Source organism: Maylandia zebra, linkage group LG13 (assembly GCF_041146795.1).
Source record: "Maylandia zebra isolate NMK-2024a linkage group LG13, Mzebra_GT3a, whole genome shotgun sequence".
Classification (NCBI taxonomy): domain Eukaryota; kingdom Metazoa; phylum Chordata; class Actinopteri; order Cichliformes; family Cichlidae; genus Maylandia; species Maylandia zebra.
This window is the reverse complement of record NC_135179.1, coordinates 2,531,260-2,641,117: the sequence shown is the minus strand read 5'-3', so window position 1 is coordinate 2,641,117 and position 109,858 is coordinate 2,531,260. Positions and strand designations below refer to the sequence as shown.

The window sequence follows — 109,858 nt, the reverse complement described above, 5'->3', positions numbered from 1 at the left end:
TTAGAGCAGAGAGCAGAGATGTGGTGCTCAAAAACCCTGAATTCAAAGACGCTGCTGTCATTATGTTTGGTGACCACTGAAAATAAAGATAATTCAGATAAGCATCTGTACTTTTGAGCGTTTCCTGGCCCACATGTGACACGACGGGTTTAACAGGCGTGATGAAGGTACCGTGTCGCCCAGACACACCTGTCATCGACTAACCGTGACTCTGTCAAACACTCAGTGTGAGCTGGTCGAAGACCTTGGCTGTTCACGGCCAGTTTATGCCCCGATGAACGGCAGCACATGCTGAAGTGATGTCAAATCTGCTTTGCACCGTCAGCAGCTCAGAGGAGCTACAGATCCCGAGTTCCTAAAAACAAGTCCTGGACATCAGCAGTGGACTTGAGTCACCTCCCTGTCACGACTGAGACCACAGGCAGATGTCAGGTCCCCGTGGACCTGACATCTGCAGCAGCTGTCCTCCTCCACCCACCTCCAACCTTCTCTCATTCTTCCTGCTACAACAAATAATAACACAGCCGCCCCCACACTCAGTGACGTGCCATGAGAGCGAGAGAGAGAGGGCCAGCCCACCCACACTCTTCAGTCTCTGTGGAAATGCTGGAAAAAATCCACCAGCCTTGACCTGCTCTTCCTCCTCCTCTTCCTCTCCCAGCAACCAGCTTGGCATCCCATAGTGTTCACCATGGAAACGCCACTCTGTCTGCAAAGAGAAAGAAAGAAAAGTCGTCTCCTCGCCTTCTTTCTCTCGTGTATCCTCTCCTCTTCTCCTTTCCTCGGCTTTGTTTATCCATCTTCTCCCTTTAAATCTGCCCAGCACTCAAACTGCCCACACACACACACACACACACACACACACACACACACACACACACACACACACACACACACCTGAGTGGGTGCTGACAGCCAGCTGTTACTAAGCAACATGTTGAAGTTGAGTGCAACTTTGCAGTGAAAGAAATGCTGACATTTCGCACAAACAGCATCTTCTGTTCTCCTCAGGGAGGCAGGAAACAAACAGCCAATCAGCGACCTAGTTGTGACCATCAGACACGGTTTTACCGTCACGCTGTCGACCGACGACGAGGCACAAACATGTTTTTGCAGCCAGCTGACTCACAGCTTGAAATGAAGTAACTGACTCTGATCTGCCTGCAGTTCCTCTGGTGTCCACTGGAGGCATCAGCAGTGAGTCAGTCCCCATAGACTCCCATGTTAAACAGTTCATCTGGATGTAAACGTGAGATAAAAGCAAAGGACACTTCTTTCTGGGACTGTGAAATTTCTCTAAGAAGTTACTTTTCTCAGTAGATTAAGCTGTGATGTAACTCGTTTCTTTTTCATGGAATTAATCTTGTGTCGCCTGTCCATGATATCACTGATGGAATAAATGAGAGTTTATCCACTCAGATGTAACGACAGGAAGTGAATGAGCAGCAGGCAGAAAACAGGGAGTGACTTCAGAGCTCTGCAGCAGCTGCTGCACGACGGGGAATTACCTCCACGACCTCTGACCTTCTCCTCAAATATGGCTGTGGTCTGTTAGACATTTCTACACGGTGTCTGGTATCTGAGTGATAATCCCACACACACACACACACACACACACACACACACACACACACACACACACACACACACACACACACACACGCAGTGAGCAGCCTGTTGTGTTCATATCTTTGTTAGGGCCAGTTTGAGTTGTAGACCTTGAGACTGCAGGAGTTTAGTGTAGACATCTGTAAACGAGACCAAACACTGTGTGTGCTGCTGCTTGAGGAACCTGTGATGTGGCCTCTCGCTCTATAAACCGATGTGTCAGATGACCACAAAGGCAAAAAACATCTATAAAGAGACACAAAAGATCCACAGATGGATTGAAAATGTGCACAGCGAGGACTGCAGCAGAGGGCTCCAAGGCTCATTTTCTCTGATGTCCACTCCAACGTGAATCCGTCCCAACAGACTCCCAGAAATAAACATGTTTACAGCGTTTCCCACTTCATAACCACTGCACAGGGGTGATTAACCCTGACAGGCAGCTGTAGCTCGTGACTACCTGTTAGACTTTAGCTCAGTTCCTTTAAGTCTCTGAACTGGACGTCTTGTTCTGCAGAAATGAGTAACAAGAAGTTATTTTACTCATTTCTCAAGAGAACTGGAAAAGCTCTGTGTGGATAAATGACAAGCTCCCTGGATAGAGTATCTAAACACTGAAACCCAGGTTTGATCTTTGCTGCTTGCAGCTGTTGGTGGGAGTTTTTCCTCTTGTAAGGCAAGTAGAAACAATGAGATAATTAAGAATCACAAAGAGAAATAGTGTGGTGTCCAAAATGAGTGACACCCACCAAAGAGCCCACTGTAACACACTGAGGATGAGGCATCTTTACTTATTGTCTCGTAATCAGCACAAAACAAACTGTTAGGGATCACGAGTCCCGTCCGGCTTCATGCTTTACTCTCCCAGAGCAGCTTTGCATGACTCAGTCCAAAATCATATGTGTGGAGCTTATTCTACGTTTTAGCTCCTCCCCTTTAAGCTTCCTTTCTTTTGATTGACTGCCCCTCTTAAAAAGAACGTTTGAAAAGCAGGTGGGCGGGGCTTTTATCCCCTCAGATCTAAGAGCAGAAAACACTGTGATGACCTGAGAGTTTCATCAGCCTGAGCTCACTGGGACTTCTGTTACCTGCAGTGGCGTCATCATTAGAAACTATGGTCATGTTTGACGTGAACATCAATCAGTGGAAGAGTTATATGACTTTCATGTTTCCCTTTTAAAGCTCCTCTTTCTGTGTCCTGAGCTCACAGTCACTGAATAAAAAGCTTGAAGTTATCTTTCTCCTGCAGGGTGATTTACAGAGTCAGTGGACAAATGGAGCTCTGATCTGATGATTCATCGAGTGGGAGGTTTATTATGACCAGTGCTGCCAGGACACAGAGCCTGAGGTCTGTTTCTGCTGGACACACAGGGAGGATGTGGGGGGTAGATGATGGAGATAAGATCAGGGTCACCCAGACTGAGCCCAACGGGAGGCTCAGCTGAGTATTTCTAACTGCATCTTTCATATTTTGCTGCTCAGTGATGTTACACCTCCAACTTTTTGCATTTTGGCATCACTCAGTCTCTGCAGACTCTCCCTCCTCTCCCTCCTCCCTGCCTGACTCTCCGCCCCTCACTCTTACTTTGGGAGATAGGGGCGCTTCTTATAAACTCAACCGCAGCACAGACGGGCGGAGACGTTCTGGTGCTGTAACCTGGAGCCTAAACATGCACTGTCACTTTGATGAGGAGGATACAGCCTCCGGAGAACTGCAGGAAAAAGTATCGATAAGTTTTTTTGTCCACTGCAGAGGACGTCATGGTAAATGGTAAATGGCCTGTATTTGTATAGCGCTTTACTCAGTCCCTAAGGACCCCAAAGCACTTCACACTACATTCAGTCACACACACATTCACACACTGGTGATGGCAGCTATGTTGTAGCCACAGCTGCCCTGGGGCGCACTGACATCAGGCTGGTCTCCGAGGACAGTCCTGTTTTTGATTGTAAACACACACAAATTATTATTTTACATCAAAATCTTTTATTATTAATTTAATCTGTCTATGTGTATGCGTACAAAGTAACTATACAGTTAATGAAAAATGTAAATGTTTACCAGTGATGGAAGAAAAGACTGAATGTTTTGGTTTTATGATGCAGAAAATGTGTAAAATCAAGTTAAATCCAGTCAAAAAGGCATTAAATGAAAAAACAAATCACAAATTAACTGTTTTAGAAGTCTGAATATTTACACACCGACTGTACAAATTATAACTGATCTGTCGCATAAACATTTGTCATGCAACATGTACCTGAGTTTTGTTTACTGTTTAGTCATATTTTTAACCTATATAAGGCTGTATGGTCATTTGTAATGTATGAGTTACATAAAAGACAATTTGCATACACTGGTGGTAAACTTTTAATGTTTTCTACACCATCTAAAATGATAAATGATAAAAACAGTCTGACACAAATGTTAAAAAAGACAAAAAAAGAGACAAAAATAGTGAAGAAAACAAAAGTATTTTTGAATTCGAGAGGAAAGGATGGAAATTATGTTTCTATTTATGAAGAGTTTTAATGAAACTTTCATTTGTTCCACATTCAGTCACCTGACAACACGAGGTGTGTCGCTTCCATTAAAGACAACAGTTACATTAAAATGATAGCAGCATGGTGGCACAGCGGTTAGCACAAAGGTCCTGGGTTCAAATCCAGCTGTCTGTGAGTGTAACTGGCACATGGGGTGAAATATATATTTTTATTAGTTATCTCAGGGAAACTGAGGAGTCTGAACATTCAAGAAAAGCTTTTTGAACCATATATTTACCTGGCTTTTAAAAATTGTTTTCTATCTTACTTAATACTTAATATATATCTTAAATTAAAAACAAAGCTCAAATAAAATAGATGCAAAAGGAAGCAATATTAAAATTATCCAGTAAAGTCAATCTCAAATTCAACATGGCAGAATAAACAGACAGAAAATGTGTTATTAAATTTGTCTCGCCCCTCCCTGAGCCTGCTTCTGTCGGAGGTTTCTTCCTGTTAAAAGAGAGTTTTTTCTTCCCACTATCGCCAAGTGCCTGCTCACAGGGCCGAGTGTGGTTTTCGGGGGTTACCGTACAGTATAAAGCGCTGTGCGGTTTGATTTGATCGTACATGAACACAGTGAGTGTAGGCGGTGGGGATCTGTCAGTGTAATTACTTTAGTTTGCTTAGTAATATTTATGAGACTGCTGCGGATGACGTTATAATAATCGTCATAAAGCAGGGTCAGTGCCCCGGCGGGGTGTCCCGGTGTTTGAACCGAGCGCACCGTGCGCTGCAGTCCCGGCCGGGCTGAAGCGGAGGGCGGGGGGAGGAGGAAGAGGAGGAGGAGGAGGATTGGTGGATTTCAGGACTGTGCTTCTGCGCTCTTCGTGCTCCGAGCTCTCAGCAGCCCGTCCGTCCTTCGCTCCGAGCGGGACTCCACTGCGCTTCCGTCGGTCTCCAGGTGAGTGCAGCCCCGGTCTGCCTCTCTCGGGTTAACCTCCACAGCTGCGGGCTGTTGGTGCAAAGACGAGCCGGGCAGCGACGTCTTCTCCCCGTGTGTCTGTGCGCCCCCCTCCCCCCGCCATGTTCTCCATCGTGGCGTTGAACTTGTGCATGGTGCGCAGGAGCTGCTGCTGCTGGTGGAGGAGGAGGTGGTTGTTGTTTTGGTGAAAGTCTGCAGCTCTCACGGCTCAGTCGGAGCTGATGGAGGGTTTGTTTGTCCCCGCTCTCCTGATGGATGATGATGATGATGATGATGGTGGTGCAGGCGTGGTCGACCTCAGAGCAAACAAACAGCAGGACGTTCCCACAGCTTCTCTGGAGTGACCTTCTCTGTACTCCGTCCCTCTGTCCCGCCCAGCGCCGCTGCTCTCCCCTCACAGCTCATCGTTGCGTCTTAATAATTCAGATGTCTGCAGATATTTCTGCTGTTTCTGTGCAGGAGTGTGACGTGTTTCTAACGTTGCGGGCTTAAATGAAGTTCGGGGACGTGGAGGTGTTTCTGCGTGGACTGCTGCTGTTTGCGCAGACCCTGTTTGAAGCAATTATGTAATCAGATACAGGCCGAGTGCTGCTTTCTCTCCTCCTAATCTTTTCGTTCCCTGATCTGTCCTCACTGCTTCTCCTCACCCTGCTTTCTCCTCCTCCTCCCCTGCTTCTCCTCACCCTTATCTTCATCCTCCCCCACCTATCTCCTCATTTCTCTGATGCAGCAACTGGGAAACATTTGGCAACTTGTTGACCGGAGCCTTTATAATATCACAGTGAGGTGTGGAGCAGTTGTCAGGCTGCTGCTGCTTTAACAAAGAGCTGCAGTGAAACCAGAGATGGAGATTTGCACCTTTTCAGCCTAAATCTGCTGTTTCAGGGATAAAAATTATTGCTTTTCATACTTTGTTCCCACTGGGAGGCTCAAGGACGCCGCCGTGTTGGCAGTAAAAAGTTAATCTCCAACCCTAAAATCTTTTAAAAGATTGAAACATGAACTTAAAAAAAATGTTGAATCACGCAGCCAGAGTTTTCCTTTCTGGCGTGTAAGTAAGATCGTAATCCTCACAGTTAACCGATGCTCGAGGAAAAGCATATTTCACACTGACGTGATTTCCTCCAGTCAGTTCTAGTGCCAACATTTCCCAGATCCCTTCCTCAGCTGGAAAACCTTCCTCTGGAACCCCCTGCTGGGCTTGTGACCCGGCTCTGGATAAGCAAAAGGAAACTGATAGATGTTTGGATGACTTCCACTGAGGATGACCAGTTTTATTTTACTCCCTTTAAAATACCACGGGGGGTGTGGGGATCCTGGAGGACCGCCTATGATCAAAATGTAACATTTAAACCACTTAAAAATCTGACAAGTTTATAGTAAATGTACTTTTTATAAAGACGATTCACCAGAGTATTCTCTCCACGTTTTATATTGTGTTAGACCAGCTTTGCATGAGTGTCAGTTCAGAATAATCCTACTTTATCTTGCACTTAAAGCCATTTTAGCACTGATTTTTCACTTTACACAAACTCTCCTGATTGGCTGCCTCTTGATTTGAACAGCAGAGGAGGTGGGGCTTCTTTGTCTGGGAGAGCCATATTAGGCATATCCTGTCTCTGTGATGTCACACAGATCCAAGAATGGGGGGGGAAAAAACCCCCAAAAAACGGTGAAACTGAGAGCTTAAGCAGGCTCAGCTCATTATTAGGGACTTTGGTCATGTTTGATATGAACAGGACATGAAGACAAGCAGAGTTCAGCTGTGATGGGAACAGTTAAACAGACTTTTAATGTGAACTAAATTTTTGTAATTTTGCTTTTTTCGTTATGGAAATTTTGCCCATTGTGAAGTTTGAGAAATGTTTCTGCGTATATGATAAAAATCCGCCGGTCTAAGGTTGGTGTACCCTGCTGGGCCGGTCTAGTTTGGGCTGCCTGGCTGGTTTCCAACTAAAAGCCTCATAAGTGAGCGAATAAACAAGCCGATCCCTGATTTTTAACTTTTAAGTGACTGAATTTGTTTCTGGATATTAAGAATCTCTCATTTTTAGCCAGTTTTTGTGATGCTTCTGTTCTGCCTGTGTGCTCGACCCAGACACCACCCTCAGCTCAGACACAGCCCCACAGCTGATCGTGCGCTTTGTGTGAGTGAAAAAGGTAAAAGGTGATGGGAATAGGGCTGCCACGATTAGTCGACTATCAAAATCGTCGACTGATTTAATAGTCGACGCGTCGTTTGAAGGTTTGTGATCCCAAAAGACGCAGGAATAAGTAGCAGGATTTAAGAGTGTAATAACGGACTGAAACAGAAGATGGCAGCACTGCATGTACAAGGATGCCAGCTGCCGTTAAACCCCGAAGAAGAAGAAGCTGTGTCCCAGAATTCATAGCGCAGCCCAGCTCAGTTTCCAACAATGGCGGCAGCTAGTTAGTTTTAATGTTACTCTTATTATTCTTTCTGGGTCACAAAATAAACGTTTAACATATTTTCAGGCGAGAATGTAGCTGTGTAAACCTCAAATATCGGCTCAGTTTATCAGGACACCACATATTTTCAAAAGCGCTCCGACGTTTTCAGAGACGTCTGTTACCCACTAGCTCGATAGCTAGCCGGGGGCTAGGTCACTAGAGCCGTGAGAACACCGGACTCCCGGCAAATCGTTTTCAAACCCACCGCCGTCTTTCACTACTCAGGTTAAACATGATATATGAGTCACTTAGATAACTTAACAATGTTATTGTTTGGCTTTTTTCAGTGTTTTATTTGTTCCTGAGTAAATCGGTTTGGCTGAGATTAAAGTTATAGTTTTTACACAGCTGAATAAACGTCAAGCAGACAGCTGATTATCAGAAGTGTGAGATGCTCGAGAATTTACTCCAGTGTCCTGTTATATTTTAGATAGCAAGGAGTTTATTAAACTTCACCGAAACAATCTGCAAATTTCATTAAAATTTAATAAACTATCTTTTTGTCTTTATTTTTAGTTTGCACAGACCTGAAACACTTAAAGCTGTAAGCTAGTGATAGTTATATAAGAGCAGATGCTGCTGGTGCAATAAGCTGTACTTTTACGTCCAATGGATGATGATCTGATTAGTCGACTATCAAAATAGTCGTTTGTGGCAGCCCTACATGGGATAGAAAGAAAGTGGTGGTGAAAGCAGGTTCTGCCGCGTCCTCGTGGTCAGAGCTCAGGTGGCTCTGAGACCTTTAAATGAAGTGAAGCTGGTAACGAGGGGAAGTCCTCGCTTGGTTTGTTTCTTGGTTCGATCCGTTTGGATGTTTTAACGGTCTGCAGGGACACTTTCAGTGGATCGATACTCCTGATGGAGATCCGACGATGCTTCTGGGTACGTTTTGGCTCCTCCGCTGATGCCTCTGAGGCAGTGTGGGCGGCGGTGATGATGTGGGTTTCGGCGTCACGCGGCGGGGGGATCCGAGCTGTAAGTCATCAGCTCTGCTGCAGCGTCCGACTCCCACGCTTCCAGCTCCATCAATATTAAACAGTTGTGTCTTCAGCTCGCTGCGTTGTAGGAGCACGACTGCATAACAGGCGAAGCGAAAACGCTACGAGGTGGCGTCAGCAGAACTTCCTTTAAATGTTTGGCTCAGTCGTATTCATGAATGGAGGCACCGGTGGTGAGTTCAGCAGGTTTGTGTTGACTTTGTCTTTGAATGCACAGCACTTCCTGTTTGTCTTTGCCGTTGTGTCAGAGCGCCGATGTGAGCCCGAGCGGTCTGTGCGTCCTCCTGTTGTCTCTGCTCACCAAACAAAAACCTCTTTTCATGTTTAAGCAAAGGAAACGAAACCGTTTCCAATCCTGGAGCTTTTAGTTTGAGGCCTGGTTTTTGTATTCAAACGTTTTCCCGTTTCCTCGACTTGCTGACCTGTGATCGTCTCAGGGTTTTGAACCCGTGCATGATGATGCTGACGTAGATGTTCTGGTTAAATGTGGAAAACTTTGTGTTCATCATCATGAACCAGCAGCTGAGACTGGAGTACACGATGGCTTTAAACATGCCTTTAGATTTGGATCAGACTTTATAAAGTAAACGTCTGTTGGATTCACATTGAACCATAAACTCATAGGAAACTGTCCACAAAAGCATTTCTCACTTCTTAATGTGCACTTTTGATAACTTCACTTAAGCCGCTGTTATTCGTGCGGTCGAACGCGTCCGCCTCAGACCGCCTTTGGTCTGAATCGTCACGTTTTGTGGCCTCCGTCCCTCCTGCTGTCGTTTCTTCTCCGAGCTCCTTCCTGTAAACAACCCGTCTCAGACGTCGGGTTGTTTGCATAGCGAGGACAGAGGGACGCCGCTCTGACTTCATTGTCGCCAGATGAAGGAGGAGGAGCCTGCGGTCATGTGATCTGAATCTGAAGCATAAATGCAGGAGAACGAGGTGTTTGGTCAGGATTTTGGTCCTGAGTGGGTGAATGTTTACAGACGGGGATCATTAGGAATCGTGTTTATGGCAGATTATTTGCAGCATGTTTGATCGTCTCCTGCTGTTCAGACGATTTCAGTTTGTTGAATATTTTATGCCGTGTCACTCGTTTCCTCCCAGAGACATTCATAATATCAGAAAAGTCCGATTCATTGAATTCAGGATGTGTTTCTCTGTAAAAAGCTCAGAAATATCAACTCTTTGTATTCAGGAAATATGAAATCTGGCTGATGTTTGGTCTGAATTTTGCCAAAGTCGTTGGCCCTTTAAAAAGAAGTAACGACCTCCATCGCAGGATGTTTCATTCCAAAGATGGCGAGGAAGCGCGTGACGAGATGAAGGAGGTGCGTTTATGGGAAACGTGGAAACGGCACGCACGGCGTCTTTTTAAATGTCGACGTGTTTCTGGGATTGGTCATAAGGTTGATTTGCTGCTTTGGATGTAACGAGGAAACGCAGAGGCCTCCTTCCTGTTCTGCATTACAGCGCCAAACATCAGCAGTGACATGCTGTCCAAAGCTTAGAGTTCAAATCTGCTCTTTGGTTGGTGCAGATCCATGCATCATAAATCTGCCCACATCCTTTAATGCTCAGCTGATCTGCTGTAGTGCAGAGCAGCAGGAGTATCGATGAAACTAGGTTCCTTTAAGAGCAAAGAGGTGAGCTTTATTTTAGGAAACGAGGCCAGTCATCCTTCCTCTCTGTCTTCACCACACTTACCTGTATGCATCCTTTCCTTCTTATCCTTCCTTCTTACCTTGCATTTTTCTGCTTCTCCTTAAGAGCTTAAACTGCACCTTCTTCACTGAAGCAGTGCAGTGTCAGAGATTCACGACTCTGAGGCTTAAACTTGAAGCTGATAGAGTTTCAGATGGGTGTGGAGAAAACTCGATTTTGATGCTGTGAGGAAGGATGCGTGGGAGAGGAGGGAGCTGCATGAAAACCAGGAGGGAGGTGGTCCTGAGGGAGGAGAACGAGGGGGAGGAGAACAGGAGGTGGTGAGGCGAGCGGCGTCAAACGCGACACACCGTGTTTGTGTTCATAGTTAAAGCTAATGCTGCGTGACCTCAGCAGGAAACAAGGCGAGAACAAGTAATCAGATTACTAAAATAAAGTGGACCGAGTTAAAATGAAGTGACGTGATTGGCAGTGGGGATGGGAGTAGGTGATGATGATGAAGGAGGACAGGAATTAAACATACCAGCTGTAAAAACTGAAAGCAGAGGAGAACGAGGAGGGACGCAGGAATGTTCTGGAAAGTGTCCCGCAGATAGGAAGTGGAGCAGTTGGACAAAGGGAGGAGGAGGAGGAGGGTCTGTTTCCCAGCGGCGAAGCTTCAACTAAGTATAGAAAGTCTGTGAGAGCGGCGCTCACCTTCACCACGACGCCGCAGATTTTAAAGCTTGGGTCTAAAAGTCTGGTTTAATTTAGTCGGACGCTTCGGAGCGTTCGCTGTGCTGCACACGGGCGCAGTCTCACCTGCAGACACGGAGCAGGTGGAGGTGGAGCTGCAACACAGAAGTCAGGTGAAGCTGTTTGCATAAAAAAAAATCAAAGCGTTTAGTTGATGTAAAGTGAGGACTGTGGGTTTATTAGAACGTCTCATTAATGCAAACTTAGAGAAAGATTTATTCAATGTGAAATACTTTAATGTATTTAAATGTGTTTATAAAAACAAAAAAACTGAATAATTCCAGTTTTGATTTAAGAGCATAAAGCGTTGAAAATAAAATGTTTGTGTGCAGCTTTAAAGTTTCAAATCTTTTAGTCAATGTAAAGTAGAGATTTTAAAGTTTTTCAAATGAACGTGTTGAATAAAAGTTCTTAAAATTCAGGTTTTATAATGTTTAACATAAACTGAAAGCTCTTGAATTTTCTATTGAATGTAAAACATCTTTTTAAGATTATGTGCAGTTTAACACTAAGTAAAGCGGGTAATTAAAAGTCTACTAGAAAGTCTACAAAGTCTTTTAAATCTGATTTTAAAACGATGTCGTCTAAGGAAATCTCTTTAAACCGAATTTGTAGAATGTTTTTGGAAAACTTTTACTAAAGTGCAACTTTTAAATGCACATTAAACTTTTAAGAATTTACAGAAACTTTATTTTATAATTAAAGCTTTTAGTTTTTAAAATAATGATTGTATTTTAAAAAAAAGTATTTTAAATTTCTTTTTAAGTAAAATCTTGTTCTTAAGTTTAAGGTCTTTATAAAATCTTTACGTGTTGTAAACATTTTAAAGTCTTTCATAGCTTTTAGTTTATTGTTTAAAGATTACTGATAGTAATCTACATGCAACGTCTACGGTTAATGTAACGCTTTGAAAGTGACGTCTTACTAAAGTGACGTCTGCGTAGAGAAATGTTTCGATTTAAAACCTCAGGTTTTAAACTGTTGCCATGTGAATCCTGAGAGCAGGAACAGGAAGTCCTCACAATAACCAGATTCTTTATCTTCACATGACAGATGCAAAAATCATTAACTGAAAACAGACGTTTATATAAGAGCATCTGTAAAGCAGACAGACCCGAGCTTTAGTTTCAGTGCGACGCTCGAGTGTGATCGAACCCGAGCATCAAAGCTGTGATTCCATATTCATATACGGATTTTACTTGTGGGGGTGGGGGGGCTTACATGGAGCAGTCTGACCCCAGCGGGGGTCAAACACACATGAAACTCGGTGTGATGAAAGATGTTTGGATTAAAGCGTCTCTGCCTTCTTCTAATCTCGGTTCGGTTGGTCCTTCACTTCCTCCCGAGGCTCCGGGATTTGTTGGGATCTGAAATGAAGTTTTTAAAAGGTGACAGAAGCCAAAGCTGCTCGGCTCATAAATGTCGAAGTAAATTTCCATCCAAGATTAAAAAGGAAAAACGCACAAGCTGAGATCTCATGAATAAAGTATGTGGAGAGGAGCGTTTATGAAGAGCCTGCGCTGATGTGCAGCAGCAATATTTTCCATTTCTGTGCTTCCAAAAAGCTCGTCAGTTTATTCCTGATAGACGAGGAGACGGAAAAATAAAAGTGCGTAAACGTAAAACATCTGATTTTGAGCTTCTGCTCTGATCTGTCACGCTGCAGTTTCTCTGCCGGCTAATTGGTTTCACAGGCGTCTGATGAGACGGCGGAAAGGTGAGGAGGCGAGCAGCAGAGAGCAGGTTAAAGGACTGACGCCAGCTGCGCTGTCTGCAGAGACCAACGAAGAAGAAAAAGTGGCTACGAACGGGTTTTCAGCCCCGACAGTGTCAGAGTTGCAGAGCTCGTACAAAACCTCAGCACGGCTGAGCGAGCGACAGAGGGGAAATCTGCTCAGCTCGTCCAATCAGAGCACTGCTGAGCACTAGCTTAGTCCGTTAACCTGCAGCGTCGCTTTGAGACGTCGTTTTCATGGCTCACATGGATGTGAATTAATGCAAGCGAGTGACTTGGCCCAGCACAGGAGAGGGAAAGATCTCACCACGTTAATTATTGGTCATAATAGTCAAACAATAAGTCAAAGCACTGACGCGTTCAAGTTTAAAGGATCGTTTTCATTCCTTAGTGAGAAAATTTAAGGCTAATTTAGTTTTAGTAACAGAGTCACAGATGAGCTGTTTTTGTCTTCTCTGCAGATAAAAGTTGAGCTTTTTATTCATTGTTGGTTTTCCTTTCATGTTAAATGGAGGCTTTTCCCATTTATTCCACTTAAATGCACCTCGGAGAGGAAGAGGAGGAGCAGCTCAGTGCCCTTCATCTTCCTCTCTGGAGCTAAAACATGAGGAAGAGCTGCTCAAAGTTGGTGTAATGAGGAAGACTCTGAAACCACCTCCTGCTTTTGTGTAGCTGCTGTGTTTGAGCTTTCAGGGCCACCGTAGACGTAGCAGAATACAACAGGTTAGTGTTTGAGAGGCTGTGATTAACGTCATGACCATTCATTGTGTGTGTGTGTGTGTGTGTGTGTGTGTGTGTGTGTGTGTGTGTGTGTGTGTGTGTGTGTGTGTGTGTGTTCCATGTAACAGTTTGAGAGGAAATACCACACACACACACTCATGCATTTTGCACTGACCTTCAGCAGGACTCCATTTAATTTGATTTCCATGTAGCCAAAGGCGTTCCTCTCTCACACACACACACACACACACACACACACACACACACACACACATTCCTATTAAATGAAATGTTCACTGTAAGGCCTCCAGATGTTTTCAGGCTGCACACTAACCTGACATCTGCAGAGTGTGTGTGTGTGTGTGTCTCTGAGGTTTGTTGAAGTTGCCGGTTCAAATCCCAGGATGTTCTTGGTGGTGGATGGAGTCTAAGTTGCTCGGCATCATGGGAAATGAGTTTGAGTGGTGTGTAAATGTCTTTTTTGTGGGTGTGTGTAAATATAAACGCTGTGAATGCATCGTGCGCACACCCTGAGGCAGCGCTACGAGGGCGGGGTCGGCCTGCAGACGCCGACAGGAAATGAGCGATTAGGCGAAAGTGGAACGCCACCTTCCTCCGGGCTGAAGCTCTGCAGACTCTCTGCTGTCATGTGATCTGCGTGAACTTGCACTTTATCCTTCGCTCCCCAGCCTGTGACCGAACGGCACATCAGATCTGCAGTTCCACACGCTGGGCGAGTGAGTAAACCACTGTGGAGCCGCCCCCAGCACTCCCAACACGAATCATCTGTTAAACTGCGGCTGGTTAATTTACTCGTGTTAGTTCCGTCTACACAGGAGTGAAAGAAAGCTGAGGCATTGTTTCTGTGCTAGCTCTGAGGAGCTTTCTGTAACCTCAGCCACTGTGATGGGCTGAGATTCGCCACAGACTTCGAAGGCCGAGGAAACGTACCATCTAAAGCTTTTAAAACACTCAGCTGCAGCGAAGCTGCTTGATTAATGTCTCCTCTCACACTTTTCAAAGTAAAAGCTCATCTCACACATAATAAAATGTTTTTATGACTCAAATTCCACTTTTTTCATACTAATTGTTTTCCATGGAATCTCTTTGTACACCAACTAAAGCACAGACATGTTACTGAAATAAAATCTCACATGCACATTAACCACACACACACGTAATGTAATGCATGGCATCATCAGGGCTTGTGTTACAGCTCCACCCGGGTGATGAGAAGGGTGTAGGTCACTGATGTAAGCCTTTTTATTGCCATAGCAACATCAGAGGGAGGAAAAAAAGGCAAGCGAGTAGATTTGATCTCAGTTTCCAGGAATTGTCCATCCTGATGGGGGGGGGGGGGGGGGGGGGTGTGTGTGTGTGTGTGTGTGTGTGTGTGTGTGTGTGTGAGTGAGAGAGAGAGAGAGAGAGAGAGACTGACTTCTGGCCACGCCGAGGCCAGAAAATGTGACGACATTAATTCTGTTGAAAACACACAGATGTCTCAGCGTGTCACATTTTTAGAAACGTTGAAACTCAATAAAACAAACCTCAGAAAAACAATTTAAGCTGGACCAAAGTGGGCGGGGTAATAGCGGCGTAGCATAGACACAGCTGGAGAGGGTTGTGTCGATGCTACGTGGAGAGCAGAATGGAAGTTTGCATGTTTTACTGCAGTTTGTTGGTAACAGGTCAGTTATTAGTTACAAAGTAACTGTTTTGTGATATTTTAGCTATTTGTAGTTTTTGTAGTTTCAAATATTTTTACACAAAATAATGAAATAATAATTCTACAAACATGATGTTTAGATTTTAGTCTAACCATATTATGTCACCCCCTGACAAAGAGGCCACGCCCATAATATTCCGAGGGGCCCATTGCAGGGGGGCGGTATGAAAAGAGAAAAGAATAAAAAAAGAGCGCTTGGACACTGCTAGCATCATGGACAGGTTTTTGACGGGGCGGCCACAGAAACGCAAAGCAGGAGACGAAGCATCGCTGAATATGTTTCCAAACCACCTTCATTCTAAGCCAAAGACTAGAAAATATGGTGAAGCAAATCTGCCCTTTAGTTTCACCTGCACAAGTGCCGAGGTGTATGGACGTGTGTGATGATTGATTCTCCTTGTACAACAAAAGGGGGCCTAGCAAAAAAAAAGCTTGGGCCCCACTAGTTTAAGGATGTATGCAGAGCAAGGGCGTAGATTTGGTTTTGTCGTTGGTGGGGACGGATGATCCAACCACGGAGCCCTGTTTCTTTCTTTTTTTCCTTTTTGTCTTTGCTTCTTAAGATAAGATAACTCTTTATTGTCATTGCACAGTCATACATAGTACAGTAGTACAATGAAATTGGAGAACTATCCTACGTCGGCACTACATATAACACAACACGACATGATATGACACATCACAACGCAACAAACAACACAACACAGTATATTAACTTAGTATAAAAAAGAAGAATAAGTGTATGTGTATTGCACACTGTTATTATTGCACATTAATTATTATTGCACCTTGTTATAAATATAAATATTATTATTGTTTTAAACATTGTTACCTCCCCCCTTAAAAAAAAGTCCAGGGAGGTATCCAGTCAGGTCAGCTATTTACATTGATCAGGGCTATTGCCCTGTTGTAAAAGTTGTCCCTGAGTCTATTTGTTCGGGACCTCAGCAGCCTGAACCTCCTGCCAGACGGCAGCAGCTCAAACAGCCGGCGTCCTGGGTGTGTGCAGTCCCGTAGGATGCTGCGTGCCCTCTTGAGACAGCGAGTGCTGTACAGGTCCTTCAGGGAGGGAAGAGGATGTCAAATGATTTTTTTTTTTTGGGCCATATTGATGACCCTCTGGAGAGCTCTTCTGTGTGCTGTGGTGCAGCTGGAGAACCACACACCGATGCAATATGTCAGCACACTTTCAATGGAGCAGCGGTAGAAGACGGTCAGCAGCTCCTTCTTCAGGTCCATTTTTCTGAGGATTCTCAGAAAGTGGAGGCGCTGTTGGGCCTTCTTTAAGACCGCAGAGGTGTTAGAGCTCCATTGGAGGTCTGTGTCTATGTGCACACCCAGGAACTTGAAACTGGAGACCCTTTCCATGCACTCCCCGTTGATGCTGACAGGCTGCAGCTCGGACTTCCTCCTTCTGAAGTCAACTACCAGTTCTTTTGTTTTGGTGGTATTGAGGTCCAGGTTGTTATCTACACACCAGTCTGACAGCCTCTGAACTTCAGCTCTGTACGCAGTCTCATCTCCCCCTGAGATGAGCCCCACCACGGTGGTATCATCTGCAAACTTGATGACTGTGTTGTCTGGGTGGGAACTAACACAGTCATGTGTGTACAGAGTGTACAGTAGGTGACTCAGTACACAGCCTTGTGGAGAGCCAGTGTTGAGGCTGAGGGCTGAGGAAAGATGAGGCCCCACTCTAACTCTCTGTACACGGTCTGAGAGGAAGTCTCTGATCCAGCGGCAGGTGGTGGAAGGAAGTCCGATTTCTAGCAGTTTAACTATTAGTCTGTCCGGGAGTATCGTATTGAAAGCAGAGCTAAAGTCTTGATAAAAGGAGAAATATGAAATTCTACCTGCTTTTAAACCATTTAAAATCACAATTCATAGTTTTATATGTGAATTATAAAATGTTAAATTACTATTAAACAAATGACTGAGTATTTTAGACTTTAGTTTACTTCAGCCATATTCCATATAAATCAGGTATCATACAAAAATAAAAACAGCTTCAAATACAGTCATGACAATAAAAGAATATGACTTTAAGGACTTAACATTACTTCAGTTATACTACACCAACATCTGTTATACTTTGGCACTAAGGGAACACTGAATGACCTGCTGGGTTTTGTCCATAAACTACTCGTCTAAGATGACCACAGAGTAAAAGATCTCTCAGCAACATTATGTAACATCTCAGGCACTATTGCCCCGATCAGATCAGTGAGCTGGGATCTTTTATTCTGAACATGAACTACTGTTACAGCAACAGACATGGACACAACAACTCAATGTCCACTATGTGAAGGAGCCGAACACATGCCTGCTCCTCTCGCTGACTGAGATAAACTGCTGCCATGTTTGTTTTCCATCTATACTGTCCAGTCTCTGCTGGACGTGGTACAGCTTCTGTAAACTAATGTCCTGGCTGCTCGAGGCTCCGTTTTCTCTGACAGTTTCAATCAAAATTAGAAACGGAAGGAAGGAAGCGGTGCATCATTCACCCAGGATGCACCGCTGGGTGAATGAGACGCTGACAGATCGTGTTTTTTTTTTTTTTTTTTTTTTCTTTCTTTCTATCTGGTTTGATTTTCTTTACTCGAATAGATCAAATTATTGGTGGGGACACGTCCCTTCCGTCCATGCCAAATCTTCGCCCTTGATGCAGAGTGTTTTTAGTAGCGAGCTGTCTGCTTCAGCACACAGCTGCCGGTTGCGCGCTCACAGATATTAAGGAGCTTTACACCAGCGTATTCCTTACCCACAAATACCCACTGACACACTTGGCGTCACACAAAATGATTTGGATGACCTTGGACAGGGAGGGGGAGGGTTTATGCGTCCTTGACTGAATGCACATTCGTCAGGATGTTCACACAGACTGCGCAGCTCTGAATGTTTCCCTTAAATAATGACTGCATTCCTCTCTCTGCTTCCTCCATGTTGCTGCATGGAGCTTTCTCATAGTTGCAGTCAGGCAGACAGGTGAGTCATAGCGACAGGTGGGCGGTCAGTGCTGACCTGCAGTGTTGAGGAATGCGATCCCACGTTGAAGAGTCGGATCATCGGGACGCGCACGTTTTCATCACTTCAGAGGACTTTGCCCTTGCATTTATTCCCTGAAACTAACCTTCACCTGACCTTGAACCAGTTCTTCATCCTGGAATTCAATGACTTATGGAAAAAGGAAGTCAAGTTCCCACATTGTACCCTGGAAATGCAGGTCCCCACAACATGAGTAATACACACACACACACACACACACACACACACACATCATCCTAAGAAGTGAGATTAGATCTGACATCCCACAATGCACTGCAACATGTGCCGAGCAGGACTGTGGGTTGGGGAGAGAGAGAGAGAGAGAGTCTGGCAGCCGGCCTGGGAGATATGATGGGATGTATCGCCATGACAACACAGCCGACCCTCCAGTCTGGACTGTGAAGAGCCGAGCGTTTGCGTGCGGCGATGGCGTCTTCCTGTGTGAAGGTTTCTGTGCTCTGGGATATTTTTGGACCGAAGCTGCTGAAGTGTTGTAGCAGAAATTATTTCTAGGTGTTCAGTTTTTCACCAGAAAGCAGCTTTTTCTTTTCCCAGACTCGCATCACGCCAGGACAGTAACCGCTGAAGCCGCTAACGCTGCGTGATAACGTCTGGTTGTTGTCAGCTGTGGGCTCACGGATGGAGCTGGAAGATCATTTAATATGAAAATATTAACTCAGTAACTCCGAGGCTTTGTTAATGAAAGTGTTTTTGATTTAATGAAACTTTTGTTGCAGCTGTCTTTTAAACAAACTCAACATCTGGCTGGGCACAAATAATCTGTGCTCAGGTAAAACACCTGGCTGGGTGTGGGTGGAGCTTCCAGTGAAAGTCCAAATGAGCCATTTTTTAAGATTAAACAATTAATACTGGCCCCGGTGCTTTAGTCACAGTAAGCTGATGAGCATTTCCTGGATAATCGTCCTGACGGGTTCAGTTTGAGCTGAAACGGCTGGAGGCCGTGTTCACACGGACCTCTGTGGGACTGGAAGTGTTTTTGTAACCACAAGCATCATTACAGCTGTTTAAATGTGCACGTTTGACAAGATTGCAGCAAAACGGGGCAGAAAATATTCTCCCGCCTCAGTTTTGTCTGCCTGCAGTTTGAGTTAACGGTCACCTGAAGGGTGTGAGTGTTTGGAGTGTATGAAACACATCTGGACGTGTGGGTCATGTGGTTTGCAGAGTGGGTGTGAGCTCTGGGCGTCACTGCAAAGGATGGGTGGAGAGAGGGGGAAGATGAAGGTCTTTTGGGCTTTCTTCCTAGCTTCACCCCTGTTTGGTTCATTCTCTCCTCCTTGGCGCTCACGCAGAGGCCCCGCCCCCTCCTCCTGTGATCCGCCCTGCTTGTATCAGAGAGTTTGGGAACAGCCAGTTCTCCATAGATCTCCAGAGACTGAACCCCCACCCTGCTGCAGTGGCTGAATGTGAACCTGATCGTATCAAAGCGCTTTAATGGACCGTTTTAGTGCGCTCTATTTTTGGGCACCCAAGGCTTTTTTTCTTTTACGTTCATTTTCCCCATTTGAGAAAACGTTAAAGTGACTGCACGAAGAATTTGTTTGGGCATGCTGTCAGGGTACATTAGCAGACTCATTTTAGGGTTGTTTACTTAATGTTTTCATGTGTTTGAGAGAACATCAGCCTCCACCATCAGGCCCTGCTGAACAGACACTGCTGTCACTGGACGAGGCGCGGGCCGCATGAGGGCAAGATGTGATTTCAAAGGTGGAATTTAAAGATACGACTGATTTGTCAGGAAACGTATTAAAAGCATTCACAGGCGACGCTGTGAGAGTGTCGGCACGAGTTTGACCTGACAGAACACAGCAGCTGATCGTCTCTTTAAGCCCAACGTCTTATTTTTGTTTTGAAATCCAGTAAACCAATCCCGTGACGTCTCCTCTCTGTGCAGGAGGAATCAGAGCAGTGAACGCTCCTCCTCCTGCTCCTCCTCAGAGATGGACAGATCAGAAGGACTTCTGAAGACTCCTCTTAACCTCGGCTGTGTATCTCGAGTGCTTCGTTCCTCCCGTCTGATCCCTCCTTTCTTTCCTTCCTCCTCACATTCCTTCCCTCTCTCTTCTCTCCCTCTCTAACACGCTTCATATTCTCCCTCCTCCGAGGTTGCATCTCACTTTCTGACCTTTAAATCATGTCGTTCCGCTTCTGGTTTCTAATGTTGAGGCGCCCTGGACGATTCGTGGACATCAGAGGGGGGTAAACTGGTCCGAGGCGGTCTGAGGGTGACCTGCTCCGGCTCAGTCGGACTCTCGTGTCCTCATTTGCTCTGCTCATCGTCACTCTGCTGTGACGCTCAGATAGCGCTCCCCCCTAATGATAACCTCCTTTTTACTCTGCTTATCTGCTCCCAGTGGAGCTGCCATTAAGCCCACCCTCATCCTCTTCATCCCAGTCTTTCTCCTCACTGTAGATGTGGAGATGTGTTCAGAGCTGCCGCCCACAAACACCCACTCGCTGATCCGAACTATTCCGACTGGTTTCCTGTGGATATTAGTGAGCGTAAATCCCGCTGAGATGATAATTCCTCTCCCTTCATCTGTTACTCGGAGCGTGTTTTCTCGCGTCCCGACGTCCTCGCCAGCATTTCTGTGTGAATCCAGTTATTTTCATTCAGATTTGTGGGTAAAATTTGGCTATAATGACATTTATGCATCATCCAGCCTCTTTTACCCAAAAGTCCTTTATCATAGATTAGAAATCTGCTCCGGGTGATGTTCAGTGAAAGGTCTGAATGAAGGGTCTCAGTTATAGAAGTTACGTAACCATGGCCCAACGTGTCTGCTGGGTTACAGCAGAAATATTGATCATTTTGGTATTTAGTATTTTCATCCCGATCATTTAACTGAGCTGGTGTCTGTGGCAGAAATATAAATTAAGATGAGGCCTGGGTCGAAGCTCTGCGTGATGGCCTCAAGGCGAGTGATGGAGAGCAGACATCCAGCTGTCGTTTACGAGCGAAAGCCGATCGTGGGACCCACGGGGTGGCGCGATTGGCCGACGCAGAGCTGTGCGTGTCGCCGTGTCTGCGACTGTGGAACGATGTGTGGAGCGAGCGGTCTGTGAGTGGCTCTGGTTGGACTTCCATCTTTGAAAAAGGCCGAACTGCCCACTGCAGCGTCTCGTTGCCTCGACGATCATTTATTTGTTTGGCTACTCCAATCTGCACGCCAAGACATCCTTGGGTAAGATGCCGAACCCTGAGTGGTTCCTGATATGTTAGAGTGCGAATGTGTTTAGACATAGAAAGGCTCGTATGGATGGGTGAATGAGACGCGATGTGTAAAAGGCTTCGAGTGCTCGAGTAGAAAGGCGCTGGATAACATCCAGACTACCGCACCAGCTGTAAAAAGCAGGCAGACTTTCCTCTTTCCTGGGAGGAGCAAAAGTCTGACAAAGGCCTGATTTGGGAGCGCTTGATTAATAACACGAGAAAAAGCAGCTCTGTCGCAAAATCTGCTACAAAAAAGGAAAATTTCCCCTGATTGTTTTCTTTTTTTGTCATAATTGTTGGAGGCCAAACTCATGACTGAGACGAACTCTTTGCTCTCCTGTAGCTTTAATGACGACTTTTGACGCCTCAGTAAACATTAATGTGCTTTAATGACGGGTTTCTAAGCGCAGTTTCAGGTTGGCCATTCTTGTATTTTGCTCGTTTGTGTTGTTGTGTTTGCACATCTCTGTTGCTTGTGGGGCTCGCACACAAGAATTTCACTCGCATGTGCTGTGCCAGTGTGCCTGCACATGTGATGTGACAATAAAAGTGATTTGATTTGATTTGAGCTGCACATGCAGACGTCACCCTCTCTGACTCCTGATGTAAACTCAGCCGTTTTGTCCTATAAGCACACCTGAAACCACTCAGTTCAGAGCAGATGCTTGAAGGGTCACTCCTGACTCTAACAGATGCTCATAACTGATGATAGGAGCATAGATTGAAAGTTTTGCCTGCAAGCTCAGAGCTTTCCTTACAGCAACACACCAATGCAGCGTCCATGGTTCTACCCAGAGATCTTTAATGTCCTGTACTTGTGGCAGCAACTCATTTCCAATTCGAAGTGGGCAATCAAGCCTTTTCCAGCTGAGAACCATGGCCTCGGAGTAATATCTGGATCCAAAAACGGACAACTGAATATCCAAATATTTAAATATTCAGGTGTAGTTCTTCCTTTTGCCCCAACTTAGACGTGCACACATGGTAATGGGACATCTGTCCGAACAGTCGGAAAAGACTCGATTACTGCAAGTCAAAGTTCTTCCAAATTTTCCTCTTGTAGTTCATCGGTCTTTGATTACAGGAGTGGGTTAAACAGCTAGAATCCCAGACCTGTCCTTTTTTTTCCTAGTCCGTCTGGTTCATGGAAAGTTCATGTCATCTCGGTAATTTGTCCCTTTCTGTCTGAAGGTCATGGATTCACAGTGGAAAAATCACAATAATGAGAGGGAGAACAAGCCTCTTTCTTCCTTCCTTCCTCTGTCTGTTACTCGGCTCGGGCAAATTAGAGCTCAACTTCATTAAAATGACTCGACCCCGGCTCCCTCAATGTGTTGTTGTCACCGTCCCATGTTCCCAGGCGTCTGGTTCGACAATTGGGCCGTCTGTCTGCCCGCTCAGACACAGCGCTCATTCAGAAATGGATATGAGGGAATAATTGTGCTGTTTATCTGAGGATATCACATTTATCCTGGAGCCATTTGGCTGCTCGAGCTTCGGCCTTTACAGTATGTGTGGAAGGTTCTGTTTGACAAAGCTCACGTCCTCGCTTTGTCTGAAACTCGAATATGAAAATATGAAAACCTGTCAATTCAAGTCAGTTTTATTTGAATGGCACCAAATCGCAACAATAGTCACCTCAAAGCGGTCTAAAGTAAAGACTTTACAATAATACACAGAATCCCAACAATCAGGCGACCATCTATGGGTGAGCAGCTGGTGACGGCGGGAAGGAAAAACTCCCTTTTAACAGGAAGAAACCTCCAGCAGATCTAGGCTCAGGGAGGGGCGGCCGGTTGAGGGTGTCCGCCTCAAACTCTGATTTTAAAACTCTTGATGTGCACATTTTCAGACGTTTCTGCTCTGCAGGTTTTTTCTGTAACTTAGCCGTCAAGCTAGCAGGACTAGCCAAAATAATCGCATTTTAATTTCACTTCCATCAGTGAATAAAACGATGTATCTGAGCAGTTATTCGACCACACTTTGGCTTGCAGCTACACCCTTTTCTAAACGAACTCCCTGCCATCCTCAGTTTAGTTCATATATCTTTATTTTTCCAGTTTTGGAAAAACTGCACGGTCGTGTTAATTTTCATCAAAATAACTGACCGCAACAGAAAAGTTCTGAAAACGGAGACACCCCTGCCACAGGTATGAAAAAAACGTGCTTTATTCTAACGTCTCTCGAACATTAACGTTAGACTGTTAGTTCAACATGGAAGCTCGTTTTTTTTCATCCCAGATTTGGAATATGAATATCTTGATGCACTGAGGAGATGCAGAAGCACAATGAGTTTGTTCAAAGGTCTGACTGCTGAACCCGGCGGTGTACGAGCTGTGACCGGGGCGGGTTTACTCAGTGTTTGACATTAAAAATGTTCCAAGTAAAGTGATGCTGATTCTCAAACCCAAACCACCTTTGTCCTAACTGTGATTAACCCTTTGATTTCCGTTATCGAGGCGTCACGCTAGCTAGCGTCAAAGTTGCATGTAGTCTCTACATCTGTCAGCGTGCGGGGGTTCGCTCCCGAGGCTCGATCCCAGCTCCATTTGTACCACGACCATAATGCTGATTGGGATCGTAGCAGCCTGATTTCATCAGCACATGGCGCTGTGTTACATCGTGGTAATGATATTCAGAACTCTCTTTAGGTCTTAAGTTAGGGTTTCTATAAACTTCAAAAAAGTTAAAGCGAAGCAGCTGGCAGATTAACCGGATGAACTGTTCTGTAGGACGGCAGCAGGTTTGTGCATCGGTGTCACGATGGTTTCAGATAAATCTTTTCCACTTCAGTCGTTAGTGTAACAACAATCAGAGAGCCACGCTCTGACAAATGACCACGTTTGAAGTTCCAGCTTAGTAAATAAATCGGACGAGGCTCACAGGAGGAGATCCATCCAACACCTCACGTCCTCACAACCGGAACACGCTGAACCCTGCATGACCTTAGCTGTCATCTCCACATTTCTTCTTAGAAGTGTGTGTGTGTGTGTGTGTGTGTGTGTGTGTGTGTGTGTGTGTGTGTGTGTGTGTGTGTGTGTGTGTGTGTGTGTGTGTGTGTGTGTGTTTCCAGATTAAGATCTCCTGGATCTCCGTGTAAAACCTTGAAAGTTTGTTCATATGCATTTCCTGCACATATAACGCCCAGCGGGACGCCGACAGCGACGACGGGGTTTCAGTCTTGTTCATCTGCGTCCTCCACCCGTCTGCTGGAGCAGAGGGAGGAGGACGGGCTGTTTGTTTGAACAGGAGGAGGAGTGCAGGCTGGCAGGCTGTTTTTGGCTGCAGGCTTCAGTTGCATAATGGCAGGAAGGCAGTGGGAGAGTTTGGACTGGGAAGGGGTGGAGAGGAGGAGGAGGGGCCATGTTTAAGTGAAAACTTTCTGTTGTGTACGGACGATTTTATTTTTTCCTGTCACGTCCTGGTTTGATCCAGGATTTGGGAGAATAAATCTCCGGTGATTCGGGAAATGAAAGACGACAGGATGAGGTTTGAGCCGGAGCTCAGCCCCGTGTGGACGAGCTGAAGCATCGTTAGCTGCTGCCTCTGTAATCAGCATCCTTATCGGTGTATTTAGAGTAAAAGCACATACTCGGGATTCTTCCTCACATGACGTGAAACAGCACCAAAGTTAATGTTCACACAAATGACCTCAAAACCCCCGACCTTCAAAGAGCTGTAAGGAACCCTCCCCCATGTTCGTTTGTTTGTTGTAGAAAAATGTAGATTTCTCAAATTTTATTTAGAAATATACAACATCACGTTGTTGCCACTGAAGGTGAAACAAGTAACAATAATAATCAGAGATTGAATTTTAAAATTCAAACTTAAAAAATTGTAAATATATGATCGTGAAAAGTGGGAAAAAATTATGAAGTAAATGTATGAGGAAAAAAACAGACAAACTTTATTTTTTGTAGTGAGACAACAAAGTGGAAAACGGAGAAAACATACGTTGTTATTAATATTCAGAAAAACATAAAAAGACACGATTTTGTTAATTTAGGATCCAAAGCTGTGTTTGACCCTTTTAAGGCTCAGATTTGTGAAGCTCGAGGCGTTGTACTTACATCACGTGCATTCAGCTTGTCCCAGGTCGTGGTTTCCATCCACATTTGGCTTTGTGCGAAAATCACGTAAAGAGCGAGTGCAACAACAAAAACGGATCATCACGTGTCCACCGTTAGCTGCCACAACCAGAAGTGACGTCATGGGAAACTTGGGAGGCTTAGAGCTTAAATTTCAATGTTAGAAATCGTTTATTTACATTTATTTATTTTATTTTTTTGGGGGGGGGGGGGATTTTGCACAATAATATTTTTTTTAATTTTTCCTGAAGTTTATAAAAATTAAACCTATAAAGACACTCCAAATTTCCTGTGGTTGGAAACTATTTTGTGCAATGTTTTTGCATTTAGCTTTGAAATTTTTGAAGTTTTTCTGAAATTTCTGTAAGTAGAAATGTTTTTTACAAACAAACCCCCACAAAACAATTTTGATTCTTTTTTTTTCTTCTTTTTTTTTTTTTGCAGTCTCTCTAGTTCCTAGGGACTTAATGCATACATAATATTATAATTTGGGATGTAACAGTTGCATTGATGCATAGTGACTTGAAATGCCCCCAACAGCTGGTAAAAGTATAAAGATAAGCTGTGCTTGGTTCTGTGGTGGACTTTAAGGGTCTCCAAACGTGTCACATGACTGTGACTCATTCTTACGGTTCGCTGTCAGTTTCCCGATGAGCTCGTGACCTCCTGTGCTGAATGTTCGACCCTCGGCTGAGCAGCAGCCTGAACAAATCTGTAAAACGTCAGAAACATGAATAAAAACAGCGCCGTGTGTTTCACATCGACGTGCTCGCTCACTCCCTCGCCTCCTCGCGTCGTCTCCGGGTTCGCACTCTCTCAGTAACGGCGTCCTCTGTGTGGGTGCCGAGCTCAGGCCGACGTGTTTATGTAAAAGCCTTTCAGCGCTCTGGCCGTCAGCTGGAAACGCTCACGCTCTGACAGCCCGGAGGCCTGTGGCGGGACTTCATCGGCCGTACGCTGAACTCGGATCAGCCAGTTTGAGGCTCTTCAGATTGTTTCCGTGTTTAGTGGCGCTCGGACAGTGAAGCTAATACTTGAACAGAAATATTAAATCTCTGTATTTTATTGTGTTTTTTGTTTTGTTGTTTTGTTTTTTTTAAAAATGCTCAATCAGAGGCTGCTCTCGCTCTCAGATGTGCCTGGGCATGACATCACTACATCGTTAACATTTTACCTGATTAAGAAAAATCTAATCTTAAAGATGTGCGGTGACGTTACCGTGCACGGTGTGAGGAGAAAACGCCGTCGTCTGGTTGGCAGTTGTAACAGTTTTTCAGCAGCGTTTGCTCCATGTGGATCTCTCCTGAACTTGCTAAGATAAAAATGGTGGAAACAAAACAAACAAACACGTGAAAAGCTGCAGATTTGCAGCGCTGCTGTGCGCCTGCACGGCCTGTCGCTCACACATGCTTCCTGTGCGAAGGTAAAATCTGCACGGCCTCATTAAATGAAGGCTTGCAGGGAGCAATCACGTGAAAGCTGCTGGTGGAAAACTACATCTGTTACGCAACATTTGCTTCTGTCTCTCGTCCTTTTATCCTTTTTACCCCCCTCCCACTGAGCCGTCTGTCACTGGCTGAGGATTGTTTCTCTCTGAGCCTGAACTCCATCAAAAAGGCTGCAGTGTTGAGAGACACCAGTGGAAGTCATCACTGGATTCTTATCAGCTGCCATCAGCTTTGTGTGTGCGTGTTCGTGCGCGTGCTGGCAGTGAGGACTTCTGTGGCATCGCTTGGTTTGAAGCCTCAAAGTCAGTTTTATGTGCTCCTGTCCGAATGCATCATACAGAGGCCACGCCCCTAAAAATGCAAACTTTAAGCCTCAATATAGTTTAAACAGGTGAGCCCCCCCCCCCCCCCTACAGGTGTCAGACCTCAGAACAGTTTGTGTATCAGCCTGTAAACATGTTTGTTTCTGCTGTCAAGTTTTAACATGCGAGTCTATGGGGACTGACTCACTGCTGCCTCCGCTGGTCGGTCGAGGAACTGGTGCATAGAAATGGGGGAATTAATTTAAAAACATGGCCGCCTGGCATCATGTCAGTGCGTGATCGAAATGCTACCATCTACACTTCCTGGGTGAGCAGAGGATGCAGCGTGTTATTGATGGGACACACACACACACACACACACACACACAGAGCACTCAGGATGCTCATTGATAATTAATAGCTGCTCTGGCAGCTGCATAGTTAAGAGCACATGGCGTGTGTGTTCATGAATGCTAACTAAGTGCCTCCTGAGCTGCTGGATCAGATATTGATTGTGTGCATGTAGCAGTAAATGGTGGACTTAAATAATAGGAGTGTGTGTGTGCAGCACCCACACATGGACAGATGTTAATCCATTGTGAAGTTATCAAATATAGATTTGAAATGTACTGAAGGCAGCTCTGCTCTCACGTCATCAGCAATAAAGAACTCGATGCATTTTACAAACCTGCACACGTGCAGTGAGAACGCCGCCTCCTCTTCCTCCTCCTCCTCTTCCTCGATGAAGGAAGAACAGTACAGTTCTAATCATTTATGAATGTGTAGATGGACGTCCTCGTGCTAAGCTGTAAAGTGATATAATGACTGAATCCATTAACTGACTGATGTTCTCTACGCTGACTCATCAATTATGAGTGTAATGGAGTAAACACAGGCCAATTAACGGACCTTTAACCAGTTTAGTGGATGAGCTGAAGCCTGTCAGCTTGTTTCAGTCATGTAAGGAAACCAATGTGAGACCTTTGAAGGCTTTCTGATTCCAGCTGCTGTGAGAGACCGTCTTTAAGACGGCGAGCACCTTTTGTTGCGTTCAGTAAAACATCTGCAAAATAACCTGAGTATATAGAAATGACCCCTCATTTCCCTTTAAGTGTAAAAAGTGCACAAACACTATAAACATGTTTACCTGTGCAGCCGAGATTAAAAGCAGAAACCATGAATCCAAGTGAAGGATGTCCCTCAGACGTGCTTCTTATCTCTGTCTTCTGATCAGCGTGGGAAACCCTCACATGTACACTTTTGGTTAAACAGCAATAATATTCCACATCGTTACGATCCAAACAACTTATTTAGATCCTGTGAAATCTTTTAAACTTTCCAGATGTTCCTACGTCTGCCCCGGGATTCACGTCTCCTCTCCTGTCAGAGTATCCTGCTTAAAATCCACAACACGCTCTCGTGTTTTTACTCTTCCATGGTGTTGGCGTTAAAGACAAAGATGTGAAAACAACCTTATCGTCTGGAAATCTTTGGCTTGAAGCTTCTTACACCTGCATTGTCTTTAATATCCAGCAGGGGGCGACACCAAAAAACCTTCAAACTCCTGAACATTTTTTTTCTGTCCTTGATGATGTCACTGGAAGTGGGCGTAGCTAACGAGGGCTTGACGTCAGCGTGGCTCCCTCCATCTTTTACCTACAGTCTGTGGTGGTAACTTTGACCCTGTGTGTTTGAAGAGGCTCGTTTTGACCCCTTTTTATAAATCACATAATTCTGTTAAATTAAACCTTCTGACTTTTCCTAAAATATATATTTTTTTAATCATTTGATTAATTTTTGGAGTGAGAATAAAAGGGGAAATACAAATAATGATCATTTATACCCAGATGTGATGTGGACGTCATTTGGACCCCACAATGGCAGCATGCTGAGTTGCCTAGCAACACTGTTTACACACATTTAAACATGAAGGCTGGTGTAACAGGATTTGTAAAATTAATAAAACTGAGTCTTAAATATCTGTTTAGTCAAATCTTAATTTTAATCAAAGGAAAAATTAACATCTGACCTCCAGGAAACTTCTTTGTTGCAGGACAGTGTCAGAATGGCTCCCCCTGGTGGTTCTACTGTTAAATGTTATTTTTGGAATTTTTACTAATGAACGTTAAAACATTTTTTTTTTTTTTTTTTAGATTAAGAGCTCACAGGTCTAAAGTGACGGCTCATTTTTGCCTTGGTCACAGTTCCAGTCTGATTCTGGAGCTCACTAATAAGTCCATTTTTTATCATTTTAATGAAGTTCTATCGGCGTGTCTCTACTCTGTCCTTTGACTTGTTTTCTGAAATTCCTGCTCTCTCTGTCTCACTTGAATCTCTGCTCTGAACAAAACAACTCGCTCGAGTGAGCAAATGTGACCGCATGACTTATTGATGGCGAGCGGCCGCGTTGTCTGGCTGGCTGGCGAGGGGAGCTCGGCTAGGTTGGCTGCGTGCGGTTTTTCACCTCTCCGGCTTTCTGATTGGACTGTTTTTTAGCTGTGTTTAGCCGAGGTCGGTGTGAAGCTGCAGACGATTGGTTCTCACGGAGAACAAACGGGCAGAGACGACTGAAGCGCGTCCAGAGAAAATCAAAGTGACAGAAACACAAAGAGGAACACAAACAGCCGGCGTCAGCTGGAAGGACGCCTGCGCGGTTCAAACACCAAAAACGCTCATTTAAGTTACTGGGACCAAAATATGGAGCGCTACGATAATAACATCTGCTGGTTCTCAAGTAATGAATTCACAACATATCACGGAGGACTGAAGACCAACGAAGATGACACAAAAGACACATTTCAAATGTCTCTCCCCGCGGCCGCTGCTGATTGGCCCTTACTTGTGACATGTGACCAGATGGAAAATGATGTCAGCCATCAAAAGAAGCTGAATATTGGTGCTGATCTCTGACAGAGTCACTGCTCTTATATCGAACCACCTGCTATTAACACATGATCAGTATGTGGACGTGCATTGTGGGTAATTTTGTTTACAGCTGCTTTAGATTTGCTTCAGTTTTATCGTCATCGCAGGAACGTGTCCATCAGCTCGCGTGACTTTTCCCGATAAGAGATCCAGATGCAGATCGGGGTCTTTAAACAGGTGGAAAAGGGGGTCTCAGTTTTTCCTTCCTACTCTCTCTGTCTCTCTCTCGCTGTCCCATTCACTCATGTGCTCACTCGCCCTCTCTCATTCTCCCACCCAGCTCTCTCTCGTGATCTCATCTCCTCTGACTGCTGACACATTCCTGTGCTTTCAGCCCTTTATTCCCTTTTGTGTGTGTGTGTGTGTGTGTGTGTGTGTGTGTGTGTGTGTGTGTGTGCGCTCACATGACAGAGCAAAGGGGCCCCGGAAACTGACTGAATGGTTTTGGCTCATCCAGTTTCAGACCCGAGTGAAATCCCGCCGTAGCTCAAGGCTTCGTCAGCTGTGCAGATTCCGTGTTTGCTGCTTCAGGTTTTAGACATTTTCTTTTTTAAATGTGTTTCTGTGGTTTTGCTGAAGTCAGTCAGGTTTTTAGTGTTCACCAGTTTTCTGTTTCATAGCTTATGCTGGAGATCAGCTTCAGTCCTGATGGATAGAGCTCCGTCCCCACCTTGGAGCTCCACCCCTGCCTCAAAACTCCAGGCTGATCAATTTGGGGGCTTCTGCTTGTCTGCCAGCTTTTCTAAGAGCATCACAGTCTAAAAACACACGAACCTCAGTTTAAAGGTCAATTTTTAAAGTTCACTAAATGCACAGTGTTCCCTTTTTTGCCACCTACCTTCAGTCCACCTGAAGGACGTCTATGGTGATGGTGTGACGATTCCTGGGAAAGCTCTGCAGGGCCCAGGAAGTCTGTAGTTCTGCGGTATTTGAGTCTTTAGGATGTTTATTGCCTTCATTAGGGTGATTCTTGTGATGGATTTAAAGAGCTGCTCAGTGAGTGTGACAAAACAGCAAACCCCTGCTAAAAGATCTGCATCTTTAACGTGAAAATATTACTTCCACTTCTTGTAGCTTTAAGTCACCGACGGCACCGTCGCAGGCGAAGTGAAACTGCTGCATTAACGTTTAGTTAGAAAAGCTTTTATTTTGAAAGAGGTGCTTTAATTTATGTAACCCTGGCGACGTGGTTCTGGGGCAGACCTTTATGCCTGAGTCATTATTGATCCCTGCTGATTGATTTGTGTGTGTGTGTGTGTGTGTGTGTGTCCAGGCTTGGCGTTGCTGTTTGTCCTCTGATGGAAGGACAAACAGCTGCTCAGAGGACTGCAGAGCGTCAGACACCTGAATCAAAAGGTGAAACGAAACGTTTTTTCTCACAGGTAAACGGAGGCGGAGACTCAGCTGTGCTCTGGTTGTCAAACACCTTAAAGGTGTTCCAGCTTCATGCTTCTGGACTGCACCAGAATAGCTCTGCAGGACTCTCAGGTCAAAATAATCCTCCGTTATCATGTATTTGTCTTAAACTGGCAAGTTCACTGCTTAAACAAGCCGCAGATATTTGATGCCGCGACGTTGCTACAGTGCAGAAAATTTAAATCGTACACAAAAATAATCCTGGAATAGACTGAATGTAAAAGACTGTCCTGGCTGCAGAATTCAGGCTGGAGTTTAGTCGTCCTCTCTCTTTTTGACGTGCTGGGACTTGTTGTTGTTGTTGTTGTTGTCTGGATCTTCTGGTCGAGCCTCCCTTTTGACGCTCTGAATAACAAACGTTTACAAAAAGGTGCGTGGGTCACGTGAGTCCATCATCAATATGTTTGGAGACATCAGGTCAGAGGGTCGCTGCTACACGACCGGAGTGCTTGTTGCAGCCTCACGTGCCGCCCCCTGGTGGCCGTTATTAATAATTCAGCTTCCACACCGCGTCACGCTGCACACCTGGAGCTGCAGCCGTCTTTTTTCCTGCTGATGTAGTTTGAAATAAAGTAGGATGCTGATGCTGTAGTTTACTTTGAGAAACGTGACCGATGAAGGTCCTGTAGCAGGTAAAACGTTAATAAATGACTAAAATTTGAATTGGACAGAAACAATAAATTGCAGTTGGATCTTGAAGTCCTTCCTGCTTTGCTGCATCCACACGCTCTGTCGTCCGCATGCGTTAGCCTGGATGGATCAGCTCGTTGTGGGAGGAGCCGGTCTGTACGCTCCTCGTGTTCGTGACGGTCCGCTCACCCTGACGCGTCCCGCGGTTGAAGCTCGTCTCACAAAGACCTCGCTGTCTTTCTGTCGTTGCACCAAAAGTCTGGACGTCAGACTGATTTTAGATCAAAGCTGCAGACAAAATGTTTCTGTTGAGCTTTGGAAACGGCTGATTCTGGACCTGTGATTGGAGGATTGGGGTGCGTGTGTGCACTCGAGTGTTAAATGTGTAAAGTCGTCCTTGTTTAATCCGAGGAGCCGAGGCGTAGACGGGCCGCTATGTTTGAGCTCGAGCTCATTTACAGAGCAGATCAAATCTGAATTTTCTTCCCTGCATTTGAAGCCGTCATTGTGAAAAGTGAGCAGGGCTGTCTGCGGCCCATTGATTAGTCATCGTAACCATGGCAACCTCTAACTCTATTAACGGCTCAGATAACCTAATTAGCGTAGTGGAGATGCTCAGTGTCCTGCCCTTTAACTGTCATATTTGTGCTGCGCGTCCTCCAATCGGCTCCCTCAGGCACGATCAGCTTAAACTCCGCTTTCTCTGAGGCGACGCTTCCACGGGAGGATTCTGATTGGACGTCACAATTAAACAGGAAGAGCCAGGACGCGGCGCTCGATGCCGTCTTTGTTTCTCCCACAGACGCTGTTCGTGTGTCCCTGTTTGTTTCTTATCTGAAAGCTGACGCTGGGACACAATCGCACGTTCGGCCGTGCTCGGGCTCTCGGCGCAGAGGACGCCCGCCACTCCAGCTCACGTCTGAAAACTGCGCCAATCAAAGGGCGAACGGTCCAAAAGCTCCTTGTTCCAGATAGAAACGTTCAGTCTTCTGCACATTAATGCAGAAGCATTTCTTGTCCTCAGAAGATGGAGCACACTGGCTTCCTCTAACTGGTTCTGCTGACCTTTAGTGCAGCATGATTTCTCGTGCAGGCCAATTATGTGTGACTTCAGGGTCTTTGTCTGCTCAGGATGAGATAACCGGATTACAGTGTACATCACAAGCATGACTGTCAGAGCTGTCCTGAGACCTTCACTAACTCCTTCCTGCAGGAGACATGAAAGCAGCTCAGGGACGCCTGGGCTCAAAAGCAGATGCTGGTTTAGTTAAACCCGACACTGATGTCTAAACTCACCTGCTGTCAGACTTCAGCGAGTCCTCGGATCATCTCTGACAGCGTGATGTATCCATCCGCCTGGATCTGTGTGTGCCGTCTCTTTGCGATGATTCAATCGTTACGAGGACATCTTATCTCAAATCTAACAAAAATCTAATTACTGGCTCCGGCTCAGAGTCACTAATTAGATTCAGGATGGTTTCCTCATTAATCAAAGCAGGCTCCACTGATCAGTCGGGCTCGAGTTAGCCTGAGGATTTATTTAGTGTTTTTGGTTTTACCTGACACGTGCATTCTTTGTACTGAGCAGCAGGGGGCGACGCCTCCGATGTAGACGGAGGTGAGATCGAGCGGAGGTTTACGAGAAAACAAACGTCTTCGATCTGTGAGCGTCGTTCAAAGAGTAAAACATGTTCAGATGCAACAACTAATTTTATATTAGCCAAAGCGGAGACCGTCCAATCAAAGAGAGGTTATGTCCCTGACGTGAACACCTGGAGTCAGCTGGACGAGCTGCTGTGATTATGGACGTCTGTAAGGCGAACATCTCACAGCTTCTCCAGCACTGCTGTGAGCTGTGGATGGAGTTCACACGGTGCTGTTGAGCTCCTCGTGTTTTCTTTGCACCTTTTTATAAAATCATAAGTGAAACAGAACCTGAACAGAGCTGAGCGCAATCATTCAAACCTGGAGCCAAAATGGCGCCGTCCCTGATTCCAAGTGCGAGCTTCCATCCAATCAGTGTCTCTGACTTCCTGCCGCTGCTCTGCTCAGACCTCGGTGGTGTCGGGTCGGATAGCTGCTGCCCCACATTGCTCAGTGTGGCCTACATGAGACTGCAGAGAGGAGAGTGATGGATCACCGCCTCATGCATGTCCCAGATAATCTCTCACACACACACACACACACACACACACACCTGTTGCTGTGTGTTTTCTTTGTGACCTTGCTCAGCTCAGGTTTGGCTCTGGTGCCGACCCGCGGTCGTGGAGGAAGTCTGTGGTGATCCGACACGACTGGAAAACTCGAGTCTTTGCTGTCCGTGTGGTTCCAGTCTGGTCTCCGCCGTCGGTCGGTGTGCGTCTGTTCATGGTCGGGGCGAGCGCCGTGGCGGCAGCTTGTCCTGCGTAGGAGTCTGAATGCAGAGTGAGATTCTGCCGGTTTGCGTTGCCATGGTGAACTATTGATATTTGCATAGTGAAACTGTCAGAGCTAAAAATACAACGAAACGAGCGTCGTCTGTTTTTCCATCTGTTTTCAGCTTCATCAGGTAACAGCAGGTGTGCGCTGACGAGACGCCAACGAAGTGTTTGAATTTTATTTTCATGAAAGGATTCAGTAACAATCAATCAGCTGATTGAACCACATGACCTGTGGTCTCTTGTGTCCACAGCAGCTCTGACGAAGCTGCTGACTAAGAGAGCCGGTGACCTCCGCGGGCCTCCGGTCCACTTCCACTCCTAATCCTGAACTTTGATTCGTTTCCACAGACAGGGCGGGTTCTTTTATCCTGTCGCCGCCGTCTGTGATTTAGCTCCGCTGGCAGTGTGGTCGTTCCTCCTCCCGAAGCTTCAGCCGAGAGTCTTTGTGCCGCTGTCGCCACCGTGACGAGTGGGCTCCCACGCGCTGCATGCTGGGGCAGCGTAACCATGGCAACGTGTGTTTTTTGCCCGTCTTTCAGTGCAGAATAGAGTGTAGTAAATAACATTCAGTCGTCCACTCAGAGGAGCAGGTCGTGCCTTTATTTTGAAAGGAAACGATGCTGTGTGGTTTCTGGTTCTCTGCACGTATGAAAGAAAACGAAGCAGCTTTAATGTTGCCTCTGACCGGCCTCAGGAAAAGGTGAGACGCACCCGTGTACGAGACCGTGACGGGTTCTTACTGGGCTCAACATCGTTTGAGTCGGCGAGGGATTCTCAGCGTGGTTAAACAGCGTGAAAGCAAAGCGAAGGACTTGGACGTGTTAGAATGTGTTTTAGTTACTGGAGGTTTCTCAGCTTTCATTACATTTTGTTGTTGTTACTCCAGCAGCAGCTTCTCGGGTGGAGCAGGTGGAGAGGATGATGTTTGCTTGTTGCTGGTTCAGGAACAGAAACGTGTGAAGAGGAGGGAGAGGAGTTTATTTCTCCCACAGCAGCAGATTTAGGACTCGACTCCAAGTCGAGCCGCGCTCCTCCTTCGTTCTCATTCGGAGACGGAACGAGCCGTGCACGCTCTGACCTCAGATCAGTGCTCATCCACCTGTGTCACAGGACTCTGTGACTTCATGTCTGATTGTTGGACCTTTAAAAGCGTGACACACGGGTGGCGGTTTGTCGTCCACTCGGTTTTACAGTTTCAGCTGATTTTAATTAGATTCTTTGAGTTCTTAGTCTTTGCTTGTCCGTAAACCCTCAGATAATTTTTATATTTTTAATCTTCCTCGTTCACACATGTGGCCGACGTCTCCTGACCGTACAGTTTTATTCTTTGCCCTTAAAAGCACAATCACATCCTGTGTAGGATTACCGATGTCTGCAGAGGTCTCAGGTTAAAACCAAAACCCCTACAGTCACAGTGTGACAGAGGTGTGGGCGGAGGGGGGGCTGCACTTGACAGCTTTCGTCAGAAAGAAAGCCGAGGCGAGCTTCAACAGGAGGTAATTGTAGTGAAGGATGCTGGGAGGGTGAGAGAGGTGGGAGGAGGACGTGGGCGAGAGATGGAGAGGAGAGAAAAGGGAAAAAGATGCTCAGAAATGAGGCACACGTGCTGGATTCATGTGAAGCTGCATGATGGGAAATGTAGGCTCCAGCAGGGCATTTGTCTCGACTGCTGACCTCACTTTTTAACGTCCCTCATATCAGATTTAATGAGGAAAAGCTACAACACAAAATTCTTAAAAGTGTAAAAAGTCTGAATTTTTCTGCCCCGTCATCTCTATTTCTGTACTTCCTGTTCCCAGCCAGGGTCGTCCTCTCTCCGGGCTATAAATATCCTCCTGAGAAGGTTCGGCTCTTCCCGTCGCCTCGTTCTTTCTGCTGCTGGCAGCTTTCACACGCTGACCTGCAGCAGACCTTCAGTTTCCCGCGCGCTGGCCCGATTCCCAGCATCCTTACTCACAGCTTTGCCTTCCTCAGCCCCTGAACTTTGACCTATCGCTGCAGCAGGAACGTAGTCACCATCATCTGCGTGCAGCCAAACCTCGCTCTCAGTCAGGTGTGTGGTCACCTGCCTGGCCGGAGACTTTTTAAACTCATCCAACTGCACAGCCTCAGCAAACAAACACATTTCACGTGCAGCGCGTCCATCGCTGCGGCCGCCAGGATGGACGTTTTCACTGCTTAAAGACACGAAAGCTTCCTGCCGCGTCCCCGAAGCTGAACCGCCAACGCGTGATGCATTCGAGTGTCTGCGGATTAATGATTGCGGTGATGATGATTGTTACCAGATTATGAAACAGCAGCTTCAGTTTCATCCTGCAGCTCAGCGTCTCTCAGCTCCTCACTCAGTCTGCTGCCCTGCAGTGACACACTTACTAAAAACTGTTGTCATGACTCCGTGTGTGTGTGTGTGTGTGTGTGTTATTGCTTCTGTCTGAGTGCACATTGTTAGCTTCACTCTGCGCGCGCACACACACACACGGGGTCCCAGTTGTGGCGTATTTTTAGCGTAGCAACACAAGCAGCTCCAGCCTGACTGGTTGTTGAGCTGTAAGTGGGTGGCAACACACACACACACACACACACACACACACACACACACTCTGCAGGGAAAACAGACTCAGAATAATTTCATTGGTTGAGTTGGTCTTCAGTAGGCGGAGCCAGAGGGAACCTGTGGTGTGATGCAGAGTAGAGACGTTTGAATTGACCGCAGTGTGAGGAGGATGGGACGGAGTGCAGCCAATCAGAGAGCAGAAGTGCTGACGTCTGTCAAATTTTTATTTAAGATGTTACTTATAAGTTTATTTCAATTTTAATCTATTTTTTGTCAAAGATTAATTAAAGTGAAAATAATAAACTTAAAGGGTAAAATCACAGTTTGCATCTCAAACTTTCCTGTTTTCCTCACATTAAAGCAGTGAGCCTCACGTCTGTTTGTTTCCACCAGATTTCTGTTCGTGTTATGAAACCTGAGCTGACCTCTGACCTCTGACATGCTCACGGTTCAGACGGTGGCTCAGCTGTAACTCATTCATTCATTTATTACGTGCTGAAGCTCTCGGTGTCCAGCAGCTGGTCACATGGCGCACCTCTGGAGACAGATGTGACTGACGGCTCAGGTCTGAGGTTTCCCTGCTTTGGGTGAACCGCTGAGGTCGTGGTTAGTTAAACGCCATCTCAGAGTCATGCTGATGACTGCAGGACCGCCTGCGCTGAGTCGCTCCTGTGTTTACCTGCACAGGTAGATCACATGTTGCATTGAAGCACAGACTTCCTATCTGTAGACTTTACTGACAGGAGCGATCTGCTCATAAATGAAATCGTTCACAACCTTTAAACTAAAGGTTAGTGAGAATGTTGGAGCTGGTCACTGAACGCCTCACTGCTCTGATGCGTTCACAGTGTGTGTTTGCTTCTCAGATGTTGTAGTAACGTGTTGTGACCAGGAGGAGGCGCCCTTCTTCTAGCTTAGAAACTGTTCTGTTCAAAGGGAGGTTGGGTGGTCTTCAGCCAATCGTGGAGCAGAAGGCACAGTCATGTGACCGCCTCCCTCAGCGGCTGAGAGCAGCAGAGTGTCTGTGCTGCTTTAATCACAGCTCAGTGTTTCTCACCAATGCACGAACACAAAACGCCGGCGTTGGTTTCCTGTGCAGACTCTGCAGATGTGCTCTGATCGATAAGTGCACGCCCCACAGACGGGTCACGTCCTGCCAGACTCTTCTGTAGCGTCTACGTTTTGTCCCGAGTGTGCACGCCCACAAACACTGAGTGCATTTTGACATATGAGCGTACAACGGCGTGTGCTGCACACCCCGTCCTGTTCGTTTATCAGCCGCCTTCTGCAGTTTTGATCTTCTGTGGTCATCGGGGCGAGGGGAAGAGGCGTGGCCTCGTCTGACCTCGTTTGTGATAATCATAAATATTTGTCCAATCAGCCGTCAGCTGTTCTTTAATAAAGCTGATTATGAGTTCATCGTTTCTCACCTCGTTCTCTCCGTTTTCCCTCCCGCAGGTTTCCTAAAGTGATCTCGGCCTGCCAGCCAGAGCCGGTCTGAGCGTGTGCGAGCGTCCGGCGTGATCAGCAGCAGGCAGCAGGTGAACGGACTCGAAGCCAGCGGGGGAGGCGGAGGTGGAGCCACGGGGAGGTCAAGATGACGTCGGTAGCGGCGGAGTACGACCACATGGAGATCCAGCAGCAGTACAACGATGGCGTCAACAACCGCTGGGACGCCGACGACTGGGACAACGAGAACAGCTCGGCACGCCTCTTCGAGCGCTCGCGAATCAAAGCCCTGGCAGGTAGGACGCCGTTCACATCCCTGACAGCTGATGATGATGATGTCACACCTGCCACTTTTATAAAACCATTAGAGATCAAACCTGGGACGCTTCAGAGCGGCTGATCAGTCTGGATCTGAAGCTCAGAGTCGCCGCACTGTTTGTGGGTCCAGCACAGAAACACCTGAGTCCTCCTCAGCGAGCGCTCTCCCTCCTGTTAGTGAAGCGGCTGCAGTTCAGCTGGAGGTGCAGCAGAGGGCGCTGTAAGCCAGCCCCAATGAACAGCAGCTGAGTGGCTAAAATGCAGTTTTCATGTTGCAGTGAGGCAGACGTCTGCACAAACGTTTCCTGTATCTCACATGTGCAGGCTCAGGTCTCCACCATAAAGATGGAGGCTGGAAACCTCCAGATTGGGTTTTACTGCTGTTTCTATTTTTCTGGCTCGTGCCGTCTGATGTGGAGCAGTTTACAGTTTTAGGTTCCTGGTTTGTCGCTCGGTGAACGCCGGCCTGCCGCTTCACGAGGCGAGCGAAGCATCCGGGCGGAGCTGGAGCCAAATGTCACGGACACACAGCAACCAAATAATCTGCCCCCCCACGCCCCCACCGTGACTCCAGCTCGCAGGCTGATGACTTCATGTTGTTTTCAGTGTATGAAGACATAGTTCGGTGTAATTATTAGCATAAAATCGGAGAAGCTTCAGTAATGGTTTAAATTCAACCGTATTTCAGTTTTCTTTGGGCCACTTTTGTGCCTGTTGACTTGTGTCGACTCTGGTCGCCAGAGTTCAGCCACAGCTCCACCTTAAATTAGCCAAATGTGAGTTCATGACGTCTGAACCACAAAAGTTTCCAAACTGAGCCCGAAATGACCAAAAAGACATACTCTGTGATAGGGCTGGGCAATATGGCCTAAAATTCATATCGAGATATAATTTAAAGCATGTGCGGTAACGATATATATCGCGATATATTCTTTCCTTCTGTATAACATATTTTCCACACTATAAGGACTTAAAATCCTTTAATTTTGTCAAAAATCGACAGTGTGCCTTATGTATGAATTCTGGTTGTGCTTACTGACCTCGAACAGATTTTGGCTGCAGAAATCTGTTAAAAATGTTTTAGTACAGCTTTGGTAAGCAGCACTGCTTGATGGATTGTCAGAGCATTACGGCTGCCGTAGTGAGGAGCTTCGGAGTAATCTGGGTCCAAAACTCCGTCCATTCAGGTCCCAAAGTCAAACAACACTGAGAGTTAAAAACGGTCTAAATTCTTTCATCTTTAATAAAATCATCAGCGTTGCTGCTTTACCAGGTGTAACAATTAAGTTTAACATCCAGGCATCCATGAAAACAGAAGTTATTAAATTTAACGGAGTTAGAAGTTAGCAGGGAGTTAGCTCGCTAGCTTCCACCTAAACATTTCATAGCATGTTCTGACTGAGAGATTTTTGAAACTAATTCAAACGTACAGCTCTGCTACCACTTCCAACATAAATGAAGACAGAAAACTAAACAGCAGTGGCGTTCGCAGGGTTACTGAAGTTGGACTACCTGGTATATAATGTTGTGCTACGTGATTGCTAGCGACACAGCTATGTTAGCATAACATTAGCACAGTGAAGCTGGAGGATGAAGCCAACTTTTCTTCCACTCGATAAAAGTTAACGTGACGGATTCTGGTGGTCAGGGACAAATGCAATCGCATAGCAGGATGCTGTACACGGGGCAAACTTCAGTCAGGAGAACAACTGAGATCATTCATCCACAATACGAGGTTAGTTATTAATATACTGAAACAACATGGGAACAGAGCAGCTGCGAGAGAATTCAACATTAATGAATCAATGTTACGGAAGTGGAGGAAGCGCAGTTTTTGGCTTTCCCCATATTTCAAAAGTGCTTCATCTCTTTGCTATGACTGTCGCCCGCCATAATTTGCAGATGATAATGGTTGTAGCCACTGCGATGCTTTTGACCAAAACAGGCGCAGTTTGATGACATCATCAACATGCGCTATCGCAATAGAGCGTTATAGTCAAAATCTCTATCGTTGGCCAAATTTATATCGTTTCTATCGTTTCACCCCTACTCTGTGAGGTATGAAGCTGTCGGGGTGGTCTTTGGGGGAAATCCCATCATCTGATTGTAGAAAGAGGCCTGACGCAGGGTAATTCTGATATTTGGTGATTTTTAAAATTCAACATTCCCATAAATCAGCTGGAACAAAGTCAGAAGCTTGTGTCGCTCTGCCCGCCTCCGCTCGGCGGCTGGTCTGGACGGTAAATGTTTAGATGCTTCTAAATAAATAGGAAGCGAAATGAATGTTTTGTGCACAGACGAGGACTTTTTGAGTCCTCTGAGTTTAAATGTGTCTGTTTCATGGAGTGGACTGTGGTTAAACCGGCCGCGGCTCGGGGCTGATTGTAAACGTGTCACAGTAACTGAAGCTGTTTTACTCTGAAGGCCGACTGCTGCAGGAGCATCACACGGCACTAAATAATTCACACCAGTGTTAAATATGCAGGTGTGTGTGTGTGTGTGTGTGCTTAAATGGTCAATAAAAATTCCATCGTGCTTGTTATGCTCAGATAAAACAAAAGCAGATCATAAAGTTCTGAAATCAGAATACAAGTGCAGCCTGAAAGGGGGAGGAGCTAAAACAGCTGGTTTCAGAGGACGACCTGAGCAGCTGCAGTCAGGGCTGGGGTCAGGTAAAGAAGGATTAGTTTGAGCTGTGAATCATGCAAAGCTGCCCTGTGAGAGTCCACGAATGAGCCATAGTACCACTGGACAGAGGAAGACGATGGTCTGTGAGGGCGGGGCCGGTCTTGTCTCATGTGTGCCTGAATAAAGAGAGGTGATGAAGATGAGGGAGGTGAGAAAGGGAGGAACCAAAGGTAGAAAGGAAGGATAGAGGGAGAAGGAAAGGAAATAAGACTGTATGCCAAAAATGTATAAATCCTTCAGTTCTTTAGATTTAATCTTTGAACATTCAGTGAAGTTTTAGCAGCACACAGTCTTCAGTCTGCTCAGTGAGACCTCTGTGTGATGAAGATGATCCCATGTGATCTGTTGGCAGAGGAAGATGATGGTCTGTCACATGCACTCGGCTCCTCCTTCCTCTGCAGCCTCTTCCTCTTCATGCTGAGCTCAGCGTGTGTGTGTGTGTGTGTGTGTGTGTGTGTGTGTGTGTGTGTGTGTGTGTGTGTGTGATGTTTACATATCTTTGTGGGGGCCGAAAATTGGAAGTTTACTTTACTCGTGGGGGCCAAAATGCCTCTTCATGGGTTTGAAGGCATTTTTTAGACTCATAATGTGGTTTTAGTGTCAGGGTTAGGCTATCGTTAGGATTAGGGGGACTAGGAAAGCATTATGTCAAGTAGATGTCCCCACAGAGATATGAAAACACGACTGTGTGTGTGTGTGTGGCAGCAGTCGTAGTTTTTGTGGTTTCAGTAACTGATCTGCATTCTCCACATGGAGGATTAATGAGGAGGGAAGGACAGAAGGAAATGGGAGAGCAAACAGAAAGGTTATGAAGGTAGGAAGCCAAATCAAAGGTAACGTCAAGGAGAGAAAGAGAGCGGGGTCGTGATGAAGAAAGGAAATGAAGTAAAGTGAAGTAGGAACAGAGGATAGAGTAGGAAGGAAGGAGGGACATGAAATCATACAGGAATAAAAGTGAAGTAGGGATCGAAGCAAGGAGTCAAGGGAAGGAAGACGAGTGAGAAAATATTTGGCACAGAAACTGAAGTTTGTGTTTGTGCAGCACAAACTCATGAAATGTGTCAAATAACAGGTGTGTGTGTGTGTGTGTGTGTGTGTGTGTGTGTGTGTGTGTGTGATGAATCAGACTGAAACTGCAGTCGGTGCTGTGAGATGATTGGTCGTCGCAGTTCTAATAAAACATGACTTCAGCCAATTAAACCTTCAACAGTTCACCTGAAAGCTGAAGCTGGAACCTCAGAGTGTGTGTGTGTGTGTGTGTGTGTGTGTGTGGCCAACTGTGTTTCGCCTCCATATGATATCCTGGGAAACACAAAACCGCCAGTCAGCATGGAAACGCAGGCAGATCTGCTTACAATGAACAGAAGGAGTGTGTGTGTGTGTGTGTGGTCATTCTTCCGGCTCACATGGATCAGTATAATGTTCAGCATTGACGATCGTATGATTTCTGATATGCGGCTGTACTGTGATGTCACGCTGCTGCTGAGGCTCCTCCCTATTAACAGTCCCAACAAACAGCGTCTGCTCCCACAAACAGAGCTGTGACCTTTAGGTTGTTGGTGACCGAGGTGTGTTTCCTTCATGCAGCAGGAGACAAATGGTTGGTGCTGCTCTCAGACTTTCACTAGCACGTGCTTCAGTCCAGTTCAAACAGACGAGTTATTAAAACGTGCTGTGCCTGTACGCTGCTGCTGCTGCTGGCTGTTCCCTGCCAGGGTCTCCACAGGGGATCATTTCCCTCCATCTGACCTGTCAGAGCTGATTCTGGTTCTGTGAAGTTACCTGTTGCTCTCCTGATTTAAAGCCTGACTGAAGGTTAAACTGGTGATTATGAATGATCTGAGTTTACTGTTGGAGCTGTTTATGGAAAAGTTTCACACGAGGACTGAAGCTTTAAAGTGGCAGAGACTCACCCAGCCCCACAGTAATGAGAACCAGGAGCAGTCCAGGTTCCCCACAGAGACACAAACACACACACGCGCTCTCTTCCTGTTCGGGGGGCTGGATGCAGGAATGCTGGGAATGTTGGTGTGTCTGTTTTTTTTTTTTTTTTTTAAACGTGTGTGGTTTCAAAGTGAAACTAAACTTTCTGTGTTTCGTGTTTTCTGTCTGGATTTTCCCTTCGTTCATGTTTAAGATCACCCCCCCCCCCTTGTCTTTTTCCCTTTTTAGTACGACTTTGTTTCACGCTCTTAAATTAATCATGAAGGACTTCCTGTTTGCATCCCCTCTGCTGAAGGTCCACCTTTATTTAGGCCACACATCGGGCCTAGCTCGTAACAGAGCAGTAGGTGGCCCGGGTTGGGCCCAGATGGGTTTGAATAATAATAATAATGGTTTGGATTTATATAGCGCTTTTCAAGGCACCCAAAGCGCTTTACAATGCCACTATTCATTCACTCTCACATTCACACACTGGTGGAGGCAGCTACAGTTGTAGCCACAGCTGCCCTGGGGCAGACTGACAGAAGTGAGGCTGCCATATCGCGCCATCGGCCCCTCTGGCCAACACCAGTAGGCGTTAGGTGAAGTGTCTTGCCCAAGGACACAACGACCAGGACAGAGAGCCCAGGGATCGAACCGGCGACCTTCCAGTTAAAGATGCGATTCCCAACCCCCTGAGCCACGGTCGCCACGAATGTGTACACTGTTGTGTTTGGGTCTTTAACATTTAAACTGAGGGGAGAAGTCACTACTTCAGCAGCTTTCTTGTGTCTGCTCTCACCGTTCATCACATCAGTTTACTGTGACGCTGATTAAATACTGTAAAACTCTCACACTTTATGGGAATAACAGTTTAAAGAGGAACTGTTTGTTACCATAGCTAGTCTTCACCAGCTGTAACACGGAGCACAGCGAATCTTCCTGGGCTTAAAACCATAAATCAGCATCATCCAGAACAAGGTTCAGTTCAGTTTTATTTACACAGCACCAAATCACAACAACAGTCGCCTCAAGGTGCTTTATACTGTAAGGTAGATCCTACAAAAATACAGAGAAAAGCCCAACAATCATATGACCCCCTATGAGCAGCACTTTGGCGACAGTGGAAGGAAAAACTCCCTTTTAACAGGAAGAAACCTCCAGCAGAACCAGGTTCAGGGAGGGACGGGGCCATCTGCTGTGATTGGTTGGGGTGAGAAAAGGAAGACAGGATACAGACATGCTGTGGAAGAGAGACAGAGATTAATAACAGATATGATTCAGTGATTTTCGAGCTGCAGGCTGATCACATGAAGAATTTTGGCTGGTGAATCTTTTTTAACGTTACCTACCGTCCAACTCTGAATATAACACTTAACGAGCTTGTAGTTTGTTTTGTCGGAGCTCTAAATGCTTTCTAATGCCATGAAATACAGATTTCTTATATTTCTTATATTCCTGTTCGTCGGTGCACATGAACAGTTTGGATCGATTTCTTGGGCAGAAAATGTGAGTAAAATCATTTATGTGGATCGAAAGAGTTGAATCTGTCAGAGAAATCCATTTTATGATGGTGTAAAACGTTGCTGATGTTCTGACCTCACAGGAATGTGTCTGTGTGGTCGGGAGGGCGAGGCGGCGTGTCGGTGTGACATTCGCCACGGCAGCAACACAAGTTTAGACTGTGAGCCGGCTCTCAGTTTGTGGAAGAGCAGGGAGAGGCTTCAGCAGCGGCTCGTCCTCAGTGAAAAGTCCCGGTGTTTTCCCCGAGGCCTCCAGTGCGAGGAGCCTGCATGAATGGGGCGTTTGGTTCGACGGCGGAGTCGTCCCGAGGGCCCTGACCACGAGGAAGCCGGATGACTGAGCGAAACGCAGCGTGACGCTTGCGGGAAGGACAGAGCGTGCTGTTATCTACAGATTAACAACATAAAGAGCGGCTCGCTCTCCTGCCGTCAGCTGCAGGAACGTTTGGTCCATCTGTTGTCTGTTTGCTGCGACCTGACCTCTGACCTCTGCACTGATGGCTGCTTTGCGAGAGCCGAAACAGTTTCCAGTTTGTTTTTAGCAAATCGCTGCGTTTGATGGTGGATGGTGACGGATTTTAAAGACTGTGGCTCAGTCATCAGTTTGGTGTCTATCAGACGCGACAGTTCAGAGGTTTGAGCTCGTTTTGTAACTCTCAAACTAAAAACCATTAAAGATGGACGTAGCCACTGTGACACATTTTGAAGCCTCAGTGTACACTCAGAAATGAGTTCATAAACACAAAGCAATAATTTTCATTACAATTCAACAGTAATATAGAAAATGAAAGGTTTATCATGTAATCAAATTTTAGCCTGCTGCCTGATTCCCTTGTCTTGGAGGCAGCGGTGGAGTTGGAGGGTGGGGTGTGTTTCAGCTAATATTAGCTAGACTGTGAATTACTGAATAAAATCCCAGAATTTCCCCAAACCTGGAGCTCAGACTTCCTGGATGGTCTGTTAGCACAGTGACCCCACAGCACCCAGTTGGTCGGGTGATGTCATTAGAATAGTTCGAGTGCTCCACCAGCGCAGACACTCTCCAGTGGTCCAGTTCTGGGACTCCAACTAGCTGCAGTGAAGCTAGCAGACAGCTAGCAGCTGCAGCCGCCTGTGTCACCATCCGCCTATCAGTCAAAGTAGCCACGCCCCCAATAATGCAAACTTTAATACAAATTAAAGGCACTGTTATTCAGCTCGTCCCTGTTTTTGTTAATCTTATCTTTCATTCTGTAAGTTTCATACGGGTGTTATGAAGGCGGAAATTATCTAGAGAGACCAAACCGTTTGCGCATCAGGCTGTAAACATGTTTATTTGTGCTGTAAAGACTCACTGCTGCCTCTGCTGGACGTTAGAGGAACTGCAGGTTTTGGAACATGAGCACTAACTTCAATGTTAGTATAAATATGTATGAATACCATTTTACCACAGTGGAAACACAGAGCAGCAGGTTTATGAAGGAATTCAACATTCCAGGTTTTCCTTTCAGCCGCTGTCACGAAGCTGTGTCCTCTCAGGAACTTTTTTTTTTTTTTTTTCCTTTCTTTTCTGTTGTGTCTTTAGGTCCTTCCTGTCCTCTAGTTCCAAGTGCCCTTTGATTGTGAAGGAAACTGTGCAGACACCTCAGGTTTCCTCGCAGTTTCTTTAACCCTCTGAGGTCTGGATCCTCGTCATTGTCGAGTAGACCTATGTTCTCCTGTGGCTTGGATCTCCTGGAAAAAATGTTCTTGAATGGGACAAAAGACCTCTTCCTGCCTTCACAACATGTAGACTTGGGGTTACTTTATATCATCATTTAGGACTGATAATATTCTCTCTGTTTGGTTATTAATTGGCCTTTTCTCACTATAATCATGGTTAAACTGTGTAGCCCATTATTTTCCCCTCAAACCCGCCCTTTAAGTCTGTAAAGGAACTTTTATTCCTGGGATGAAACTTTTGATCGCTACTGTGTGCTCGTTAAAATGTACATGAAGTAATCTGAGGCCAGTCCTTAATCTGTGATGGAATGTTTTTATAGAAAAAGTAGCAGAGCGCCGACGCCCCCTCCTTTGCACATGAGCGAAGCAGATCCGGCGAGCTCGGCCTTGCTTTCACATCCAGCCTCTGTAACGTGAGCCTGTCACGGTGTGTAAAGGTGACGGTTACCGTGCGGTTGCCAGAGAAGGATGCGGGTTTTTTTTATCTGATGGTCTGTTATCTGGCCTGCCTCATTAGCGAAGCTCAGCCAGCAGGTTCTCTGACCATCACCGCTTTGCTGGCTCGGATGAATTCAGATGTTGATGGTTCGGCTTGTTTCAGAGGCTTTTTCGGTCACAGTCAGTGCAGCGAGCAGCAGAGCGTGGACGAAGCAGGTCTTTGGTATTCACTTTAAGTATCCGGTCTCCTCCCCTGTGATTGGTTGTGAAGTTAAAGCAGCATCAGTGTGTAACTATAACTGATCGCTTTGAGCTTCCAAACATCAGCTCCTCAGAAATAAGAATTAGAGTTTCACTGATGTTTTTAATCAGATTATAGATAAATAATAGTGCAGGATGAGGCTTGATAGTGCATTTAAAAAAAGGCTAAAGTCATTATTGTGATTGTTTTGGTCAATAATCTCAACTTATAATAACTCAGCTTGGACCTTTTTCTGCTTATTTTGACTCTGTGGACTCTCCTAGAGTAGCTTTCTATGATTAACAGTTCAAAATAATCCACCTGTGTCTCGCTGCGGCCCCTCGGGTGAAATAGCAGTTTTAAATTCTCCCTCTAAACATGGCTTTCTTCTGATTGGCTGCCCCTTAATTTGAACATCTGATGGGTGGAGCGTCGGTACCTGATATGACCATATTAGGGATGTCCTCCTCCCTATGACGTCACACAGATCCATGTAGGGGGGAAAAAAACAGGATTACTGAGTGTTCAGAGCAGCTTTAAGCTCCCAGGGATTACTCGCTATTAAGAACTATGAAGAGCCGCCACTGGAACAGGAAGTAAGGAAGAGCTTGTCTTGACGTTCATCAACACCACTTTTCTTTTTTTTTTTCCTTTTTTTTTCTTTTTTTTTTTTTTTTAAAAGCCATAAAGGCAGGACGCCACTAATGATCCTTGATCAGAAGCTTTTATTTCCTCATCATAGATCTTGCTCTTGATTAACAGCACGAGACCAAACGGGACCTTTGTAGTGACGAGCATTAAATCATCATCTCTCTTTTATGACTGGAAATAAACTATCAGACAAATTAAAATGAGATTAATTGCCTTACGTAACGTATCTGTGCGGCTCTGCGCTGAGATGTGAATGTGCTTATTTTGAAAATGTTTATGGGGGCTGTAAAATAGGATTGGCTAAGATGTCGGCCATCGCGCTGACCCTCCTCGCTGTTACTCGGGGGTTTTCTGACACGCTCATTTCACTTGTTGAACTCACTAACTGCACACGCTGCGTTTGGCTGAAAGTCATGGCCTTCAGTGACTGAAGCTGAGGGTGACAGCAGAGCTTCTGTTTGCTGAAGACGGCTGTGGGAACCGCTGGACAGCCTCAGGCAGCTGGCAGCCAGTGCACGACCCCAAATATCAAATAATGATCATGTAAAATCTTTAAAACAGGATGTACGTCAGTGAAAACTCTGATAAATAATAATCGGTGTGATTTAGAGTCGTCGCAGAGGGCGCCGTCTTAAAGGAAGTCTTCCTCGGTTGAACTCTGTGCCTCATTGTCTGCGTGACCTCTGCTCTCGTTTTATCTGACAAAGGTGTAACGGCGTACCTGCCTGTGGGTGGAGTTTTAATGAGGAGAACAAAGGCTGGCTCTGCAGTTCAATTTCACTTCGGGCTCGTTTTTGTCCTTCAGATCGTTGGAGGATGACAAATGTGCGCGTGCAAAGATGAGCCGCGCTCCCGTCTCCGTGGAGCTCGCAGTTATTTCAGGGTCACGTGAATATTTGTTCCATGTATTGTCTCAGTGCTGTGACCTTTGACCTTTCATCTCCTCGATGTTGCCTGTGTGTCCAGTTGGTAACGCAGGAAGTCAAGCTCTGCAGCCTCCGCCTTTTCCTAACCTGCAGAGTGTGTGTGTGTGTGTGTGTGTGTGTGTGTGTGTGTGTGTGTGTGTGTGTGTGTGTGTGTGTGTGTTTACATATCTTTGTGGGCACCAACAGCCCTAATGGGGACCAAAATCCTGGTTCCCACAAGTTTGAGGCATTTTTCAGACTCAAATTGCGGTTTTAGTTTCAGGGTTACAGTTAGGTTATCGTTAGGATTAGGGGCTAGAGAAAGCATTACGTCAAGTAGATGTCTCCAAAATGATATGACAACATGACTGTGTGTGTGTCCGTGCACGCACTGATGGACGGTGGGAGCAAACAGGAAGTACAGGCCGGACTCGGACAGGAAGAACATCTCCACAGTGTTCTCTAATATTAGCTCTGAGGGTTTCTCAGGATGTTTGAATGTCTGCATGTGAGTGATGAGCTCGGAGTAACACACACACTCCACCCTGTTTCCGTCTTCTTTGTATCCGTCTTTCCCCTCTAACACACACACACACACACACACACGAGCCCAGTGATGTGGTTTCCTTCAAGAGGTTTAAGAAGAAGTTTTTATTGAATGTATTACTTTATTGAAGCAGCTGCAGGTGGCTCGTATGAGCCTGGATTGGACACACGACCTGTAGAATATTTGTGCAGCTTTTCAAAGTCCACCTGAAGGACGTGCGTGGTTGTAAAACGCTGGTATTCGGGGCACCGCTGCACTTATCTTTTGATCTGTGTCTGACATGAGATAAGCTGCACCTTATTTATAGTTAGGAGATGAGCTCCAAAGTGGAAATTGCTGCAAAACAGCAATTTCCACTGCAAAACATCAGACGTGACCTGCAGCAAAATTAAAGCTCAATGAAGTTTTTATTTATCGACTTTGATTGAACCAGGAAGTCTCGCCGTCTGTGTGCAGGGCGCGTGGGCGGGGCAGCGGGCGCGCATACCCAAAACGTGTTTAAATACAACAGAACCAGGAGCTCTGCAACAGTGTGTGCAAATCAGTGCACACAGCTGAGTGTGCGCTTTATACTCAGTATGAAGATTATGACCTGATGAGTCTGCATCACAGTTTTTGGCCTTTATCATAAAAGAGCCACATTTAGCCAAAAACAAAAATCTGTGTGTGTCTCTAACAACGACGCAGCGTTTAAAGTGTGACTCTGTGGTCGATCAGTGTGTTCACACTCTAACGCTGGCGTGGCCAACTCCAGGCCTCGAGGGCCGGTGTCCTGCAGGTTTTAGATCTCACCCTGGGTCAACACACCTGAATCAGAAGATGAGTTCATTACCAGCCTCTGGAGAAATACAAGACATGTTGAGGAGGTCGTTTCGCCATTTGAATCAGCTGTGTTGGATCAAGGACACGTCTAACACCTGCAGGATCCCGGCCCTCGAGGCCTGGAGTTGGACACTGCTCTAAAACGTTTATGAGTTTGGTTCGTGCACAATCACCTGCAACATAATCGATTCAACACCCAGCAGCCTGATTGTGACTCAAGTTTAATCCAGGTTTCCTCTGTGATGCTTATTGTTTTTTTATTGTAATGTTATGATGTATTTATGCATCTCCGGCTTCTGAGGTCCAGCAAAACGAAGGCCGAGGCGACATTTTTACTGTTGGGACCTGCAAAGAGTCAATCACAGCAATAATAATAATTCAAAATAAAAAAACAACTTGTCAAATCTGCAGAGAGCTGCTGGAAATCAGACAAAGCTGAAACAGTCATTTTGTTCCTGTGGATATGAACCTGAGGCGTGTGCTCACTGTGACGTCCACTTTGTCTTTACTCGTCATCGCCAAAGAAGTTGGATCTCTGCTCCTTCAGAGAGGAAAACGTTATTATTTGTGCGTGAACCACAGACTGAAGCTGGTCAGCTGACAGGAAGCAGATGGTTTTACTGTGAACACGTATCCCTGTGTTTAAAACTGTCTGATAAGACCCGGCTGCTTCCTTCGGTTTGTTGAAAACGATTTCTGCTCAGGGTCTCGGTGCTGCAGGGGACATGGACACTTTGGGGTTTGAAGGCTGAGGATGGTGAAAGTTTTGGGGCTGATTGAAAGCGTCTGCCCCTCCCAGGGGGGGGAAACTGTGGCTCTTTAAACATTTACTCACAGAGCGAATTTTAATCTTATCAGTTTGACCTTTTTCACATGACGCAAAGAACAAAATAAACGGGATCATTTAAATATGAGTGTTGTGGAGGCGGCGCCCTGCAGCTGTTTAAGCACAGATTTAAGAATCTAATGTTTTTGCTTCACATTTGCAGTAAAAAGCTGCAGATTAGACTAAAGTTCCTCTTTAATCTTCAGCTCGATCGGCCCTCTGCGCTCTCTCCCTCTCTCGCTCTCCTCCGTCTCCTCCCCTTATGCCAATGAGTGGGTGACATCATCGCTGAACTGTGATTGGCTGCCGTGGGAGTAGCCTCTCCCTCTGGCGGCCCCTCCCCCCTGCACTCTCGCCTCGTCTGCTGAAAGGTGTTTTCAGTGTCTGAGAGCTGCTGCTGCTGCACACCGCAGGACAAACCACTCTTTCTCTGCCTCCCTCCACCTCCTTTCTCCGTCTGCTCCACCTTTTCATCGAGCAGGGTCTGAGCGTGCGTTTGAACGGAGGATGGGTGGAACTGAGGGGAAGGCGTGATCCCCGGAGACTCTGACAGATGGATGAATGGAGGGAAAACAGAAGCATGATGCCGCCGCGCGTCTGCTGAGCCAGCGATTGTTGGCTCCACGCTAGTGAAACGGAGACTCTGCAGTTCTTCTGTCCTCCTCTCAGCTCGACTGAGGAGCAGGGAGCGTTCCCCTCGGTGTCGGAGCTAAAACTGGGATCACTTCTCTAAACTCACTTTACGTTCTTGTGCTAAGGACTCTTAAGGAGTCGGTGGTCACCTGGAAGCTGCTCCTGCTGCAGAGAAGTTGAGGCTCTGAAGTTTGTCGCCGTGGAGCTCGAGCTCATCCTGGGGGGAGATAACCTCTGCGGGCTTGTGTGACTCACTTATAAACTTTCTGCTCCATGTGGACGAGCTCCATCTAAGTCTTCTGTGGAGTTTAATCATGGAGCTTCAGAGCGCCACGGCCGGCCTCCCCGGCCCCCTCGCGCCTGGACCCCTCTCCCCAACTTCAGACTACGGCGGCCCCCTGTCCCCGGGGTCCGGATGCCCCGGCCCGTCTCACGTCGCCAGTCCCGGGCGAGGCCCCAGCCCCAGCCTCAGCCCCGTCAGGGGGTCCAGCCCCGGCCCCGGATTCTCGGGCCAGGCTGCCTTCAACTACAACCAGCTGGAGGGGAGGTTCAAACAGCTTCAAGGTAAGATGAAACAAGGAGCCCTCAGTGTGTGAGGAGCAGCGCATGCGGGGGAAAGCTGTGTGGGCCTGGGTTTAGGGTTTCCTTTAATGCTGTGGGCTGCAGTTTGTTTGCATTTGCACACTTGAAGGGTTGAAACAGTAGAAGGAGCCGTAGGAGGCTTTCAGAGCAGCAGCAGAGCTCCAGAGAAAGTAAAAGGAAGTAAAGAGGAGTGCGGTCGCGCTGGGATGGTGGCTGAGGCGTGCAGGTGTCGCCCTGACTTTATTAATCATTATCACCTTATAATGAAATCAGAGCTGGCTGTGGATGAGTCAGCAGCTTGACCTTACCTCTGCAAATAAACCGCGCCTCACGTTCACACACTGATCACAACTGACGGGCTGACGGTGACCCGCTCGCCGAGGAGCGGTGCGGGGGAGGCAGGGAGGCGCTCCCACACCCACATTTTTTCACGTAGCTGTGAAGTAATCAGGCTGGAGCTCCTCAGCAGGATGCTGGCCTCCCGACACACGTGCCGTTTGTCTCTCCTGACTTAAAGCTCAGGAATGTGCCCGTTATTAATCGATGCAGCGATGACATCGCTAAATGAAACCAACAGCTGAAGTTTTTCTTCTTTGTTCCGCTCTGCTTATTTCCAGCTCGACTGGAGCAGCTTTGCATGATCCGCAGCTGGAAATAAGCCTCCTGTATCTCAGGCTGACGTACGTCGGCTCCAGAAACCAAACCGTGTAGTTGTGTTTGCTTGCATGTGTGTGAGCTGTGTCGGTGTTTTTCAGCAGGCAGCAGGAAACTTTCTGCCACACGTTTACACTGAAGGCTTGGTTTGGTTTGTACGATGGAGCTGCTTACATGCTCTGAGCACAGGCTCTACCCGGGAATGTTGGTAGGAAGTGGGGTGGCTATGTCGGGCGGTTGGTGGTTCAATCCCAGACCGCTCCAGTCCGCACAGGAAAGTATCCTCGAGCGAGATGCTGAACCCCAAGTTTCTCTCTGATGCGTCAGACAGAAATCACTCAGGAGTGGAAAACGTTCCTGCGTGGAAGCGCGAGTGGCGTGTCTTCTGTTGCTGAAGGAGAGCAGCGGCGCTCAGGCGTGTAAACACATTTAACCTCCCGACTCATCGATGGACACTCGTATCGATATGAGCCGTTAAAATCGAATCGTCCTTGCACGCACAAACACTTCAGTTAAAAATTAGCAGCAGGCTGAATTTAGCAGAAGGCTAATGGAGCCTCATCGACCCGCTGACGCCCACAAACCTCCAGAGTGTCTGAAAGTAGCTTCCTGGCTGTTTTTTCTTTGTTGGGGGGGGTCACGCTGAGGTCACTGAGTCTTTGTGATGTTCTGTCGTAAGAATTTGACCGAATGTGAAAACGTCTGCACTCGAGCACAGACTGTACTCTGCTTTGAAAGCCTGGTTTCTTCAGTCCTGAGATTCCTGCTGTAACACGCGTTACTGATGCACACGCGTGTGCCGTGTGTCCGAGTTTAGTTCAGAGGCTGCTTCATGACTTCTTACCGAGTTGATATGTTGGGATCTGTCACACTCGATGTTTACGTGAGCGTGTTAATGCTGGTTTATGTCATTCATCTGGCTCCGCCTACCAGGGCTGACCTTTATCCTGTTTTTGACCTGCTCACAGAACCAAATCATTCAGACGTGAACTTATCAGATGTGTTTTATCTTAAGTGTTGCGCGGCATGTTCTGTTAGAGCAGAGGAAGAATCTAAATGTGGGCTGTGATGAAACATCAATCAGTCCATGAGGACGTCGACCCTCAGAGGGGTTTGTTAGCTCGTGCTTATGAAGGCATTCGAGGCTCTAAATTCATGTGCTGTCCCGTGTGGGGCTCAGGTGGTTCGGTTCCCAGCGGGTTATGAGCGTGGAGGCAGTCAGCCATGTTTGCTCCAGTTAAGAGAATAATCATGGGGGGAAGCGAGTCGGCCTGCTGCACAGACTCATGTTGGTACAGATGCTGGCTGATGTTGAAACGGCTCAGGAGAGCAGACGTCATCATTTTATAAAGATTTCATTCAAAGAAAGAAAAATGATCCTAATAAGACGCCTGAACCAGGCCTGCAGATGTGACACGGCTTCTCCGTGACCCCGCGGCTGCCTCCTGACGTTTCTAAATCAAATTTAGGGATCAGAGTCTGGACTGCATTTCCCTCCCTGAGAGGGAAGATCAATAAATACATGAATATGTAACTGCACTGAATTTAGATGGATGGATGCAAAGAAGACGTGATGACGGGACAGAGTGCAGAGATAAAGGTGTGATAAAAAGATGGAGTGGTAACAGGAAATGGTTTTTTATTTACATTAGCAAAACTTTGTTAGCAGTCACTTATCAACAGAGCCTGATCGTCCAGTGAGCACAGCGGAGCCACCGCCCTGTAAAACCACCAAAACCTGGAGGTCGTCTGTCTCAGGTGGCCTGAGCTTCATTTTAAAACCAGCTCAGTGGAAATACGAGCGATGCTGAGTGGATGGATGCTGGTCGCTGATGTTTCCGGTCCGGTTGAGTTTATTTCTGTTGGGAACTGAACAAGACGTGGTTTGTAATTGATATTTGCATGTGTGGATGAATAAATGACCCAGAAGGAGTCGGGTCCTTTGTTGTGCTCCAGCGGCCGTGCGCGGCGCACGCTGTGGTTCACGCCGGGATTCTAACATGAATGTAGAACAAACGGAGGCTGAGGCAGAGCGGTTACTGTAGCGCTGTAAAAACCCGCCATCTCCTGAAACGCCAAATCCCTCGGACGCGCTCTGCTCACAAAAACAAAACCACCATCCCTCTGTGCTCTCATCATCCCCCTCCCCTCCTCCGTGGTCCTGAGTCAGCCAATCAGCACACATCTCGGTGGTTTGGGATTCCTTGAGCTCTGCGCGGTGGTGGAGGGGGGGGGGGATCAGAGGGGGTGGGTGGTGTGGGGAGGGTGTCTAACATGATCCGAGCTCGCCGCGTCCCTCCCTCTCTGTGTCTCTAAAGAGAAAGAAAACACCTCGGCCGCCTCATCAATGTTTCATGAGCTTCTGCAGAGCGTCTGCGGGCGCCCCCGGCGCCCCCGCCCGGCCCGCCTCCTACCTCCACCCTCTTAGTGAAATTAAAGGAAGCTCCTTTCGTGAAATTCACACAAAGGCGGGGTGAGATGCGGCCTCGCTCCTCTCCCTCGGCCCGTGTCGAGTTGCGTTCGGGACGACTCGCTGAACCCGGCCCGTGATGCCGTTAGCACAGGATGCTAAGCTCCTCCGGGGCCATTTCATGTGTTTCATAAGCCAAAGTGTGTTTTCATGGTTCGGTGAATGACACCGACTGATTGGTTGGAAGTAGATTGCGTGACAGTCCTGGTGGTTTCCTGCTCGCCCCGCCCCCCGTCACAGTTCCAAAGGGATCGGCTGCTGGGTGTGTTGAGTATATATGCTTTTATTTGATCATCGCAGGCTTTGATTGCACTGAGATTTTTCCACTCGTACGTTTTTGCAAACAGAAAGATTTAGTGCTGCAAATCTTCGAGGCCGATCCTTGGAGCTCAGCGTCTGATGAGCTCATGCAGGAGTTTGTCTGGAAATCTTTTCAGCGCTGATTTAAGATTCAGGAACTTCTCTGTATGACTGATGATGTGCAAAGTCCTCTCTTTAACTCTATAAAGCCGGAAATTAGATTAAAAGTTGGACAAAACCCAGCTCCATAGCTGTGCAGGATCTACCCCCCCTCCTGCCCCCTGACAGCTGGGGCGGGCTCCCACCATCAGCTGTAACCTTCAGCATGACGTGGAGCCTCGCGACTTAAAGGCCTTCGCCATCAAAGCTCAATGATTAAACTGGAGTTTTTCTTCGATCTCTAGAAGAAAATATTTGGTTAGTTTGTCCTGTTTTTGATAGCCGCCATCATTTCTGGATCAAATGAAAGCTTGGTGGTGACGACGGACGCAGGAACCAGCGGCGTCGGAGGCGGGAGCAGAATGGAGTGATTGTTGAGAGCCTGAAGGTGGCACGAGGAAGCGTCTCAGGACGGAGCTGTGCGTTTCAAGTCTCAGTCCGTTTCCACTCGCAGATCTGCAGCTTGAAAGGACTCTTTCATAGGGACGCTCCACTGAGCACGCTCGCAGAGGGGGCGGGGCCAGTCTGAGCCCAGAGAGAGAGATGCATAAAAGCTAAAAATAAACAGAGGTAACGTGTTTGTTTGTGTCCACAGCTGCACACAGCTGTTTGAGAAGAGAGAAGTTCACCTCAGACCACAAACCAGCGAGGTCACGGCGCCTCGTCACGGCGCTTCAGATGCTGCTAATCAGTTTCTGAGGGTTTTCTGCGCTCAACCACCGGAAAGCCACATGACTCATCCAACAGAGCTGCTTTCAGTGAACATGCATTTAAAGCACGTTAAGGGAGTGAAGTAAGCACCAGCGCTTCTGTAATAAAACTGAGAGTTTGCAGATTTATTGACTCTTCTTTCTGATTTCCTGAGCTCGAGCCTGAAGCTGCTTCTCCAGGTGTTCTCAGGACTCAGGGGGCCGTAATCGGACCCGTCTCAGACCACCTCCGAGGTCTGGATGGTCACGACTGAGCAGCAGTGGAAATAACCCACAGAGTCCTTCATGAACGAGCAGCAGGGCTTTAAAATCCCTCCAGACTAACAGGAAACCGTCAGCTGATCTGGAAGCTGCTCGCGGTGATAATTTCACGTCAGGAGCTTTTAATAAATCACAATGTTCTCCATTCATCAGCTGCAGACGGAGCAGCACATCCACCCGCGACGCCGGCCAGCTCCTATTTTATTGTGAGCTGATTATTCATTAAACACATCTGGTTAATAATCAGTCATCACAGCAGCTTCAGAGCAGACGCTGGTTTCTGTGTCTGTGAACACCTTTACAGCCTGTACGCAGAATCTGCCCCCACGTGGGCCTTTAGAGCGCCACACCACAGGGACGCCAACCACGGCTTGCATACCCGGGTTCCACAAACCTTAAATTCTCCGTTGCTGACGTAAAATGACGACTTATGGCAGAACACCATGACCTCATGACCTCCCAGCACGGAGCCAGCGCCTCGTCTGGGACAGTTGTAGCTTCGGAGTTGTTGAACCAGGCGTCGAATGTTTTCTGTTGTAGATTATTCTTGTGAAGGCATCTGAAGCGCAGACGTCATTACAGAAGGTTTTAGGACTCGTATCAGTCCGGTCATGTGACCACTAACCACACGTCGTGTGAACGAGGCCCGGCCGTGCATGAGTCTGCGAGCACCGGGCGCTAAAACAAGTGCCCCAAGTTCAAGGATTCATGACTGTCATCAGGGAACGAAACGCAGTTACTGAGGTCTGAGTTCAAATCATTAAACGTCAGAATAAAAGTCATCAAAACAAACAAAAATAATTTGTTAAATGTGAAAAACGACCCGTTAGCTAAACACGGATACACGGATCTCTCAGCAGCAGTCAAACTGACACAAACAGGAAACGGAGCTGCTTTCAAAGTAAAAGTCACACCTTTTGAAACATGTTAGCCGCAAGCTTTTACTTTGAAGGCGAACGTTCTCGGGTTTTACTGCTGCTCCGTGCCTCGTTGGCGAGCGTTTGCAGACAGGTTGGCGACCCGTCGGGGAACACGTGATCCCTCAGCGGCGATGTCACGTGACCTCGGAGAGGAGCAGCAGCAGCTCGTGACCCAGTCGTCTCAGACTTATTTATCATTGATAATCAGGGTGATTGATCCTGACGCGAGGCTGTGACGGTCGCTGTTGTGAGCCGGCTTCGTCAGCGTTACAGCGCCGACCAATACTTGGAGCCACGCATCCGGGCGCTGCGGTGAAGCTTCTGTAATGAAGGAAAAGTTGATTTATATCGACGGCGTGCATTTCCTGGCGTCCGACGGCGCGGACACACACTGACGGCTCTGCTCGTGAGCTCGGCTTTGTTTGTGGGTGACAGTGGCGCTGAAAAGCCTCGCCGGCTCCTGACGTGTAGAGAAAGAGAGGAAGGAGGAAGGCATGGAGTCTTTATTCAGCTGTCAGCGTGACAGGAACAGCATGCCACACACACACACACACACACACTCTTCTTTGTGTGTCTTTAGTGTTTTCGGGCGAGCAGGTGTGGGAATGAGACTTCAGTGATTTCGTAAGCGCGTGTTTTGTCAGAGCGAGTGATCTTATCTCATCTCTGGTGTTGTGTAATGACCTACTGCAGGAATGTGAGTGTTAGAAGGGTTTGGCTGCTCTATCAGAGCCGGCGTGTTGCCTCGAAGGTCAGACTGTGTGTAAGGAATCCGTGCCGATGTTGGCTCGGCGCGAGGAGCCACAGAGACTTTAATCAGACGTTAAACGTTGGGTCATTAGAGGACTCTTTGACGTCCTCGTTTATTTGACTTCTCGCAGAGCAGGATGTTAATGCACGACCTGAAGAGGGGAAGGATGAGCTTCAGCTGCGAGTTTGGACTTTGTCAGTCAAATCTAAACACAGGCAGGATTTTTGGATTTGGTCCTGAGCTGAACTTCCAGAGGATCTCATCGTGAAGCAACAGGAAGTTAATGCAAGAGTTATTACGCTCCACTGATGGTTGTCTGTACATCATACAAAAACATACACACAGGCCAAAACAAAGCACGAGTGCTGATAACTGACCAGATTCATTCTTCTGCAGACGTGCACAGACGCCTCAGGCCTCAGATGATCCTGAAGCACAAAGCATGAGGCTAAAACTGAAAACGCCTCATTTTATAAACACAGAAAACACGCAACGGCCTGCAGCAACAAAAAAATGGAAAAGATAAAGTTTTGGAAAAGGAGACGACGTCTGAGAGGAAGCAGCCGTTTCTAAATCTGTCAGAGCAGCAAACAGAAACTATTGTTTCACCGTGTTTGCGTCTGTAACATCCCGTTCGAGCTTTGGCTTCCTTTCCTCAAACTCCCAGATACGCTTTCCTTTAAAGGCCTTTATCAGGTGTGTTTTTGAAATGCATTATAATCTAATATAAGCAGTGTTTCCTTCTTGAATCCGAATAGTGAAGAAGATTAATGAAGTGCGTGCATAATGACCCTGAGATCAAACCGACTGCTCACAGACTCTCTCGGACTCTTTGAGTCCTGCGACTAAAGATAATAAAGTTCAGTGTTTTTAACTAGAGCTGGACCGAGATTACTGCTGGTAAATAAGGACTGAAGCACTTTGGATTTAGAAGATTTGAGTCACAGAAGGTTGAAAAGTTCGAGTTTGCTGTTTGTCGACAGTTTCTGCTAAAAATCAGACAAACTGTCGGCGTGAATGTCCCGGCGAGGGGTGGGGGCGGAGAAACGAGCTGCATCTTGTTGGCGTTCTGCTCGGTGACATGAAGTCATCTTCCCGGATGAAAACGAGGGTCGGCTCATCGACATGAACCATTAACATTCCTGCGAAAACACAACAGCAGCAATCAGAATAAGCTCGAACAACGGGAACTCCGGCTCTAAGGCGGGGCTAAGGTCTGCTGTTTGGAGATGGACTGAGCGTGCTCAGTGGCTCTGATGGGCAAAGCAGCGAAACGGCACAGCGTCCTCTCTGAGAAACACCGTTCACAGGAAAGGCGGGGCCATGGCGTTGGTTTTGATTGGACAGTTCGGACGGTTCCCGTTTCTAACAGCGGCGTCATTTCTGCGTTTTCCGTCCGAGGAGACGAGCTCGCAGTATAAAAAGGTCTCAGCATGTTGTGCTGCTCACGAGACGCTGCAGCTCAGCAGCAGGAAGCGTCTCCTCATCGGCCTTGTGACGTCAGGAACCCAACGGTCCAACGACCTCCTGACTGATTCGAGTTCTTTCCAATTAAATTGCAGGGGGACAGCGGTGAAGATGAGTCTGCACCGGCGTGGACAGGGATAGCCGCGATCCGTCCTGCCCGGAGGCGGCGCTGAGTCGGCGCCACATATGGCCTCGGTCGGTTTAACGGTCGATAATCAGCCTGTGTCCTCGCCTCTCAATGCTCCTCTGTCCCCAAATCTGGCTCGCTTCCCCCTCCTCACGGGAACACACTGCCGCTCTGTGTCACATCAACCATTCAGGCGGAAGGAGAGGGCGCTGTGATTGGATGACAGGCCCCAGTATTGTGCCCTGTGATTGGCTGCCAGGCTCCTGCTGTCTGAGTTTCTGTGAATGAAGGTTTTAGTTTTCTGCTGAACATCTGTGCTCATTATTAACACACACACGCATGCACACATGCACGCACAGATGTTGCACAAAATGAGATCAAACACCTGCAGATTCTGTGGACGTCAAAACAAACCTGACCTGCAGGTGAGATTTGCATAAAGTGAGTCTGTGCTGTCAGACACGGGTGACAGTTACCTGCCTCATCCAGACACACCTGAGCACAGACGAACTGGGAGTTCCTCCTTTTGTGTGGAGGTTAAACAGCAGTGATCGGGGCTTTGTGCTGCACTCAGGTGTCTGTCAGGTGACTGCATGCAGGCGTCACCTCCAGGTGCTTCATAAGGTCGCCGCCCTCGGTGTGAGAGAGGACCTGAGCGCTCAGGTGATGAACGAGAGGGAAGTTTGAAGCCAGAGTTGCATCATGGAGCGGATCTGCTGAATGGCCCGTGTGGATCCGTGTGAGTCGGGGAGCGGCTTTTAGGATCAGAGGTGAGCTGCAATCAGCCGCTGCAGGAAGGAATCGCAGACTAAACCGAGCTTCTGCCGGTTTGTTTCTGTTGCTCTCAGTAGTTCCGACCTCCACACTCGCTCACGGGGGGGATCCTCTGAGGCCTCCGCTTCCTGTGGGAGATCAGGAATGCTGGAATCCTGGAACTGTTGAACTGGAAGTGTGTGTTTTGACAGGGTTATACGATCGTGCGTGTTTGGGAATGTCATACGATCCGTCAGGACTGGCCTGGATATGGAAACGCAGGCCCGTGTGTCAGAGAGCCTCTCTGTCTCTCTCTGTTAGTGGAAACAGATGTTTGATGTGTTCGGCCTGTCTGACACTCCTCGCTCGCCGCCGCCTCCTCGAGACATTTTCACGTTAAAGGTTCCTTGTGGCCATTTTGGCGAAACCTTTGTAAAAGTGATGAAGCTCGTGTGTCGCGGATCAGCGTCTCTGTCTAAATATTTGGCAGTTTTATAAATTTATGTTACATTTCTGTAAAATTCTGAAATGTTTTTTGTAACATTCACACATTTGTGACTCGTATTAGTTAAACTTTCTTCACTGAAGCTAATCTGAGCCTTTTATCTCTGCATCACATCGTGTGCGTGCGTGTGCGTGTGCGTGTGTGTGTGTGTGTGTGTGTGTGTGTGTGTGTGTGTGTGGTCATAGTTGCATAGAAAGCTTCATTAGTCATTACTGGATGAGGGGAAAGCAGTAAAAACTAAAGTAAGCGCTCAGACATTTCCTAAAAAATCCCCTCCATCACGCCCACGTGACGATAAAGAAACGATTGATTCCCGCTGTAAACCACACACACACACACACACACACACACACACACACACACACACACACACACTCTCAGGGGAACGCAGCTGGCATGTTTGGTGAAATGTCATGTTCGCTGTGCTCGTTTCTCACAGCCTGAAAATAAAAAGCTGTCGGTGTTGAACGCGACCATGACGGCAGGTCGGGACGACGCCGATGATGATGATGGCGCTCGTTCTTCGTCTGCGTCGTGAAACATCGACTGGATGTTGTTTGAATCTTCAGGACAAACATTTTGTCCGTTCTGTCCTCTCAACCTTCACTTCCTCTTCCTCACCTCTGTCCTTTCCTTTCTTCTTCTCTGTCGTTTCCTGTAACTTTTCCTCTCTTTATCTTTTTTTTTTTTTAACATTTCAAACTATTTAATATATATTAATATAATAACATTAAATACATTAAATAATCACTGACAATTATGATAATGATCATATCATATTATTAGCTCTTTATCTTTCTTGGCTTGTTTCCTTTCCTCTCTTTCACCCTTGCTCTTGCTTTAACTTCCTCTCCTCTTTTGACTCTTATCATTTGAATTCAGAATGCTTTGCTCTTTTATTTCCTTGTTTCCATCTTTCTTCTTTCTTTCTTGTCCTTGTTTGTTTCTTCTTCCTCTGGTTTCCTCTTCTCTCTAATCCTTTCCTTCCTTGCAACCTTTGCTCTACATTTAATCCCCCCTAAGGTCCCCTCTGGTTACGTTTATTATTTTTCCTCTTTCTTTTTTTTATGTATTTTATTTATTTATTTTTATCTACTTTTTGAGGATGAAACATTTTCAAATTTCGGACGAACGCCACAAACGCCGTCATGAGCTCGTGTCGACCTAGACTTCCCATGATGCATCGTGATCATGTTTATGAGAGCGCCGCATTCACACGATGATACGAGCAGTGATGCGCCTCACATGATGCTCATGCTCTACATTCCTGTGTGTGTGTGTGTGTGTGTGTGTGTGTGTGTGTGTGTGTGTTCCTTTTTTTTGTCTCAGTGGGGACGAATCACGCCATGCCCCTGTCTGGTTTGTGTGTACTTCCTCAGGCTCAGGTTAAGGTCATCCTCAAAGTGTGTGTGTGTGTTATTGACCCGCCCCATCAATACACCACTGTCTCCTGCAGGCCTAATGAAGCGCACACAGCTGCTTCTTGTGTGCTCAGCAGTATCTGTGAGGAAACTGAAGCCTGTGACATTGACTTCTGCTTAGCTGTGTGTGTCTGTCAGGGTGAGATTGTGTAGCTTTGCGTTAGCAGATGGTAACACTGCGTTTACCTCGGGGCCTCCCGTCACCTGAAATCACTTGGCGTGAAAAAAATTACAGACATTTGTGAAATTTGCAGGAAACTCTGCAAAAAAACTGGAAAAATAATCGTTTTTCCTGAAGCTCGTCGTGAAAATGAACATTTAAAGAATCAGTTTGTTGAAATTTATGTTAAAATGGTCGAAAGTGTTTGGCCACATTCACACACTGTGAATACAGATGTTCTCAGTCCCACTGCAGGTGTAGAAGTCGGGCAGAGAGCCGTGCAGGCTGCCCTCACTGGATTTGAGCGTGGTACCGGACGCGCGATCAGCTGATTTATCGTGGAATGCGGGAACGTTAGAGCGAGGTAGCCGAGTGCGTAAAAGCTGATGACTCCAACCCTGCTCACATTAACATCAGCATGCTGGGAGCTTCATGGCTGAGCAGCTCCTCTCCATAAAGTGCACTCTGAGTGGTCCAATCAGAAGAGAGAAGACTCCTTAAAGGGGCGGGGTCTAAATGTTTGAGGGTTGTTTCTGGGTGCTCGGGTGCATTTCCTGCTAAAACTAAAATAAAACCAAATAAAAGCAGACCTGCTGTTTCCCCCAGACAGGAGCTCAAAGATTAGACAGAAAAGCATTTGCAGGAATGCAGCCGGGCGGGAACGCTGCGACTGTTGGCAGCCCGCGAGAATATTCGAGTATTTCTCATAACTGGAGGTGAGCCGTGCTCAAGGCAAACGACACAAGCAGCATCATACCGAAAGTGTGTGTGTGTGAGTGTGTATTCATATCTTTGTGGGGACCAAAAAGTGGAATTTTACTATACTTATGGGGACCAAAATCCAGGTCCCCATAGACTGAAAATGTGGTTTTAGTGTCAGGTTACAGTTGGGTTACGGTTAGGGCAAGTGGCTAGATGTCCCCACAAGATATGAATAGCCGACGTGTGCGTGTGTGTGTGTGTGTGTGTGTGTGTGTGTGTGTGTGTGTGAACACATTCTCCTGCTGGGACGAGCATCTGCTGCTTTCTGAGCACAGGAAGGGGAAGCCCCAACATGAACACACACACACACACACCCTGCAGTAGGAAGCATGAAGATGGAGATAAGACGCTCGGTTCTCTCGGCGAGTTTAACTCTCATGTGATGATGTCTCTCGTGCAGGAAACAAACGTGCCTTAAAGAACTTTAAGCGGCCCGCCCTGAGCCTGTGCAGGCAGCGCGGGCCGCCACGCTCCATCTGCAGACACTACACCCCTGCTACACCCAAACATTTAGGCTAATGATGCAGATTTTCTGAATGCACCAGCTGACCTCCGGCCTGATGAATCCACGGCTTGCAGCGCCGCTCGCTCGGTGAAAACTTTGATGATGATCTCAGCCTTACTCCATGTGGGAAGCCTGCAGGGTGATAGGCTGCTGACACTTTGGTGTCACTTCATTCTACAGTTCGCACAGGATTTTAGTTTTTCTACCACAGTGACGATACGGTGTGAGGGTTCGTTTGGCTGAAATGTTTCTTCAGTTTAGTTTTTGTTGACTTTCAGAGTGTTTGTAAGATCCAGATGTGGATCCGTTTGGATGTTTCTCATCCCGACCTCGCAAATGTGCATCAGAGTGAAACTGGAGAGGCCGGGAGGCGTCGTCACCGAGTACCCTCGGAGAGCGGAGGGTATTTCCAGCCTTTCCAGCAGTCAGAGCGCAGATGGCTGTTTGCTGTTCTCAGTGCCGATGTTCTCGCAGTGAGGGCGGCGTTGAAGTGTTATCAGCTGCATTGTTGTGGTTTTATCTCTGGAACAAATTTACATTTTGCTCACTGAACCTGCAGCTTCCATTTAAAAAGGCTCATTCGATCCGATCTGAGCGTTAAAGCCAGAAAACAGCAGGTTTCATAGATTTGTGCAGACTGTTTGTTCCAGTCGTCCTCGTTGCTTCTTCCTGTTGATATCTGGGCAGTTGTAGACCTCGTGGCGTCTTCCAGCAGCTCCAGTTTGATATCGGAGCGTCTCCGCTGAAGGCCATTCAACACTGAGGCCATTGTCTTGCTGCAAAATAACAACACAGCGCGAAGGTCGTGGATTTGTGTGAACGTTTGTTGGACTGGGCAAATCTTATCGGCCCAGTTTCCCTGCAGAGGTCAGGCTGAGTTCAGTCCGGTGTGGAGGAAGAGCTTCGTGTTGGAAGACGACTCGAAGAATCTGTCGGTGCCGTGTTTTTATCTGCGGGAGTGACTTTAACCACCGTGTATGACTGCAGACGTTGTACAGCGACGATGCGAGAAGTTTAAAATCTGCAATCATTCAAAACCAACCTGTTCGATAACGGGTCAGAGAGGCCACGCCCCCCACAGTACCCCGGGTGTTTTTTGTCCACATAAAGCCTTTGGTGTGGTCAGTTAGTAATCAGCACTTTAAAGCAGCTCCACTTAAAACGTGGCATGCTAGAGTGTCAGCCGGCCGTGACCTTTGACCTCTGTCTTCACTGCTTGAATCTTCACAGTGAGTTCAGAAGTCAGCGGCGTGTGAAAGCACGCACAGAGCAGCTGTGGGTGGAGGATGTGTGGGTGTGGTGCCAGTTGTGAAACTTCCTCCTGTGACCTCCTGAGTTCACGCGCCGCCGTGTTCGAGCTGCGGCGACAGACACGTGTGACGAAGAGCTCGTTTAAAACATTAAACAAAAGCTCAAACACTCTGCAGCTCTGTTTGTTCTGTTTCTATAAAGACAGCGTCAGACTGACGGCGCTGCACCGAGGCCCGGGAGTAGACCCTAGATTATTATGAAGTGTCACTCATGCAAAGCCACGTTGTCCAGTAGAATAGATGGTAGGTGAGGGATCGTTTTAGACTTCTGGTTTTGTTTGGCCCCAGTTTGTGAAAAGGACCTTTGAGTTTGAATCCGTCGTCTGTTGTCTGAATTATGTAAGTGTGCGCTTCGATCGACTCGAGCGAAACAGTCTGGTCCCAGATGTCGTCGACCGCACCGAAGAGCCAAAAACTGGAGGCTGATCCTCGAGCTGTCCACTAGAAAATAAATGTATGTGTGTGTGTGTGTGTGTGTGTGGGCGATAACAATAACCAGCAGGCTCGTGGGAAATAAACTCTGCTGCAGGTGTGAGCCATCAGGCGACACTTCATCTGCTGCGTGTTTGTGTGAGCACGAGCAGAGTTCAGGTTTAGTCTGCTTTATCCAGCACAGGAGAACACACACTCACGTGTGTATTTATATCCTTGTGGGGACATCATTACCTAGCCGCGTACCCTAACCATCAAATATGAACGCCTGACCCTAAACCTAACCATAACCTAATTGTAACTCTGTCACTAAAACCACATTGTCTGAAAAATACCTTCAAACTCGTGAGGACCAGGATGTTGGTCCCCACAAAGATATGTAAACACACACGTGTTCACATCCAAACCCTGCAGAGACGAGCAGGACGCTCGGAGACTCCTGGCTGTGATTATCGTGTCTCACTCTCTCTCTCTGTCTCTGTGTCTCTCTCAGATGAGCGTGAGGCGGTGCAGAAGAAGACCTTCACTAAGTGGGTGAACTCCCACCTGTCCAGAGTTTCCTGTCGGATCACCGACCTCTACATGGACCTGAGGGACGGACGCATGCTCATCAAGCTGCTGGAGGTCCTGTCGGGAGAGAGACTGGTGGGTTACGTCGCTGTCAGGGCTTTTATTTTGAAGGAGTAGCAGAAACTGGAGACATGTTTACCATTCAGAGTGACGGGGGTGCGGTGGGTCACTGGGACGAAATATTCCATCAACAGCTTCATAAAAACAATCATACGTGACCTGAACTGATCATCAGGTGACTTTAATGTGACTAAATATTAGAAACACTCACCAAAGCGCCGAGAACGAGACGTTTTTAAGTTATCTCAAATATGTCTTTATGAGGGTTCGACGTCAGGACGGAGTCACGTCTGTTTCGTCCTTCCCCGCCTGCACTGATGGAATCGCATTGGACTTCTTTTTTTTTTTTTTAACCCACTTTGGGTCATTCGGGTCTGAACAAATCGTGAAAATAAGCGAAAGACTTTCTGCTTTTCAGCCATTGTCCACCTTGTAAAATGTCTCTGATGTTTGTGAACGTGCAGATGGAGGTAAACTCCTCGGCTCTGGCTGATGAAACCAAGCCGTTCATGGACAAAAGCTCTGTGCTGTCCTCGCTGCACAGCAGCAGCTGCCGGGCGTCTCCGCTCTCCCCCTCATCTTATCTAAAACGTTTATTCCTTCTCTGTGGAGATGAAATGAGGCGTTTATGGCTCTGGCAATCATTAACCTTCCTCTGTCTGCTTCACTTCAAACCACATCGGCTTCCAGCGCTCTCGTTTCTGTCTTGGTCGAGCTTTTTTTAAACAGATGTGTGTCATCGGAGGCGCCGCGTACACGTCACACCAAATATATAAAAACAGCAGCGCGACTCTTTAAGACGTCAGCAGAGGATAGAGAGGAGGAGATGATGATGATGATGATGATCAGCAGCTTAGGATGATTCAAAGCTCATAATAATCCTTCTTTCTCTTATACTGAGCCTCAGTGCTGCCCCTCACTATATCATCTGTCTGAACCACCAGTTTTAGCTCCTCCCCCTTTTAAGACAACCTGTTTCTTTTTCACAGATGTCTGCTCAGAGCACGCTGAACTGCATTTATGTCGAATCATCCCAGAAATCCAGAAATCCGGGTGAACGTTAAACAGTCGAAGGTGTTTCTGATGCTCTCGAGTTTCCACATTTTGAATTCTGAGAGGAGAGCGAGTCGGTCTGTCGGCCTTCCTGCTGTATTCTCCTCACGCTCGCATGACGTTAAATCACTCAGACTTTCCCAGTTTGACCCCCGGACTCTGACTTCCGACGCTACAAGCCAAATCCCCCCCCTCTTCTTTTTCTTCTTCTGTCTGTCGAAGCTCTTCATCTCTGACCTCCTCTTTCGCTCTGCTGTCATCCGGCTTTCTCTCAACCTGTCAAACACACACGGAGAGGAAACGCAGCCAGGAATCCGACTTTCCTCCGTTTTCACCTTCTGTTCGGTGAGGAGGATGTTGGAAATGGAGAGATGGTGATGTGTGAAGCAGGCTGGGTGGAGGATGGGGGGGGGTAACGGTGGTAGATGGGGTATTTGTGCAGGGGGGGGGGTTGAGTTGTGAAAGGAGTCATTGAGTAACTTCAGGGTTTACATGCAGCCAAACGCCTCCAGAAGCAGCAGAAGAATCTGCGAGCGAGCGGCTGCAGAGGCCGTGCAGCAGCAGGCTAGCTGTGCACGGCTTCAGTCTCTGTGCTTACAGTTAAAGTGAAGTCCAGCTTCAGCGTGGCCCACAGCAAAGACACGCGTGCACAGTTTCCTGATGCTAGCTTGCTCAGCGACAGCGTGTGTGGTTTTCTAAGCATCTGTTAGCTTATCATGGCTAAAGTAGCAAAGCTCCGTGTTTCTGACATGTGCGATAACATGGAAGTTTGAGCCACACGTGCAGTTTCAGCTGCGTGTGTGTGTGCACAGTAAACCTGAAATAATTCTTGTTTGTCTGCAACCCCTCACGGCCAGCGACATCTGGCTTTGCATCGCGTGCTGGGACGTCCAATCGGGCACAGCCCCACCCACCTGCTGGTCCCGGCAGTCAGATTACGAGGCTCAGAAAAGGCAGCGTTAAAGGGGGAGGAGCTAAAACGGCTTGTTTCAGTTAGCTGATAAACTGCATGAACCCATGTCAGACACAGAAGGATTATTTTGAACTATAAATCGTGCTGAGCCGCTGTAGATGAGCACATGTGTAGACGAGCATGACGTGGGCTCAAGGGAAAGATGGATTTGGAGAAATCTGAAATCCTGTGGTCAGAGAAAAATGTCAGAAATGGTTTAAAATTGGTAGCATTTGTTTAAGAAATGACTCAGAGGGCTGAAACAGCAGCGCTTGAATGGAAGGAATTTGTTGGGACTATTTTCAGAGGCGGATTAATCCACACCGCGTGTTGTTTCCTGTAGCTGGATGATAATGAGGGAACATGTCAGAGTCCCACAGCAGGATCGCTGATGTTTTCTGGGCAGCATTTGGTAGTAAGATGCGTTTTTGTTGGACTTGTTCAGGCCTCCCGTTGCAGTATTGTGTTATAAAAAACATCCATCACTGTCCTCCTCACTCCAGGGTTACTCTGAGGGGGCCTTTCAGGCTTGGCTCAGGTCCTATTTGGGAAAAGGTTTCCGATCAGTCTCACCGCAGTCACTCACAACACAAACAGGCCGCCCCCGTTTCATGACACGGCGCGATGCTCCAGCCTGAAAGCCGCTCCAACCTTCTCCGCGTGGAAATTCCCGCTCCGGAGTGGGACCCGCTCCTGAGGGAGGTGAAATGGTTTGTTTTCATGGCTGAAGGTGCTGATGAGCGTCAGCGTGAGGTGACCGCCGGCATCGTCCAAAAAATCCCTCTGGTCCGAGTCCAGGTCCTGAATCACGGAGCGACTTTGAGCCGTTTGTGTCCGTGTGGGGAAAAAGAAACGTCTGCGGTGTTATTGTTGGCCTCTGTCCCGCTGTGTGTGTGTGTGCTGCAGGATGTAACGTGGCTGCTCTGACATTTATTTTATCGTCGACTTCTATTTGTCCTGTGTTTAGTTTATATTTCGGGATTTCATCCAAATTTAAACATCGCCTTCCTGAATTTGTCAGAGCCGTCCGAGAGGCTCGCTTTCAGCAACGTCCATGAAACACAGGCAGGTGTGCACAGCCTCACCTGTGTCAGCTGGAGACTCTCCGTGATGTCACAGCATCCTGACCCTGAGAGCAGCGAACTCCTGTTTCTGACTCGATGTCACATTCAGCTTGGGTGGAGTCGCGTCCGTTTGTTGTGCGACAGCTGAACTGTCAAACATCTGGCTGATGATTCGGGGCTGAAGCTCGACAGTAAACTGGGTTATCGCAGCGTTAAATCGTCCTGTAAATCCTTTGGTCATAATCACAGCCGAGTCCTCCTCATTCGGCGTCTTCTGCTCCGCCTGCTGGGAAACCGAGGCTCACGGGCGTTCCACGACTGCGGGCACGCTGGGCTCCGTTTCCTCTCCGGGACAGGAATCTCCTCACCTGCACAGTTTCATGGGTGAACTGCCCAGAAACAGAGAAAGGAAAGAGCCCAGGATCCATATCAATTCTTTAATTAGAGCATCAAATCCGTAAAACCTCAAATTTGGAGTCAGATATGATTTAAAAAGCACCAAATCATCACGATCATAAAGCTTCAAGCCTCAGATTTAGTTTGAAAATGAATCGAAATCATCAACAAAGATTCTCTGATCAGCAGCTCGAGCCCACAGTCTGAAGTCAAACGGCAAAAGTGACTAAAGTGCTCCAACGCCAGTTTCTCAGGTCCCACTTGCAGCGCCCCCTGGTGGGCGGACCCCGCCATCTCTTTTTAAAAGCTGCTCATCAACCAAAACTAAAGCAAATATAGAAACTTATATGGCAGAAATGCCCAAAGTGCTCCAGAGTACAGCGTGTGTAATGTCCTCAGATCTCCTGTCTGTCGCTTGGCGATCGTGGACGTTTCAAGCCATGATCTGTAAATCTGTGACGTTTCCAATTGGAGGGATATAAACTCAGGACACCAGCGCAGCTGCAGCGTGAAGCAATAAATAGATGATAAAACAGAAAATGTCCGTTTGAAAGCGTTCAGCTGTGTCTGCAGCTGTTCACACACGGCGGCCTGACGCGGTTCACGGTTTCTGGTTTCTGCGGGTTCTTTAAAAAAAACCTCACTCCTGTTTTTGTTGTCGTTTCAGCCGAAACCCACGAAGGGTCGTATGAGGATCCACTGCCTGGAAAACGTGGACAAGGCTCTGCAGTTCCTGAAGGAGCAGAGGGTTCACCTGGAGAACATGGGCTCCCACGACATCGTCGACGGAAACCATCGCCTCACTTTAGGCCTGATCTGGACCATCATCCTCCGCTTCCAGGTAACAGGCAGCTGAGCAAGTTTGCATCCCAACACCAGACTGGGTCATCACCTGCTAGTGTGGTGTGTCTCTTTTTTTGGCGCCATTTTGCATCCCAAAAGACGTCATTACAGTCATCCCTAACACTAAAGATATCCACTGTGACCGAAGTAGAGAAGCTGGTGTTTTCCATGGGGGACAAACGACACAGTTTACGTCCGTCTGTGATTTTGTGTCCTCAAAACTTCTCAGTTTTCAATTGTGAGACAGAAAAAGTCTTATGTGCCATTTTGCATCCCTAAAATAATGAAGCACTTCCTCTGTTGAACCTTTCACATCGATGCTGTTTTGCATCCTGTAGGATTTCATCCAAAGACTATTTTGCATCCCATAACACACCGAGTATATTCTCACTCGCACACACGTTGAACCAGTTATTGACACGAGATGCAAAATGGCAAATATGACACCTTTAATATTACAGTTTATTTCACATAGAAGTGAAAGCACTGCTACACTGGAAACTAATCCCTTAATATGATTATGAAGTAGTGAGTTTAAAAATCGGCATATTTTGCTGCACACTGACGAGTTGAAGTGAAGTTGGTGGTAAAATGTTCACTTCATCCGTCACAAACCAGGCGGCTGTTTGTTAGCTTCAGACTCGTTAAACACAATCAGGTGAAATCCGAAGCCCCGGCTCTTCCTGTGACGTGGTTTTACTGTATGCTGACGGTCGATGTCACTGGGGCAGTGAACAGTTGGGTGAAAAGGATTTAGCTTTTATAAGCTGTGAGGATTAAAAAATGACGGTTTAAAATCCTGCGGTGGAGGAGCGAGTGCAGACCGATAGCAGGACCACAGTTGGTTTCATATACGCATCAGCTGTGCTCGAATCATTCGAGCTGTCGGACTCAAACTGATGGACGTCCATCAATGAAGGTGAGATGGTTACGTCTGTAGGCTCGTGTGTCTTTGTAAGGACACACTGAGGTTTTCAGGAAATTGGGGGACGTTTTGGAAAATGAGGACGTTTCTGGTTTGCAGAGATGTTGTTCAGCACATTTTGCGTACTTTGTCTCATCTTTAAAAAGCTGTGAGAGTCCTCGGAGTCGGTTTAACCCTAAAGCTGACTGCTTCTTTAAACTGTGCGCCTCAGATCCAGGACATCAGCGTGGAGACGGAGGACAACAAGGAGAAGAAGTCGGCCAAAGACGCTCTGCTGCTCTGGTGTCAGATGAAGACGGCAGGGTGAGTCCTTCGGTTCCTCTCCTGAAAGTTTCTTATACGACTCTGCGCGGACTGTGATTGGCTGTGGGTCCAGGGAGGCGGGTCGAGGGGGGGCTGTCGCAGCTCACTTTCAGCACGTTGATGTCATTACTCTGACATGGTTAGATGGATTTATGATGATTTCTTCTTTGCAGATATCCTAATGTCAACATCCACAACTTCACCACCAGCTGGAGGGACGGGATGGCCTTCAACGCCCTCATCCACAAACACAGGTAGGGCTCAGCCTGCTGCAGGTGCTGCGCAGGGTCGAGAGAAACCCGGCACACGCTTCTCCGAGTGGAGAAATCTGACGTTTGATGGAAACACTGGCTTCTGCTTAATCGCATTTTTAAAAAACAGATTAAAATGATTTTTAGAGGAACTCTCTACGAAGACGAACACTCCAACACCACAGCAGGAGCTCGTGGGAGCTTTTACCGCGGCGTCCTTCAGAGCTCATTAAGATTTAAAACCTTCCTTTCTTTAGTTTATTAGGTGTGATGTACGCAGGCTTCTACAAAACTTTCACTTGTGGACAAACTTGTTTTTCTTTAAACCTCTAATCCTGATGGAGGGAAGGCGGAAACATAAAGACTAAAGTTCCGTTAGTCACAAAACGAGATGAGACGAAAACATCCTGATGAAAAAGGAAGGCAGCGTCTCGTTAGCAGTACCGAGGTCCGGTCAGACGCAGCGTCCTGTTCTGACTGCTTCAGACAACCCATCACCCACTTCTGAGTGCCTCCCTATCCTCCAGGGTGATGTTGGATGCTGGGACCTTTGCATTGCTGAGACAGGCTGAAACTTTTCATCTGCACAGCATCTTACAATGTTGTGTTTGCAGCCATTCCCCACTTCTGTGAATGGTACTCATAAATCATGACGATTTGCATATCAATGATCATAAACTGACCTCACAGCCCATTCTGTCCTTAGTTCCTCAGGTTCACGCGTTGCTTCTCACCTGCAGTTTATCAACACCAAGATGGCGACAGCAAAAAATCTGAGCTTCCTAATTCATCCAGACAACTCGAGCTAATGCGCTGAACTCTGACAGGGATCATTTTAGCCTGCGTGCCATCAGCGTGTGACGATGTCTGCGAGTAGAGCTGGAATCACGTCACCTTTTGACCTTTCTCCTTCTGTTTCCGGTCTGCAGACCCGACCTGATCGACTTCGATAAGCTGAAGAAATCAAACGCTCACTACAATCTGCAGAATGCCTTCAACCTGGCCGAGCAGCACCTGGGCCTCACCAAGCTGCTGGACCCCGAGGGTAAGCCACGGCGCGCGCGCACACACACACACACACACACACACGACATGTTAAATCTGCGCTCTTCATGCTCGTGTGCAGACATCAGTGTGGACCACCCTGATGAGAAGTCCATCATCACCTACGTGGTCACCTACTACCACTACTTCTCCAAGATGAAGGCGCTGAAGGTGGAGGGCAAGAGAATTGGGAAGGTGACGACGACTTTAAAGAACAAAGAAACAAAACGTCTCGTTAAACACTTTCTTTCCTGAAATATACCAGACGTTAAGCTCACGTTGGTTTTTTCCCTTCAGGTTCTGGACAACGCCATCGAGACGGAGAAGATGATCGAGAAGTACGAGTCTCTGGCGTCTGACCTGCTGGAGTGGATCGAACAGACCATCATCATCCTCAACAACAGGAAGTTTGCCAACTCTCTGGTGGGAGTCCAGCAGCAGCTGCAGGCCTTCAACACCTACCGCACCGTGGAGAAGCCCCCAAAGTCAGTATCTGCTTTTAATGCGAGACATCGCCATGGAAACAGACGAGAAGCGTTTTTAATTAATTTAGACAGGAAGTGGTAATAACGACAAGCGGCGCGCTTAATGTGCCGGATGGTTGTGCTCTGATCACACAGCAGCGAACTCTTTGTAGAGGAATCTCCACCTGCACATCCAGGCAGGTGGAGATTAAGATGAATAGACACTCAAAGGTGGAGCGAGACAGAATTACAGAGATGAGGAGACTAAAGACAGGCCTGGAGATGATGGAGAGATTGGGCGGAGCCATCAGTGCAGCGCAGACAGTTAGACGTGCTTCAGGTGTGTGTGTGTGTGTGTGTAACCACGACACACAAACAGGAAGCAGTGCACAGCTGCTTTAAAGGAGATGAAACAATATGAAACAAACCTGACGTTTAATAGTTTTCCTGGAACGAGTCGCACATCTGAGAGCAAAGCAAAAAGACTCGCCGTTCCTCCCGTTACACTGAGCCGACAGCAGCGGCGGAGACTCCTCTGCAGGGTTCAGACGGCTGAGTTTGTGCTGCTGTGTTTCAGGTTCACAGAGAAGGGAAACCTGGAGGTCCTTCTGTTCACCATCCAGAGCAAGATGAGGGCGAACAACCAGAAGGTCTACACCCCCCGAGAGGGCAAACTCATCTCCGACATCAACAAGGTACCCGGCCGCCCCGCCTCCAGCTCTGTGTCAGAGTTCAAGAATGGAGCCTTTAAACGTTTATTTTACATTAATCTGCCCTGAGAGGCGAAGCGAGCTGATTGGACGGTTTAGAGTCACGCCTGGATGTGTCGACCTGGCTTTGAGTCCAAACCTGTAAAGGTTCAGAACTGCTCGGATCCAGATGTTCAGACAGATGTAAAGACCTGCTCCTGTGTGCGTTTGTTTTAGGCGTGGGAGCGTCTGGAGAAGGCGGAGCACGAACGGGAGCTGGCTCTGAGGACGGAGCTGATTCGTCAGGAGAAACTGGAGCAACTCGCCCGACGCTTCGACCGCAAAGCTGCCATGAGGGAGACGTGGCTGAGCGAGAACCAGAGGCTGGTCTCACAGGTACGCTCGGCTCCGCCCGGGTCACCTTTGATCGAAACCTTTTATAGGAATCATTTTAATTGATCTTTATGTCCTCTCATCACCTCCATGTTTCCTTTCCTCTTTTCCTTCCCTTTCCGTGTATCCTTTCTTATCTTCATCTTCTTCTTGTTTCCTATATCCTTATTATTTTCTTTCCTCTCTCCTCTTTGTCCCCATTCCCTTCCTCATCTCCTTTTTTCTTTTCCACTCCCTTCCTCTCCTTTATCCTTATTCCCTCCCCTGTCCCCTCCTCATGTTGTTTCCTCTGTGTCTTCCTCGTTTCCTCTCTCCTCCCCTCGTTTCCTTTCCTTTGTCGTCCCTCAGGATAACTTTGGATTCGACCTTCAGGCCGTGGAAGCTGCTACTAAGAAACACGAAGCCATAGAAACGGACATCGCTGCGTACGAGGAGCGAGTTCAGGTGAGTCCGTCACCTGCTCGTCTCGTCTGACGTCCCGTATTGATTGGTTTAGGCGGAGGTCACAGGTGACGGAGTGAAAGCTTAGAAAGTCATTCTCCTCCTTATCATCTCCTCCTTATCACCGGTGTAGGCGGTGGTTGCCGTGGCAAAGGAGCTGGAGGTGGAGAGTTACCATGACATCAAACGCATCACAGCTAGGAAGGACAACGTGATCCGGCTGTGGGAGTATCTGCTGGAGCTGCTGAAGGCCCGCAGGCAGCGGCTGGAGATGAACCTGGGCCTGCAGAGAGTCTTCCAGGAGATGCTCTACATCATGGACTGGATGGACGAGATGAAGGTACGGAGGGACGGCCGCCATCTTTTATCAGTGGCTTTGTCTTCCTGATTGGTCGTTCTTATTTCTTTACTCGTCCTCTGAGGACACGTGTTTGTGCTCTGCTGCTGGTTTAACCTCCGCCCCTGTGCTCTCCACCTCCAGATGCTGCTGCTGTCTCAGGATTACGGGAAGCACCTGCTGGGCGTGGAGGACCTGCTGCAGAAGCACGCCCTGGTGGAGGCGGACATCAGCATCCAGGCCGACCGAGTCCGAAACGTCAACCGCAACGCTCAGAAGTTTGCCAGCGACACCGAGGGTGCGACACGCAGACTTTACCCGCTTAGCTCCAGCTGTTTGTTCTCCAGTAACACCTCCATCTCACCTCCTGCTCCTCCTCCTCAGATTACAAGCCGTGTGACCCTCAGATCATCAAGGACCGAGTCGCTCACCTCGAGTTCTGCTACCAGGAGCTGAACCAGCTGGCGGCTGAGCGGCGGGCGCGCCTTGAGGAGTCCCGCCGCCTGTGGAAGTTCTTCTGGGAAATGGCTGAAGAGGTGATCAGTTGTTGTTGTTATTTTATTTGTAGTAAATCGGTGGTTTGAGCTCCTGCTCTGAGGAGGTGTGACTGAAGCGTGGGTGTGTGTGGGGTCTGTAGGAGGGGTGGATCAGGGAGAAGGAGCAGATCCTCTCCTCCGAGGATTATGGGAAGGACCTCACGGGCTCGCTGCGACTGCTGAGCCAGCACAAAGCCTTTGAAGACGAGATGACCGGCCGCGCCGCCCACCTGCAGCAGACCATCAAACAGGGCGAGGAGCTGGTGGCCGACAACCACTTTGGAGCCGACAAGATAAAAGAGCGAATCAAGGACATCCAGGTACGACGCACCTGTGCCGCGGTCACACACGACACGATTGAATCCCCGCCTGTTCCTAACGCCTTCCCTCCAACCTCCCGCAGGAACAGTGGGCGGCTCTGGAGCATCTCTCCGCTGTCCGTAAGGCCCGCCTGCAGGAGGCCTGCAACCAGCACCAGTTCCAGGTGAAAACATTCTCCCAGTGTCAGAAACCAGCGACTGAACTCGCCTGGCACAGGAAGGTAAACGTGCTGTTTGTTTTTCCGTCTGCAGGCTGATGCGGACGACATCGACACGTGGATGCTGGACGTGCTGCGGATCGTCTCCAGCGTCGACGTCGGCCACGACGAGTTCTCCACTCAGGCTCTGGTGAAGAAGCACAAGGACGTGGCCGAGGAGATCGGCAGCTACCGGCCCGTCATTGACGCTCTGCACGAGCAGTCGCGGACGCTGCCGCCCGAGAAGGCCAACTCCGAGGAGGTGACGGACGCAGCAAAGCTTCGAACCAGGTAAAGCTTCAAAATCCCAGAACGCACCTCGCTGACGGTTGGTGTGCTCGCAGGTTCAGAGCCGGCTGGCGGGCATCGAGGAGCGCTACAAGGAGGTGGCCGAGCTGACGCGGCTCCGGAAACAGGCGCTGCAGGACGCTCTGGCGCTCTACAAGATGATGAGCGAAGCCGACGCCTGCGAGGTGTGGATTGACGAGAAGGAGCAGTGGCTCAACAGCATGGACATCCCCGAGAAACTGGAGGACCTGGAGGTCGTCCAGCACCGGTAAGAACCGGCCCGCCATTGGATCGTCGAAGAATAACGGAAAATATCAGATTTCCATGCAAACGCACGCCGTGCCCACCCTGTCCGGGTTACGCCCACAGTCAGCGCGCTCGTTTAATGGCTCAGTTACGGGGTGTTTTACTGCTCCATCAAATATTCTGCCCTCTCCTCCCAGCAGGGCCAGAGATAATGTTCCAGCAGTGGAAGCTGTGGGAACAGACCAGTAAACTGTTATTTACACCAGACACAGGTTCTTCAGAGTGTGTGTGTGTGTGTGTGTGTGTGTGTGTGTGTGTGTGTGTGTGTGGTTACATGGTTCGTTCACAGCAGCCTTCTTCTCGGGTTTTCAGCTGCTTGTCTCTGTTTTGTTCGACCACAAAACGTCACATGGATCCGATCCCAGATGCTGGTTAAGTGTGTGTGTGTGTGTGTGTGTGTGTGTGTGTTTAACTGCCCTTGTGAGGACCAGGCTCAGACTCCAGCAGGTTCCCTGCATCATTAAACTCACTGAGAGTTTTGGGGAGGTTCGATTGGTCTTCGGGGTCGGGCACGAGGTGGCACACACCCTGGACCGGTCACCATTAGTCAGCAGGTTGAATTACAGCGACAGACACACCTGTGTTATAAAAGCAGTCAAACCCATCGCACGCCCCCATGAAAAAAGACTTTTTGAATGAACCGGAGTCTGATTAAAACTGGAGTTTTACGAGCTCAGGTTTAATTTGATCTCTGCAGCAGGAATAAAAACACGGAGCTGTAAATGAGAACAGGTCCACCTCAGGATTAAACTCTTTTCTTTGGCATTAACTGTCGTTGTTTGACTGTTTCTAAGCTTTTCATGGCCAGATTCAGCCGCTCAAACCTTTGGTGTAAAATCCGACTTTGATACGTTGTTGGGAGAGTTAAAGCAGCCCGCCTGCTCACACCTGTGACCTCTCATCCTGGTTCTCCTGATCGGCCGTTAGGACAAAGAAAACTGTCCTGCAGCTGTTTGTTGTTTGCAATATGGATTCACAGGGTTTGCATCTTTTTGAAATATTCATGCTGATGATCCTCGTGACGTCCGACTAACCGTCTCTGTTCAGGTTCGAGAGTTTGGAGCCGGAGATGAACAGCCAGGCGTCCCGGGTTGCCGTGGTAAACCAGGTTGCCAGGCAGCTGATCCACAGTGGACATCCCAGCGAGAAGGAGATCAAAGCCCAGCAGGACAAACTCAACACCAGGTAATCAAACTGGGATTATCAGGAATCTGATGACAGCACGGCGATTAGGCTTGTGAAGGAAGCGAGATTAAAAACGACAAAGAAACCGATCTGAGACTGAAGAAGATGGCGGAGAGGAACGCGAGCACGTCGGTCAGCTGAGAAACTTTTAGTCACAGTGAAAACTTTATTTAGCAGCTGATCAGAGACGAGTCAGGAAGTGAAGCTGGACTGAGGTTAAAAAATGTATTTTTACCTGTTTTAAATGACAAATAATCAATCAGAGCTTTGATTGAACCAGAGCGGTCCGTGTATCCAGCAGGTCTGCATCTGGATACGTTTGTGATGTTTGGCTGAAAACATGAAAGCATTTCTCTAAACTTTTCTTATTTCACTTTGATATGAAATATTTATAAAGCAACACCAGCTTTGCTCCGTCTCAGTGGAAAAACTTCCAGACACTCCTGGATCCTGGTCGGCTTCAAACCTGTTTCTTCCTGATAAACTGAGCTAAGCTAACAGAAAAACTGAACACAACCCCGCGGTTATTAAAGTCTGTTCATGTCAATAAAGACACTTTAAAGATACTGTATACTGGTAATTATTTTAGGTTATTTAATAGGAAAGAATGTTTTACTCATAAATATTCATTGATTAGGTGTAATTATGTCTCTCAGCATTAAAAATACATGTTGCTCCGCCATATTGAATACAGAGACGGAGATGTCTAATCAGTTTATGTGTGTGGTTACAGACCGGCTACTTATGCAGTACCGCCGATATGGACACAATTAATCATGTGACCCTGCCCTCATAGAGGGCTGGCTAAACATCAGCTGGTTATAAGCTAGCATCTGTGAGCTAATGTTAGCCTCGAGTGTCCTAAAAATGACACTTTTCCTCTGATAAATAGTTTGGCTACATTCTCACATCATATGAACACTTAATCAGTTAAAGTCTAGGAGTCCAACAATGTTAGCTTCACTTCAGAGAAAGGTTTACCAATGCTGGCTAACAGCGGCTAGCAGCAGCTAACAGAAGCTAACAGCAACAAAAACAGCAGCGCTAACTGACAAGAAGGGTCAGCAGCTCACCTCAGTATCCCTGTCATCAGTCTGAAATAAGCTTCCCTGACTTGTTTCAGACTCCTTTGAAGCTTTTACAGCGTCCTCCAGAGGGAACAGATTTGGATAGAGTCATACTTATATGTGAGATTAATGAAGTTTGAGTAACTGAAGCAGATTTTTAAAACTACACTAAAGATCAGTGCTGGTTGGATCTAAAGCTGGAAGCAACAGAATATCTTGTAATTTTTGGTTTACATTTGTAATCGTAGAATAAAGAAAGCTTTAATGTTGGTTTATATTCAACATTAAACGTAAAACAAATGTTGGGGCTAAACCAGAGTTAAGCTGTTATTAAAACTGAGAATGTAAATAAAATGAGTTTCAATTTTACTTTGATGTCATTTATAATAAGTGAGCTGCAGGGTTGATCTGATTAACCGGCATCAAACCGTTCCTGAGCAGGTAAATCGAATCAGAGTTGACGGTGTTTCTGTGTCCAGGTGGAGTCAGTTCAGAGATCTGGTGGATCAGAAGAAGGAAAGCCTGAACTCTGCTCTGGGAGTCCAGAACTACCACCTGGAGTGCAACGAGACCAAGTCCTGGATCAAAGAGAAGACCAAGGTACCAACAGAGCCAAATTACCAAAACCGGCGAACGACGAGAGGCGTGATTTTTACACGAACCACTCTGTGGTGCCTGATCGATCTTTTTGCCCCCCGTCTGTGTGCAGGTGATCGAGTCGACCCAGGAGCTGGGGAACGACCTGGCCGGCGTCATGGCTCTGCAGAGGAAGCTGACGGGGATGGAGCGCGACCTCGTGGCCATACAGGACAAGCTGAGCGACCTGGGAAAGGAGGCGGAGCGTTTGGGCTCCGAACACCCGGAACAGTCCGAGGCCATCAAAGGGCGTCTGGCTGAGATCACCGGCGTCTGGGACGAGATGAAAGTAGGCTTTTCTCCCCGTGTCTGTATATAACTACCAAACGGAGAATTTGGTGCCGCTAATCATCTCCTGGCTGTTTTCAGGACACCCTGAAGAACCGGGAGGAGTCTCTGGGCGAAGCCAGCAAGCTGCAGCAGTTCCTGCGCGACCTTGACGACTTCCAGTCGTGGCTGTCGCGGACGCAGACGGTCATCGCCTCTGAGGACATGCCCAACACGCTGGCCGAGGCCGAGAAGCTGCTGGCCCAGCACGAGGGCATCAAGAACGAGATACGCAACTATGAGGAGGACTACCAGAAGATGAGGGACATGGGTGAGATGGTGACGCAGGGCCAGACGGACGCGCAGTACATGTTCCTGCGACAGCGGCTGCAGGCGCTGGACACCGGCTGGAACGAGCTGCACAAGATGTGGGAGAACCGGCAGAACCTGCTGTCCCAGTCTCACGCTTACCAGCTGTTCCTCCGGGACACCAAGCAGGCCGAGGCCTTCCTCAACAACCAGGTGAGCTCGCCGTTCCATCTCACCTGTGCTCCACGGTGTAGAATCTGAAACCTCAGTTACCATGGATACCAGACTACAGGAAATGGTTCAGAGGGTCATGTGATGTGAGCACAGAGTGAACCGCCGTCGCATTAATGATGCTCACAGTCTCCGATCTGCGACAACCGTCACATGATTTTTGCCCAGATCTCTCCCTCTGTACCCCAAGTGCATGCTGGGACAGAATCCAGCTTCTTTCTTTCTTTGCATAACTTTTACCCAAATAAAAACCTTTAGCTGGAAACGGTGAGTCAGAGGTATCAAATAAAGACGCCTCAGTCTCTGAGCTTCACACAGTCAGAGAGCTCAAACGTCCCGCAGAGGATGTCAAAGGTCAAGTAGCTGCTCAGCTGAGAGACGAGAGTGACGGGACGTGAGGTAGTTCAGAAGTTCAGCCAGCCCTGTGATAGGTGAGCAGCGTGAGCATGGCGCTCGCTGTGCGATCAGAGGCCTCGGCCTGCGTCACAGTCCAGGATTCAAAGAATCATCAGCTGTGATTTCGAACACTTCAGATTAGAAATGTTTCTGGTCGTGCGGCTGTTTTCTCAGGTCACACGCTGCCACCTGCTGGTGAAAAGCCTCCATTACAGCCACGTGTTTACCCTCAGCGTGTGATCTACAGCAACTCATTTCTGTCCGCTTCAGCTCACTCACACGTTTTCAAGCGAACATGTTACGTTTCTTTTACCAGTTACACAGAACATTAATTAATAAAAACTCCAGAACAAATGGTAATGTCTCTGTGTTTGGTCTTCTCCTCCTCTGGCAAAATGGTGGAAATCCTGATGATGATGATGATGATGAAGGCTGTGCTTAGCCAGGCTGCTCATTAGTTAGCGGAGATGGGAGGATTACATCAGACGAATTAAAGTTTAAGCTGGAGCCTGGTGGCTGTGGCTCAGGCGGAGATCATCTCAGTGTAACAACCTCAGCCTGCTTCCTTCACTTTAACGTAGAAGTTCGATGGTTTTGAGATTGTTCTTACATTTCATTCTGAAACAACCCCTTTAAGATGACTTTGTTTTGATTGGCTGCCCCTCGAGCAGGCTTGAAAAAGCCCCACCCCTCTCTATGACATCATCCAGATGCTAGTTTTTAACGACTCCTCTGCGTTCCTCCACCAGGAGTACGTCCTGGCTCATACAGAGATGCCCACCACCCTGGAGGGCGCCGAGGCTGCTATCAAGAAGCAGGAGGACTTCATGACCACCATGGACGCCAACGAGGAGAAGATCGGCGCCGTGGTCGACACCGGCCGCCGCCTGGTCGCTGACGACAACATCAACGCCGAGCGCATCCAGGAGAAGGTGGACTCCATCGACCAGAGGTGACCAAGAGTCTGTCAGTGTGTGAGAAATCGATCCGGGAAGGGAGAGAGGATCATTTGATGATTTCCTGTTTACGATACATGTGACGATGTTAAAGGGAAACGTGAGCTTTACAAACTTTAACCTTCTTGCAGAAAAACGAAACAAAATAACTTTTGTTCTGCAGACACAAGAAGAACCGAGCGGCTGCCAGCGACCTGCTGACGAGGCTGAAGGACAACAGAGACCTGCAGAAGTTCCTGCAGGACTGCCAGGAGGTAAAGCGCCGCCATTCAAAACACACGAAACATCCAGAGTGCGGAGGGCTTAGCCTCTGCTTCAGCTGCTGCTGGTGTCTGAGCTCGTTTGCCGGCTGTGTGTCCTCAGCTGTCCCTGTGGATCAACGAGAAGATGCTGACGGCTCAGGACATGTCGTACGACGAGGCCAGGAACCTCCACAGCAAGTGGCTGAAGCACCAGGCCTTCATGGCTGAACTGCAGTCCAACAAGGAGTGGCTGGACAAGATCAACAAGGTGAGCAGGGAGGAGGCGGAGTCAGACCGAGGAGGGAATCGGAGGACTGAAGTACGCAGCACAGATGAGCCCAGCAGCTGTTAGAGTACGAGAGCAGCCTGTCGGTGCTGGGTGACATCACTGAGAGCAAAAGCATCATTTTCAGTTGGCAGCATAAACATCACACATCCTCGTATATCAGCACAAATATGTAAAAGAGTCCCTGTGACATCGCCTCTTTTAAAGCTGCCGTGTTTCTAAGCTGTCATCCCTGAACTCAGGAGCGTTGTCCAGTCCAGACCAACCGCTCGGCTCAAGGTGTAGACGCGACGTTGTTTTCTGCTCTGACGATTGGTTGAAACCTCCTGTGCCGCAGGACGGGCAGACGCTGATGGCAGAGAAACCAGACACGGAGGCCATGGTGAAGGAGAAGCTGGCGTCCCTGCAGACGATGTGGGACGAGCTGGAGTCGACCACGCAGACCAAAGCCAAGTGTCTGTTCGACGCCAACAAGGCCGAGCTGTTCACGCAGAGCTGTGCCGACCTCGACAAGTGGCTGGGCGGGCTGGAGGCGCAGCTGCAGTCGGACGACTACGGCAAAGACCTCACCTCGGTCAACATCCTGCTCAAGAAGCAGCAGGTGAGGACGAGGTTTCCTTTCAGTGTGAACTATAAACTGTATATCTGCACGATGTTGGCTAAAAACACTTTGTTATTGACTCTATCAGCTGTCGGAGGGTTTCCCTGTAAACTGGTATTGGCAGTGATGCATGAAGGAGGAGAAACCTGGACCTTTGATTTCAACAGCAGGGCGGGTTGGGCCCCAGCCCCCCCCTTCTTTAGGCACGCCCCTGACTCGTGTTATTCTGCACAGAAACAGCTTTTTTCATAATCAGATAATTATTGATTGATTGATCCGAAGCTCGTCGTTACTGCGAGTCCTCCATCGCCATGCTTTCTAAGCAGCTTTTACATAATTCAGCCTCACACTCGCTCTTCTTACGTAATCGTTCACTGGAGTGTCGAGCCCACGCTGAGAGCGCGGACAGCCGTGTTTGTGAGGACCTCGCCGTTTTTCCACTGATGATGGTTTTAAAGGTGGAGGTCCTCGATGGTGCCGACGATGGTTTTATTAATGTAAGAGTAACAGGGAGGTCCTCACAGAGATGGTAAAACAGGAGCGTGTGTGTGGTGTTGGAGGGAGATCATTAGTGTTTGATCTGTCAAACAGAGAGAGAGGAAAACAAACCTCCTCCTCCTCCTCGTCTTCCTCGCTGCTCTAATTTTAGTTCAGGCTGTCCTGTTTCTGCTGCAGACGTTCGTTGTGTTTGTCAGTCGCTTCTCGGACGTCAGGAGATTTTTTATTTTACATTTTTGACAATACTGAAGGAAAATAAGACGAGGCCTCAGAACCAGTTTTTAAAATTATATTCTTTAAATTTATCATTTTTTAACACTGTTTGGTTCTTCAGTGAGCAACACTGTTTTTAATTTAAAGTATTTATATTTAATATTGTCTTTTTATACATGAATTCTATTTTTAATGCAAACTTTATGATTTGATTTATTTCTCTATTTTTGACTGTTTTGCATTTTTACTCATTAACTGAGTTTTGAGCTTCTCTTATTTATTTTATTTATTTTTGTTTATGGTTTCTTTTTGCTGCTTATATAGTATTTTATTTTTAAAATGTTGATTTTATTTAGTTTTTAGGTCTTTGTTGCATTTTTTAATATTTTGATTTTTCGGTGGATATTTCTCGCTTTGCATTTGCTCCTCATCAGAATATTTTCTGAAGGTATTTTATTAAATTATTTCATTTTCCTCGTTAAAGCAAAAAGATGCAAATAAAGCAACATCGTGCCGACGATTGAACCGAATATCAGAAAAACTTTCAGCTCTGTTGAAACAAACTGTTTGTCTTAGACGTCATTCACATATTTTCTGGGGGGGGGTTGCGCTCGTGTCTGTGGCTGCAGCGGCGTCTTCTCCCCGTCTCACCTGTAAACTGTCCTCCTGCAGATCCTGGAGAGCCAGGTGGATGTACGTCAGAAGGAGGTGGAGGAGCTGCAGAAACAGTCACAGGCCCTCAGCCAGGAAGGGAAAGGCTCCGAGGAGGTGGATGGACAGAGAGTCACCGTGGAGAGGAAGTTCCAGACGCTCCAGGAACCACTGAAGAAGAGGAGAGACCACCTCATGGCCTCCCGGGAGATCCACCAGTTCAACCGAGACGTGGAGGACGAGATCGTAAGTTTTTAATGTAACGACCTCTGAAGGTGAAAATCATCTGGGCCCAACAAAAAGTTAGTAAAATACAAAATTAATGGATTCATTTGTATTATATTGTGTCAAACATTAAAAGTAAACGAATTTGGAGATGAATGAAAATGAATCAAAGAAAAACTTCAGCAAAAAAAGTCATAATGCATGAAATGGAAAATTAAAGAAAATATCCTTTAAATACTACAACAACACAAAAAAGTACATAAATAATTTATGTAATTTTTAATGTGATTTTGGTCCTTTAACGATGACACACATGTTTTAATAACATGAACACAAACGTCGTCTCCACGTTTCTCAGAAACGACTTTTGACAGAAGTCGTTTCTGAGAAGGAACCAGAAGTAAAAGCGTCAGAGAGGAAGTTGCAACAGCTGCTGCAGTCACACTGATAACACTGATGTGGGAATAACAGGTGACGTGTGTGTGTGTGTGTGTGTGTAGCTGTGGGTGGAGGAGAGGATGCCTCTGGCCACTTCAACCGACCATGGACACAACCTGCAGACGGTCCAGCTCCTGATCAAGAAGAACCAGGTACGCCTCACCTTTACCTGCAAACTGCACGTTTTTCACGCTGATGGTTTTTATTTCTAAGCACTTCCTGTTTGGGATTAGGGATGGGTATCGTTTAGGTTTTATCCGATACCGGTGCCAAATCGGTACTTTTGAAACGGTGCCGGTGCTTAAACGGTGCTCAAACCGGTGCTTAAAGAATGGAGAACACAAACTTTGTCCAAAAACCTCTCATGTTCAGCTGGTTTTTTGTAAAAAGATAACAATGTTAGCCTTTTCTGCAGCTATGGGGCATATATGGTATCACTCTTGGCTGGAAGCTTAAACAATGGAAAAAACACAAACTTTGTCCAAAAACCTCTCATGTTTAACTGTTTTCCACTTTTTCTTTGGTCATTTTAGCCTTTTTGGCCAGGGTGAAGGGAGCATCTGCCATCACACAAGAAGACAGCCGCATGTAGCTATGATGATGTTTGCTAGTTCACCTTACATGCATTAATGTAATAACGTGGTTAGCCTACTCAACGTAAATTACACACGAACAACATGAAGCTACTCACGCAGAGAAGAACAGCTGCTGCTGCATCAAATACGGCGCATTTCTCGGCTTTTAAAAAAACGCTATGCGTCTCCAGGTGTTTCATGAGATTCGAGGTGTTGCCTCCTTTGACAGTATCACAGTATCAGCTTAAAGCACTTGTTGCTGCTGAGTTTGTATATTTTGCTGTGAAGTACAGCCAGACTTTTGACCGCTTCGCCTTGGACATTTTTAATCTGTAGCTCTGCATAAAAGAACGTACGTACCTGGCCCCGCCTACTATCCTCGGAAACGTAAAACGATTGGCTAGAAGTGTATCACAGCTCAGGGAAAAAAAAGCACCGAAATAAAGCACCGAAATGTGCGCTGCTTTTCGGTCTGGTTACTACCGTTTATGATGGCACCGGACACCGGTACCCATCCCTATTTGGGATTTTTACAATATTTCAATATAAAAGCAGTAAAGCCTCATATAATCCTCTCTGTGACCTTTGACCTTCACAGACCTTGCAGAAGGAGATCCAGGGCCACCAGCCTCGCTATGACGACATCTTCGAGCGCAGCCAACACGTCCTGCGCGAGGACAGCCCGACGACCGAGCTGATCCGCCAGCGGCTCGCCGACCTGCAGTCGCTGTGGGAGCAAATCAAGAAGGAGACGGAGAAGCGCCACACCCGCCTCAGCGAGGCCCACGAGGCGCAGCAGTACTACTTTGACGCCGCCGAGGCCGAGGCCTGGATGAGCGAGCAGGAGCTGTACATGATGTCAGAGGAGAAGGCCAAGGTGAGGGGAGGAGCCGTGGGGGGGTGTGGAGAAGACGGACGCTTTCAAACTAGCAGAGCTCTGACACGTGAGATCCGGCTGTGTGATGGAAACCTGAGTCAGGTTTTAGTGCACTGGCACCTCAGTACATCCTCTTACCAAACAGAGTCAGGTGGATGTGTTCAGATTTTCAGAATAAAAGCATCTCTAAGGACAACATTTTCCCCGATTCTTTTCCTGCAGTTCTCTCTGACTGCCCTGCAGCAGCCCTGTGTTGCATTCAGGCACAGTGTGTTTGACCCGGTCCTCTTGGCTTTAGAGAGCAGCGTTGGATATCTCTGAGCAGGAAAAAAGACGTTAATGAAAATCTTACAGCCACTTAATCTCATTGGCTGTATGTTTGTTGAGGCTTTCCTTGTATGTCTCTGTGGGTGTCTGTTCTGTTTCAACTGTTAGATGTTTTGAAGGCCAGATTACTGAGTTAAGTTTGGTGATCAAACTGTGGGAGCATCTCACCTGCTGATCAGAATTCCACTGTGCATCAAAACTGGAGCTCAGACTTCTCAGACGCTCCGTTTTCTTCTGTTGGAGCACTTTTAGCATCTTTATCCGACCAATAATATGGCTGCTGTGGGGTTATTGTGCTAACACGGTCCAGACCAGGACTAGCAGACAGCTAGTGGCTACAGCCAACTGTCAGTCAAAGAGGCCACGCCCCTAATAATGCAAGTTTTAAGCCTAAATATAACTTAACCCGGTGAGTTATGAAGCAGTTGTTATATTTGTCTCTGACTCCTGAAATGAACCCCAGAGAAACTGTTAACGTGTCTCCTCCAGTACAGAAAACCTGTCCTCTGCATATAGAGACTCTTATTCTACTTCCTGTCTTTTACTTCCTTTTAATCTTTAATCTGTGACAAAAGTTGAATCTAGTTTTTATGAAGGGGGGAAATGACCCACAGAGAACAGAGTGTGTGTCAGGCTGTGAACATGTTTGGGAGTCTACGGGGACAGACTCACTGCTGGAGCCTCTAGTGGACGTTGGAGGAACTGCAGCTTTTAACCTTTTAACTTTGCTGTAAAATATCTTTAAACAGCTTCATGCTTTTCTCAAACACTCCTCGACTCTTTGAACCATCTTGAGGAAACATCCTGCACGATTTAAATAAAGACGATGTTACAGAGAGTCGGTCGGTCCGTGTTTCTGTCCTCATGCCTAAAAACTTCCTCTTTCTTGGTTTTCGGGCACCTCCTGTTTCCTCTCTTTGCTTTTGTGTTGGTATCAGACTGTTTCTGCTGCTCAGCTCACTCTAAAAACTCTGGAGGCAGGTGATGTTTTCACTTTGGTTTTTCTGTGGCGTCAGTCTCAGGTGAACTCTGCAGGTGAGGGGAAACTGTCAGAGCTGTTTAACAGTCCCGACTCTTCTCAGCTGTCCTTCCACTGCCTTCACTTTTCTGTTCCTCAGCATCTCCTCTCCTTTCTCACTTCTTGTTTCTGATTCTTTAATTTAGTTTCTTTTTGAATCATGTTGGAAAGTCCAGAGAAATCTGAGCTTTTGCTTTTGCTAAAATCAGCCTGTGTGCGTCTATAGGACGAGCAGAGTTCGGTGGCCATGCTGAAGAAGCATCAGATCCTGGAGCAGGCGGTGGAGGACTACGCCGACACCGTCCACCAGCTGTCCAGCACCAGCCGGGGCCTGGTGGCTGCCGGGCACCCCGACAGGTGAGGTCGTTTTCCTGCTTTGTCACAGAGAGGAATGAACTTGGCGAATAATGAGGATTTAAAATCTGTCCTGCAGCGAGCGCATCGGCATGCGTCAGTCTCAGGTGGACAAGCTGTACGCCGGCCTGAAGGATCTGTCCGAGGAGCGCCGCGGGAAGCTGGACGAGCGTTTCCGCCTCTTCCAGCTCAACCGGGAGGTGGACGACCTCGAGCAGTGGATCGCCGAGAGGGAGGTGGTGGCCGGATCACACGAGCTGGGACAGGACTACGAGCACGTCACCGTGAGTTACTCGATCAGCCGCCTCCTCGCGCCGTGCAGGCGCCTCTGAGGTTCTTATGGAAGCATAAAAACCCGACGTGTCCATATAAAAACGAGTGAAAACAGGACGTCACAAAGACTTTAAGGCAGCACGTCGTTTGTGAGCGTGCCCATTTCTATTTCCTCTCCTCTTGCAGATGCTGCAGGAGCGTTTCAGAGAATTCGCCCGCGACACGGGCAACATCGGCCAGGAGCGCGTGGATGGCGTCAACAAGCTGGCGGACGAGCTGATCAACACCGGCCACGGCGACGCCGCCACCATCGCGGAGTGGAAGGACGGCCTGAACGAGGCCTGGGCCGACCTGCTGGAGCTCATCGACACACGGACGCAGATCCTCGCCGCCTCCTACGAGCTCCACAAATTCTACCACGACGCCAAGGAGATCCTCAACCGCATCCTGGACAAACACAAGAAGCTGCCGGAGGAGCTGGGCCGAGACCAGAACACGGTGGAGACCCTGCAGAGGATGCACACCACCTTCGAACACGACATTCAGGCGCTGGGAACGCAGGTGAATATTTCTCGTCTCCCGCCGAGCCTGTCCGAGCTCTCGTCCCGTTAAACGAGGTCGTCCTGATTATCTTCAGTCTGCCTCTCGCTGAACGATCAGAAACTCATAAACTGATATTGTCCAATGAGAAATGAAGGCAGTGACGTTATTTAGAGCATGCTGATGGAGACTGTCGTGACTCTGATTCTGTAGCTTCATGTTCAGTTTTTCCTCCCTCGTGTGTTTTTAAGCTGTTCCGTATGCTGAAACGTTTCCGTGCTGCTTCCCTCGCAGGTGCGGCAGCTTCAGGAGGACGCCGTTCGCCTGCAGTCGGCGTACGCCGGAGACAAAGCCGACGACATCCAGAAGCGAGAAGGAGAGGTGAGCCTCGGTGTCGGGCAGCAGAGGTGCAGAGAAACCACATCAGTTCACTCTCGCCCTGATCTTCCTCCTCCTCTTACTGACCAATAAGCGCTGATGTCGTGACGTCACGTTAAAAGGCTGTTTGCCTCGCGCATGCTGCACTGCTGCCGCACTAACACCGCACTCTTCCTGCGCAGCTCAGCCGCTTTGTCACATGAATAATTTTAGCTCTCTGAGACACTCGGACACGAGCTGGAGTCACAGATCGAGAGGTGAAGGGAACGTTGGAACTCCCAGAAACATTTTAGGATGTTACAGGGCATGGTCAAAATCCTGGGAACACACTTCCAGCTTTGTGTTATTCCCATAATGAGGAAAAATCGTTTAAAACCAGAGTTCAGGTTTAAGCGTCAGAGGTGAACGGGCGCGTGGTCGCTGCCGTGCGCGGCGTGCAGAATCGTGCACGGCTCACCGCTCTCCATTAAAATGCAAGTTTAATATCTGATTGCTCCGCCCACTTTTCCAAAACAGAGAAACTGGCGTTGCAGTTTGAGGTGAGGATCGTTTTTGGACTCATAAATTTCATGCTTTTAATGATTTAATCACTTTTTATGCGAGTGTGCAGCAGTGTAACAAACAGAGTCCAGATGTGCAGTCTTAACACGTTTCGCTCAGATCAGCGTCTTTGTGTGAAGGTTACTGTTCACGACGTGCGTGTTCCTACAGTCACGGCTGCGTGCGCCCGTCGAGCTCGACACGAAGCCTCATTTTCATATCAACTGTTTTTACTCTTTGCACTCGGAGCTCGCTGTAGAAACGTGTAAGCGTGACTCCATCTTTGCCCGTCAGCTGAGGTTACAGGCGAGGAACAGGCAGTCTCGTCACCTCCAGCTCTCGCGTGTCCTCAAACGGCTCAGCGTCACGTTTCTGTAAATCTGGACAGTTTAATTAAACGTTGGTGAAAAACCTTCAAATGAGGATTTGACACCAGAGAGGAGGCGACGTGCTGGGCTGAAAGAGAAGCAGCTGAGAAGCAGCTGAGCAGCTCGCACACCTCGTGGCTCCGCCTCTTTTTGTTTGGCGGTCTGGTGCTTTGCCAAACAGGGATTTGCAACGTTTCCGTGTGTTTTTCATGTGTAAGATCTTTATGTTGGTAAACAGGGTTTACAAAGAGGTTCAATGTAACATTTTAAAATTACACATAACTCTGTTATTGTAATCACATTCTAACAATCCAGCTTTTTGTGCACTTCAAATATGTTTGCAGAACTCTGGTGATTTCTGTTGCATTATGTGCATTATCCTCTTGGCCAGATCGCTCTGAAAGAAGACATTTTAAATGTCAACGAGACTTTTCACCTGGATAAATAAAGGATACGTAAACGTCACTGCCTTGTGACAGGTTGTTTGAGGCTTATGAGAGATACATTGTTTCATAGACCAACAAGTTATTTATAGCAGTTTAAATGCGAGGCATCATTTCTTGGCACTGGCATTAGTATTTTTACGGGGGTGTGGTGCCGATACGGCGTCACTATTTGTGCTTTGTAAACACGATGTCGCTCTGTAACCTTTAACATAGTAAAAGGATCCTAAACAGGCCGACCTGCTGTCGGCGTTCCTTCATTGTTAGGAGAATGAATGATGGCGCTGTAGTGCTGAAACTCTTACCCGTCCCTGCTTCCGATTGGTCAGATGCCGACTGGCTGTCATGTGACCTTTGAGCCCACTGGGATAAGTGAAGCCAGGTGAGCAGAATCCCGGACTTGTCGTCAGTTCGGCTCTCTGGTTTCGGATTCGCCGCGATGAAGAGCAACGTCACGCTCCAATAAAGTGGAGCCGTGCTTCGTGCGAGCTGCTGGGTTTGCTCCGTATTCGTGTCGGTCCCGCCCTGCTGGAGCTGGACTGTTGATGCTGAGCACTGAGTGTTTTTGATGGCGTTGTGTTTTGACCATTCCCTGTATGTCCGTTTCCTCCCTGACCGCCCAGAGGAGAAAGGGAGAGGTGAGACTCTGTTTACCACAAACGTCGGCTTTGCATCAGTCTTCATTTTGGCTGCAGTTTTAGGCTTCCTTTCCTCCAGTCTGACTAAAATGTTGATGAGCCGCAGTAACATTTTAGTCCTTCCCATGCAGCTTAGTGTTTCCCGCAAACGCTCCGAACATTTGTTCTTTGTCTCCGCTCGCCTGGGCCGCAGAGGGGGTTAAAACAAGCGCTGCTCGTAGTTTGAGTCTGCTGACTCGGCAGAGACAGAAGACAACAGGCTGACAGGTTTGGCCTCCAGCGAAGCTTCTTTCAAACTCTTTTTAAATAGTTTCCGTCTTCCTGCACCTTTAGCTACCAGAGCGTTCAGCTTGCAGTCCTCCGCAGCCACGACTCCGTCAGCTGACGAGTCGCAGAGTCAGAGGGGTTATTCTGAAACGATGCCGGTCAGCCGGGCTGTTCGGCTTTGTAAGCATTCACCGAACAACCCGCCTCCTCAAACACAGTAAAAACATCTGCAGCCTGGATTCATCGAAAAATGTTACAAATACAAGACAAAATCTAATAAAGACTCCCAAATAATTCGATCAGTTTGATGGACTTTAATGTGCAGATTCACATAAACGCACGTTTCTGCAGAAAGTCACCAGTTAGTAACAAACAATGTAATCTTTAACATTAGTAATATGTGAGGTACATTTAAAGACAGCTCAGCAGTTAGTGTGAAAGCAATGTTTTCGTTCTTACAGCAGCTTTGAATGATTCACAGTTCAAAATAATCCTTCTTTATCTGATCCCCCCCAGGTCATCCCATCTGAAACGGCTTTAGCTCCTCCCACTTTAAAACAGCATTGAACTGATTGGCTACATGTTGCGATCCCCTCTCTGTGACATCATACAGATCCCAGAGTACCGTATTATTAGAACCTGATCGTGTTTGATATGAACCTGAAGCATGAAGCAGGATCAGTCCACGCTTCCTTCTCAGATAGATGATATATCCTGTCTGCTTACGTCATCGTCTGGAATCCGAACAGAGCCATGAATAAATAGATAACAGCTGATGTAATAACTGATGGAAGTGCTGCTGTTTGCTCTCCAGCTTTGGCCTCTGCAGTCTGCACGTATGACTTTTTATTTGCTGGGATTGGCTTTTATTTGCGCCCTCAGGCTGTGACGCTCCCCGACAGCACAGCTGGACGCCTGAAACACTAGATCTACTGCCCCCCCCCTCCCCCGTAATGATCTGAGTCTGGATGTCATCACTTCCTGTCCCCCTCCCTGATTCTCAGAGGCCCAGCCGGCTCCTTTTAGCCTGCATTAATTAAACCAGGTCTTCTGAGCCTCTCGTCACTCGGGGCTGACCGTCGCTCTTTGTTGTCTCCTCCCCCTCAGGTGCTGGAGGCCTGGAAGAACCTGCTGGAGGCGGCGGAGGGCAGGCGGGCGAAGCTGGTCGACACCGGAGACAAGTTCCGCTTCTTCAGCATGGTGCGCGACCTGATGCTGTGGATGGAAGACGTCATCCGCCTCATCGAGGCTCAGGAGAAGCCCAGGTAGGAGGCACGGAGGGGGCGGAGCTTCCTGTAATGACTGTATCCCTTTACAGGTTTATTATAAAACTCATCCTAAATGTTTCTGAATGTTTGGGATCAGAAACGTCGCTCATGTGACGCCGTGCTTGTTTTCAGGGACGTGTCGTCCGTGGAGCTGCTGATGAACAACCACCAGGGCATCAAGGCGGAGATCGACGCCCGCAACGACAGCTTCACCGCCTGCATCGAGCTGGGCAAAGCCCTGCTGGCCAGGAAGCACTACGCTTCAGAGGAGGTGGAGACTTCTCACATTTCTCACTTGGAGCGAGCACGCCAAAGCTGCCGCGAAATCCTTCATTACTCTGTTTGTGGTGATGTCATCGCTTTACTGAAGTCATGAACTTTTGAATCTTTCCTCCTCGCAGATTAAAGAAAAGTTGCTTCAGTTGACGGACAAGAGGAAAGACATGATTGACAAGTGGGAGGACAGATGGGAGTGGCTTAGACTGGGTAAGTGCCTCCGTGCTGTTCAGTTTATAGTCCGAGGTGAGCGGGTGGATTTGGGTCTAAGGTGTGGATTTGCTTCCAGTGCTGGAGGTGCACCAGTTCTCGCGGGACGCAGGTGTGGCCGAGGCGTGGCTGCTGGGACAGGAGCCCTACCTGTCCAGCAGGGAGATGGGGCAGAGCGTGGACGAGGTGGAGAAACTCATCAAACGCCACGAGGCCTTCGAGAAGTCGGCCGCCACCTGGGAGGAACGCTTCGCTGCGCTGGAGAGGCTGACCACGGTGAGCGCGCGCCACGAGAAAGCGCCGTCACCGGATTAAATCTCAGCTCTGAAAAACGAGACGTTGACTTTGTTCTTCTGGTTCCAGATGGAGTTACTGGAAGTGAGAAGAAGGCAAGAGGAAGAAGAGAAGAAGAGACAACCGCCCGCTGAGGCCCAGCCCGCCGACGCTGCAGCTCAAAGGTAGTTTGAAGTTTCCTTTGTGTCGGAAACTTCTGGATGCTGTAAGCAGCGTTTTGACTGTGTTTAAGACTCGGCCCTATTTCCTCAGGAACAGCTTTGTGTCATCGTCAGAGTCCTTTCTCCTGTCACTTTTCACAGACACATGTACAGTTGCCATTTGTGTTATTGTGACAAATATTTTAGATTATTGTTGTTACAGCTGTTAATGAATGTTTGCACCTAAACCGTGCAGCCTGCTCGCCGCGCTCACATGAAGGTTTTCAGTTTAATCGTCTAACTTCGCCAGCTGAGCGAGTTCGTCCGGACGTAGCCACTGAGGTGCGTCTAACTCTCTGCGTCGCTGTGCTTTTTGCAGGGCGGGCGAGCCGGCGTCTCAGAACGGGCTGCCGTCTGACCAGGAGTCTCCCAGGGTTAGTTACCGCTCACTCACCTACCAGAAATACAGCGGCACCCTGCAGAGCCGCAGGGGCGCCGCTGCACCCTGAGCTGCACCCACATCACACACATGTCCTCGCATTCATCGTTTGCTGCTCCTTTCTGATTATTAATGTCTTATTTTAAAACGAGTTTAGCTTTCCAGGTGTAATCTTCTTCTCTGATATTTGTTTACTGACATGAGGAATCACAGCTGATGGGCTGTTTTTAAGAAAGCCTGCAGATGCAGCCTTTGCACTTCAGCATCACCTTTGAGTTTGAGACCTTTTACTTTGGTGGGTCTCTTTTAATATGAACCAAACTTCCCTGACGTTCCAGTTTGTTCAGGCTGGACAAAGACGGGAGGAAAGCAGTGTTTCTGCTCTTTCACTTTCACACACAAGAACAAACCAGAGTTTTATCCACTCCTCATTTGTCTTCCCCTCCATCTCCTCTTCCTCTCTCTCAGCTCGACACTCCTGTCATCCTCTCCCCTCAGTTCCTTATGTTCCTGCTGGTTTATGTCATCATTTATAAACTCACCCTGTGGAATATGAATGACTGAGGATACAAACAGAAAGACACTCAGAATTAGCCTTAAAGCCACAAACTGCCACTTAAAGCATTTGTTCCATTTTCATAGAAGCGATTTTTTTCTCAAACAAAACCAAAGACAACTTAAATCAGTTTATCAATCATTAAAACTGAGGCTGATTTATCCTGATGTTAAGAAGAAGCACGTCTTACTGTTCTTGTCTTACAATAAAACCTTTAAGTTTAGTTTGATCGATAACACTTTCAATTCAGTTCAGTTTTATTTGTACAGCACCAAATCAGAACAGTCGCATCAAACCCAGAGAAAAACAATCACATGACCCGCTATGAGCGAGCACTCTGGTGACAGCGGGGAGGACAAACCCCCTTTGAACAGGAAGAAACCTTTACGTTGTCAGTCTGTACTTCACGCTCGATTCCAAACAGATGAAATGAAATATGTAACAAATACCTTAAATAACTTAATAAAAATAGACAGTTTGAAAAGATATCTTGATAAAGCAAAAAAGTCTTGAATTAAAAGTATAATAAAAATATTAATGATGTAAATTTATAACAAAGTAACTACAGTAATACAGGTTGTAGCCAGTATGAGGTGCCTTCAGCCTGTTGTTGCGATTTGCTCACTAAATATAGTAAATCATGACTCATGTTAGTTTTTGTTTGTAAGAACACGTGACGTTATATTTAAAGTCTATCATTGATGCCAAAGTTTAAAAAAATCCAAAAACAAAGAAGTGCACCTACCGCTCCACCTGTGCCTACGTCCACAGACCATTCATAAAACACGTGTCCATCCTTTTCATGTAACTCTGTTAAACACTCTATTATCTCTTTAATATTGTACTTATAAAACCATTAAAAGCATATTTGTGCATTAATGTAAGTTACACCGAATTAAAGAGCTGATCTATCAGCTGACAAAGTGGAAACTAAAGGGAAAGATGATAGTAACACATGTATAACTGCACTGTTTAACAGTGAACTCCATCAGTGGACACCAGAGGCAGCCCCGGACTTACATTTTCACCTCCAGCTTTCCTTCATGTTGTACTTACAGCCTTTACGACTCATTTGTCAGAAACCCATTCCTCATAAGGGACGTTAATACTGTGACATACACCCAGTGGCCACTTTAATAGGAACACTCTAAGTCCAATGCCATCGGACTTTTTGAACTTGCCTTAAAATCAATCTTGTGTTCCCGCTGAGGTCATAGTTGGCGTTGTGTAGCCGCTCCGCTGTATTCGGCCCCTGAGTGTACGTCCACTGCTGCTCGCTACATGCACTCATTGCACCTACAATCCATGTTAAAATCATTCCTCATGTAAAACTGATTCGCCACACGTCTCACTGTGTGAGTTTCTCCTCATTGTATTTATTGCTGTTGTATCACTGAGACGCTGTTTCCTGTCTTGTTTTCATTGTTTACTGTTGTCGTTTCCTTTTTTCTGTTCACGGTTTGTTTTTGCATGTAGATGCAGTTCGTTCAGTCGTTCCCCGACTAACACACATTCCCCAATAAACCCGTCAGAACCAACCAGTCCACGTGTTGTCCATGCATACTTTTCACTTTTCTCTCCATGTACAGTGTTGGTGTTTGTGTTGCATGCTGTCACCATCATTAGCATTTCAGTTGGATGTTCTGTTTCTGCATCTAATGTTTTTCACCAGTTTTCATCCGGGGGCTTTCCTTTAGTGAAATATTTTTAGTTATTTTACAAAGTCAAGAAAATACGGAGCCCCGCAGAGGACATGGGAGAAAAAAAAATTAAGATGGACTTTTGCGAGATCTCGCAAAACAAACTCGGGATCTCGCAAAACAAACTCGGGATCTCGCAAAACAAACTCGGGATCTCGCAAAACAAACTCGGGATCTCGCAAAACAAACTCGGGATCTCGCAAAACAAACTCGGGATCTCGGAAAAGTTTTAGCCGCATTCTTCGGACGCCGGCTCGAAGCCGACCGGGAGGTTGAGGCACGATGTGCCGGGAAAGCGGTGTTCCTCCCGGCTGTAGTAGGTCTCGACCTCCCATTAGCTTCGAGCTAACGGGAGGTCGAAGGCCGAAGAATGCGGGATCTCGCAAAAGTTTTGCGAGATCCCGCAAGAGTCAGTCTTAATTCAGTCTTAATTTTTTTTTCTCCCATGTCCCCTGCGGGGCTCCGTAGCTTCGAGCCGGCGTCCGATCCCGAGTTTGTTTTGCGAGATCTTGCAAAACTTTTGCGAGATCCCAAGTTAGTTTTGCGAGATGTCGCAAAAGGTCAGTCTTAATTTTTTTTTTCTCCCATGTCCCCTGCAGGGCTCCGTAAGAAAAAGATCAGATAAGCAAAGTGTTTGGTCCACTGACAAATCCAGTATATTTCAGTTCACTCCAATAAATCAGCGTTCCTGCTGTAAAGAAGAGAAACAGTTTGTTCTACAGCGAGTCTGGTTTTACCTGTTTGGATTTAATCTGTACAACGTCTGCACAGGCTTACAGATCTAATCCTTCAAGTTACTGAAAATTATCTTCTATGTACAAGTTTATAATTCGCTAAGAAGGTTAGTTTCTAACGACTACTATCACGCCAAAGGTTCAGGCTCAAGTTTAAATTCAATGATAACAAAATCAGCGCAGTCTTTGGAGGATCGCATGGCTGTTGGCATCGGTTTAGCTCTTCAGTCATTAAGTAATTGTTCTAAGGAAAGACTGCTAAGCAGTAAAAAATGGTCTTTGCTGTCAGGTGCAAAAATGTTTAAAAATCAAACAAAAACCTGCTTCTGCGCCAGGCTTCAATCGTTCTTCTGGAATAGTTGGTTGGATTGAAGTGGCCCAGTATTTGGTGGAGAAAACACTGAAACAGGAACACTTGGATCTGGTCTAGTCTTTAACAGGCTCAAGTAAAATTCTTAGGAAAAACTGCTGCACTACATATATGTAATAGTAGTAAGTTGGGGCCCCTACATCTGATCCAGACTGTCCTTTGGTGAGAGTTCCTAGGATTGATCCAAGTCCTAACAAATCCCTTCAATAGCTGGTCGAATGTTTGAGAAGCAGAACGCTGAAGCCGTGAGGAAACACTCAAGTAAAATCTCAGAGGATAACCCGAGCCCAGTAAAGTCTTCAAGCATCAGTTTCGCTCTCCGTGAGATCTAAATGAAAGCTCCCGGGATCGGTCCAGCTCTTCAGTTAAAGCTCCCGGGATCGGTCCAGGATCGGTCCGGCCTTCGAACCGCCCATTCGTCCATCCCTTGAAGAGCTCAGTAACGGGGTAATAAGCATCCGGTTGGAGTGGGTGTGGTGTGGAAAAAGTCAAATCTGTTTATGATACTAGGCCAATCGCCTTCTCCCCTCACCAACAATGACGCCCAGTAATGACTTCCAAGCAATTTTGTCCATAATTGTTTGAGTTTTTTTTGGTGTGTTTTTTGGTCTCACCTGTGCTGGCTTCTCCCTGTCCTCCTCTTTCTTCACGCTCGCCACCGTGTTGTGCGTTTCTGAGTGGTGTTGGGACTGTGCATGTGGTAAAGAGTGTAATCACAGCATGTTTGCAATCTTAATTAATACAAATGTTGTTCTAATCACTGCTGAAATTCAGCTCAGCTCACACCCAATAACACTGAGCTAAAAAACCGCTGCTGTACGAGGCTGACGTAGCTGATGTCAGAGGCTCGGTGGGCCAATCAGAAGCCTGCATAGTTGTGTTGGTTTGAGCAGTTCAGAGGTAGGAAAGTGGGTTTATTAACCTGATACAGGTGACCTGTTCATGTTCAGCTTTGTAGTTTTATACTTGGACCATACTAGGGTAGCTTTGCATGATCAATACTTCAAATTACTTTGGGCCACTCTCCCATTAACCCACCTTTTTTCTGGTCCAAAGATTTCTGACCTTTGGACCAGCCAGTGGGTGGGGCTTTCACTCTCTGACATCATCCAGATCCAATTGTAGAAAAAATTAGATGAGATGGTGCTCAGAGCAGTCTGCAGGGTTTTGGTTCATTACTGCTTCCTCATTAGTAGAGACGTTGGTCATGTTTAATATGAGCGCCCACCACTGGAACAGGAGATGTATGACAGGAAGTTCGAATGGATTCACTTGACCAGTTGGCTGGCCAAAGTGGTGACGACACTGGAACCTCTGAGCCTCAGGTGTTGCCGCCAGTTTTCTTGGATTAACTTGTTTTTAATTAAGTTCTTGCCAACAGACATACTGCAGACCGCAGGCATGTGGTGTTCCTGCATCGGGGCAATTAATAACAACAATCATGTGGCCTGACATGAACTGAATGTCAGTTTAAAGGCAACAGAGAGCGAGATGATTGGATCTGTCAACTCAGAGTAGATGGACCCGATGGATTCCCTCAGCTGGTTTGGTTTAGTCCACTTTAATCTGCTTGCATTTTCCCAGGATTGGTCTTCCTGGAATATTTGACATCAGTTGGGTTTTAGGAGTTTTATGTGAGGCGAGGGCAGATAAGTGTAGATTCAGGAGAGGCTGACAGTCGAATCCTTCTGGTCTCGTGTTTTAGTTTGTCCAAACTGCTCTGCATGCTGCAGCTCTCATAACTCTGATTCACAGCTCTCCTTCTTATTTCACTCATAAACGAGTTTCTCCTCTGACTCTCTCTTCTGTGTCCAGGAGAACGTGGACGGGGCCGAGGTGGTGAACGGGGTGTCGGAGCCCAGCCCCGCTGGGTCTCCGGGGGCGTCTCGCAAGGGCAAGGCCAGCCAAGCTGCGACCCTGCCGGCCAAAACCCAACCTGACGCCCCCAAACCCCTGCTGGAGACCTTCCTGCACCGCAAACACGAGTGGGAGGGGCACAACAAGAAGGCTTCGAACAGGTGGGGATCACCTGCAGACACACCTGGAAAGAAATAATAACCCAAATAATAATAAGTTGCGCTTGTGAGCTGCTGTTATTGTAAGAAAATAAAGCTCAGCGATGAGGTCGACGTCTGCTCGTGTCCCTGCAGGTCGTGGCACAATGTGTACTGTGTGATCAACCTCCAGGAAATGGGTTTCTACAAGGATCAGAAGAGCGCCAGTCAGGGCATTCCCTACCACAGCGAGATCCCCATCAGCCTGAAGGACGCCGTCTGCGAGGTGGCGCTGGACTACAAGAAGAAGAAGCACGTCTTCAAGCTGAAGTGAGTTTCAGACCTGATAAACAAGTCTTTATTTATACTGGAGCAGTCAGAAACACATCACAGACAGCTTTAAGCAAAACGCTGCAGTTCTTTCATTTAAAGAAAGAACCTGACGGATGCCAGCGTGCGCAGTTTGAAGTTCCTGCTAATGTGTGTGTTCACCTCCGCAGGCTCACTGACGGCAATGAGTATCTCTTCCAAGCCAAAGATGATGTAAGTATTAAAACACAGTATTTCAGCCTCAGTGTTTGGTGCGTCGTTCAGTTTTAGTCAACATCGCTGTTATTGTTAGTCTTATATCTGCTTTACATTAGAAATATGTCGATCATTTATTTGTTTGGATTGGAAATACAATCCAACTTTATTTATGGAGCACTTTAAAAACAACATGACCAAAGTGCTTTCCAGTAGAAAACAGATCAAAGTTAAAAACTGTACATTAACCAGACAAACAAAGTTAAATAACAATGAAATGCATCAATGAAAAAAAGATATCAGTAAATGTTAAAACTGGTGCTGTCAGCGTTAATCTCGTTAAAATAGTGTTAATGCGGATCGCCCGAGAGTGGGACTGCACGCCGTCAATGCGTTAGCACGGTTAGCTCGCTTAGCTTGTTAATGCGTTAGCGCCGGAGATTTGCCGCGTTAATTCTGGTTGTGCTTACTGACCTCGAACCGATTTTGGCTGCAGAAATCTGTTAAAAATGTTTTAGTACAACTTTGGTAAGCAGCACTGCTTGATGGATTGTCAGAGCATTACGGCTGCCGTAGGGAGGAGCTTCGCGGAGCAATCTGGGTCCAAAACTCCGTCCCCTTCAGGTCCCAAAGTCAAACGAACACTAAGAGTTAAAAACGGTCTAAATTCTTTCATCTTTAATAAAATCATCAGCGTTGCTGCTTTACCAGGTGTAACTATTAAGTTTAACATCCATGAAAACAGGATTTATTAAATTTAATGGAGTTAGAAGTTAACAGGAAGTTAGCTCGCTAGTTTACACCTAAACATTTCATACCATGTTCTGACTGAGAGATTTTTGAAACTAATTAAAACGTACAGCTCTGCTACCACTTCCAACATAAATGAAGAGAGAAAACTAAACAGCAGTGGCGTTTGCAGGGTTATTGAAGTTGGACTACCTGGTATATAATGTTGTGCTACGTGATTGCTAGCGACACAGCTATGTTAGCATAACATTAGCACAGTGAAGCTGGAGGATGAAGCCAACTTTTTTTCCACTCGATAAAAGTTAACGTGACGGATTCTGGTGGTTTGGGACAAATGCAATCGCATAGCAGGATGCTGTACACGGGCCAAACGTCAGTCAGGAGAACAACTGAGATCATTCATCCACAATACGAGGTTGGTCATTAATATACTGCAACAACATGGGAACAGAACAGCTGCGAGAGAATTCAACATTAATGAATCAATGTTACGGAAATGGAGGAAGCGCAGTTTTTGGCTTTCCCCATATTTCAAAAGTGCTTCATCTCTTTGCTGTGACTGTCGGCATAATTTGCAGATGATAATGGTTGTAGCCGCTGTGATGCTTTTGACCAAAACAGGCGCAGCTTGATGACATCATCAACATGCGCTATCGCAATAGAGCGTTATAGTCAAAATCTCTATCGTTGGCCAAATTTATATCGTTTCTATCGTATATCGTTTATATCGCCCACCCCTAGCTGACAGCACTAATTAAAACCAAATGAAAGGGTTGCAAATGATCTAAATAAGTGTACCCCGAAATGCGTTACATACGAGCGCTCACCCGGGTCATGGTGGTCGGACGTGCTCGAGTCGAAGGCCCAGGTCATGTGACCGTAGAGGGCGAGTGGTGTTACAGTGATTATGATGTAATGTTTCTTCCTTCGTCTGCTTTTGTTTAGGCCCAAATATTTCTGATCTCATTATCCTCACTCTTTTAAAACCACCTGTATCCCTGGAGCAGGTGAGCAGGTGTAGCCGGAGGTGACTCAACGTTATTAGCGAGTTGTTGTTTTTCTATCAGAGACATCATCAGCACTTCCTGCTGCTCTAACTGCTTCCTTCCTCTTTGTCTCCTTCTGCTCGTGCTCCAGGAGGAGATGAACACGTGGATCTCGACCATCACCGCCGCCGTGTCGGGCGAGAAGCCCGAGGTCACGCCCAGCAGCCACAGCACGCCCGCTCCCGCCGCACGCGCTCAGACGCTGCCGGCCACGGTCGCAGCCACGGCGACCGCCGAGTCCAGCCCAGGCAAACGAGAGAAAGACAAGGAGAAACGCTTCAGTCTGTTCAGCAAGAAGAAATAGACGCTGTTCTTCAGCCTCCCCTCCTCCTCCTCCTTCCCGTGGTGCTGTTTGGGGTCGCTCCTCGTTATCGAACGAACTTTGGTCAAATATTGTTGAAGATGTCCGACTTTTCTGCTCATAGCAACTGTCATAACCCAGAGCGCTCCAAATCGAATTACACTCGTGTAACCCAAAGCGTCGCCTCACATCATGTACTTAGAGAATAAGAGTTTTAACATTTGCAGCAGTTGCTATGTCAGGTCGCATCCCAAACAGCCTCTCCTTCTCTTCTTTCTTCCTCCTCCTCCTCGTCCTCTCCAGCATGCAAGCTCCGAGCCAAAACTCTCCACTCTGTGCCTATCAACCGTCCGGTCCGGCTCAGAGCTCCAGTACAGCTACAAACACCCCCCACCTGCTTCTCTGCTCAGATCAGGAGCAGGAAATACCCGAAATCTGACTGAAGTGGTTTAAAGGCGGGGCGTGGGCGTGTGGGCGGGGTCTGCGACGCTTCAGGCAGCTGCTGTCGTTTAAACAACAAGGAGAACGCGACGTTAGAGGAGTTCCCACTTTCTTTACTCTTATCGCTGTTTTCTGTATCTCCCGTTCTCCCCGGCTTTCCCGTGTTTGCGGTTCGTCTCGGCGGGTTTTCCTTCTCGTTTTTCGTTTAGTTTTTTGGGGAATTACTTCCTGTTAGAGTCCATCCTCAGCTTCCTATTTTTTGCGAGGCCTTGTCTTTGCAAGATGACGTGTATCCCTCTGTAGCGGGGAAAACCGAGGCCACGGCGGGGTGATTCTTTGAGCCGTCGAAGCGCAGAGACGAGTCGCTCGGAGCTTTTCTGACGGTTCGGTTTGCGCAATAAAACCGCGAAAAGCAAACGGTCGTCGCGTCTGATTCCCGCAGCGACTCAGAGCGTTACCCTGCAGTGCTTTTGACTGTATGTATAACTTGTGTATAACAAACTGTTAAAAATAAACCTGTGTTTAATTTCACCTATTATTATTATTATTAATGCTATTAAGACCTACCGACCGTAATAAGCTTTGTTTGAGGATAACTTTCTTAACGGCGCGAACACTTAACCAACCCGAATGAAGGAGCCATCGAGTCTCGATGGGAGAATAACTACGAATGTTCGTTAACTCGATCTTTTAGGCGTTCAATGAGGTTTCTTTTCTACTTTTGCATTTCTGGAACGTCTCCTTCGGCCCTTTGTTAGCGTTTTTCCTCCTGTTTTTCTGTCTCGCAGTTAAGCTAAGTCTAAGGTTTATTTAGAGCGGCAAGTATGAAGGCGTAGATGTACAAATAAAACACAAAGGTTACTTTAAGCATCGCTGTTGTTAGTGGATGAGCTGGTTTTAAAAAGCATTTACTGGAAGTGAGTAATGTTGGTGGCTTGCTTGTTGGCTTCAGCACTCGGTTCTTTTTTTCTTTAAGATTTCAGACTTTTATTGCCAATGACGAGTCAAGCTACAGCTACGGAAGTCCTTTCATGACAAAAGTCACACTTTTTTCTTTCCATTTTTTATGGCTTCTAGTTAATGAGATCAGAGCTTCACATTTGTTGAAGCTGAACAGGCTTCGCTCGCTGTAAGGATGTAGTTGTAAGCTAATGACGTACGTGATTCTTGAGCCGTCTCACGAAAAACAGTTTGTTTAGATTTAATAAAAGTTTTATTGGAGATTTTACACTAATCTGACATAAGTGCAGAAGATCTCCACTCGATTTGACTCGATGACTCATTAAATAAACTTTGAGAAAATAAACACTAGGTTAAGTCTTGGGCTGCTACTGGTCCCTCCTTTGATTACTGATTAATCTCTCGGGCTTTAAAACTTCAATAAACAACATGACAGAGATCATTTTCTTATTTGAAATATTTGCTTTACTCTCAGGTGCCATTTTTGCTCGATAAACTTCTGGAAATTAGTTTTTGAGATGAAGTCTCTTCTGTCCAGTTGCTGCACCACAAACTTTTGCCCCGCTTGGATGGAAATCACGTACACGGTAAATGACCTGCAAGCCCAACTTTAACACCGACGTCGTTCCTAATCTGGAGTTATCGATTAAAATAGCTGCCAGAAAAGGCAAGTTCAGATTTAAAGGTGATTTTTCAGCTTACATATATATGTACATTTATTGTTACAAATGTTGTCATTAAGGGACTTCCGTAGGTGAACAAAAGTGAACAAAAACACCGAAACGAGCCCGAAACTATAAAAAACGTGGGTGTGTATGTTTTTCCACAGCTGGTGGTGGGGTTAGAAGGGGCGGGGCTTGAAACATCTTCACTCTGATTGGCCCTGAAATACTTCCTGTTCTCTTTCTGTTCTTTTGTTTTTTTGTGCTTAATTTTATGGCGATTTGATAAATATGTTGTGCATTCCTGTCACTGTAACCATAGTAAGATGAGATATTTCCTCATACTGCACAATCAATAATGCCACGATGGGAGGGTGGGCGGGGCCGGGGTTCGTAGGTGACGTAGTTGGAATGACGTGGACCGGGGGTCACTGCTAGTTGGATCTGCACCCGTAGACTTTTCCCCATCTCTGTTACATATGTGCAAAAAAGCCATTAAAATGCTTTTAAAAAGAAACCGTGAGACTGATTTTTATTTTTTCAGCGAATGTGTGTGTGCGTGTGTCACTTTTGCACAGTTCTGTAAATACAGACAAAGTACAGCTGTGAGTGATTAGTATCTATAAACTGATTTTATTTATGTGGCTCCTGTTCTCGACAGTACGGAGAAGCTTTAAGGCCACGTTAAGAGAGGAAGTCCACATGTGCAGGTTACTGTTGTTATTTTAAGATAAACGTCCACACTTGCTGTGGCCTCTGAGTTAGTGAGGTCGTACAGTTTTAGTAATAAAGGAGGACATGATTTCTGTTTAATGCATAAACACGGGCTGTTCATGTGAAACGTGTTATGCTGCTCAGACAGAAAACGATGATGCATGTTTACATGTATGATGCATCCAGCTGATCAGTTTGTTTCATCAACTATCTAAACGTCTTGTCGAGGGCACAGCAGCGGTTTGTCTTGAAACAACTTTTTCTCAAAATGATCAACAATATTATTTTCCTTAATGTGGCCCTAGTAATCTGTCGTACAACAGTTATCTCGACCTAGAAATAAAACTAACTGTGGGCAGCACGTGGTGATGGTGGGAGGTCCTTTAGCAGTTTTTATCAGCTTTGACATTGATATGACACAAATCCAAATCACTGTTATTTTACGTTTATTTTGTCTTTAAACTTCCATAGAGGGTATAAAAACTGCACAAAGCACCTGGACAGGTGTGCAATCCCTCACCTGCAGCCAGCTTACACTCAGGAGTCAACTTCATGCTCGTGTTTGGATGGTGGGAGGAACCCGGGGAGAACCCACGCAGGTACAAGGAGAACGTGCAGATTCAAACCCAGGACCTTCCTAATGTGAGGCAGCACTGTGTGCTAACCACTGCACCACCGCGACACGTTAATGATGGTGAGCTGGAGGTTTTCTGTGTGAGGTGCTGTGTTTAGGATTTGTTTACAGTGACGAACTTTAGAAGTCGAGCTGAACAGCAGCGCCGCTGTACGGGCCAACATCAGCAGCACATCAACACGCTTTCAGCACATCGCTCGGTTCCTGCACAAGTGTTCAAAGGCAGTTTTTAAAATGAAATTAGGTTAGAATCAAAGAACGTGACAATGCTCGTAAGTTTAACTTCTACAGTTATTCCATTTATTATTGTATTATTTATTCCTACAGTTACAGACACAGATGGCATCAGGCTTCGGGTTAAAACGGAAAAGAGGAAAACTTGGAGTCAAAAAGAGTCTGAAGAATGGGAATGAAAAGGAGGGAAGATGTGGGGGCAAATAAAACGTGTGTAGAGACGGAGTTGTTCAAACTGCTTGAAAATGTGTCTGGGACGAACGGCAGGACTAAAATAATCAGACGTCATCAATATCACAGAAAAGAGACACAATAGCTGTTATTGGGGGTTATCGTCAATAATCATGTGAAAGTTGGTTTGTTTGTTTTTTAAGAAATCTCTATTTTAACCACAAGATGGCGCCAGTTGAACAGCAGGGCTGCAGTTTGTGGACCAAGTGAGAAAGCAGCTCCACATGAGCATAAAAAACACATGAAGGGCCAAAATACATTTAGCCTCACAGATTCTGAGCCGCTTCACAACAATCACAGGAGCACCTGTGAGGAGCACCTGGCATTAGTGGAGAGGAAGAACTCCCTTTTGACAGGAAGCACTTATTTTTCCAAATGGATCATCACAGCTTAGCCATGGTCCACCTGATTGATCTTTATTATTTATTTTATTTATTTTTAACTTTTAAGTCATTACAAACAGAACAGACATGACTGGGGGATAAGAAAGAGAAATACACAGACAAGAAAAGGAGAGGGAAGGAAAACTATCAGCTGGATCACCTGCTGGAGAGAGGCCACAGCAACAACCTAGATAAGTACAGGTAACAGTAAGTAATAAATATTGAGTGTTACTGAGCAGCACGCCAGACCGGCAACACACAACATGCTTCGAGGCAGCAGCTAAAGAAGATACAGTGTGTGTCTGTGAGCACCTGTGTGATCTAGAGGCTCCCCAGAGTGTGAGAGTCCATGGAGGACCACCGGAGGGACAGCCACGCCACCCACCCAGAAAGAGCTGAGGAGAGTCCAAACTGGCAGGGGGTTACCCAGCAGCCACCGTGCAGAAGCTACGGGGGCTACTGAGCTCTAGTTAGCAGTCTGTGGTTGCAGACTAGTTACCAGCCTTACCTGAGCACTGCAGCCTGTCATCCTAATATGGTCTCAAAAAGAAGTGTGATGTCCATCTTTTATATACAGTCTGTGGTTTACTGTTTTAGCAGATTAACGATTTCTGCTCATGCTCATGTTTCTCCTGTTGTTTGGGACACATGTCACTTTTCTGTCCGACCTCAGCACCGCGGACAGCGCCTCCCTCCCTGCTGCTGTTGGGATTTGTAGTTTTCTAAATTCTTTTCCTGTGACGTGTGTATCCCAGAGAACACAAAGCCCCAGAGTGCTTTACGGCCGTGCGTCCTCTCCAGTGGAGCAGGGGTGTTTCTCTCCCGAGCTGCGCCAAGCGCACCACACATCACCACAGGAAGAGCCACACCTTCAAAATAAAACCCAAGATTTGAGATTTACCAATAAAACGTTGAGTGAGTCAGAAAGAATCAGAGGCTTCTGGTTATTAGACCAGTGTTTCCCATCATCAGCTGTGCCATAGACTGTCTGGTTCCACCTGATTAGTACTCTAAACGACAACAGGCAGAACAATTACATTCTCTTCCACTAGAGGGTGGTACCACTACCTGCTCTAATTAAATGAGTTGCCAACTGCCAGTAAAACAGAAAAGGACAAAGAAGAAATTGAATCATAGTCATGCTGTGAGACGATGCAGCTACAATAGATAAATATCTATTGTATGAGTAGTGGTCAGAAGAGAGCAAAAAGGTATACTGGGAACAAGCCAAGTCTGCTATAACTGGTGTACAGGGAAAAATGATCAATATGCTTTTTGTGACATTTTTGTTTGGTGGTGTGCCGTGTGATTTTTCTGAAATATGTGCTGTGGCTCCAAAAGGCTGGGAAACATTGTATTAGACCACTGATTAGTGTTACCATATTAGAATATTTATCATAAAAACGGTAACAAACACTGAAGACAGGCTGGTTTTCTGAGCTTGCTTCAGACATGTGAGCAAAGAAAACCACATCATCTGCGCAGGAAAGAGATCCTGAGAGCAGCAAACCAGCGCCCTGACTGCACCCAGAAAGTCATAATGTGTGCCAAAGGGCAAGAGCGTCAATAAAAACTACCAGCCTTGGGTTAATAGAACATTACCTATTATTATGTTGGTACTGTTTTTGTAATTTTTGAGTATTTGAAGAAAGCTTATCATAATTATGTTTCATGTTTGTTCTACTGCACTTTATTTTTGTCCTAGAACACGACCCCTGTTATGTTGGGTTTTTTGTAACCTTATACAGATGTAATCTGTCATCCAGCTTTCTTCGAACAGAAGAGTTTAACATGCTTTTATTTTGAAAAACGTTTTAACATGTTTTAATGTTTTGTGTCTTGTTCCATTTAATCTGAACAAGCCCCTAAAAACAGTCAGTGCTCACTGTCGGCCTCTCTTTTTTTATTACCACTGTTCATTTTAAAGCTCAGTTTTTAAAACCGTATGATGTAACTACAGCCCAGCAGCAGTATATTAATGACTAACCTTATATTGTGGATGGATTATCTCAGGTGTGAGGTAATCCATCGATTCCCTAACCATCGGGAACCCTCACGTTAACTTATACGGAATGGAAAGAAAATTAGCATTTATCCTCCAGCTTCACTGTTTATGTTATGCTAACATAGCTGTGTAGCTAGCCACCACGTAGCACGTCATTATATAGCAGCTAGCCCAACTTCAGTAACCCTACAAACGTCACTGCTGTTTAGTTTTCTGTCTCCATTTATGTTGGAAGTGATAGCAGGTCGTATATTTATATGGTATATTATGTTTAGGCGGAAACTAGCGAGCTAACTCCCTGCTAACGCCGTTCTCCGTTAAATTTCATAAATCCTGTTTTCATGGATGCCTGGATGTTAAACTTAATTGTTACACCTGGCAGAGCAGCCACACATGATGTCAGACTTAAAGACCGGATAAACTTAACTTAAAATTTAAAGAACTTTATTGTCATTGTAGTTATTCAACGAAATTTTTTGGTAGCTTACAGAGGCCAGCAGCAATAAAACAAGAAGCAGCATAGTAACATAATAACCAAGTAAAGGTAGTAAAAGTATAAAATATAAAGTAAGAAGAAGGCACTTAGCACAGTAAATAAAAATACAACAGTATTTACAGTGTGGTAGTTTAGTGCAAACATTAATGCCCAGTACATGACTTT

At 47.0% G+C, this 109,858-nt stretch overlaps 1 protein-coding gene across 2 annotated transcripts; it reads left to right on the top strand.

The window, feature by feature from the left end:
- Positions 1 to 4,899: 4,899 nt before the first annotated feature.
- Positions 4,900 to 105,513, top strand: LOC101464111 (spectrin beta chain, non-erythrocytic 1). 2 transcript variants are annotated; one of them, XM_014411832.4, is made up of 44 exons: positions 4,900 to 5,053; positions 38,644 to 38,930; positions 66,593 to 66,744; positions 70,862 to 71,035; positions 72,174 to 72,265; positions 72,439 to 72,519; positions 73,446 to 73,561; positions 73,643 to 73,755; positions 73,858 to 74,045; positions 74,602 to 74,719; positions 74,951 to 75,109; positions 75,455 to 75,550; positions 75,681 to 75,887; positions 76,029 to 76,182; positions 76,269 to 76,420; positions 76,522 to 76,740; positions 76,824 to 76,904; positions 76,993 to 77,199; positions 77,282 to 77,493; positions 78,579 to 78,716; positions 80,263 to 80,383; positions 80,493 to 80,708; positions 80,789 to 81,208; positions 82,372 to 82,574; positions 82,742 to 82,832; positions 82,942 to 83,088; positions 83,444 to 83,707; positions 85,091 to 85,315; positions 85,795 to 85,884; positions 86,906 to 87,184; positions 88,756 to 88,886; positions 88,963 to 89,167; positions 89,343 to 89,717; positions 89,991 to 90,077; positions 93,438 to 93,595; positions 93,731 to 93,869; positions 94,000 to 94,084; positions 94,164 to 94,360; positions 94,448 to 94,542; positions 94,898 to 94,952; positions 100,133 to 100,335; positions 100,468 to 100,641; positions 100,812 to 100,854; positions 102,724 to 105,513. In XM_014411832.4, exons 2-44 carry the CDS (start codon positions 38,783 to 38,785, stop codon positions 102,934 to 102,936), a joined length of 7,023 nt encoding a protein of 2,340 aa, XP_014267318.2. In that variant the 5' UTR covers positions 4,900 to 5,053; positions 38,644 to 38,782; the 3' UTR covers positions 102,937 to 105,513. The 2 variants fall into 2 exon arrangements, with proteins under 2 accessions (XP_014267318.2, XP_014267317.2); XM_014411831.4 differs by lacking the exons at positions 4,900 to 5,053; positions 38,644 to 38,930 and adding an exon at positions 51,597 to 52,414.
- The last annotated feature ends 4,345 nt before the right edge of the window (positions 105,514 to 109,858 follow it).

Excerpts from the sequence above, each read along its gene's own strand:
- LOC101464111 (XM_014411831.4), top strand. The coding sequence starts at position 52,165 with ATGGAGCTTCAGAGCGCCACGGCCGGCCTCCCCGGCCCCCTCGCGCCT. Across the intron at positions 72,520-73,445 it reads GCCCTCATCCACAAACACAG|ACCCGACCTGATCGACTTCG; the intron begins GTAGGGCTCAGC and ends TCCGGTCTGCAG. Across the intron at positions 82,575-82,741 it reads GTGGACTCCATCGACCAGAG|ACACAAGAAGAACCGAGCGG; the intron begins GTGACCAAGAGT and ends TTTGTTCTGCAG.